A 140,386-nucleotide genomic window follows, 5' to 3' on the forward strand; every position below is an offset into this window, starting at 1 on the left:
TCTAGCTGTCAAGCTTAATTTCACTAAAGAAGAAAAAAACCTTTCATTTCGTACCAAGCATCTAAAAACATAATGGTTAAAAGAAAATAAGTTTTAAAAAAAGAAAGAAAAGAGAAGAGAAAATTAATTTGGGGTATTTAAGATTTGTTACTTATTATCTAAATACAGCCCAATAAAGAAACACAGTAAAATAATTTTTAGTGATTGTTTTTTACATTGATTTCCGATAAGTCAATAAATAAAGCAAAAAAAATGAAACTTTTTTTTTGGAGTAATATAGAGAGCATGTCAACTTCGATGTTTTCATTGCAATGAACTTTATTTTCTTAGTCACTTAGCTTTTTAAAATGATTTAATAAGGTAGTTGTTAAATACACGAAATGTTCATTCGCTGCCAAGTATTTTATTTTATTTTATTATTAGCCCAAAAGGGCAAATTGCCCAGAAGGGCTATTAATTTCGTTTTGGCATTTTGCGTTGGTTCATTATAAATTGCGTTTCACTTTTCAAATTGTTAAGACCAAATATTAGAGTTCAGCATTATATTTAAAGAAATTAAATAATGTGTGTGAATAATCTGTATGACTGTATGTATGTTCCTCGAACTGTGAAAAAACAGTGGCACCTAGAGACATCAAATTTTGAATAACATAGTCCTCCACTCGAATATGGGCATTTGAAAGCCCAAATTTAGAATTTGAAATTTGTTTTAATATCTGTTTCATATCTTGTAAAACTTAAACGAATTTTTGATTAACAAGCTCAACGATTTCAAAGAGAGCAATGGCAACACTTCATGAAAAAAATCATCTCCAGCGCGCGAGACTGTGTATCCGAAATTCTAAAGGTAAGCCCTTTTTAATTTATTTTGCGATATTGCTTTTGAACTGAATTTTATGGTTTAAGTTCTGAGAGCATGATAATAAATACGGGTAACGCACAAAACATTAAAAAAAAAGCCCTTTTGGGTAATATACAGTAGACGTTCGTTTTTACGAACCTCTTTTTTACGAACACTCTCGATTTGACGAACTAGCGAATGGTCCCGAATACACTCCCATAGATGTAATGTAATTTTGCGCTCTTATTTACGAACTACAAATCAGGAAAATCTCTTTTTCTCGAACTCAGTTTTCATACTTCTGCGTGTTTCATTGGGACGAAGTGTGAAGGTCAAATAAAATCTCCAACTATTTTGAGGCAGCAAGTGCGAAACATTCGAAGAAGTACAGTAAGGAAGGAGGGGGCGGAGAAGAGGGGGAATTAGGACAAATTTATGGTGTTGTTTGTTGTGGGAGGCTCTCAGAAGAGCATTGGCCTGATGTTGTTGGGTGGGGGTGAGACCATTCGTGTAAAGGGGTTTGGGTTGCTTCTAAAAGAGAGTTGTTGCTTTTTGTAATGTCATAATCATTTGATCTGGACAACTCAATCAGTGAAGTATCGTTAGTCGAGAGGGAGATTGGGCCAGTTTTTTGTTAAGTAAGATTCTTAGAGCTATGTCGCAAATGAAGAAACGAATTTGTTTAGCGGTTGAAATAAAGAAGAAGATTTTAAAAGAAGTTGACGAAAAAATATTAAGCAAGACACAAATTGCTCAGAAATATGGAATTCCTAAAAATAGTTTATCGACGATTTTAAAGGCAAGGGAGAAGATCTTTGGAGCTAAAAACGGAAGCGATGAATGTGGACCCTCCTCTCGAAAATATTTTCGAGAATCAAAACACACAAATTTGGAAAGGGCTTTGCTTGTTTGGTTTCGAAAGATGAGAAGCTTAAACATTCCAATTGATGGAAATGTACTTAAAGAACAAGCACACTTTTTTGCTTCCAAATTAAACATCAAAGATTTTAAAGCATCGGATGATTGGTTACAGAAATTTAAATTTCGGAATGGTTTGAGTTTCCGGAAAGTGTGTGGTGAAAGTGCAGCAGTAGACACGTCATCAGCAAATGAATGGAAAGAAGAAAAGTTGAAATTGCTTCTTTCTGAATACGCTGCAAATGACGTTTTTAATGCGGACGAAACGGCTTTGTTTTTTAAGATTTTGCCAGAAAGAACATTAGCTTACAAAGGAGATAAATGTGTTGGAGGTAATAAAGCTAAAGAGAGACTTACAGTTTTGATTGCAGCCAACATGACTGGGTCACAAAAATTGCCTCTGCTCTTTATTGGAAAATATCTGAAACCAAGGTGTTTCAAAAATGTTCAGAAGATTCCTGCTGCATATTATACTAATAATAAGGCCTGGATGACTGGCAACATCTACGAAAAATGGTTGAGAGATTTTGATAACCGTTTTTCAGCAGAGAAGCGCAAAGTTCTCCTAATTGTGGACAATTGTACTGCACACATGGAAGTCACTGGGCTTCAGGCAATCCGTGTGGAATATCTCCCACCAAATGCAGCTGCAGTTTTAGAGCCAATGGATCAGGGGATAATCAATAGTTTCAAGCGAAAATATAAGACAGTGCTCTTGCAAAGAGTAATCCTTGGCTTGGAAAGGGAACAACCTTATCAGATTGATATTCTTGGTGCAATGAATTTATCAATCAGTGCATGGAATGATGTTTTAGATGAAACAATTTCTAAAGCCTTTCGACATGCAGGTTTTATTAAAGAAACAGACGTAACTGAAGAAATCCATGACAATAGATCTCACGACGAAGATGAGGTTCTCATGCATGAACTTCGTAGAAATCCACAATTGCCAGAACTTTCATTCGAGGATTTTTTAAATGTGGATTCTAATGTCATCTGCACGGAGGAAATATCGGATCACGATATTATTAGCAGCATAATCAATGAGAATGAGAGATTTTCAGATCCAGAAGAAGAAGAAGAAAATGAAGTAACACCAAGACCGACTTTAAAACAAGCTGCTGAATACTTGTCAAAACTTAGACGATTTTTTGAGGCCAATGATAATTGTGAAATGCTAACAAATATAGAGAAGATGGAGTCTTGCATTGTACAATCTGTTGTTTTAAAACAGACAAAGATAAGTGATTATTTTGTTGCTCAATGACTTAATAAAGATACGTTTTACAAATATTTTATATTTCTTGTTTGTTTAATAGAATGGATATCATTTATTAAGTAGTAATATTATTAAAAATAATTCCTAATACATAAATAAAAGCATGGAATAGTATCACTAACCTGTCTCGAAAACATTAAAATGTGAACACTAACAATTTCCGATGCCTTTCTAAATTACGAACTCTCGATTTAACGAACTGTTTTCGTAGTCCCTACGAGTTCGTAAAAACGAGCGTCTACTGTAATAGCTGAAAGCTTTCAGACTTTTTTATTACTATATTTTTTGTGCGTCTATGTTTGGGACAAATAATCAGATAATTACTGATTAAAAGGAAGTATAAAACAAGACCATTTAATAGAATGAAAAAAGTACATAGCCCATTAGTGGGCAAAATGTATAAGATTGCTGAATAGTGCTAGTTCGATATAGGTTAGAACATCAGAGAACGAGCTTTTATGTTTTCCCTAATGTTTAGGATAAATACAAACCAGCGCAATACAAGCCAGGGAACGGATGGCATCCCTTCCTTAGTCATGTCTACGGGAACAGATAACCTTTGCATGCTTTTCCGTGCTGATTTAGGCAAACAGTAGCAAGCTTATACGAAATACTAATTAATTATTATAAAAATTTGATGTAATTATAAGATTAAACACATCGTCATCACAAGCCGAAACCATGAATTAACAATATCCCTTTCCAAGAGAAATAATTTTATTGGCAAGGGCCTTTATTTTTCAAAAATCGATGTTTTACACTATAGTTTTAATATGTTTATCAAAACCAAATGCATTTTACTTTTTGATCATAATGCAAAACAGAGAAATAACGGAAAATAATTTCAATATTAAAATTAAACGGTATCACCGTTGTTCTCGGACGGGAATGCGAAAATATTGTTAATCTTTTTCTGGTTCATTTACATCATAAAGTTTAGATTCATGGCCTATTCATTATAATGGTAGTTATTCAGTTTTAAATCTAGAAATTGTGAAAAAGTGAACATCTGGAAATAACTTAAAACAGTGAACATCTAGAAATAACTTAAAAAATTGAACATCTAGAAATAACTTAAAACGTAGGCACATACGCTTTGCTCTCTTCTATTTAAAACAAAGGCGTGTCGACGAATAGAATCGAGGCATTTTCTAAATTGCATGAATCACTACAGGAGATCCAGTTAGCCCTTAGGAATAAACTATGAGGGATCCGGGCAATTTGATCATGAGAAAGTGAAAAGTAACAGATCAGATCTAACGTCTTCGAAAGTTACTATGTTTTTTCCTACAAATTTTGCTGTGTGTTGTGTTACTAGCAATAAAGCTTTAACTTGTGCTATGTTAATGTAAATTACTTAATATGGGACGCCCTGAAAAAAGGAAGCATAAATTTGAAAAAAGTGTAAGAAGTTAAAAGTTTCTTTTCTCCAAAAACTGATACATTTTCTAACGAAATGAACTCTATTGGGGGTATTCCTGTTCTGGAAAAAGTTAAGCAATCTTTCCTTCTCATTTTAAAATTATGACTATTATATAATTATAGCTATTGTAATAATAGATGTAGAGTTCTTCACTTTTATTCTTCTAAATTAAATGTCGAGGAACCTACTGAACTACTACTTAATTACCTTTTATTCACTCAAAATAAGATGAACAGTCGGCCCCTTTCTTCGGGCTTACAACAAAGCCTACACTCGGGCTTGAACTCAAAAATAAATAATATTCGACTTTACTTTTGTACAGGGTCAAGTAAAAGCAAACCATACAAAAAGTTAGATATTTTTACCTTCTGGCTTTGTTTTTTGTTTAGTTGGCCAAATGCCTTGGTTTAATTAATTATAAAGTGTAAGAAATTCAATTTTACAGTATTTCGCGGCACCCCTGTGAAAAAGCCGCAACTACCCAGGACGTCGTGGTGTACAGTTTGGGCAAAGAATATGTATTGTTTGTTCTTTGGTTTGGGAACCACTGCTTTATAGTATGAAATATTATGCTGCGTATAAAATTAATACCTGAAATATAAAGATATATGGTGAAATAAAATTTTAAACACTAAACTTTCTCCATTTGTTGAAATCAGCAATGATGTTTCCATTATGGTATTGCTCCTTACGATAAGAGCTATCAAAGTTTAAACAGTTGTCAGCTCAGATCTATTTGACAACGCAAATGAATTTAAAAAGCCATTTATCATTCATTACAATCGCCAATACGATATTTAATAGACGTTTACTTTAATTCTTAAGATAATTATTTTTTGATTAATACATGCTCCGCCATTTGGCCCTGCATAGAAAGAGAGGGATGCCCCGTGGAGAGCTTTTGAAGGGATCCTAGCGTGTATCCACGTTACACATAGCAAAAAATGACGAAAACGCCCATGCAACCAACCTGTTCGCAGGGACTCGAATTTCGGACCAGTGTTCAGCGGCTTTTACCACTCGGCTGTTGGTGGGTCTGTCAAGATCATTGAGCGCATTTTTGATTGAGTCCGGAACGATCCCACAGTGTTCAGTGACCTTATCCACTCGACCACTAATTCACCGCACTCGCAGGTGATGATTAGGAGTCAGGTATCTTTGAAATGTCAAAATATGCGAAAAATATAACACAAAACTCTATATCTTTATTGAACTTTAAAATGTGTTATATTCTTCTTATGATTATAACTACTTTATAACCATTAAATTTCGTAAATTTATTTCGATGTCCTTGATATTATATTTGCTCTTTTATTTTATGTTCCAAAGACTAAAATATCTTAAATAAAAGGGAATACAGTGAAACCTCGGTCTACGAATTTAATTTGTTTCTGAAGGCTGTTCGTCAATCGAATTAGTTTTCGCTCTAGAAATTAATGTAAAATTGAATAATTTGCTCCTGGATCCTTTTACAATAGCCCTTTGTACATAAATTCATAACCCTCAAGCCAAAGGAAATCAATATTTGTAAAACAAGAAAGACAGAAACTGTATTTAAGATAAAATAGACGAAAAATTAGTTTAAGGGCAAGGTACAAACATGAGGAGAATGGTCCACATAGGTGATAAATAATGAGGAAGCTGTTATTGTCTGGAGGCGAAATTCATTTCCGTAAACATATATCAGATAATTGTCTTTAGAGGGGCATCCCCTTTTCTTTGTCTGCACTCCAGCGGCCGAGCGGTAAAGTCGCTGAACTCGACATTTAATTTCGTCCGAGATTAGAATCTCGCGAAAGGGCTGGCTGCAGGGGCGTTTTCAGGCTTTTTCCCATGTGTAACGTGTATACGAGCCAGATTCCTTAGAAAGCCCTCCACGAAGGTATCCCTCCCCTTACGCAGATAGCCCTTGAGACACGTAATCACATAAACGAAACCAAACCTTTTCTTTGTCTCTAAGCGTCACTCTGCTGTGCTTCTCTCAAAAGTTGACTGTGTGATTTGTCAATACCAATGTTTTAAAATATTTCTCTTGAAATATGTAATTGCTTCTTTCAATAGAAGTATCATTTCTTGAAAATACTAAAGGTATAGCTTATTAATGTTTTATCAGAGTAATACGTTACGTGAAAACTTTATATTTCACTCTATTTTGCACAAAACTTGCGAATCAGAGAAAAAGGATAATTTTTTCTTCCTCTTCTTCTGAAGACATTTCTTCAAAATCGCATTTTGTTGTTACTTCTGAAGTTGTAGTAATTCCCTCTTGTTAAGCTCAGTTTCAAGGTGCTTTAATGACTTCTAAAAGCCTCCATTGATAATTTGGAACGTAATCATTAAATTTGTGCAAAATTTGCTCCTTAAAAATATTTATTTTAATATTAATTTACTTTATTGTACTGAAATTTGTCATAATAATGAAAATCTTTTTTTGAAAAATTTATTTAAAATTTGATTTTTGGGAACGAGGGATAGCATTTATCGTGATATAATAAGAAGCACCTAACAGACAAAAATTTGTAGTAGTTACACAATACTTTTTAAAATTTTATTAAAGTTTCTTCATATAGAACACAAAAAATTTTATAAAGAAGCGGTTTCCTTCTGCAGCATTTTCAAATTGTTTCGGATGGCATTATTTTGTATGAAAAAGCACATAACACATAACGGCTATTTACCTAAGGGAAGGGATGCTTTCTTGAGGGATTTTCTAACGAAAACTGGCTCGTACCCACTTTACACAAAAGGAAAACCCGTAATCTCCCGTAGAGGCAGCTCGGTTATCCGGGATTTGAACCCTCGACTACCTACAAGAGTTCAGCGATTTTACCGCTGAGTAGCTATAATGGTTTTGAATTTTCTTCAATACATGTATGTTAAAATTCTTTTTTTAAAACGAGAACAATCTATTGAATGATTGAACTGCATGTAATACAGTTTAGATTCGTTTGTCGAATCATACAACAATACGAGTCGAATCATACAATTGCTGAATAGTGTGTAGAGGAAATTGTATCATTCTTTGTGGATACTGTGAAAGTTCCGGGAGAGGTGCCATGGGGAATACCGATTCCGGGTTGAACCAGTACCTCCGATATACAGGAAGGAGGAGGTACTGGTTGAAGACTCTAAAACAGGCCACAACGATTCCATCATTTTGAGGTTGGGAGACTGGGCGAGCCAATGTAGATGTTTGACTTCGTGAGTTCCTCATGTTCATCAAATCATGATTGGGCAAATCTCGCGTATAATTTCGGACAAAGCGTCAGCATTTACTTTTAACTATTTTCAAGATTATTGTCTAAAAATACAATAGCTAGCATATTCAAGTTAATCTTGGATTGCCTCACGCCAATAGCCAAATTGAGAGATTAGAATCTCTCAGAATTTCTGTTAATTATCGATTCAAAATCCAACAAATTGCTTACATAAGTTAGTAATGTTCAGTAAGTGAACATTCAGTTCAGTAAGTGAATATTGAACATTTCATTGAAGCATCAGTGCAAACTCATGTTTAGAACTAAAGCGAAATCTGAAAATTTTACGAAGATTACAGTGTTGCTAAGTGCCGAAGTATAGTCAGATTTTTTATCAATACTCACAATAATCTCCGAAAGGAAGCCAAAAAGAAAATTTTGAAAGTGCAAGGTGGAAATCGCAAAACCATCAATTTAAGACTTAAGCCATTCCACAAATTCTAGTTTCAGTCACTCTGATGAGTAAAAGTGCTACCGCTCCTGCCACAGGCTCGAATCCTAGAGAAGGCTTGGATGTTTGTAAGTATATAATATCTGTGCGGATGGAACATTTAAAATACTGGCGAGCCGAAAATCCTGCCCAGCGGTTTGGTGGCAGACATTCGAATGCGTCCCCGGAGTGTTCTCCATAAAAATTAGGAAAGAAATTAAGTTGGCAAATCTTCCACCCTTTTTTCATCTTTTCAGAAGTATCTGTGGTTAAAAAAGTATCTGTTTCTTTATAATAGCAGCAATTCATTAAAAAAAGCTCACTAAATTAATTCTGTAAAGCGTAAGTATATAATTAATTAAAGTTTCGTGACATGAGTAGAGCTTTGTTTAGCTCAAAACCTCTATATCTTTATAAACGAATAATCTGATTGGTTTTCTTAGTACCAAGTGACTCCTCTCACACAAGGATGAAAGCTATGTCACCATTTGATTTCCTCCACATATGTTTCATGAACCGTAGACATATAGATACACAAAAAATTCCTATCAAACTCAATGCTTTAGCGATTGTGTAATACCTTTGTTCAACACAACAGACTTAATCAAAGAAAGATATAGATATATGTTGTCCATATATTAAATTCGACGTGTGTTTCATTATGAGGTATAAATTCAGAAAGTTTTTATGTGCCTACTCGGCCATGTGCTATATCTGTTAAACGTCAGCTTTTTTGTCCCTTATGACACACATAGATCAATTGAACATAGAATAAAAGGCACTGGAATCTGTTCTCATTTTGTCACATTTGTTTCATCACCCTCAGACCTGAAATGTGAATAATAGCAATTCTCAGTGATTGGATAAGCACATATGTGGCATATGGTGCACAGCAACAAAATAATCTATCAGCATCCTTTTGCATGTTATCAATGCTCAGTATCACTCAGCAAGAATTATTTTCACGTTGCTAGAATTCACCCAGAAGCCTTAGACAATACTGTAAATAGAGTATTAGTAATAAAGAAGAACTGTCGAAAGTGTTCATAATCAGGAGACGCTGCAGATAAAACAATTAGAAATGGGCACTGCAATGGAAATTTTCTGTCAGCTGTTGCTGTCGTACTGTAAGTGTAAATTGCTTGTTTGATGAAGATTTAGTGAGATTACTTTAAAAGAAATTTATATATGCATCTTGTTATCATCAGTACCATTCAGTGATTCTTAAGGCTGTCCAACATATTATTAACAATATATTGAGGCCTTGAAATTGAAAGTGATATGTATAAATGCTATTACATTGCTTTAAGAAAGGAAATCGTAAATTTAAATTAATTCTTGAAAGTAATGGGGATGTTAAACGTTAAACATGAATTAATATCCTACATTCAATTTTGATGCCTTATGCTCCGGCTCCAGCACTTTTAGCACCATATACAATGTACACTGCGGGGGAGGGAGAACAGTTCTATATTTCTCGCTCTATTGAGAGGATTGAGGGAATTCAAATTCTGTTTCTCATGTATCGAAAGCGTGACATAGGATATGTATTAGATTTATATATAGCATTGTTCTAATATATTTACTAAAGAAATATTGATTATATTATCTCCTAATACGTAACGTAAGTTAATTAATGCATTTTCTGGCCTTTATATCTTCATGTACATTTCACATTTTACTTTCACATTATATATATTTCAATTTTTCAACTTTTATTTGATTTGTTTTTGCAAAGATAGCATTGTTATGTTTCTTATTTTTCTCATACTTATTTCACTTACTTTGAGTTCCATTTCATAATTCCAATTAAGATTACTGCTGTTTATTATATTTATTTGTATAAAAATAGTCTTATATTAACATGCATAAAAACGAAGGTGTCGGGGGACATTTACTCAAGTATTTTGTAAATTTTAAAACATAAATTGGCTTTTCACTCAAAATTTCTGAAGAATCTTGTATTAACGAAAATGCTTCATTCAGAATGAGTTCTTTAGTACTCTACTTTGGTTTTAAATCCCCTTTACTTCACGGAACTACAATTTTGGCCTAAATTAATTTGCCAGTTTGGCATCATCATTCTTGAGTAAAAGACGAAACACCTTCGCATTATTAATTATTGTTCATTGAACCGCAGTTGGTTTGTTCCCCTTGAAAAATCAACTAATTTCCCATCAATAGCAATAATTACTTGTTTTTTAAAATTTTTTATATCTTTTTCAAAGTTTGAAATTTTGTTATTCACGCTTTAAATTCAAGTTCCCTTAAAAACTTTTTTTTTTTTTTTTTTTTTCTTTTCATGATTTACATTCAGGTTACTTTAAAGCACAATTTACTTCGTACATATGGGTTCGCTCTTTTTTGATACATTCTACTAAATTTATATTAGGAGATAATATAAACAATATTTCTTAGTAAATAATTTATTATTATCTTACTTTGAAGCTATTGCGCAAGTATTGGAAAAACTTGTTTTCGAACTCAGTGAATTTTAGATCATTCAGTAATTGTTCTAATATAGGTACTTTGACACAAAATCGGACTTTTTCTGAAATGACATGCCAATTTTTTTTTTTCCATTTTTCGACTCTACTACTCAAATTATACCAAACTGCCAAGTTTTGTAAAACTCGCAAGAGTAGTTCTTAAAAAATTAGCTCTCAAAATTTTAGCTCCACAGTGATAATTGAATTTGATATATCTTTATTAATATCTCCTTTAATATTAAACTTATTTGAGTCGTCCTCTCACGTTTCGAAATTTAGGTTCATTTTAAATAATAATTGCCCATTTTTTATGATTTACTTTTAAAATTTGTATTTTTAAATAATTTTTATAAATTTTTCCAAAAAAATTTTAAATTATAACCTATAAAGTTTTTACCACCATTTTAATGTAGATGTATTTCTAAGTGTACCTGCAAAACATTAGAGTTGAAAATTCAAATATACGTGAATTTACATATTGACGCGTTTTGGAATTTGGCATATTTGTTATAAGTGATAATAACGCCAAATATGGTTTACGCACTTTGTTAAAATTATTTGAAAGTATCAAAGGATCTTTTTCCGCTCCTGCACAATGAAAAAAAGGAAAGGAAAATGGGTTGCGGTAAATTAAGAAGCTCGCCAAGTGAATTATTCTTGGAGCAAACTGAACAAAATTCGCCAAGATAAATTTTTAAATTTCTCCATATATCTAATATATATCCCAAGTTGCATTTTCGAGACATGAAAAACGCAAACTGAATTTCGTCAATCGGGCCAGTAGAACGGGAGATATAAATCTGTTCACCCCGCTTTATTTATTTATTTATTTTTGCACAGGGTACCGTATAGATTAAACCCACAGATATTCAAAATGATATTATTTAAATAACTAATTACATAGCATGTTTAATATTTACATGCAACCTGTTATAAATCTCTGTGCCTTTTGTAAGGCTTTCTTTTCGATGACCAAGTTGTAATTCTTGACTCACATCATTTCTCTAGATAAATACGCAAGGGAATTATTTTCTTACTTAACATGTCCTCAAACAAGTGGCATCTATTTCAGTTTAGAAAAAGTCCTTTTCGCTTCAGCTAATGATAACGGAATTGAAAAACCAATTCGTAGGGTGACTCATACTTTAGGATAAATATCTTGTAAATAGTACTCACTAACACTGGAAGCAATTTCTTAAAATATTTTTGCCGAAGGTGGGAAACTAAGATACACAACCCTACGGTTACATTCTTTTCATTATTAATACCAAATTTAAGGCTCCATATTCTATGTTCGATTGCCAGTTGCGTTAAAGAAACTTGCAGATTTTCGTAATTTTTAATTAGAGGGTTCATATATAATTTTTCAAGATTATAAAGACCATATATGATCCCTATGCGCTCACTATACTGAGGTGCTCATGTTCATTAACCATTTGACTGCTCAATTTGTAAACCGAAATCGCTTCCAAAATTGCGTATTTTTTTTTTTTTTTTTTTTTTTTCATTTTTTAAATCTATACATATTAGGAGAATTGAAAAATGCACTTTTTCTTTCTAGGAAATATTTTTTATATAGATTTTTATCATGAGAAACTAAGTTGCCAGAAAAACCAAATTCAGATGTTATCACAAAAAAAAAAAAAAAAATCTTTTTTTAAATAAATTTCAGTCGAATTACAGTTAATTTCTATTTATTGCATAATATAAAAAAGTAAAATGTATAAAATTTAAGAAAATATAAAGCGCCGAGGGAAAAATACCTTAGAAATGCAGTTTAGTATGATAGAGTTCAAACTTCACAGTTTTTGCACCAGATTCAATAAATCTAATTAATAATCAATCTAATTATTAATCTAGTCAATAATTCAATAATTTAATGAAATAATCAAGATAATCGCTGAATGTTTTTAGCAGCCATTTCTGTAAGAAAAAAGCGGCAAAAAGTGAAGTTTGAGCGCTAAATACCACGTGTCTTCAAATGCCGCAATTTAGTGAACAACTAACGATATCTGTTGACCAAAACGTAAACTAAACACCTAATACTGTATATAATTTATTTTCAATGGTTAAACGGGGAAAAATCGGGATGCGCTCCTCAGTAAAGGAAGGAAAACATATGCCCGCGGAAATCGTGGGATGAGCAAATTTTGCTACATTTGAGTTGCTTGTAGAAATCGCGGGATGATCAACCAGAGGCTTAAAGACAGTGGCTGATTTACGATTACACTGAACCCACATAGCACAAAAACATCCTTGGGATATCCCGAGGATGTTGCTCGCGGGATATGCGCACATCCTCAGGACATCCCGGAATATCCCGCGAACCTCCTAAACACCTCCTCCCGAGTGCTTAATGTCACATCCCGGGATATCCTCAGGACATCCTAACTAAGCCCATTCACAGCGTGCGGGATGTTATTAGGATATGAACTCCTGCATACTACATCCTCAGGACATCCCGGGATATCCCACTAACCTCCTAAACACATTCCATTATATCCTAAAATCATCCTATCTATGTCCCATCGACAGCGTATGGGATGTTATTAGGATTTAAAGTCCTACTTACTACATCCTCAGGACATCCCGTAATAACCCAGTTTCCTCCTAAACTCATCCTCCCTAGTGCTTAATGTCACATCCCAGTATATCCTTAGGACATCCTATCTAGGTCCCACCGACAGCGTATGGGATGTTATCAGGATTTGAAATACTAGTTACAATATCCCTTTAACCTCTTAAATACATACTCTCAACTGCTTAATGTTACATCCCAGTATATCCCCAGAAATCTTCTTTATATTCCAGTGAAAGTGTGTGAAGGTGTTGTGATAACCTGAAACTTGCTTATTTTTTACAGACAGTCTCAGGTCCTCCATCTGTGGTTACTATGGAAAAATAAGAAATGTTAAGAATATTTATACAATTTATTTTCTAATTTGACTTTCAATTTATTTAATAATTTGTAAATATATCTAAAACTGAGCAAGAGACTTGAAATGAATTATTAATACAAAATATTATAAGAGAAAATTTTGCTTTAAAGTATTAAAAATCTTTCGATCATTTTTAACCATTCAATAGCACAAAACTGAATTCTTCGATATATTCATAATTTAATTATTCTACAAATTCAGTTCTGACTTCAGTTAATTTGTATTCAGAATTCAATAATAAAATTAAGCATTTAATAACCTTTAAGTAGCGGACCAGATGTGTGTAAATTTTGAAATTCTGAACTTAAGTCGGTTATGTTGATTGAATCATTATTCATGGCTACAATATGATTAAACAGTTCATGAGTTCGTCTTGCTATTTGCTGTAATGGAGCGGAAGATTTTCTAATCAATTTTTTAATAGAAGATATATAGCTTTCAAATTTAAATGCACTGTAATTATCTAACGGCTGAAACATTTTTACATCTTCGCAAATATGCAGTAGGCCGTGAACATTATGAGCAATATACTGTTTTTCATAATAAAGCCCAAAATTTACTGCGAAGAGTTTTAATAGAGACTGTGCGTATTCATCAATTGCCGTCTGATTCTGTATTTTACATAAGAGTCTAATCGAAATATGAAGTAGTAAAAAATGATCATGTAGCTTTTTGTTAAATTTAAAAATAAATAAATAAATAAAAAAATAAGTGGGCTAGTGTACAGTAAAAATTGACGGTATTCTGTAGCTTTCCAGTGTTTCAATTCTTTTAGAGTTAGTTCCTTGGTTTTCTTGCAAATTCAATTGGTACATAAAAACTGGTCATTAAAAAAAAAAAAAAAAAAAAAGTTCAACATTTTTTATGTGGTAATCGTGCTTGTAAGGTGCCTCCGTCTATCCTAATAGTAATAATTTTTTGTACTACTCCTAAGCACGCAAGGGACATAAAGTCTAACGGAATATTTATTAGTCCTATATTTGGAATATTCCTTAAAATGGGATAATCGTTTTGGTAATCGTCATCAGTCAGTTCTTCTTGAGACATAAAAGTTCATATTTCGAATCACAGTTTGAAATGGAACTTAAAGAATATTTGCTAGAGCGAAAATTCGACACAGTCCTTTTTCATAATTAAATACTACTTCATCTTCTGACGAATCCGATAATATACGTTGATTTATTCTGCTGTAAATCGTCTTTTAGATATCTGAGATAATTTTTTTTAGTTCTGATCATTTTTGTAGAATAAAGGAAACATTTAGAAACTTACTTTTCACACTCTGTCAATGTAACGCTTGCAAGCGTCAGCAAGTCAGTTCGTAACTGAAAGAGAATTTGGAACGACGGCTATTAACGTTTAGCAGAATAGCTGAATTCTGGAAATCAGAAGGTAAGTACGTGTACTTTCCACTTTGTGGGGTTCTTCAAGGATATCACTATTACGGAACAATTAAAACCGTTGGGGGCGTTTTGCGACTTTGTTGTGAAGGGGGAAGGGATGTGAAGGGATGTTTTCCTTGTAGGGGGATACAAAAGAAGGGAAGGTCTGACACATAAATCTGCCACGTTAACAAAAGAGAAATCTTCTTGGGGCATCGGCTACAGAAAAAGTGCTCAGAGGTGTTACATTCTGAGCGGAGCTCGGTTTCTCAAAAGCAAAGAAAATTTGAGAAGCAGATTTACGACCAATGATAATGATGATCAAAACTTTAAGATTTTCAACTTCAATTGTTATTTATAGTATAAAATAAAGTAATAAAACTGCTGAGTTTAAAGAACGCGTTTAATTTAAAAATTAAATCATTTTAATTTAAAGTTTGAACATCTATTTAATCCGTTATCTAATTTTGAGTTTTCATAACAACATTTAATTTTGTGTTATATACCTTGAAGAAACGTGTTTACTGCATTTTCTGGATGTTACAAATAAATTAATAAAGCAGCAATTATTGTTAAATTATGAGGAGTCATGTAGCATTGTCGGCATAACGTATAAGACTGCAGAGCGCTGGATATGTTTTTTTCGCGCTTTGTTTAGCAGAGACCGAATATTTGTATGGTTAAAGAGGTAGCAAAGTGAGGTTTGAGGAGAGTAAGAACTTAATGTTAGTTCTTCCCATTCTCAAACCTTATTTTCCTATTACAGAGAGGTAAAAAACAAGTTACTTCTTACCTCAGTCGCTTTGAAAAACTAATTCTCATTATTAAAGAACTTACCAGAAAATGAACGAAGAAACTGCAATGAATTTTTTAGCCCAATAAAATTATTCTTCTGTTTATAAATTCAAATTAAAGCAAGTTAAACCTCGTACAGACTAGTTTTTAACTGCGTTTGTAAACTAAAATTTCGTTTGTTTAAAAAAAAAAAAAATATTGTTACTTATTACTGCACAGCACTAAACATCATTCATTACTAATATAATAGTGTAATAGATCAAAAAGTATTATTTTTCTTTTGCAGTTTCAAAGTATAGTTATTTCTATGCTAAGAACTATCGATGAATTTAATAGAATACTTTTATAACTTGATATTTCTGATTAGTGCCTCAGAGACGGGTAAGTGATTATATTGACCGATTGCCGCACAGAAGGGCTCAAGTTCGAATGCCATATAAGGCATAGATGCACATCATGCCCATCTGTTCATAGGATAAATGTCTTCGTAAAAGATTTTCTGAGTTAACCTGTAACGTACATAATATTTGTGTTCAAAGATATTAGAAAAGTATCTAAAATAATGTTTACAAAATATATTATGTAGCAATTAGAATTTAATCGTAAACACATTTTCAATATGAAACTCAAAAACGGATGAAAACACGTGCCTATAACTTGTAAGAAAGTTCTCTGATCAACTGTGAAACAACAAGAAAAATTTGAAAATATTATTACTTAATATTTACAGCCAACATATACAAGACGAAATCCAGTGTAAGCATAACAATTAAATTTTCATATGCAGAATAGGTACTGAAGATATCTGAGAAAAAACATTCTCAGGAAATCTTCATATATCCCGGGACATTACGACTTGAACAGGAAATCCTTAAGATGTTGATTTACGATGTCCTCAGGATATCTGAAAATCAACATCCTGAGGAGATCTTCATATATCCTGGGACATTGAGACTTGAATAGGATATCCTCAGGATGTTGACTTAAGAAGTCCTCAGGATATCCTAACTGCTTCCCGGGAGATTGCGACTTAAATAGGATATCCTGAGGATGTCTTGTGTTATGGGGGAAGAGATATTTTTTTTAAACTGCTTTCATTCATCTAATGGAGCTTCATAGGAATGTTCACAATCGAACGTTCATTTCTTTCGTCGAATTGTAATGGTTTGATTACAAGTTCAACATCTAACGTTTCTACCAATTCTCAGCCTTAACCACAGCACTTTAGCTCACTATCAATCCACATAATCGTACACTTTCCAAAACGTTTGAAAGTTGTACTGTGTGTAAGATTTTACATGAGCGTAAGATTTTAATTCCGCCGGAGCCTGGCTCTAGTAAGTCTCAGCTTTTGAGTGAATTTGTAATTCCAGTCCAAGTCATATCAGTTTAACAATTTTTATTGATTTAATTTAATTTTTTAAATTTTTATTTATCTTTTTATATTTTATTAAGTTTTAAATATTACTTATTAGTTCAAGGGGAGTTAGCTCAGAAGGGCTATTAATTTCGTTGTCATTTTGTAGGCTCACTTTTCAAATTGTTGCCACCAAATATTAAAGCCCTCTATTATATTTAAAGAAGTTAAATAATGAAGAATAGGCATAAAAATATGCATGATTCTCGCTTTGGGATAAAACAACGGTACCTAGAACCATCAAATTTTGAATAACGTAATCTTCAACCGAATATGGACACCTGGAAGCCTTAATTTGGAATTTGTTTTATTATCGATTTCATATTTTGTAACACTTTAATGTATTTTTGATTAACAAACTCAACGATTTAAAAGCGAGCAATGGCAACACTCTACGGGGAAAAAAACAATTTTATCTCCAGCGCGCGAGATTGTGTATTTGAAATTCTAAACATATTCTCAATTTAAAATTATTTTGCGATATTGCTGCTGAACTGAATTTTATGTTTTAAGTGCAAATAACATGATATTTAAAAAAATTAAGATAATTCACAAAACGTTAAAAAACGCCCCTTTGGGCGTAATGTAAAATCTGAAAGCTTTCAGAATTTTATATATATATTTTTTAATTTTATTTTTGTTCGCCTTTCTAAATAAAACTCGGACATTTAATTTTAGAAATTAATTCCTGCATCAAAACATTCAAAAATCGCCTTTTCCACCCACATAACTAACAACACACCATAGTATTTTAGCATTTTGCCCTTGTTGCCCATAGGACCTTTGTATCTTTAAAGAAAAACCTGATTGAAACCGATGGCGGCAACTAATGCTACCCGATCTTGGAGCTTATTCAAGATTCTTTTATCTTAAACTTTTAGATTTATCAATTACTTCTAGTTTAGAACGACTATGAGAGATATGAGATATGCAGTTAGTAGATGTGGGGCAAAACTACTATTTAGGAAGATGACAAGATTCAACTAGAATAAAGCATATCAGAAGGAATTCTATTGCAAATCAATGTGTTTCTCCGTTGGTAGAACTGACTCTGATTTCGGCATTGATCCCATGGAATTAGATGCAGATAAACGACGGTCTAGTTAAGCGACGGTCTGATAATTAAAATTACTTAGAAATCTAGACTTTGGAATTACCAGGATCTTAAGCACATAAGCTTTCTTATACAGTACTATTACCAGCAGCCATATAGAGGTATATAAAACCGAGAAATATAGGAGAAATAACATCTCTTTCTCCTTAAGTATAGCTATAACCTTATGACGTTACATTTTCGGCGTATCGCAGAAAGAAATAAGTATATAAGTTCGTAGAGACATTAAGTTTTTTTATAAGCAGGAGATGTGAAAAATGAGCAATGCCCACGCGGTGATTCGAACCACGGACCTTTCCAAAACGCGTCGAGCAGGCTGACCACTACACTACGAAGGCTTGCTAAGAAGGCCGGAGAAATACCTTATAAGTTTCTAATAAAAAGCAGTGAATTATAATTTTATAGCTAACTGTAAGTAGGATAGTAATTTTACTGCAAGGAAAAAAAAGGCAAAATTTGCATGAAAATCGTAGAATAGGTAGTGAAATTTTTGAAAAACTTCTCAAATTGGAACTCATGCTAATGTTTCGTGAAAGCTCGCTACAATTTTAGATCTTCGAATTACATTAACGATTTGTGAAAATTTTTCGTTAAAGAATTTTTCTGAAATATATATAATAAAAGCGTTTTTTGTACAGGAGATCATAATATAAACGACTACCACGTAATAAATAAGCATTGTACTGTAGGCCTTCAAGTAGATACTAAACAATACTCACCAAATTTCGGTAATTTAATGTAAGGTCAATAAATTCATCAAAAAGGAACTGCCATTTTGCTAAACTTTACTGTATAGAAATTTTGTATTTAATATGTGTTGCCTAATAATACGAATACAAATTTAGAAAAGGAACCCCAGCAAATTTTAAATTTACTCAATGATCTCAAATATCCAACACTTTTACAGAAATTATAAAGAAGAAACTTTCCACTTATTTGTTATTTGTGAAATGATTGAAAATACTTTCATATATAAAAAAGCGCCGCATTAAAGTTATTAAAAGCAATTCATTTGTAATTATAAAAATATTTAAAGCGCGCTAAAATTAATATAGTTTTACACAAGCTCACGATTTTCCCTACACCATCGGTGAACATTGCTGAAATTCAGGATGCCTAAAAATAGCTTGATGTTTCGTGCTTCAGTCCAACTGATTTAGTCCAAGTACTTTAGTCCGACAGTCTACATATATGAAAAATTTTCAGCTTATCTATCAACTTGCTTTTCCATAAAATCTTCAATAAAACGTTTACATATATTACACGATATTTTTGTAAATTGTATAATATATTTAACATATATGTAAATCATTTGTTATGGAATTCTAAAATGGATGACATATTTTCTTCCAGATTCCGGTCCAGAATTATATCTGCCAGCGGGCTCAAAATGCCAACAGTTGAACATGACTGCTCCCGATTGTTTGGAATCCGTATGTTCCAAACCAGGTGACATTCAAAATATTTTATCACGGTGCTACTTTGGTAGACGGTTGCACGGATTTTTGGCGATTTTTTTGGGCGAGCGATACGACTTATGGTAAACCCATTGCTAAACAAGTTATTTATGGTAACCGAAACTTTGTTGTCATTTAATTTAAAAAATAATACGTTTTATTATGCGTAAATTGCGTGTTTTAAATATTATTTGTGACTTCTAAATAATAAAAATGAATTTAATTTTGCACTTTTATTTTAAATAAAAATTTTATTGTTTATGATATTTTATGCAATTTTATGTTGTGAATGATGTAATGAATGACGTCACATTATTTTAAAAGTAATTGGTTTTAATATCTATAAATTTAATCTAATGTTTTAAACATTATTTATCGCTGTTAAATATTAAAATACAATTTAATTTTGCATTTTTAAATATGATTTTATTATGAATGATTATTTAAATAATTTTAATTTAAGGCGTGATGTAATCAGCTCCCTGATTGGTTACTGAATATTTGTGCATTACCGCGCCATTTTAAAATTTTATTATTCATCTCTTCGAATTCCTCAGATTTCAAAGAGAATGGATGTCTCCGTTTCGAAGATAAATATTGTTATTGGTAATTACCAAGAATTATTGGTATCGGCATAAAAAAATTGCCGTTTGAGACCTTATTTTGGTCAACTTGGATTTCCTAATCAAAGATTTATTTATTGTCAGAGGAAATTTATTTAAAATTTTTGGAGGAAACCTCGCTAATTGTTTCTTCAATGAAGTGCGAGAGATGGGGATAACAGATGAAGATCGTTTTTTTTTTTTTTCCTGGTACTTATCAATCTACGTAAGGTAAAATGCTTAAAAAAATGTAAGTACATATTTTTCTTTTACTTTATTATTGTATACTTCAATTTTTATTAAAAAATTAATACACTTTTTTCAAAAATTCCTGAGATATTTATTGCCACATATGTTTTAATGTTAAATAATTATATCCTATAAAACTTATTTTAAAGGATTTGAATTTAAGTAATTGAAAAATTTAATTCTTTAAAATGTTTGTTAATGTTTTTAATCGAATATTCAATTTAAGTAATATTTTATTCCAATTAAATGTTGGCGCATTGTTTTTATAGCGGTGTTTTTATTCTATTATATGAAAGTATACTTTAGCATATAACCTTACTTTAGCATTTTATACTCTTAGTAAATGTATTTATTTACATTTGCCAGCCATCTTAAAAAAACAACGTTTTCAACAAAAAATTAATCCATTATTTTTAACGATATTTATTTTTTTAAAGTTTCGAATACTTTACTATGCGTGAAATACGTAAAAACAGCATTTTTCAAGACGGCTGACGACTGTAAAAACCGCGCCAACAATTGCGCCAAAGTAAATAGCCAAAAATCCGTGCAACCGTCTACCAAAGTAGTACCTTTATCACCCATTTCCTTACAATGATTGCTGTATTTCCTCGTACGATAGGGACTTTGTTTAATCCATGTGAGGTTCAATAAAATAGCTTCTGCAAAACACCTTTATGTAAAATTTAATTCCAGCCGCCACGTGTATTGCGCGAAGACATCGTTGCATATTATTTCACAGATGGCATTGTGAAGAAGAATACCATATTTTTTCTGTACCTATATTTTTAGTCCAAAGGAGCTTTGTCCCTGAAGGACTATTGTTTTCGTTTTGCGATTTTGCGTCGATTCACTACAAACTGCGAATCACAAATTAAGCATAGTGTCAATAACAGTGCGGATGGCGTCCTGAGGAATGGTTTTCCATTTCTTTTCAACCATTTGCCACAGTTCGTCTTCTGAACGAAGCAGGAGCAGAGTCTGCATACGGCGTCCAATCACACCCCACACATGTTCGATTGGTGACAAGTCAGGAGGAGAGTACGGTGGCCAAGGAAGCATCTGTGTACCTTGCAGAGCATGTTGGCAGATGCGAGCACTGTGTGGTCGGGCGTTATCCTGTTGAAAAATTGCATTATAGTCGACACGGGAACATCCAGGGTTCTTGCACATGCTGCAGAATCGCGGTGCAAGTGACTTGCGGGACCGCCACAGCTTGTCGGCGTATGCGTCGATCTACGCGTACTGACATCACTCTGGCTGCACCTGCACCCCTCCTTCTTCCCACATTTCCTAGTTGCAACCATGTTCGCCATAGCCGATGCACCGTGCTCGTATCCATGTGGGTATCAGCTGCGATTTGACGTAAGGACCAACCCGCCCTTCTCAGTCCGATCACCATCGTCTATGGAAGTGTAATCGTCTATGTAAAATCGTCTATGGAAGTGTAAAAATCGTCTATGGAAGTGCCTTCATTGACGGCGTAAAATCGTCTATGTAATCGTCTATGGAAAAATCGTCTATGGAAAATCGTCTATGGAAGGGCCTTCGTTGACGGCGGCCTGGTATTTTCTCCTATTACTCGTATCTTCCGGGACAAATACCAACTTTCTTCAATAATTCGTCTGGCAGAAATAACGACACGAATATTGCCCATTCTGCACGTTCCTTCCCTTATATCTTACTTCACGTGCGTTGGAGAGCTGCGTATTTCACATCATTCGCATAACTGAGTGACGTGCGTCTACTTTAAAATTTGCATAAATTTCTGATCACTCCTTCTTGGTGTTGCATTTTCAATGTCGAGCAGTGTAAAAATGGTAACCTAGCTACGGAGGTTTCGTGAAAATGTGCGGGTTCTGAGAATTGTCCCTTTCGACGTCCAGTCCCTTGTAAAGGAAACATATGTGATTGGGGCTTAAGATTAGCTAAAGCCCACGAAATTCCTCGTGACAAGGAGCGCAAGATATGCCTGTCGTTGGCAATAGCCTTAAATACCTTACAGGTGACAGTGCGATTTAGCTTAGTTCCGCCCCCAATTTCAGAGAGTCTCCCACCCCTCTTTCTTTCCACCAAACCATACGAGAGGACTTTCCGCTCGCCGCATATTTAGAGTGCCACCATGCCGCACAGACACTATACATTTACAAACATGCATGCCTTCTCCGGGATTCGAACCCGTGACCTTCGTCATGGCAGTCAGCGACGCCGGTTGGGCGACAAAACTATACACTGCCAACTGAGGGTTGTCATAAGAAATTAAAATACCAAAAAAGCTTGCTAAAGTTGCTTCATTTCTAAAGCTTTCATTAGCCCAAAAGGGATTTTTCGAAAGCGACATTTTTCGAAAGGGCATTTTGGGTGGAATCATTTTAAATGTTCGAATCACTTTTCAAACTGTTGCCACCAAATAATATCTCCCTGCATTATATTTAAAGAAACTAAATAATGAAGAATGTACATGAATGCATGTATGTGTCTTGCAGTGTGAAAATACAAACGGTATGTAGAGTCACCAGATTTTCAATAACATAGTCTTCCACCCTAATATGGGCACCTGGAAGCCCGAATTTGGAATTTGTTTTATTGTCAATTTAATATTTTGTAAAACTTGAACGAATTTTTGATTAAAAAACTCAACAATTTCAAAGCGAGCAATGACAATACTGTAGAGAATAAAATATTTTTATCTCCAGCGCGCGAGACACTCTATCGGAAATTCTAAAGATATGCTATTTTTAAATATTTTTGCCCAGTGTGGCACTAGCCCAAATTCTCTCGAAACGTGTATGTGTCTGTAAATGGGGGGGGGGGGAGGAACACGGTCGTTTGGGCGTAAAATCTGAAAGTTTTCAGATTTTTTAAACACTACTTTTATTAATGTTTATGTCTAACTATACGTAATTTAACACACTACTCAAAAGTAAGTGAAATATTTTTACAGATATGATGGAATCTATAAACAAGCCAGTGGCCATATTTCATGTATTGAATCTCCTCAACATTTCCACAGACGCTTATAATTGTTTGACTCCTGAATGCGTCAAAGCAGGTGATGTGCAGATACTTTTTCTGTTGTTTTCTTAAGTTATGTTAACTGAGACTGTATAGCTTGAACTGTCGTATGTCTATTATTTTCGTGTTTTTATTAGATACAAATTTGCGTGTTCAAAATGTCCGAATACTTACGTGAGTTCATTTTCAGAATTTTTCTGAATAAACTTTCTTTTTTTTCTTTTCTTTTTTTTTTTTCTTTTTTTTTTTTTTTCCAAAAATTGTTTCTAATAACGTTTTGAAAACAAGTAATTTTAAAAAAGATCATCAATAGTATAAGTGAAAGAAAAATGTAAGTTGTTCCACCAATATTTAGTAATTGATATAGTGAGGCACTATATATACTTTCCTAATATTTAAGCATTCTTCGTTCGTGTTATTCTGTGCTTAGCAACGAAATGTGGAAGCTTTAAAACTGAATTCTAAATGATTTAATTTTTGATTTTATTCAAAAAGAGTAAGGAGCTTTGACGTTTTTAGATATTATTTTTAATTAAGAGAATTTTAGATATTATTTTTAATTAAGTATTTGCATATTTTAAATATTTCAAATTTTTTAAGTTTTAAAAATAATTAAACAATAAATCCTTTTTCGAGTTGTTAGTCTGAACTTCCCCAATTTCAAGTCAACTTCTTTAAATTACCTTATGAGAAAGAATACTCATTTTCAGAGGTGGCCATCTTAGAAAGGTGATGGCTGCTAGATCTACAAATATTTCCTGTCGGCATTTATACATTAATTTAACTAACATAAAAAAATCTATGCCGATAATTATTAATTTATCAGAAATTTAAAATATAATATTTAACGAAAATGTTCAGTGTACTTCAGTACGTATTCTGACTTGCTTTAAATCTAATCTACTTTAATATAGGGTCTGGCCTTCCCACTCTTTATTAACCCAAATAAAGTTTAATAGTCGCCACCAACTTGTGCTTACAAAAGCCAAAAGCTTTGGCTTTAAATTTATGGCTAAGCTAAAAGTTTATGGCTAAGTTAAAACTAATGAAATTTAAGTCTAGCCTAACGGCTCCACAGTATAACTAGCGCGTAAGCTGTCTCTGACCGAAGTCGGCATAAACAAGCTTAATAGCAAGAATAACTCAACGCCGCAGTCTACTGATTGCTAGAGAATCAAAGTTAGCAACGTGGCCTTCAAGCAGGCAGAACACGCTCTACTTTCACCCTATAAAATGTTATTTTAAATAACTTCTTCATTCTACCTAATTTGAATATCGCGCGAGATAGAAATTTATATTCTGGCAGGCAAATGGAAAGGAGGCTGATTGAAAATAAAATTAGCATAAAATACCGGGTTAGAAATTTAAATAATACTCTATATAGTGATAACGCATACTGACACGCTTTAATCATGTATTAAATTCCCATGCTTAATCTTTGGCAGACGAAATTAAATATCTAATTTTATTCTCAAATGAACGAAATTTAAAAAGATGTTATTAAGTATTTTAAAAATACGCAGCTTAAAAAATTATCATTTTTTGAAAATTATAAAGTTACTATGCTTAGGATGCAGAACTAATAAAGTTTCAAAAAGTTTTAGTACGTGGTCATTAACTGAAGAATTAAAAAAAAAAATTCTTCAGGGTTAAAGCAAATTAGAAGTTCGCCAAGTGAATACATCCCCTCTAAGTTTAAAATTAGCACCAGATAAAATGAATTAAATAATAAAGAAATGCCTGGTATTATTTTTATAAAATTTAGCAGTTATGCGTAATTTGAAGTGTTAATCGAGCTATAAAAATTGGAAAAGTCGGGTCTAGAATCAAAATATATAAGTTAGAACAATGCTATTTATAAATCTGCATCATAAGTCGCGAATCTTCAATGCATCGTTAAGTCTTTTCTGGAAATGAAACACGCAGTTTAAATTTCCGCGATCGGCCACCTAGATATAAAACTAGGCGGAAGATATAGAATTATCTTCTCCTTCCCTTTTTGTGACTCGCTGTAGAATTTTGACATCAAGTAATTTTAGCTTTGTATAACAAAATCCAACTCAACTGTAATAATCATTTTCTTCATAAATTCATACAAGTAAGTACTTTTTTCTTTTCGCCAACTTTGGCATTAGTATATCGGTGATTAGCTAAGGCCCAGTAAATTCGGTCATCCTTCTGCTGACGAAATAAAAAAATAAATACAAATCATTGATCCACGCAAAGAGAAAACAATTTAATTGATAATATTACACAGATTGGAAATTTTGAGGAAATCAAGGAAGCCAGTGTCAAGGTGTCGAATTTATCTGCAAGAAATTTCTATTGGTCACAATTTGTAATTCAAAAGGATTGACAGTCAAATATTAAACCCTCTAAGCAGCAAGGCCGTATATATACGGCCTAGAGTATTTGTTGTGATATCTGTTAGAACGTATATACACGTGCATATTAAAATATGTCAAAGAAATTAAGACAATATATCAAAAGTACACAAATTCAGGTATGAAACACGAGGAGAGATTTTACATTAAAATAAAAATTAAAAAAAAATTTGTTCTCATAGTAGTTTTGGGAAATTTGTGTTTTCTTGGCGAAAACCCTGGCCGCTCAGAGGGTTACAATTTTAAGATTGACAATTATTCAACTAATTGTAGCATATTGACGTAAATACTAAATAACTTATTTTTAATTTAAATATAATAATAATAATAATAATAATATATATATATATATACGAAAGCTTTCCAAGAGGGACAAAACTTGAGAAAAGTAATGAAAACCTGTCATGTAAGATAAAAAATATGTAAATTTGATTTGTAATTTAATTTAGCGATAGCCCCTATCCTCTTAATTCTTCATTTTTAATTTGGGTAATTCCCCTCTGTATACTAAAAATAGCAATAACTTTCCTGGACTGTCTCATTTCTAGATCAATCTATAACACATGACTTGCTAACGAAGATGACGTAGTTAGACATCTGAACTCAAAATTTGGAGAACTGAAACTTTTCTCTTAAAAAGCAGTCTGAACCAAAACCTTCTCTTGATGATCCTTCATATTGGATTATTACGCAATCTAGCTTCTACCTATATCACCGCTTGGACGCTGTTTCGCTCTGTTGTCTTCTTATTGCAACAGTATCAGAAATGTAAATGTTTTTCAATAGGCACTATTAAAATGCCAAGTAAATTGTGGCTGCAAATGTCAACTGAAATAAAGTTGAATATTTAATATTACTCGGCCCGCCAAGTTTCTGTCACCTCACGATGGTACGATTTTCATGAAGTCTGTAATCTTGTAGGGAAATTACTAAAACGTACTATCCAAAATTGTAGATATTCATTGGCAGCGTGGTTCTTTTCGTAGACTTATCAATTTTCAAAAAACGAAGAAAAAAATTGTTCTCATGTAAATGTACTCAAAACAAGTATATATTCTTGTAACAAAAGTTCGTAATTGGTGATATTTATCTTTCGAAAGGTACTAAAATGTTAATTAAATTTGAATAAAATCTTTGATTAAGATTTATGTTACAATGTAATAAATTACAATGTAATTAATTAGCTCTATTTCTACATTTAACGAAGAGTTACTCAAGTAGAAAACAAATACATGTGATTAAAATTAATTTGGGTGGTCCATATTTTTAGAATAGCTCTTCGCAGCAGAATGGACCTACGGTTTTAAACAGGCGAAGACTGAGCTAATGTCAAAAAGAGCATTGTTTTGCTGAAAAATTGTCCAGCCTTGGGAAACCGTACACTAAGCTGCGGAAAGAGCTATTTTTCCAAGATCTTCTTGTAATTTTTGTAAACTTACCTTTAATTATTTCGTTTTGTCCAATATCATAAACAACAATACAGCTCTAAATCATTAAAAAAATTGGAGGCTGTTTCCTCGTAGTTAAAATACAACTCTTTTGTTTGCTTCCCCTTGCCTTTATGAAGACGTTGAACCCTTTGATTAAATGTTTAGATTGAAATCTTATCAAAAAAGCACCATATCGTAAAAAAATACGAGAGCAGCGAAAGAAATATTTCTAAATTAGAAACCAATAGAATAAGAGGCTTTAAAATTTTAAAAGATTAAATTAATTTGAACATGTAAAATAATGGAATTTTGAATAACTAGCTTACTCCAGTTTTGAGAAGTCTATTTTTTTGGATCCAAGAATACATACGTTTGAACGCAAGAAAATGTATGCTATACGTCACACATTTGGGCCCAAGTAAATCTTTTTTTTAATCATAGAAAGTGTTAACTTAATCGTCGAAAGTGTTATGTTTCTTATGTCGTCTATAAATTTATAATCCAGCTTTCAGAAGGTGCCATTTTACAGTACTGGTATTAGCTGATACCATACTTTGCACAAACTTCGCGATTTTTAATTGCATTAATGATAATCTATGATTTTTCGGAACTTTATTAACCTTTTTATGCTAACATTTGCCAAAACCATCAGAATGTATAAGTTATAATTTATATATTTTAACTGCATTTCAAAGCATATCTTTTAGTATTTCTTCCTGAAATAGAATTCGATCTATGATCGAGAAAAGTTATTCGCTCATAAATGATGACTTTCGTATTAATTCTCAGCTGCTAACATCTTGTCCAATTTGGATGCTACGGAGAAGCCCTGCAATGATTTCTACCAATTTGCATGTGGTGGCTGGTTGAACAAACATGCCATTCCTGAGGGAAAATATCTGATTTCCGTTGTTTCCGAACTTCAAGATGGCATCAACCGCAAACTTAGAAGTAAGTAAATATGCTTATACCTTTCAGAACTAAACTGATTGCAGATCAGAAGATTGCGCAACTAAGATTTAAAATCTGTAACTTTTAAATGTTTTGTAAAAAGAAGAACTATATTATTCCTTCGTCCAAATGTTGAGCATAGTTTTAAAGAAGGTGGAACAGACAATGATGAAAACTGAGACGCATGTCTTATATTGGGTATAATCCAAACATTCAACAAACTGCAGTGAGTTTTCAATGCAATAGCAAACTATTTAGCCAGATATGAAAAAGGCGCGGGTTTTGTACCCCTGTTTTAAGTTACAAACAGCTAATGTTTCAGTCATCATTGACAGCAGTTCACAACAGTGTTGAGAAAAGTCTGTACAAAGACTGTCTATGAAAGTGTTAAAGGAGCCGCAGAAACTGACAATGAAAATGATACAGAAAAAACTGATGACATGCCATCATCAATCGAATCTAGAAAAGCACTGCGGATTCTAAAAAAAAACTCTTGAACTGAAAATTGCAGATCAAAACAGCTACCACCAGTTTTACGAAAATAGGAATATAAATTTGAAACTATTGTTGAACGATATGTATTCCGATTTCGAAGAGGCGACTGCAACTCTTTTACCAAATTTATGATCGCTACCTTGGTTCGACGACGTGACATCAGTAATGGTTAATATTGGTCTTGATTTAGGAGGAATAAATTTGACAATTATATTGTTCTTTTACATTTATTTTGAAAGACATCAATAAATTACATCACTCACACTAACACAGCAACAACGTTACCACTGCCAGAATGCGGACACATACTAGAAAACCCTTTTCGGCGCGACAGCGCCCTCTTCCCATGAAAAGTTGCAACAATATGAAATAAACCCAGACAGAATAGCTGTTTGCAAGAGTTAAAAGTTCATTAAGAACGTAAATATTAAAAAAATATTTATAAAAAAAATATGAAATGTAATCCAAAATTGCGTAAGTGGTTTAATTTTAGTATTGATTTGTAATAATTATTTTAAAACTTATTAATGAATTAATTGTTAGCGATTATTTTACTTGAAAATTTTAAAACTGATATCACGATTTGTCACACACAAATCGACATCTATTTAGCTTAGCCGCTTAATAAACTCTAATGCATTTGAACTGGAAGTGATTTTAATAAGCGGCGGGTTCTAAACATACATATTTTCAATTTCCAGGTCTTTTAGAAGAGGAATCGGTGGAAGACGAGCCTTATTTCATTCAAATGATAAAAAGATTCTATTACTCCTGTATGGATCTCGGTAAGTCTCATTTCGAATTATTCTCCCATCATTTACACTCAGTCAACCTAGAAATGAGGCACTCTTTTCAAACATTTTGCTATATCTTGAATATAAAGGCTATTCGAATGTAATGATAATGTTATTTGATATCCCATGAAACAGCTCATCAGCAAACAGAAAATAATTCAGTAGTATCCCTATATAATATGGTAACGGATACAAAATGGCGTACCTTTTGGGTAACATTCACTAAATATGAGACATTTTGTTCGTAAAAATGGAATGCTATGATCAGAGTCATGTTTAGATGTTTCTTCACCTGAGGCAAGAAGGTAACTGCGTGCCCATACATGCAGTGCACTTTTATTTCAAAGATAATCACGTTATGTTTTTGCGCTTTTATGTTTAAATCAAAATACCATTACTCGTATTACTTATAAAACATTATTATACTGGCGTTTTACTCTGTAGTTTAAAACTGGTAAACATTATAAGCTTTTCATAATCTTGTCAAAACAACAAATCAACAATAAAAGAGTGTTAATAACAATGTACAAAAAGTATTTACTAATTTTCAAGCACAGAATCTATTTTCTCTTGCTTTTAAAGAATCTAAATTATCATTTTTTTCAAAGTCTGTTTAATTATTTATAATCACTTAAAGAAATGTATTTGAAAGTTTTCTTGAAGAACTGAAACTCATACATATGTTTTTAGTTTCTTAAGCTTGGAGAAGTTTCTTTCGCCACTAACAACAGTAACTTACAATTTTACATTTTTATCACATCTTACAATTTCAGATAGTATTGAACTAGACTCTTTTCATGAATCATTTTCAAAGATTTGACTTTGTCGTCGCTTTAGTGTATTCAACGTTTGAAATTGTACAATTTTTAAAGTTAGAGAGTTTTGAGACATACACTCCATAACAAAAAGCGGCTCACAAAGAAGAAGGAAATTTGGAATGGGACGAAATTACATGTTTCGATACCTTACGACAGAATATGTAAATGACTATAAACAGAGGGCAGTCCAATGCCAAGGCATACCTTCCATGCACATGTGGTTCCGTTGAACTATGAGGACTGTACGATGCATTTGTGATCTCAGAGTTCAGAAATGGAGTCTTCGTTGTCTTTTATTTCTTAACTGTATGCAGTTATATACAACAATAGCAAATACATCAATTCTGGACTACTAGATTGTATGAAAGTTGTATTGGTCTTTCAATTATTAACTGCATAGTTTTTATATAGCGGGATATTTTAAAATCATCTCTATCAGTAAAAACTTCTTTAATACTACCAAACTTCCAGAACTTTCACCGTAGTTTGTCATCTTGTATTATCACAATATCTCTAGTTTTTAATCCGTCAGATTTATTAGGGGAATTAATGGAATTCGCTGATTTAAAATTTAACAAATATTCGTTTTTCCACTTTTACCAAAAATGGTTTAGAAGAATCTCTCAATAATTGAAACTTTTCACCAATGTCTCCTTGATACTTGAAGGGACTTCTCCTGGCAATTCAGTTGTAGTTAAGTTCAGAGGTCCTTTTTCTAATCTGAAGTGACATGGGATCAATGGATAAGTTTCCTTAGGATCTTTAAAAGCAAAAATGATAGGTCTTGAATTCAGAACAGCTTCGGCTTCCAAGAGCATTATCTCTAATTCTCCGAGAAGTTTTCCTAAAACCTTTTTTAAAGTGGTTTTTTGACAGAGTGTATAAGACTTTCATAATCCGCTCCACTATGCTGTCTTTTCAACAATGAATTCCTATTTGATTCCATGCAAGATATAAAAATTTCTAACATTTGGTGGATCATTATTCTCCACATGTTTCTGAGATAGATTCCAGTTGGCTTAAACTTCTTTGCATTATCTGTAAAAAATACTGAGCATAAACCTCTTCGTAGATAAATCTCCTGAGTGCAAAAAGGAATGTTTCAGTTAATCGATTATTGGCAAGTTCAAAGTGTACGGCTCATGTGAAAACCCAAATGCACAGTAAAATGTAGTTCTTATTATTATCGTTGTGATTTACGTACAGGAGACAAATCAATAAGCCAGACGAATTGCAGCAAATCGTTGTGATTGTTCAGTTCGAAAATGAGGAAAAGGAACTGTTAATTAAGCTCCAAGACGTGCGTTAAGTCATGTAATTAATAGACGTTGTACTTAATAGACATAATTAATAGACATGTAATTAATAGACGTGCGTTAGACAATAAATTTCACATTTATTGAGAGAGACATGATGAATTTTCTACCTTTGACGATCCAAAATTGGAGTCGAATTTGAGTTTGAATGCCAGCAATTCCAAAATAAAATATTTTTTCGTGTGTATGTGTCACAATCAAATCAGTGAATCCATGTTTCTGTGTTAAATGATCAGGTACTTTGTGTCAAAGCTTAGATTTGCTCATTATAGTCTTTCTACTACATGGAGTATAGCTTTATCATCAATAAATGAATTTAAGTCCCTAATTTTCGATTCTGTATTCTAAATTTCGATTTTTCAAATGTTTCATTAATTTAGCTGTTTCTCCTAAAAATAAATTTTTGGTTACTGAAAACCAGCTGCTATGGGAATATATTTCTGGCTTCATCATTGCCTTAACCATTTTCAAAAGCTAAAACTTTTATTTTGAGAGCTAAACATAAAAATGGCAGCTTAGAATCATCTCTTCCTAAACACGAATTCTACAGCGGAACTAATACCAAAGACAGCCATCAACTTGAAGAATTTTGGTTTTAAATGTTCCGTAATTATTGTATTTCATCTTGAAGGGCGGTCTTTCAGATGCTCGTTTCACACATTCAATTGCTGTAAATTATTGAACATTTTAGTTTGTTACGGTTTTGGGGTATTGAATGGTTTAATTCATTGCTTCAACCATAGAGGATGAGACTTTGTCAATCGTTCAAGTGAAACAGATGACAAATAAAAGTGCCTCACAGTTGTACAAATAAAAGGGATATTAAGTGTGCCTCATCTGAAATGAAATTAATTAAATGTTGTGGATATTCCAACCTATGTAATTAATAATTTCTGTTTGTTTAAAATTGTTTGCGGGAAGAACGCATCCAGCAGAAGGGCAGTGAACCTCTGAAGAAGGTTTTAAAGGATCTCGGAGGCTGGCCGGTAGTAGAAGGAGAAAATTGGAATGAGACTTCCTTTGAATGGATTGATTCAATTGAGCAGATGAGTAAGAAAGGCTACAACCACAACATCCTGATGGGGTTGTCAATTTTACCAGACGATAAGAACAACACAATTCAAATAATAAAGGTGAGTGAGCTCTGATTTACCAAAACAGCATTTGGCGATTCTATCGCTAACATTAAAGCAAAGATTGTAAGCACTCGATCAACAAGACGAAATAAAGTTGATTAATGATATCATAGCTGATAATAAAATGGATATTAAACCATGTAAATTGTTTATCGTTGAATATCGTTGTATACAACTTTAAAGATGGCGTTTTATTGTCCTATTTCGAATCAGATTCATAAGTATTGTGTATCAGAATTAGTAGGACTCTTTGCCACATAGTATTTGTTTCCTTACTTGTACAATAAAATACTAACTAACACGAACTTCACACAAACGGTAATTCAACTGTCAATAAAACTAAAAGCTTGAAGCTTATGCTGCTTTATTTAAATATTTTTAATTTTCTTCGGGTTATATAAGACTGGCTATTAAATTTTGCTTCGGGCTATTAAATATAAATTGGCAGGGCCTTAAATTTTGTAACACATTTCAATTTAATAAATCTTACAAAGGCTCTCAAATGTCTAGACCTTTTCAATTAAAATAATTTTTTTTTTCAAGCGGAATCAAAACTTATAAAAATGTAAAGAACAAAAGATAATATAAAGAGGCAAAAAGCATAAAAGGTGCAAAAAAATAAACACTAAAAAACTATGAGGTAGTAAAATGAATAGTTACACTGTCTACAGCTGAAAGGGCCAATACTTAAGAATCAATTTAATTAATTCAGACCAATATCTAAAATATGAAAGTGGGCTAATAAAATTACGATGAATGCTGGCTTACGAAACACATTAGTTCCAAATTAAAAGATATAATGTTTTTTTTATTAGTGTCAATCATAATTTTGATCTAATAAAATTTCTTAGACTACTGTTTATCTTTCTTATCAAAGATAACTTATGGTTTTACATGCCTTTTGGCATCTGTAGAAAACAGCTTAAAAGTATTTGTTTTAAGATACCATAAATCATTTGAATACTATTATAAAACTGCAGCTACCAGGTTATTAGTTAACAGTTTCAGACCACTTTAACTGTTAACTTCTAGAACTATAAAGTCAGATAGATAATTTATCTTTCCATCTTATTTCTAAAGTAAAGTAAATATAAATTTAAATGAGGCTTTAAAATAAACTATTTTGATTTATTCTTCAGCCTGACGGTTAAACAATTTATTCTGATTACAAGGGTCGTTTAAGGTTGACCGGGTTTTTTATTTCTTCAGAAGAAACAGATACCACAAGAAGCACCAAACTATACCAGCTTTTCAAAGTATTCTCCGTGAGCGTTAAGGTACCGTTGCCATCGTTGTGGCAGCTACCTGATTCCTTTGGCGTAGAAAGAACTTGGTTGTTTTCGTAGCCACTGGAGGGCATCATTCCGCAGTACTTCATCTGCCGTGAATTTCTTCCCATCCACATGGTCTTTAAGGAGTGCAAACAAGTGATAATCACTGAGGGTTAAATCTGGACTGTAGGGGGGGGTGGGGCAGAGCTTCCCAGCGCGATTTGGGCAGAATTGTTGTCACAGTATCCGTGTGAGGGCGGGCGTTGTCATGGAGAAGAATGACATTTCCAAATAACATCCTAGATCTTTTCTTCGAATGGATTTTCGCACAGCCCCACTCAATAATGTGGAGTAATACTGGGCATTAACTGTGCACCCTTTTTCCAGAAAATACACATGGGTAACATCCTTCATATCGCAGAAGACACTTACCATCTTTCCAGCGAACGGTTGCGTTTTAAATTTTCTTGAGCGGCTGGGAACCTTTATGCCACCACTCCATGCTGCTTCTTTTGGTCTCTAGAGTTGAATTGTGCAACCATGTTTCATCACACGTGATGATGGATTGCAACAATTCATCACCTTCGGCTGCAAACCGATTAAGAAGCTGTTCACAGACCGTCATGCGTGACCACTTCTGATCAAATGTCAGCTGGCGAGGAAACCACCTTGCACAGATTTTGTGAAAGCGTAAGTTGTCGTGAAAGATTGTCTCAACACTTGCGACACTCATGTTTAAAGATGTTTTTAATACCATATCTATCCGCACTTACATAGTCTGCGACTAGTAGATAAATAATTTGAATAAGGAAGAATTAAATTTGGATTTGCTGCAATACTGTCTCGTTAAGAAAATCATAGCGCATGATGTTACGAAATGATATGATATTCCTAATGGATTCTATATGATGTTATGATATTCCTAACGGATTTGTGACGTTTAGGAAATCTTGGTAAATCATATTTAAAAAAACGAACGTCTGAAAGTTTTTCTTAAACGAAAGCATACGTTTCGCTTAAGGGGAGCAATCAAAAAAGTAAACAAAAATATTTGTAACTCGACATGTTACTGTCGTAGAAAAGCTTACTGATTTTTTTTTTTTTTTTTTACTTATCCAACTAATGTAAAATTGTTTTTGATTCTTTTCTTAAGTTGGACCAGGCAGCTTTAGAAATTCCAGGTCTCACGTATTTGATGCAGGGTTTAAATGATTCCTCTGTAGCTGCTTATTTCAAAATGATGATAAAGGCAGCTAATAAGTTGGGTGCAAATGCAAGTACCTTGGAAGATGAACTCAAGGAAACGCTTAATTTCGAAATCATGCTGGCCAATGTAAGTGCAGAAGTTTCTCCATTGAGCTGTTAATTCATTTATTCTTCAGAGTAACAGTTTTTCATCTCATTTATCTGTTTTTTATATGCCCCACAATGACCTCATTTAGTGCATTTTCATTTTACTAGATTGTCTACTTCTTCATATTATTTAATGTGAACATGAATTTTGTGTTACAGTAGTAAGATTCTTTGTAGGTTTAGGAATTAATTTCAATAAAACAATTTTTCATGAATTATTAATTTAAAACCATTTGCGAAGCTTCTTTTTTCTGCGTTAAATAAGGAAGCATTTTTTAAATCAATCTCCAATGCAATAATACTTGAAGTACCTCTGCCAGCTGTTTAAGAACTGTCTCTTCAAATTTGCATGTTGTTTCCCATTGACTTAATATTCCTATATATGTATGTATATGTATATAGAGAGACAGAGCTTAAAACGTTTATCCCTTTTGAGAAAAGAAACTAAGAGAAATACTGAAGATGTACAATGCGAAAAAAAGGGGGACAGTTCTATACCACCCGTTCTACTGGGCCGATTGACGAAATTCAACTTGCGTTTTTCATATCTTGAAGGCACAACGTAGGAGATGTACTAGATTTATATATAGCATTGTTTTAATGTAGACATTATGACACAAAATCAGACCTTTTTCTCAAATGGCATGCCGAGTATTTTCCGTATTTCGATTCTACAACTCAAATTATGCCAAACTGCCAAAATTTTAAAAATCGCACGTGTAGTCTTTTAAAAATTAGCTTTTAAACTTTTAGCTCCTCAATGTTAATTGAATTTGATATATATTTATTAATATCTCCTTTTACTTCCTTGTACGAAGTAAAAAGGAAGTATTGTAATCGCGAAAATTTCATGCAGGATATTTCAACGAAAATATCCATTTTGACCGCTATCGAATGCAATTTAACGATGTATTTGCGTGGTATCTGTACGTAAGGACAGAATAAAAGACTCTTTTCCTCCAAAAAATTATAAAACTGCTTTAAAATGAATTCTGAAGAAAATTTTTCGTGGCGACTGTACGAACGTATGTACGTATCTCGCATAACTCAAAAACGAGTACCCTGAAGAACGATGAAATTTTGTATATAGGACTACTATAACATGTAGATGTGCATCTCGTATTTTGGTTGCAATCGGCCGCGCCAAACGTATATAAATATATTTATATATATATCCACTCTGTTACCGGGCTCAGTGATCTCAGTTTCTTTACTCGTATATGTTTGTAAATTGTACATTTTTTGCTTTAAAAATGATTGAATTATGTTGTTCTTGTCTTCCGGTTGAGGTTTTTATGCCTTTAGTAAATCTGTATGCAATATTTTTAGAATTATCACCAATTTTAAAGTTGTTTAAGTGCCGCTAAGCCTTTTTTTTATGGCGGCCATTGATTGTTTACATTTGAAACAGCAGACTAGTGGATTTGTTGCCAATCTAGAGAAACTTAGCTTCGCAACATCAAAGATAAAGCCTTCGTTTATTATTGCCAATTAAATAATGCTTAATCCTTTCTGGAATTTTTTCGAGGAAATAAGTGTTTCAGATTTACTTCGTAATTTTTAATATAAATATTTTGAGTTTTTATGTATTTTTGCCTTCTCGCGAAGTGAGAACTGAATTAATTGAATAAGAAATACTCAATCGTTTGTGAAAAACTATTTCTTTTTTGTTTTGTTTGCTTAATTTCTTTTATACATCATTCTAGTTTTATTATAGCATTTGAATAGAACATGTGGCAACGATTAGATAATTCTATTCTTTATTTTATAATATGAATGATATATAATACTGTTAAGTGAATCTAGCGTCAGAGTGTCGCTATGGTAAACAAATACTAGAGTGAATTTTAAAGAATGCATTTATTCTATTGTGGTTTATGCGTTATCGGCGAAGTAGATTTAATACAATCCAATATGTTTAAATGAAATGCAAGAAAAAATGCATATTTAATATTCCGTACAAGGAAGTCATGTGGTGTACACATCAGATTTTTCTATTAAATGTACCTGATTCCTTGTTCCAAAATTCGAAATTTAGGCTTAATCAAAATATAATTTGCACATTTTGTATAATTTATTTTAAAAATTTGTATTTTTAAAATTTCTTATAAATTTTTCGAAAACATTTTGTATTATAATCTATAAAATTTTTAACATCATCTTAAAGTAGAATTTCTAAGCATATTTACAAAAAAAAAAAAAAAAAAAAAAAAAAAAATAGAGTTTTTTATTTAAAATTTCCTAAGATATGCGTGAATTTACATTTTGGGGCGTTTTGAAATTTGGTGTATTTAATATGAGCGATAATAGCGAAAATGTGGTTTATGTTGTAAAAGTTATTTGAAAGAATGAACGATGGGTCAATTAAAAATAAGGAAAGTAAGTAGGTTACTATAAACTAAGAATTCCGCGAAGCGAATTAATCTTGGCGCAAATTGAAAAAAAATCCATCAAGATAAATTTTTAAATTTCCCCGTAAATTTCTCTCAAAAAATTACAAAATTTAATATCTAGGCATATTTCAGTCATAGAATCGAAATAGGCAAAAAATTTATATGTTCAGAAAAAGTCCGATTTTGTGTCAAAATACCTATGTTAGAATAATGCTATATATAAATCCAATATATATCCTAAGTCGCGCTTTCGAGACATTGAAAACGCGATTTGAATTTCGACAATCGGCCAAGTAAAACGGGAAATACGGAACTGTCCGATATATATATATATATATATACAAGATAAAATTATATGAATCAGAATTATAATATAACTATAAACATTCATTCTTCCTCTCTATTCTAAAATCGTAATAACTTCTCTGCATTGCGTCATTTCTAGATCACTCTATGGCCCGCGCAGCTCTGATGACGTAATAATTGTGAACCAAAACTTTTCTCTTCGCCGTGCTTCCACCTTTCATAACTATGCACTTCAGCTTTTGCTCTCTACTGTGCTAAGATGTAATTTCGCTGGCTTTTTTTTTCTATCTCAACAATATCAAAAATGTAAATCTTCTGTGGAAAGGCACGGCTAGAGTGCCGAGTGATTGTGGCCACAAATATCAATTGTAAATAAAAATGGAATTAAAACTGCCTCGACTGCCAAGTTCTTTAGATATTACCAAGTTAGCATTACTAGCATACTACGCAATCAAATTTCGTCTTCAATATGGGTCTAATCACGCATCTACAGTGTTCCGTCTTTTCCTTGTGCTTTTAATATGACAATTAAGCCGGTAGGATTAACCTGGTGCAAGTTTTCCCGAATGGATTTCGAACTGTGCTGCCTCGAACTACCAGTGAATCATCAAATTCATTTCCGGTGTGGGATTTAACGGCACATTCAAAAATTGCTTCGAAAATCATCGAGTAAATCTGCAAGTTCAAAGTCGAAAGTGTTCGGAATCAAGGTCAGTGTCGCCAACGTAGTGAAATATGATTAATCTTCCTTGCTCGCTTCGAATATTCACAATGTTTATGCATCTCCGATCATCGCGTAGAAAGAAAATTAAACATCCAAAGTGCTTTGAAGGTCATCAAAGTGAAATATGAAATGCCAAATAGTATTTTGTGCTCTCTTGCATGTTCAGTGCTTTATTCGGAAAATTCTTCAAATTCTAAGAATGCTATATTATCATACGTCATCAAATATGATAGAGAAGTGATATTAATTTCCAAATTGAGTACATTACGTTTTAAAAAAATTGCATTTATAAGTTAATTGTATAATGATTTATTCACGGTAATATTTTGCTTTAATCATTTTAAGATCAATGTTAATAATTCAAAAGTATTATGATTTATTTAAAATGTAGTTTTGCATTTCTGAATTGGAAAATAAAAATTATTGAATTTGATAAAAATTAGGTAAAGAATTTGAAGGTTTGACTTAGGGAAGGTTCCTAATGTGAATAAGATTTTTGTACTATTGTTTAAATTTCTTTGAATTTTTAATTTTTACTGTGTGTTACGAATGAAATTATTGTTTGAACGTTTTGAGTTGTAGGAATTTCTTTAATGTCTTTATGATAAACGTTAAAGGCTCTCACCTTATGAAAAAATACATTTTTTTAATCTAAGTATTTTTATTTTTTCATAAAATGGAGTGTGTTTTTAATATTCATATGGAATGACAGCAGTTGGAAAAAGGCCAGTTGCCTCTACAGAAGGAACGGAGGCCTTTTCTACAGTAACTGCTAATTTGGCAAATCTTTTGGCCACTGGTGAAGAATATTAACACCAGTTTGCTCAACTGATAAACCAATATGATGGAAATGCTAGTATTTAGATAAAGTTGTGGAGTCTTCAAGTTTTGAAAAGAATAAGTAAATTTTGAAATGTCTTAATAAAAGTGAAAAGTTAAAATTTGTTGCGTTTATGAATGATGTGTTACAAAATTTTTATATTTTAAAATACCTTCCCTAAAAAACATTATTAAATAACATGAAAGTTGGCATCTTAATTTGTATTATAATAGAAATATTTTCATCAAAATTGGAAGCACTTTTATTTGAGCATTTACTTTGTGTAAATATTTGAACTTTTACTGTGTGGAACTTTCAAGAACCTTACCTGAAGAATTATGATTATGTGAACTCTCAAACAAAAAGACTTTTGGACTGAAATGCTGAAAAATTCAATAGGACTCTAAAAATTAAAAATTTATTAAAAAAAATTGATATTTATAAATTATACTTTACAGGACAAAAATTTTATGATTTATGTTTTTTTTTTTTTTTTTTCATTTGCTAGTGTTTTAACTCTTTCTCTTTAGAAAGGCTTCTCCACCGTTACGCTTTTTTCTTTTTGAAGAGGGGAATATGTAAGATAAAATTATATGAATCAGAATTATAATATAACTATAAACATTAATTATTCCTAATATAAAATAATATATAAAATAAAATAATATATAAAATAAATTCATAAATATAAAATTGTCTGTCTTTTCATAGGAGGTAACGGTGACCGCCTATTAGGTGCCTCTATAATAAATTGGCCACTACTTCTAGTAGTGGCCAATGCCGTTATAGGCAAGTGCCCGCCATTGGGGGGGGGGTAATAAGGTATTAATAAATACCTTTAAATAACAGTCGTAGGTAAAGAGATTTAATTTCAAAGCAACAAGTTTCCTCTCGACTACTTCAGTGTGAATGGATAATTTAATTGACAATATTAAAATAAAAACTGTATATCCATATAACATTAATGACTAATACTTAAATTATTAAAAATTATGGTAAGCGTGCGTAGTATTGGTTTTTAGGAAATTCCCCTGTTAGCCAATAACCAAAAAATAAAACTGAAAAGAATAACAGATTAACTTTTAGATAAAATAATAAAACCTCTAATTTTTTTTTTTTTTTTCTTTTTTTTCTTTTTTTTTTGTTTTTGATATGGAATAATAAAGTATTCCATGAAACGTGAACAATGCTGATATATAGCAGATATAAGAATTCCAACAGAAATTCAAAAAATTAGATTTCATGAAGATAGTTCAAGTTAAACAATCGCGTCTATCTGCCAAAGCTGTTAAAAATAATGTTCGGAAGATGAGTATATGTTTTCCAAAAAATAACTGGAATTAAAGTTAAAATGCAACTATTTTCCGTGTTGCATCTGGATTAATATTTAATATCAACCAAGTTACAATTACCTCTTAATGAAATCGATATTGACTAGAATACTAGCATCGATTTTAGCTAAACAGACTAGCATCGATTTTAGCTAAACAGATCATTTAGAAATTTCGATCATCACAAATTCTCCTTGAGATACGTCCATGATGTAATAAAAGAACTTATGTTCTGAGTAGGAGAAGTTTTATAATTTTCTGTATAACCCATCATTGACATTACTTAGTGATTTCACCCTGTCATTTACTGAAGATTTGTAGTTCTCTGATTAATATATTAGGTATTTAACAAAATTAAAAATTTTTTTCGCATAGTTTTCTTTGCCTCCTGAAAAAAGACGGAATATGACAAACATGTATAACAAGTACACTGTTCAGGAGCTTATTGAACACTCACCTCAAGTAAGTTATTAATTTACAAAATCATTCTCTAGTGTCACATATATTAAAACAATATTTATTTTCGCTGAAATTTGTTTGGCGGGATATGGAAAGCTACCGAACTGCCTGATAACATTCACCAGTAAACGCGCAGTAGTGAATAAAAATGTGAAAAATGCAGCAGGGTCAAAATATGACATTTCATGCAGCCACCTAGAATATGGCATATTAAGTGATCATATTGTAGAGTTCCCCATTTTGTAAATGCTACGTTACAGCTAAACGTGATTCGCTTAAGAACTGATAAGCGAATAATCGCTTGAGTTCGTGTGACAAGAAACAACAAGATGTAAAGGTAAATAACCCGTATTATTCAAATAAGATTTATCATAACTCCGTCTTGGAGTGTACAATAAAAGCCGACAATTGGGCTTGAACTTTAGAGGCTAAGAAGTAAACTAAAACTAATCTAAACTAAAAAGTTATCAAGATACTAACCGAGTTGGCCTCTTAACGCTAATTGACTGCGAAGCTATCAAGGGCTTAAGTACGGCCGAGCGTAATAACAGCTTTGAGAGAGAGTAGCCAAAAGGCATACGCGCGCAAATCAGAAACTCTGATTCTCTCTAACTCTGCAAGTAGACTTCGCGGTTTAAGTACCGATCCTCCTCATTAAGTATTCAGAGTGATTCCAAAACTACATTCTGGCTGGAAGTAGTAAGTTAATTTGACAGGAAAGAAACTTAAAATTTAACTGTTAATAAAATTAACATAATCCTTACAATGTAGGTAAGGCCGTGAATCTAAAACTATGTTCTGGCTGGAAGTAGTAAGTTGAAGTTAAGAATCGACAGGAAAGGAATTATCACGGCTTTTGAAACAAATGGTATAATGGAGCTCAAAAGGGTATGAATTCACCAGCGTATGGACATCAAATTCCCACTGACATGTAAGTCAGTACTGGCTTTTAAAGCGGAAGGCCAAAGAAGCAGCTATCCCAGTTTTAAATTTAGGACATATTTCCTTCCCCACCTCAAACATCTCTTGTGTTTCGGGATGAACTTTGCTACGGATGACAATTTAAATGCTCCTTTCTACGAGTCTAGTACCACCATAGCTATTTGTGGTGCACTCATCAACTTCGCTGGTAACCTTGCCCATCTTCCACTATATTATTGTGTCATAAAATGACATATATGTATCAGTTCTTTAATTTTATGACACGGTACATGATCTCTGTTGACGATAGAATACTTCAGACCTCAAAGATACATAGTTTACCAATCTGTGATTGAAAATACCGCGGGTGCAGGAATCGCTTTCTAAGCCTTATTCTGGATCCTAGGGGCAGTTGCGAAATACTTCTACTTTGCACCTGTTGTTTCGATGATATGCTTGATCATCCTTTTGGGAGTTTCGTGGCGAAATGTTATTAAGAGATACGTTGGAAAGTATCATCAGAAGACTCGTCGTACGTTTCATCAGCAGAATCATCACGAGTACGATGTCATCAGGAAATTCGATAGTTTTTCTTGTAAGCATGGAAAAATGTTTAATTTTTATAAAACTTATATTCTATTTATAAATTGGAACTGGCAGTTAAATGTTTTAGCTACTCGAAATTATATCAGGTATCTAGATTTAGTTGCTGACTAAGTAGGATTTGATTGTTGATACAGAAGTGGTACAGCAGAATTTCATTGTTTTCAAGTATTTATTTTCTTGAATTTTAAAAGTAACGAAAGACTATTTTCTTTGACTTCGCGCATGTTTTCAGCTTATGTGACTTCTGTCAAGAATTTTCAAATTACTGTAAGATATGTACCGTATTTAGTACCGCATTCCTCCCTCCTAGCCATTTTTAATAGCACACGGTTCTGAAAATCTTTTAAGCATTCACGTAATTTTTTCTTTCCTCAAGACTATCCGAAAATGTGCTTCTCTAAATTTTAAAATGGATTTGTCCATATAGTGACTATTATCGTCTTACGAATTCATTTGCTCATAGAATTTGAGCTATGATAGATGAAGCAGTAGTAATAAAGAACTTCAAGAAAGCGTAACTATGTAATGTTCCTGATGGTTCTAAAGATCATTGCACATGGGAAGATTATGTAATGACGAAGGCGACGAAAACGATGACTATGGCGATGAATTGCAAGCTATAGCAGAATAGCAGACGACACAGACAGCAACATTAAGTTATAGTCTGGTTACTTTAAAGTAGGAACTTGAAGCTACTTTCGACCGCACGGCTCGTAGCCGTGGGAGCAACAGCGACGTGAGAAAAGGGAGCATTGCTTCTTTTTTACCTTCACTTTATTTCAGTGTAGCATTTTCGTTTCACACACAAAACATGAACGAAGGCTGACTTGAAGAAGAGTTTTAAATAAGCTAGAGAAAATAAATGCTTAAATGCTATTCTGTGATGACAGCACGAATTACAATCGCAAATGCAGGGGGGGGGTGGCAACGGACACTTAAGTTCTTATTTCAAAGTAATAGACTCTAGCAGTGGATTAGCAGTGCACAAGAATAACAGCGAGAAAGATTCAAGGCACAGAGAAATAGAAATGAAGATGTTCTAGAAAAACTTAAATGCAATTTTAACAAAAGAACAAAACTGTTAGTTATGAATATGGCCTGGAACAATGTTAGCAGTATAATCAATACAAAAAGAAGAGAGGAGAAATATATAGGGGTGACACAAAAAAACGGGAACATTTTAACATTTCAGTAAAACCAAGAGTGATGCCAGAGAGAAAAACATTTTATTCATAGAAATTGAAACCTTAAAACTTGCCATTTAAGAAACATTAATGAAATTTATCATTTTAAAAATATTACGTCCTTTAGATGGTGTCCTCCTGTACGAATGCATTCTTGAAATCTGCTGTTGATATTCCTCAATGACCGCTGCAACATCTCAGCTGGGACTTCATCCTGAATTCTCTGCTTTAAGTCATGCAGATTTCTTGGTCAAGTCGTGAACACTTTACTCTTGAGGTAGCTAGCGGCCAGGGAACGTTACCGAATCTTGAGATCGCACGGTTACCAAACTATTCTCACATAGCTTCCATTGATTGCCGTGCAGTGTGTGATGTCGCTCCATCCTGTTGAAACCAGGTTTCTTGGTCGTGAGGAAAATTGTTCAATTCAGATGTAACGAAAGATTGTAACATTTCCACGTAACGGTCCGCACTGACAGTTCCTGTAATCTCCTGTTCATTTACAAAACAATAAGGTCCTATAATCCCATGTAATGAAACAGCGCACTGTACTGTAACCTTACTAGCGTGTAAAGCGCGCTCATGAACTTCATTAAGATTTGTGTTCCACTGATCCATTGTTACTAAAATGGCGAAGTGTTTACTTGCTCATAGTCACTGTCCAGCATTACTGCTACTTGCTCATAACTGTCACTACACATTTCAAAAATTGCCGATATTCTGTGTCACTTTGTATCATTACGTTTCTTAACCCTTTAACTGTCAAGTTATTTTGATGATTTGGGTACACAAATTGTCAAATTTTTTTATTGGAAAAACCAAATGTAGCCGAAATAAACATCTCCCGATATATATTCGGGTATGACAATACGATGCACTCAAAAAAAAAAAAAAAAAAAAAAAAAAAAAAATTACCCCGAGAAATACTCGGGTGTGACATTTTCGAACACCAGTGCTGTGCCCGAGATAATCTCGGACATGACAGTTAAAAGGTTATTATTTGTTTGACTGATTATTACAAAGGATATAAAGATTAGTTGGCTAAAAGGAATAGATGGCTTTGTGCAATGTTTTCTAAATATAAGAACTCATATTTATACTACACATGCGAGAACCACGAAAACGTCCATGTAGTCACCTCGTTCGCTGGGACTTGAACAACAGTCAAACTGCAGCACACATTCTCTTAGAATTCAACTAATCTTAAAAGTTAGGGGTTATTCGTGGTGAGTTCTGGGGGTGATTATGTTGATTCCGTGAGTGAGTTCTGACCTCTGGAGTAGCTAAACTCTTCAAACAAACAAGTATGCGTCAGTTTTAAATTTATTCTACCTCGTCACTTGTGAGGGTTAAACCAATATTACTTGGGTTTGGCTAACATAGTATTAACATAGTATAACATAGTAACATAAACTGCCAAATTCATCTAACACCGCATTAGTGATTCAAACTTACCAGTTCTACCTTTATGCATTACTATGTAACTTGAGACAGCTGTGATTTGCAAAGAGAAAAATTTCATGGCAGGCAGCGTCGGCCTGATTATTAAAACTCTCACATCCAGCTTGTGCTATTCTTCTAACTTTATCAGATTCAATGTTTCTTCTAACCTTCTTCGGAAACATACAATGACCTGACTAGGAACAGAGAGCTTACTAAAGCTATGTTCACTAATTGTAGTAAGTAGACAGGATACAGACGAAGGGTATACAAGACCCTTTATTTTTCTTTATATACAATGACTTCCGTACTTCGGAATACAATGACCCTCCACTCGGGGTCTAACGTAAAAGGTATAAAAATAAAACTAAACTCTAATTTAACTTTAGAATAAGATTGGCCTTATAATAACAGGAAGCGTATGTAGCACAGAGACTGTGAACACTACAATACGTTTAATTTATCAAGAGGATTAAAACCTCTGGCCTGGAAGGCAAATAGCAACTGCGTAACTTCTAAGGTAAGCGGCCTGCTTCGAACTCACGGCTTCCTCTCTCCTGCTTGGCAAAAAGGCCACACTTAAATACTTGGCGTTCGCCAGACAACTTTGCATAAAATCCTTCACGCTTATAATTCTGGCCGGAAGTAGAAAATAAGAAGTGATAGTAAAGATTTAAAATAAAATAAACGTTAGTAAAACTTAAGATCCTTACATACTTCCCGCCAGAGTTAATTTGTTTGAAACTGAGGTCTAAAACGACCTTGTTGAAAACTTTTAGCTCTAAAAACTAACGCGAGGCCAACCTTTTACAATCATAACTTAGCTAGAAACTAGAAAATTTAAAAGAAAGAAATTTGTTACAATAGTAGCTCCCGGGATATACAACAATCTTTTTTTTTTTTTTTTTTTCATCTATACTGCATCTAAACAGGAGCTTTATTCAATTCTGGTTCCTTCCAGAGATCTGGAAGGAAAACTAGTTTAATGAAATGTTACAGAATGACATTGCAATTAACATATAGAATATACTTCTCTTAACATTCTTATTTCATTCATGACTATTTTAATTATCTCTCCCCGTGCTCTCTGACATGTGTTGTAAAAGAACACCAAACACGTATGTGTTTCTGTCTACGTGTGCCACACTTCCTCCTACAATCAAAACACTAACGTGTTAAAATTCAACATACGAGACCTCTTAACACACCCTACTTTCAACTCTAAACCCTGAGGTACTATTCTGAAAGTGGCTAACTTTAAAGTGTAGCGTCAGAGAGCCTAACTACATCATTCAACCTTTAACACATATTCACGATGATTTAATCTTTACAGTCACACGAATAACAAATTTTTAACATTACTTTCACTTTTACCATATCACGGTATTTCTTAACATTCAAAATAACAGTTCACATGTATACAAGAACATATCAACATGCCGTTAATTTTACACATTTGAAAACATACATTAGTAGTACATTGTTAACTTCTATTCTTTTCAAAGCAAGTGCCAATTCTTTCTACATTGAAATAATACTACATTTCAAAAAGTCTTTCAGACTAAAACTTCTTTCTTGCTAGAATGTTTTAAATAAAATTTATACAATAACTTTTTACAATATTTAAGTCTTTACACAACGCTATTATACATCAACTTTAGTTTTACGCGCGAGTAATTGAAAAACATAATAAGAAAATCGGTCACAACTCATTTCTCGCCCTTTTGGCGATAAAGGTAGACCTCGCATGAGGTAAAACTTCTTGAAATCTGCCACTTGCAGTAAGAATGAAAGATTAACTTAAGTTTGTAAAGTAACATAAAATTTTACTTATCTTTGTAATATTCAGACATCCTTTTCTGGGCCCAGTCTTTAAAGGTATAGCTGATAGTAGCTTGGTTGATCCTCCTTCTTGTACGGGCTCGCCCTTCAGTGCTTTCCTCTGGAAGCTTCCGTTTTTCACCACTACGGCCGCCCTTGAACACCTTCCTTTTGTGCTCTGCTTGTGGTCTTGGTCGTTTGAAGGCAGCTGGTCTTGGTGGAACCGGGAAACTTCTGTCGTGATCCTGCTTGGACCTCGTTGTTGGCCGTTCAAATTTTTCTTGTACTTTTTCCTCCGCCGCTGATGGCCCTTCCGCAGTTCGGCGACTTTTGCTGCGGAGAGTTCTGTCGGATGAGTCAATCTTCCGTTTTAAAGTCGGGTTATAGTTGCCGTCCTTTCTCCCGGTCCTTTCCACATACGTCGTCCTTCTCCCTTCTTCATTCTGGGGGTGTTCGTGCACTCTGTTTTCTGGACGGTGGAACGGCTTCTTTTTCTTTTTACCTTCAGTTTTTCCGCGGGGCAATTTTCTTTTCACTTGCTTCTGTCTCTCATTGGCTTGCCCTTGTACTTGTCGTTTTCCCACCTCTGGAACTTGTACCTGCGGTGTCTGCCGTGCCGGATCCTGCAAAAGATCTGAAAAGATTTTCATTTTATTACGATCGAAGTAGGGTTTAATTTGATCAATATTTGCGGAACAGGTTTCACCATTTCTTGCCTTTAACACTACAACAGCGTGAGTTATTTTTTCTATAACATATGGTCCTTCAAAGCGTGGAAAAAATTTGGCAGTTTTATCTTCTGGTGCTGAAGAAAGTGAATGATTGATTTTTAAAACTTCATCCCCTACTTTATAAGTTACTCCCCGTCGTTTCAGATCATAGTATAACTTCTGTTTTCTTTGTGCTACTTCCGTATTCTTTTTTGCTTCTTTTATTAGTTTTTCTATATCACCCATTTTAAATTCTGGGGCTCTTTGTTGCACATAAAATAGTTTATCTAACGGTGTTATAACCTTTCTGCCTAGAAATAACTCAGCAGGAGTTTTGCCCGTTGTATCAAGTTTTGCGGTCCTAAGGGCGAAAGCAAATTCATTGACATAGTTATCCCAGCTTTTATGAAAATTTTTAACATAACTACGGATAATTTTCACTATATTTCTGTTGACCCGTTCCGCTATATTTGATTGCGGCCGATACGGGACCATTTTTAAATGACGTATGCCCAGTTTTTGGCACATGTCTTCAAATATATTACTTACAAATTGAGGACCATTATCCGATATAACTTTTAGGGGCGCCCCGTATTTTAAAATATATTTATTTAAAATAGAATCAGTAACTAATTTCGCGGAGGCTCGTTTTAAGGGAACAATTTCGGTCCATTTACTAAAATGATCAACCATAACAAGGAGATAGCGACTTTTGTTTAACTGACTTTTTGGGAAAGGGCCCAATAAATCGATGCCGATTATTTCATTTGGAAATTCGGATTTAATACTATTTAGAAACCCGGCCGGGCGGAAATTAATATAATTAACGGCTTGACATGTTGGGCAGGACTGGACATACGCCCTTGTTAACTTTTGCAGTTCAGGAAAGTAGACTGCCTCGCGTACGCGTTGGATAGTTTTTCGAATACCAGCATGAGAAGCTAAAGGGCTGTCATGGAGCTCTTGCAGGATATTTAATCTAAGACTAGCTGGGATAACAGGTCGAAATTCGTTGTTGGAATTCGTAGTTTTTGTGTAGAATAATAGACCATCTATTAGTTCGTAATGGGCCGCCCTATTTCTTATCGCCACAATATCTTGGTGGCTAAAATTTTCAGGATCCTTCAAATACTCATAAATACTTCCAAACTCAGGATCCTTACCCAGTTCGGTTATTACAGTTTCTCGGGAATTTATTGTACACGCTGTCAGCATTGCAACTTTTACGGTATTACCCTGTTCGTCTAATTTAATTCGTGATAGGGCATCTGCTACGATATTTTCCTTTCCGGGGGTATGCTTGATTACCAGATTATATTCTTGCAGCTTGAGTGCCCATCTTATTAACCTTGGGGATAAATTTTTCCCTGAGTACAATCTAGTTACCGCCGCATGATCAGAATATACTGTTATCGGCGCCTTTCCAAAATAGACTCGGAACTTTTGCACTGCTAACAGAATTGCAAGTGCCTCTCTCTCGGTCGCGGAATAGTTTCTTTGTGTTTGATTTAAAGTTCGGCTAAAAAATGCCACGGGCTGCTGATTTTGCGAAAGTACCGCTCCTACCGCATAATCCGGAGCATCCGCTGAAATTTCTAAATTTTCATCCTTTTCAGGAAATTTCAACACAGGGGCTTGCGTTAATGCTTGTTTTAATTTTTCGAAAGCACTATTGGCTTCAGCCGTCCACGAGAATCTTGCCTTTTTCCTTTTTAATTTTAACAATGGCTCAGCGATAGCCGCAAAATCTTTTATAAAGGACCTATAATATGAACAAAGTCCTAGAAAAGAAGAGAGCTTCTTTGCCGTGTTTGGAGTCGGATACTTTTGTACAGCGATTATTTTTGATTCATCTGTCTCGATCCCTTTTTGCGATATTTTGTAACCTAAATATTTTAATTCAGGGGCTGCAAATTTGCACTTTTCGACATTAACTTTTAGACCGGCCTCATTTAATAAAGAAAACACCTGTCTTAAATCCTGTATATGTTGGTCGAGATTATCACTAGTAATAATGATATCGTCTAAATAGATAAATGTGGACTTTCCAAGAACAGGTCTTAACACAATGTCCATGCATCGCTGAAATGTTGCTGGGGCGCCTGAAAGGCCAAACGGCATACGCAAAAATGCATAAGTGCCAGACTTGGTTATAAAAGCAGTCTTAGGCACGTCCTCAGGCCTGAGCTCTATTTGAAAATAACCATTCGTTAAGTCTAAAGTCGTCATAAATTTGGTTGATTTTATGTTCCTTAAAATTTCTTCTATGATCGGTAACGGATATACCGGATATTTCGTTATGGAATTTAATTTACGGTAATCAATAGCGAATCTCCACCTTTTTGGATGCTCCAAAGGATAATCATTATTTTTCTTACATAAAACCACCGGACTAGCATAACTACTTGAGATAGGCGTTATGATCTTTTTACGTAGCATATCGGTAATATGCCATTCTATAATTTTTTCCTTATTCTTATCATACCGGTATGGTTTTTGACGAACCGGCAATGCATCTCCGGTGTCAATACTATGGTTAGTAACCTGAGTAAATCCTGGAATATCACTAAATAAGGAAGCAAATTCACTTACCACTTGTCGGATTCTATCTTGCTCGTCATTAGGCAGGTGGTCAAGATTTAACCTTGGCGGTTCAACCTTTTCTACACGCACTGGTTTCATCGTCAGCTTAAGGGACGCTGCATTAAAATCCAGTGTAGCTTGTGCGTCTGAAAGAAAGTCTATTCCTAGGATTAAATTTGCTTGCAAATTCTTTACTATAAAAAACATCACCTTTACTTGTTCGTCCTTGATACGGATGTACAAAGGTACTTTACCTACGCACTTACATTGTTCTCCTTGCGCCGCTAATACTGTTGTATTATCCGCATTATATATGCGGTATTTGCGAAAATACTTTCTAAAAAAGACTTCTGCCACACAGGAACACTGCGCGCCGGTATCCAGGAGTGCGGTGGCCGGGATATTATTTACCAAGACTTCAATCTTCGGAAGAGTTAAATTTTTCACCATTACTGTATTTAACTTGTAGGAAGAGGGGTTTTCGTGGCCTTCGGATTTCCGCACCCTCTCGTCAGCAGAAATCCGTTTTAGTTTAAATTATTTTTCCTTTCGGTGCTTTCCTTCTTTCTCCACTGGCCTTGAGACTTTTTTCCTGGGTTGCTATTGAACTGTCGACGTTCGCCGGCTGTTTTTGAATGCTCGGGTTTCCTTGCCCACTGATTCGCTTTTTCTCCGTAGCCATGTGCTTGAGTTTGCTGTAGTCTTGGCGTACCAAATTGGTTTCGCTGTTGATATTGGCGTCTTCTTTCGACGTCCGCCGTTCTCCTACTTTCAAACTGCATTGCTAGCTCAAATAACTTTTCCAGTGTAGTCGGATTTCGTAATTCAATAAAATCTTGCACTTGGGGTAGTAACCTCGGCAAAATCACTTGAATTATTTCAGGATCCGGACGGTTTCCATACAAGAGCTTGAAAATGTGAATTTTTCTTAAAATAAAGCTCGAGAGGTTTTCCATTCTTTGTTGATATATACTGAAAAGTTCTGTTTCTAATTTCGCACGATCCCTTACAACAGGGAAGGCTTTTAGTAGGGCAGTCTTGAAATTTTCGTAAGTATAGGTGGGACTTCCTGCTTGACCCAAGAGACTTCTGCCGATACATTTGAACCAGTTAAGCGCTTGGCCCCTCAAAGCGCTGGTAGCTAAGGTAACTTTTTGAAACTCGTGCACGGGGTAGAGCATGAAGTGGTCATCCAATTTTTCCAAAAAACTGGTTACCTGTGAGTTTCCATTAAACGTTGCTTCTGGTTTCATCGAAGCGCGCATGGTCTGGACGATGTACCCAAATCCTTACAGAGCGGCAGCTGGCATTTCTGGATTCTGAGCCGTTTCTGCAGGCAGCACAGGTTCTTCTTGAAATTCGGCCATGGTTATTCTTCGTCGGGCGCCACTATCAGGTTCAATGTTTCTTCTAACCTTCTTCGGAAACATACAATGACCTGACTAGGAACAGAGAGCTTACTAAAGCTATGTTCACTAATTGTAGTAAGTAGACAGGATACAGACGAAGGGTATACAAGACCCTTTATTTTTCTTTATATACAATGACTTTCGTACTTCGGAATACAATGACCCTCCACTCGGGGTCTAACGTAAAAGGTATAAAAATAAAACTAAACTCTAATTTAACTTTAGAATAAGATTGGCCTTATAATAACAGGAAGCGTATGTAGCACAGAGACTGTGAACACTACAATACGTTTAATTTATCAAGAGGATTAAAACCTCTGGCCTGGAAGGCAAATAGCAACTGCGTAACTTCTAAGGTAAGCGGCCTGCTTCGAACTCACTGCTTCCTCTCTCCTGCTTGGCAAAAAGGCCACACTTAAATACTTGGCGTTCGCCAGACAACTTTGCATAAAATCCTTCACGCTTATAATTCTGGCCGGAAGTAGAAAATAAGAAGTGATAGTAAAGATTTAAAATAAAATAAACGTTAGTAAAACTTAAGATCCTTACAACTTTATACAGTAAAACTACTTGCTACTCAAACCTGCATAAATTCTAGATCGAGAAAACCTCATTGAGAAATGAGACAATAGGAAAGATAATAAATGAAATAAAATTTGTTAGTAAAACTCGAACATACTGTCACGAAACTACCAACGTTCAGCAATTTTATCCACTCGACAGTTAGCTGTTATCGTGATTTTAATTGGAGAAATATTAAGATACAAAAACGAACTCAGTTCACACATCATCCATTAACAACTACAGATAAGTTACAGCAAGTTATAGCTGCATACTATTGTATTCCTTTCTTAATTTGTTCACTCAAAATTAATTATTATCTGCAATCGGTCTTTTAAATTGTTTAAAACTTTTAAAACACGTTTTCTTAAATTTCATTCTGGCTGTTAAGTATTATTTTCGAATCCATTATTAATCCCCGAGTATGATTGTTAAATATTGGGTTTTTAGTTTGCAAACTTAAACTCATGGAATTATTTCTCATATTAAACTCATGGAATTATTTCTATGTTTTAAAATATATGATTTCATGCTTAGGAAAATACATCTGACGTTTGTTTGCAAACTTAAACTCATGGAATTATTTCTCATATTAAATTCATGGAATTATTTCTATGTTTTAAAATATATGATTTCATGCTTAGGAAAATACATCTGACGGAATTAATGCCATAATAAACTTTCAAAAATACATGGCTTACTAATAACCTTACATTCAGAAATTAATTCAGTTGCTATTCTTTTGGAATTTAGCAGATATTTCTCTATTTGATTAAGAAACTATTGCTATCAAATATGTAATGCATATTTAAAATTATAATTATTGTCTGTATTACGCTTTTCGTTAGTGTATGATGACTGAGTTTTATATGAATAAACGCTACGTTAATAGTCATACTGATATATAGAATTTATATCTTATATCTTGTTAGTATTCAGTACCATTTTTAAAGAATCGTTTTTCTAAAGAACATATTTCACTCAATTGTTTTGCATACTATACATAGTTAGAATATTTAAATAAAAGTGATTTAAACTTTAAGCATTTGAACTTTTGCCTTATTTAGAGAATTATATTGCTTTCAAATCTAAATACAGTACAACTCGCTTATAACGAGCCCTGATTTAACGAGAATTCATATTTAACGAGGTAATCGAAAATACTTCATTGGTACAATGTTAAATCTATGGGAGCACGCTCGTTTTTGACGAGCAAATCCTGGTATAGCGAGCAGTAGTTTTGTGATCCATAAAATTTACTAACTTCCAATTCGCCAGCTCAGCTAATCCTTTTTTAGAAAAAAATCCTTAACATTCCAGAGCCAACCGAAAGTTAAAAGTTAGTGATCAGTAACACATCTTTCGCATACATTACGACGGCCTTTTTCATCTTGTAATCAGGATTGAATTTTTAGCATCGAATTCTACAAGTGTTACCAAGCCTATGGGTCAAGGAATCACCAGAAGTTTTAAATGAAACTTTCGTAAACACTTGATGATTTGATGCTTCTTGATAAAAAAGAAAAAATATAAACAAGCATAGATGTTAATGTAAATGTACTCGAAGCGATACATTTAATAAACGATGCATGGAAAAACGTTACAACAGTATTCATTACCAGTTGCTTCTGCAAGGCTCGACTGAGCATTTCTGAAGAGAAGCAAATCACTGAGGAAGAAGCAGAATTAGACGTGTTGGGAAAATTGGGAATGAGTAGAAAAGAAATTGAAAATTATGTATCTGTTGACGCCAACGTTATCATTTCCAAGAATATTATAGCTGAAACTCAAGCTAAAGCAAATGAAAAAAATAATGAAAGTGACGATGATACCGACGAATGTGAATAATTTTAAGTTGACCTCCCAACATACTCAATGGCTTTTGAGTGAGCAGAAAAACTTCAAATCTTATCGAACCCAGGGTTGCAAATGACGATGTTTTTGGGGCGATATATCTTCTCCGAAGAACAATAACACAAGAAAGAGAAAATAAGGCAGTTCAAAGCAAGTTAACCACCATATAAGTTAACCACTGCCTTTTGCACTGTACAGAAATAAAAAAATAAATAAAGTATTTATAACATTGTAAGTACGTATGAATTTTTATGATATCTTTTCACGAACCTGTTTTTTACAAACACTCGGGTATAATGAGTAAATGTCGCGGTCCCTTCACGCTCCTCAAGCGAGTCCCAGTGTACTAAAATCTCAGAGAATATCCTTACTTGAGTCGAGGTAGATACTGAGGAATACAAAATAAAAAAGGGTTCAGTTGTAGAACTAACGGGAACATATAGTCAATTACTCCTGTCAAAAAGAAAAGCGAAAATTAAAATTTTTCTGTGTGAACTTACTAGAAAATAAAAATATTAAAATTTCAAATTGTTTTTACGCTTGGAACTGTAAATTGATCCTTGCTAAATCTGAACATTTTTTTTTTTTTTTTTGAATTTTATCTTTTTCAAAATGTTTAAAAGTAGTGACTTGCCTACGAGTGAACAAAGCACTTAAATAATTCTCTTTACTTCCGATAGATTGACTGGCTTAAATATTTCAATAGACTATTGAGTGTTGAGATCGATCAAAATGAGACATTGGTTGTTAACGCTCCACAGTTCGTCAAAAAGTTCGCCGATTTCATTAATAAAACAGAGAAAAGGTAAGACTAACTCAGAATTTTTAATATAAAGAGTTATATCAAAATTTGTTTCTACAAATATAGAAAGTAAGCCACTTTAAAGATAAACGTTGCCAAAACTAGAATGAGAAAAAAAAAAACCTAAGCATTATTCGTTAATTTAACGTTACATTGTTATTTTATTGTTAATTTAATGTTACGTTGTTAATTTAATGAAAGTCTGTAAAATCAATTATGCCACCAAAATGAAAATCGATTACTCGATCTACATCTCAACCCGAAAGAGAAAAGCATCACGAGCTTCAGAAACAAGCGAGCAACGGGAAGCAAGATTGGAAAACGTTTGAGTACGCACTGCTGAAGCCCGTTCACGTGAAACAAACGAGTAGCGAGCGGGAAGCAGGACTGGAAAACGTCCGAGTACGCACTGCTCGATCCAGACGCACGCTGATTTAAATCTTGGTACACTCCATTACACTGCTAATTATGATTACAGTCTTCATTCAAATGTCGTCGTTGGAAAGATGGATAAATTATGTATGCATTGATTAGTCCTCAAATTTAAGAATGAAGTACCAGTAATGGGCTGCGCGGTTGGTAAAATAAAATTGCCAGAATTAAATTCACCACCCCAGCCATTATTAACCTTCGTATCAGATGACACAAGCCAATCGAAATATGCAAAAATGCGCATTAAGAAGAAACTCCATAACATAATAAAAACACAAACAGTTTATTTCCTTTATATAGCACGGCAACGCATGCCGGATAACAGTTAATTATTCTCAATTTTAATTCAGAGAAAATAGTATGTTTGCTTTTTTTGTGTTAGGTCTGTGCTCTTCAAACCTAGTCGTCTTGAGGAACTCATAAAATCATACATTTTTTTATCATCCTTAAAGAAGTAAATCTTTAGAAACATTAAAATGGTACCAATATTTCGCCCGGTTAAGGTGAAAAATAAAATAATTATTTCGTTATAATTTTTTTGGAATAATTTAAACATGTACACTTGATGCCTTTGATGTGCTTACATATTTTATACAAAATGTGGAAATCTAACTTTATTGGAGATATTTATATAAACCAATATCCCTTTCAGTATTCGTTCCACTTTTGTTTTCTTTCTATTTTCCTCCTCCAACCGAGTCTCAGTCGAATAGACCGTATAGTGGTTAGAGTAGCCGACTGCGGTACCAAAGAACACGGTTCGAATCCCGAAGACGGCATGAATGTTTCTAAATGTGTGATGCTAGTGTTTAATTTTTTATTTCGAGTATGTTGAGATAACTATTATAGGTTGAGATGCGACTTGTTGATCTCAGTAACATGAGTTGTCGAGAGCGTGGAGCAATTCATGTTCCCAGTTATTCAAAAAATAATGTTAGTTTGCCTTTAAAATTTACGTGTCTTTATATTTTGTAGGTAGAAAGTGCTAGAAATAGTTGGATTTCTGTGCAAACAGAATAATGGATGATTCTTCTCTGCTATTTCCGAACCGACTTTTTAACATCTGATTGAAAATAAAAAATATAAACTCAATTTAAAGAGCAAAATGGAGATCCTCATAAACACATATCGACTTCATTTTACTTTAGTAAAAATTACAGTAGGAATAAAAAGCATTTGTAAGGTTTATTCTAAGTTTTTAACAGCTATCTTTAATTAAAGCTACTTTCCTATCCCTCCTAATTTCAGTTTTCAATTTTCTACCAGAATGTGTTTTTAGAATCGCGGCTAATGCAAATAAGTAAGAGTGGTATTTAAGTCGAAGTTCCACTGACTTCGTCAGAGAGCCAGAGATTCTGACTAGCGCGAGTTGGCCATTTGGCTACACTCTCTCCAAGCTATTACTACGCGCGGCCGTCTCTCAGGCACTTGATAGCTTCGCCAGTTAGTTGATATTTAGGGGTCAACTACTTAGATATCTTGATAGCTTCGGCTATATCTTTTAGCTAAGCATTAGCTAAGTTTTATTTCTTTTTATTTTGGGTTCAAGCCCAAGTGAAGGCTTTGCTGTATGCTCTGAGAAAGGAGCATACTGTTAAGTTCTTATTTTGAGAAAAAGAGGGTAATTAACCCTTCTTGAGTTTAATTATCCGTTTCTGAACTAACCCGAATATTCGCTTACCTTTTTACGAAGTTCCCCCACACATAGCTGTTAGATAAGGGTTGAAGCCCCACACATTATTTAATTAATTTTTAGGTGTTTTTAATCATTTGATCCACAAGATATTCACAAAAACTTTCGACCTTTCATTTTGACTTAAACGTATGGAAGGAAATCTTAAAGTTCCACGGAATACCGTCCGAATACCAGTGGCTGTGTTAGATTGCTAAAAAGGACATTTCTTTATTTCAGTATTTGCATCAAAATTAGGACTACTCATAAAACATTAATTCCATTTCGATTATTAATAAAATGCAAGCTTTTATGTTCTATTTTCATAATTCGTGAACTTTGGAAAAGTAGGGATAAATTTTGTATTTGCAGAATTCCTTCAGAAAGCGAATAATCTAATGATGTAGTATAGAATATTGTCTCATCGATTCGGAAAGGAATAATTAATTCTTTCTCTTTCTCTCGTTTGTTCTTCAAATTAGCCGCTTCTTTATTTCTTTAACGGTTGGTACTAAACTCAGATTTCTGTTTCAAACAGTTTAAGAATCAGTTGGTGATAATTGTTTCACATAAGTACTTATAATTGATTGAAAACGAAAAATTATATTTTTAGATATCGCTCTAAAATAAAATTTTCAGTTATCAAACCGAGCTTTCAGACCTGTTAACATTAAAACAAATTTTATTTTTTCTTATAAATTAATAACTTTATTAATTAATAAGAAATTAAATTATTTAACTTTCGAACTTGTCTTTCAAATTAATTTATTTAACTTTCAAACTTGTCTTTCAAATTAATTTATTTAACTTTCAAACTTGTCTTTCAAATTAATTTATTTAACTTTCAAACTTGTTAAATTAAAATTAAAACAAACTATATTTATTTCTTATTAATTAATAACTTAATTTAATTCTACGAAATAAATAAAGTTATCAATTAATACGAAATAAATAATACATATCTACGAAATAAATAGTCATTAATTAAGAATTATAAAGGGCCGTGATAAATTTCAAATACTGGACCATTGTCAAACGTATATGAATCTCTGAAGACATTCCAAATTCGGATGAGTGTTCATAAATTTAAATAATTCGTCGTTGCCGTATTCATTCATTTGCTGTAGCGAAACTAAATGTAAATTAGATTTGAACTTAACTGCACTGTTCAGATTTAAATTGGGAAAATCTGAATGTCCTGCTTGGTAATCTATATGAAATTATGAATTAAATATATACTTTCCTCACTGCTGCAGTTTTTTATGAAATTTTTCGTAGTTTGCATCTTTATGAATTAATTGTACGTTTACATTCTGAATTGCGTGTTTTACTCAAATTTAAAAAAATGGTAAAAAATTTTTAAATTAATAATTTCAAAAATTCACAACTGAAAGCATATGTCTAGTAACAAAGAGTCGAAAAGTGAAGGAAAATTTAATAATTTTGGAATATATTGTACACGAATTTTAAAGAACGAAAACGAAACTAATCAGTAATTGGTTTTGCTCAAGATATTACCCCAAGTTTCTTGGTAACAGAAGTGTTTATCAAAAATATATTTTATACTTTTTAAAATCAGCCTTTTCATGTCTAATTTTCAACTGTAATACTTAGATGTAAGAATATTAAGCTCTTGTAATCTAAGTAAATATGCCACAGATAATCTTAACTTTATTAACTTTATAATTTTTAATTATCTTTTAAATAAATGTTTACGAATGCCATTCAGCATTCTATTTTTCTTTGTAAACATGTGTTTAATTCATTTTTCAAAAGTATAAGCAACACCGCTCTTTTGTACATTTTATTTCACGTGTCTCCGAAAAATCATAGAAAAAATTCTCAAGAATGCGCAAGGAAAATTAGGCATATACAAAAACTGTTAAATGACACGTTTAAAAAAATCTAGTATTTGCTGTTTCTCACTTCAGAGTCGTGGCCAATTACATGATGTGGAAGGTTGTTCAAGAATCTTTTCTCTTGCTGTCAGAGGATTGGCGGAATTTGTTTCAGGAATTCTATGCAGTGATCGCAGGACAAACCAAAAAAGAATCTCGTTGGGAACAGTGCATTTCTTCTGTTAAAAAAGATTTAGAATTGGCCACGAATGTGTACTATGCACTACACTACCCTGATGTTGAAAACGAAGGATATGTAAGTGTTTAATACTTCTTCGTATGCGCATGTGCATTGCAGAAAAAAATGGGACAGTTCTATATCTCCCCCTCTACTGGGTCGATTGACGAAATTCAATTTATGTTTTTCATCTATCGAAAGCGCGACTTAGGATATATATAAGATTTATATATAGCATTATCCTAATATAGGTATTTTGACACAAATTCGGTCTTTCTCGGAAATGACATGCCAATTGTTTTCCATATTTCGATTCTACGACTCAAATAATACAAACTGCCAAGTTTTGTAAAAATCGCACGAGTAGATTTTGTAAAATTAACTCTCAAAATTTTAGGTCCTCAATGTTAATTGAATTTGATATATATTTATAAATATCTCTTTTTTTATTAAGCTTACTTGATTCCTTCTTATTTTTAACTTCTCTTGATTCCTTAAATTTAGGTTCATTCCAAATAAACAATTTTTATGATTTATTTTTAAAATTTGTATTTTTAGATAATTTTTTTATTTAAAAATAAATAATTTTTTATTTCGAATTCGAATAATTTTTTAATTATAAATAAAAAATAACTTTCTTAATTTATTTCAAATAATTTTCATTACGAATAATTTTTTTTTATTTCTTTTAAATAATTTTTCTATTTCGAAAAAATGTTTGAATCATGACCTATAAAGGTTTTACCGTCATCTTAAAGTAGATGTATTTCTAAGCATACCTGCAAAAAATTAGTTATTTTATTCAAAATTTCCTAAGATATACGTGAATTTACAAACTGGCGCGTTTTGAAATTTGGCATATTTGTTATAAGCAATAATAACGCCAAATGTGGTTTGAGCACTTTGTTAAGATTATTTGAAAGTATGAACGAACATCTTTTTTCCGCTCATGTACAATGAAAAAAAAAAAAAAAAAGAAAAGGAAAATAGGTTGATGTAAACGGAGAAGTAAACAACTCAGAAGTAAAAAGTAAGGAAAATAGGTTGCTGTAAATTAAGAAACTTCCTGAGACTAACATATATCAGGGCTTGCAAATAGCATTAAAATCAAACAACTAAGAAGAAAAATAGAACTCTCAGTTATATTTCTCGCTAGTAGGAGAAGAATTGTGTAATACAAGATAAGCAAATAATAACTCACTAAATCTTTCAAAAATTTAAATTAGAATTGAAAAAACGACGTACTTGACAGAACATTGAAGGACAAAATTGGCAAAAGTACAGCCTAGAATTGACCAAAAAGATTAGAGGACCATACAACACCTCTTTGCATCCAACAAAGCAAAAGAAAGTCTAAAATATTCTAAAAAAATAATTCATATACAAAATAATTTCTGCGTGTACTCAATACTGCCTTACATATACTATCAGGTTCAATGTTTCTTCTAACCTTCTTCGGAAACATACAATGACCTGACTAGAACAGAGAGCTTACTAAAGCTATGTTCACTAATTGTAGTAAGTAGACAGGATACAGACGAAGGGTATACAAAACCCTTTATTTTTCTTTATATACAATGACTTCCGTACTTCGGAATACAATGACCCTCCACTCGGGGTCTAACTTAAAAGATATCAAAATAAAACTAAACTCTAATTTAACTTTAGAATAAGATTGGCCTTATAATAACAGGAAGCGTATGTAGCACAGAGACTGTGAACACTACAATACGTTTAATTATTCAAGAGGATTAATACCTCTGGCCTGGAAGGCAATTAGCAACTGCGTAACTTCTAAGGTAAGCGGCCTGCTTCGAACTCACGGCTTCCTCTCTCACTCTTGGCAAAAAGGCCACACTTAAATACTTGGCGTTCGCCAGACAACTTTGCATAAACTCCTTCACGCTATAATTCTGGCCGGAAGTAGAAAATAAGAAGTGATAGTAAAGATTTAAAATAAAATAAACGTTAGTAAAACTTAAGATCCTTACATACTTCCCGCCAGAGTTAATTAGTTTGAAACTGAGGTCTAAAACGACCTTGTTGAAAACTTTTAGCTCTAAAATCTAACGCGAGGCCAACCTTTTACAAAAAAAAATGTTTCGCTAGAAACTAGAAAATTTAAAAGAAAGAAATTTGTTACAATAGCAGCTCCCAGGATCTACAACAATCTTTTTTTTTCATCTGTACTGCATCTAACCAGGAGCTTTATTCAATTCTGGTTCCTTCCAGAGATCTGGAAGGAAAACTAGTTTAATGAAATGTTATAGAATGACATTGCAATTAACATATAGAATATACTTCTCTTAACATTCTTATTTCATTCATGACTATTTTAATTATCTCTCCCCGTGCTCTCTGACATGTGTTGTAAAAGAACACCAAACACGTATGTGTTTCTGTCTACGTGTGCCACACTTCCTCCTACAATCAAAACACTAACGTGTTAAAATTCAACATACGAGACCTCTTAACACACCCTACTTTCAACTCTAAACCCTGAGGTACTATTCTGAAAGTGGCTAACTCTAAAGTGTAGCGTCAGAGAGCCTAACTACATCATTCAACCTTTAACACATATTCACCATGATTTAATCTTTACAGTCACACGAATAACAAATTTTTAACATTACTTTCACTTTTACCATATCACGGTATTTCTTAACATTCAAAATAACAGTTCACATGTATACAAGAACATATCAACATGCCGTTAATTTTACACATTTGAAAACATACATTAGTAGTACATTGTCTTTTCAAAGCAAGTGCCAATTCTTTCTACATTGAAATAATACTACATTTCAAAAAGTCTTTCAGACTAAAACTTCTTTCTTGCTAGAATGTTTTAAATAAAATTTATACAATAACTTTTTACAATATTTAAGTCTTTACACAACGCTATTATACATCAACTTTAGTTTTACGCGCGAGTAATTGAAAAACATAATAAGAAAATCGGTCACAACTCATTTCTCGCCCTTTTGGCGATAAAGGTAGACCTCGCATGAGGTAAAACTTCTTGCCACTTGCAGTAAGAATGAAAGATTAACTTAAGTTTGTAAAGTAACATAAAATTTTACTTATCTTTGTAATATTCAGACATCCTTTTCTGGGCCCAGTCTTTAAAGGTATAGCTGATAGTAGCTTGGTTGATCCTCCTTCTTGTACGGGCTCGCCCTTCAGTGCTTTCCTCTGGAAGCTTCCGTTTTTCACCACTACGGCCACCCTTGAACACCTTCCTTTTGTGCTCTGCTTGTGGTCTTGGCCGTTTGAAGGCAGCTGGTCTTGGTGGAACCGGGAAACTTCTGTCGTGATCCTGCTTGGACCTCGTTGTTGGCCGTTCAAATTTTTCTTGTACTTTTTCCTCCGCCGCTGATGGCCCTTCCGCAGTTCGGCGACTTTTGCTGCGGAGAGTTCTGTCGGATGAGTCAATCTTCCGTTTTAAAGTCGGGTTATAGTTGCCGTCCTTTCTCCCGGTCCTTTCCACATACGTCGTCCTTCTCCCTTCTTCATTCTGGGGGTGTTCGTGAACTCTGTTTTCTGGACGGTGGAACGGCTTCTTTTTCTTTTTACCTTCAATTTTTCCGCGGGGCAATTTTCTTTTCACTTGCTTCTGTCTCTCATTGGCTTGCCCTTGTACTTGTCGTTTTCCCACCTCTGGAACTTGTACCTGCGGTGTCTGCCGTACCGGATCCTGCAAAAGATCTGAAAAGATTTTCATTTTATTACGATCGAAGTAGGGTTTAATTTGATCAATATTTGCGGAACAGGTTTCACCATTTCTTGCCTTTAACACTACAACAGCGTGAGTTATTTTTTCTATAACATATGGTCCTTCAAAGCGTGGAAAAAATTTGGCAGTTTTATCTTCTGGTGCTGAAGAAAGTGAATGCTTAATTTTTAAAACTTCATCCCCTACTTTATAAGTTACTCCCCGTCGTTTCAGATCATAGTATAACTTCTGTTTTCTTTGTGCTATTTCCGTATACTTTTTTGCTTCTTTTATTAGTTTTTCTATATCACCCATTTTAAATTCTGGGGCTCTTTGTTGCACATAAAATAGTTTATCTAACGGTGTTATAACCTTTCTGCCTAGAAATAACTCAGCAGGAGTTTTTCCCGTTGTATCATGTTTTGCGGTCCTAAGGGCGAAAGCAAATTCATTGACATAGTTATCCCAGCTTTTATGAAAATTTTTAACATAACTACGGATAATTTTCACTATATTTCTGTTGACCCGTTCCGCTATATTTGATTGCGGCCGATACGGGACCATTTTTAAATGACGTATGCCCAGTTTTTGGCACATGTCTTCAAATATATTACTTACAAATTGAGGACCATTATCCGATATAACTTTTAGGGGCGCCCCGTATTTTAAAATATATTTATTTAAAATAGAATCAGTAACTAATTTCGCGGAGGCTCGTTTTAAGGGAACAATTTCGGTCCATCTACTAAAATGATCAACCATAACAAGGAGATAGCGATTTTTATTTAACTGACTTTTTGGGAAAGGGCCCAATAAATCGATGCCAATTATTTCATTTGGAAATTCGGATTTAATACTATTTAGAAACCCGGCCGGGCGGAAATTAATATAATTAACGGCTTGACATGTTGGGCAGGACTGGACATACGCCCTTGTTAACTTTTGCAGTTCAGGAAAGTAGACTGCCTCGCGTACGCGTTGGATAGTTTTTCGAATACCAGCATGAGAAGCTAAAGGGCTGTCATGGAGCTCTTGCAGGATATTTAATCTAAGACTAGCTGGGATAACAGGTCGAAATTCGTTGTTGGAATTCGTAGTTTTTGTGTAGAATAATAGACCATCTATTAGTTTGTAATGGGCCGCCCTATTTCTTATCGCCACAATATCTTGGTGGCTAAAATTTTCAGGATCCTTCAAATACTCATAAATACTTCCAAACTCAGAATCCTTACCCAGTTCGGTTATTACAGTTTCTCGGGAATTTATTGTACACGCTGTCAGCATTGCAACTTTTACGGTATTACCCTGTTCGTCTAATTTAATTCGTGACAGGGCATCTGCTACGATATTTTCCTTTCCGGGGGTATGCTTGATTACCAGATTATATTCTTGCAGCTTGAGTGCCCATCTTATTAACCTTGGGGATAAATTTTTTCCAGAGTACAATCTAGTTACCTCCGCATGATCAGAATATACTGTTATCGGCGCCTTTCCAAAATAGACTCGGAACTTTTGCACTGCTAACAGAACTGCAAGTGCCTCTCTCTCGGTCGCGGAATAGTTTCTTTGTGTTTGATTTAAAGTTCGGCTAAAAAATGCCACGGGCTGCTGATTTTGCGAAAGTACCGCTCCTACCGCATAATCCGAGGCATCCGCTGAAATTTCTAAATTTTCATCCTTTTCAGGAAATTTCAACACAGGGGCTTGCGTTAATGCTTGTTTTAATTTTTCGAAAGTACTATTGGCTTCAGCCGTCCACGAGAATCTTGCCTTTTTCCTTTTTAATTTTAACAATGGCTCAGCGATAGCCGCAAAATCTTTTGTAAAGGACCTATAATATGAACAAAGTCCTAGAAAAGAAGAGAGCTTCTTTGCCGTGTTTGGAGTCGGATACTTTTGTACAGCGATTATTTTTGATTCATCTGTCTCGATCCCTTTTTGCGATATTTTGTAACCTAAATATTTTAATTCAGGGGCTGCAAATTTGCACTTTTCGACATTAACTTTTAGACCGGCCTCATTTAATAAAGAAAACACCTGTCCTAAATCCTGTATATGTTGGTCGAGATTACCACTAGTAATAATGATATCATCTAAATAGATAAATGTGGACTTTCCAAGAACAGGTCTTAACACAATGTCCATGCATCGCTGAAATGTTGCTGGGGCTCCTGAAAGGCCAAACGGCATTCGCAAAAATGCATAAGTGCCAGACTTGGTTATAAAAGCAGTCTTAGGCACGTCCTCAGGCCTGACCCCTATTTGAAAATAACCATTCGTTAAGTCTAAAGTCGTCATAAATTTGGTTGATTTTATGTTCCTTAAAATTTCTTCTATGATCGGTAACGGATATACCGGATATTTCGTTATGGAATTTAATTTACGGTAATCAATAGCGAATCTCCACCTTTTTGGATGCTCCAAAGGATAATCATTATTTTTCTTACATAAAACCACCGGACTAGCATAACTACTTGAGATAGGCGTTATGATCTTTTTACGTAGCATATCGGTAATATGCCATTCTATAATTTTTTCCTTATTCTTATCATACCGGTATGGTTTTTGACGAACCGGCAATGCATCTCCGGTGTCAATACTATGGTTAGTAACCTGAGTAAATCCTGGAATATCACTAAATAAGGAAGCAAATTCACTTACCACTTGTCGGATTCTATCTTGCTCGTCATTAGGCAGGTGGTCAAGATTTAACCTTGGCGGTTCAACCTTTTCTACACGCACTGGTTTCATCGTCAGCTTAAGGGACGCTGCATTAAAATCCAGTGTAGCTTGTGCGTCTGAAAGAAAGTCTATTCCTAGGATTAAATTTGCTTCCAAATTCTTTACTATAAAAAACATCACCTTTACTTGTTCGTCCTTGATACGGATGTACAAAGGTACTTTACCTACGCACTTACATTGTTCTCCTTGCGCCGCTAATACTGTTGTATTATCCGCATTATATATGCGGTATTTGCGAAAATACTTTCTAAAAAAGACTTCTGCCACACAGGAACACTGCGCGCCGGTATCCAGGAGTGCGGTGGCCGGGATATTATTTACCAAGACTTCAATCTTCGGAAGAGTTAAATTTTTCACCATTACTGTATTTAACTTGTAGGAAGAGGGGTTTTCGTGGCCTTCGGATTTCCGCACCCTCTCGTCAGCAGAAATCCGTTTTAGTTTAAATTATTTTTCCTTTCGGTGCTTTCCTTCTTTCTCCACTGGCCTTGAGACTTTTTTCCTGGGTTGCTATTGAACTGTCGACGTTCGCCGGCTGTTTTTGAATGCTCGGGTTTCCTTGCCCACTGATTCGCTTTTTCTCCGTAGCCATGTGCTTGAGTTTGCTGTAGTCTTGGCGTACCAAATTGGTTTCGCTGTTGATATTGGCGTCTTCTTTCGACGTCCGCCGTTCTTCTACTTTCAAACTGCATTGCTAGCTCAAATAACTTTTCCAGTGTAGTCGGATTTCGTAATTCAATAAAGTCTTGCACTTGGGGTAGTAACCTCGGCAAAATCACTTGAATTATTTCAGGATCCGGACGGTTTCCATACAAGAGCTTGAAAACGTGAATTTTTCTTAAAATAAAGCTCGAGAGGTTTTCCATTCTTTGTTGATATATACTGAAAAGTTCTGTTTCTAATTTCGCACGATCCCTTACAACAGGGAAGGCTTTTAGTAGGGCAGTCTTGAAATTTTCGTAAGTATAGGTGGGACTTCCTGCTTTACCCAAGAGACTTCTGCCGATACATTTGAACCAGTTAAGCGCTTGGCCCCTCAAAGCGCTGGTAGCTAAGGTAACTTTTTGAAACTCGTGCACGGGGTAGAGCATGAAGTGGTCATCCAATTTTTCCAAAAAACTGGTTACCTGTGAGTTTCCATTAAATGTTGCTTCTGGTTTCATCGAAGCGCGCATGGTCTGGACGATGTACCCAAATCCTTCCAGGGCGGCAGCTGGCATTTCTGGATTCTGAGCTGTTTCTGCAGGCAGCACAGGTTCTTCCTGAAACTCGGCCATGGTTATTCTTCGTCGGGCGCCACTATCAGGTTCAATGTTTCTTCTAACCTTCTTCGGAAACATACAATGACCTGACTAGAACAGAGAGCTTACTAAAGCTATGTTCACTAATTGTAGTAAGTAGACAGGATACAGACGAAGGGTATACAAAACCCTTTATTTTTCTTTATATACAATGACTTCCGTACTTCGGAATACAATGACCCTCCACTCGGGGTCTAACTTAAAAGATATCAAAATAAAACTAAACTCTAATTTAACTTTAGAATAAGATTGGCCTTATAATAACAGGAAGCGTATGTAGCACAGAGACTGTGAACACTACAATACGTTTAATTATTCAAGAGGATTAATACCTCTGGCCTGGAAGGCAATTAGCAACTGCGTAACTTCTAAGGTAAGCGGCCTGCTTCGAACTCACGGCTTCCTCTCTCACTCTTGGCAAAAAGGCCACACTTAAATACTTGGCGTTCGCCAGACAACTTTGCATAAACTCCTTCACGCTATAATTCTGGCCGGAAGTAGAAAATAAGAAGTGATAGTAAAGATTTAAAATAAAATAAACGTTAGTAAAACTTAAGATCCTTACAATACAGTCCAAAAAAAGTGCTCTTTGCGTTTATGTATATAATCATGCTATACATTTACTTATATATGTTCGTAAATGTATTGTTATATGTATGCGATTATGTCTCAATATGTTATATATTTATCTTTATGTTATATATTTGCCTTTTTGTTATATATTTGCCTTTATGTTCTGTATTTACCATTATGCTATATCTATATTTACCATTATGTATTCGAGTATGAAAGGCATAATATGTCACAACTATATTGTAATCATATGTAAAAATTTGTAAATATGTCAAAATTCTTTAAAAAAATTATAGTGTTCAAATATAGAGATAGTACAGTTGGACAATACCCACATTACCAATGGTTAAACAATGGGTGTCCGCTGCACTACACTCTGAACCTGTAAATTGAGAAGTTAGCCAAACGAATTATTAATTATTCTTGGCGCAATCTGAAAGAAGTGCGCCAAGATAAATTTTTTAATTTTTTCTGAAATTTCTGACCAAAATTACATAATTTAATATCTAGGCATAATTTGAGTCTTAGAATCGAAATATGGAAAAAAAACTGATATGTTATTTCAGAAAAAGTCCGATTTTGTGTCAAAATACCTATGTTGGAGCAAAGCCATATATGAATCTAATACATATCCGAAGTCGCGCTTTAGAGTCATGGAAAACGCAATTTGAAATTCATCAATTGGTTCAGTAGAACGTGGAGGTAATTTCTTTGCTTTGTTGTAACAAAAACGTGCTCGTGTAAAATATTTTTACTTGTCTTCCAGGCAGAAGAAGAGGTTAATTTCCTTTTCAGCGTGATCTCTTATTTCATAGAAAATAATAATTGGTTGGACGAAGAAACTAAGAAAGGAGCTCAAGAAAAGGTTTTTATCGTGTTTATCTTTTTCTCTGATATTACTGGATTTTATCGCTTTATGGAATTAGAGAGATTCTTGAAATCTTTGTTAAACCTGAATGGTGTATACCGAATAAACCATTGTCGTGAATTTCGATAAAAATATTTTGAATGTTTATAGATTTCCAGACAAAACCTATCAAATCTTACTAACTAATTATTAAAATCTAAAATCGGATAAAAAGAAAAGAACTTTTTTAGGCAGTCCATAAAAAAAGCAATAGCACGTAGTAATTATGAAGTTTCATCTTAACTTCCAAAATTTAGAAGACAACGAACTCGTTAAAAAAGGAAAAATAGTGGCTGTGAAGATATTTAGTTAAGCTGAATAGTGAAAGATTTATTAATGGAATATATAGAGCCTAGTATGTTAAAGAAAGATAAAGAACACAAAACATATATATTGATATTTTATCATTGCTTGTATGTACACATCAATCAGTCTATAAGTTCTAAAATTTTCTACCTCAGTATCGAAAGTCGTGATATTTTTGTATAATCTAGTTGATATGAAAGTACAGTAGTATGGTTGATTGCTTCGATTAATACATTTTATTATATCATCCGGTTCCTTGTAGGCAATCCAACTATCTTCAAGTCTGTATCTACTTTCGCAATGAAAATTATTCTTTTCTGCAGTCAACTTGCACAACAAAAGTGGAATGTCAGATACATTTTTAGCTTGTATGTGAAAGCCAAAATTCTTTAATTTTTAAAGAATTTTCTTTGTTGTGAGCAATAAAAGCAATAACGTTCTCTTTCGTTAACCAATAAAAGATATTAATGCAAACCTTTCTTAAAAGCAAAGTGGCATAAAATGTATTTTTGTAAACTAGATGATTACGTTGTGGAGTACCGCCCTTTCGCCCTTTGGAGGAATCTAGTGAACTGCTAAGGGAACAATCGCTTGAGTCCAGAAACTGACGCGTAGAACTCAAGAAAGGTTAAATACTCTTTATTTCTCAAAATATAAGTATACGGTAGGCCCCTTTCTCAGGGCGTACAGCCTAGCCTCTGCTTGGGCTTAAACTCAAAGTGTAAGAAATAAGAACTTAACTAAAGAGATGTAGCCGAAGTTAACATAAATCTAACTAGTTGGTCCCTAAATATGGAATTTGCTAGCGAAGCTATCAAGGTTTGTACGGCCGAGTGTAGTAATAGCTTAGAGAGATGTGGCTAAAAAGCAAACGCGCGCTAGTCAAAAATTCTGATTCTCTCTCCGGAAGTGAGTGGAACTTCGACTCAAATACTACTGCTACTCGTTTGCATTAAACGCGATTCTGAAATCACATTCTGGTAGGAAAGTATAAGCTGAAATTAGGATGGATACGAAAGAAGCTTTAACTTAAAAATAACTGCTAAAAACTCAAATTAAACCTTACAACGTCATAAGATTGAGAAAATTCTTAGCTGATTGGAAGTTTCAAATTAAATCAGATAGGATGTTCCAACGCCATTTTTACTTTAAGCTTGACCGCCACGCTGGAGAATACAGTTTAAACGAATATTTTGCAGTTGTGCACTTCAGGCTTTAAACACGTAATATATCTTTAAACATGTAAAAGTTCGTCTGAATTTTCATATGTTTAAAGATTCGTTGTAATGTATCGTTCGTTTTATCTCAAACAAATTAATTTAAAGATATACTTCAAAGCTCAACTTGAGGAAAATTCCAATATTAGTTAATTTTTAATGACATTTCGGGCAAGGATGAAAATCAAATTCACATTATAATGTTATGTTACAGGTGAAAAGCAAATTCAAAGTAAAGTGATCCACACTGCGTACGAATATCTTAATGTTCTTACTAGTCAAATATATTAATTTTTGAAGAATAAACCACTTTTGGCTGGAATTTTGTAAAATATTGAAAAGAAACCTTAAAACATTTCATCTATTTCGGAAAGAAACGTTTCAAAACTTTTAGTTACTCTAGGGTGTTTTTGTACTTCAGTTTCAAAATTTAAAGGCTTGAGTTTCTCATTTGAGATTATTGTACGAAATTAAAAATTATGGTCTGAATATTTTGCCATAAAATATAGTAAAATTTTTATTAATTTTAACCATAAAATGTGGATGTTCAATTTTGTAATGATGTATATTTAGAAGAGGTACATAACGTTTTTAAATCTTTTAGTTTTCTGCTGCGACATTCCAGATTGGAGTACCGAAAGTGTTTTTGAATAATACTTACGTCTTAGATGATGTATATCGAAACGTAAGTACCTTAATAAATACAAGTTAAGTTAGTTAAAAAGAGTTACGTAACGTATGAAATGTGAGTTAAAAACAGTTACGTATAAAATTTAACGTATGAAATGTGAATTAAAAACAGTTACGTATAAAACAGTTACGTATAAAATTTAAGCATTTTAAAGTGTTTCTAGCATCCTTTAATTCTTGTTACAGTTGTTGTTGAACAACGAAAATTATTTTGACAACGCATTGGAAGCTCACAGATGGTCAACCCAATTCTCCTTCTCTCGGCTTCGTATACCTTTCGTAAAAGGACAGTATGTAGCTTTCTACTTACTGATAATTAATTTTTTTGATATTTTGCTTAAAATATGAAGTAAAATAAAATCTGAGAGGCTTCAGATTTTTTATTCCGCCGAAAGGGGCATTTTTTAACGTTTTGTGTGTTACCTTTATTTATTAAATACAATTTTCTTCGCACTTAGACTTGTAGTAGTATTAGTAGTAACAGAGGATGTGGGCACCCTACCTCTACCATTACGGTTAATCGGTTTTGCCCACGTCCGCCCTCATCTAGTATTTATTAATAATTTACATTTCCATATAGTGTGGCTGATTTACAAGTAAAGTCTATACCAGGGGTGGCCAAGCCCCTTGATAGTCCGAGCCATTTTTCAGAATTTGAAATTTTTCGCTAGCCGCAATTAAATACGTAATTAAAAGGTATGCAATAAAGGTATTAACAAAAATTTTACAGAAATTATATTTATTGAAAACATATAAATAAAAATACAAAATATATGTATTGAATTTAAATTAAAAAAATTAAGCACATTTATTTTACTTCTTTTATAATTCTTTAAAATTTGGTGAATAATTGGTGACAGCACTTCTCAGTAATTCTTTGAGATGCTGGTTAGTTAACACTGATCGGTGTTTGGATTTCACGAATTTTAAAGTGGAATAAAATGATTCACATAAGTACGTTGTTCCGAATATTGAAATAATTCGACAAGCAGCCTTATTTAATTCAGGATACTTCAATTATGATACAAATTTGCAAAATTCAGTCATCGGCGTCGGTTTACATTTTAATTGTAGAGCTTGATCTTCTTGCACCTCTATTAATTCTAATTCTCCAGATGCTTTTTGGTCATAATTATATTGGAAATGGAAACGTATATATTGGAAATGGAAACTCACCTTGAATTATGTTAATTTCAAATGGATTCAGAAAAAAAATCAAGAGACGATGGACGGAAATGGAATTTGTTACAACGTTGCACTTAGTCTTTCATATTTGTTGTCTGTAATTTAAAAGACATTTTGAAACACATACGGAACGATAATAATTTTTTAAAGTATAATAACACAAAAATGAAAAGGGAACTAGGGTACATTTATCGAGAGCCACAAATAATCCTTCAGCCGCAGGTTGGCCACCCCTGGTCTTTACAAAGACTATACAAAGCATACTTTTAACACATAGGACTTTTTACATTGCCATAAGACGGCTATTTTTAACATATTCTTTACATAATTCTAATTTTACATCAGTTTCAAATTACACATTAATATCAAATTTCTATTTATGTTTAACATAAACTTGAATATAGAATTTTCAACATATAAAAGAGGTACTAATAATCATAATGGATGAATACATAATAAATAAAACGATAATAGGTTATACATAGTAAAGGTGTAAATCCTAATACCTTAATAATACAAATTTTAGACTTGTAAGGATTATGTTAATTTTTTTAACAGTTAAATTTTGATTTAAACTTCCTTTCCTATCGCTTCTTAATTTCAACTTATCATTTCCGGCCAGAACGTAGTTGTAGAATGACCTTTGAATGAAAACGAGGAAGAGTGGTATTTAACCGCGAAGTTCTACTGTCTTAGTCAAAGAGCAGAGATCCTGGTCATTTTAGCCTACTCTCTCTTAAGCTATTGTTACGCTAGGCCGTACTTTAGGCCCTTGATAGCTTCGCAGTCAGTTAGCGTTAAGGAGTAAAACTCCATTAGAATCTTGATAGCTTCGGCTATATCTTTTTAGTAAAGATTAGTTTAGTTTTAATTCTTAGTTTCCTAAGTTGAAGCCCGAGTGGAGGCTTTGCTGTACAACTCCACGACGGAGTTCTGTTAAATCTTATTTGAACAATAAAGGGCCTTTTAATCCTTTCCAAGTTTTCATTACTGTCTCACGAACTCTAGCGATTATTCGCTTACTAGTTCTTAAGATCTTCACATTCAACTGTAACTTAAGGTACACAGTGGAGAATCTCACAAACTATAAAATTCAGTTCAACAGCAATATCGCAAAGTATTTAAAAGGAGCATATCTTGAGAATTTCCGATACGCGGTCTTGCGCACATAATTTTTTCCCCCATACAGTGTTGCCATTGTTTTCTTTCAACTCGTTGAGTTTCTTAATCAAAAATTGGTTAAAGTTTTACAAAGTGTGAAATAGACAAGAAAACAAATTCCAAATTGGGACTTCCAGATGCCCATATTTGAGTGGAGAACGACGTTATTCAAAATTTTATGTCTCTGGGTACCGTTGATTTTTCACAGTGCGAGAAACATACATGCATTCATGCAGATTCTTCATTATTTAATTTTTAAAAAATATAATTCAGGGCTCTAATATTTGGCAGCAACAATTGGAAAAGTGAAACGTCGTTTTATAGTGGACGACGCAAAATACTAAACCGAAATTAATAGCCCTTCTGTGCAAAGTGCCTCTTTGAACTAATTACAGTTAAGGAAGCAATTTCAATAATGAGGTATTTTCTCCCTCCTTTCCGCATGATTTCGTGGTGTAGTTGGAAGTATACTCGATGCGTACTCGAGAGGTCCAGGGTTCGCCTGCTCATTTTTCACATCTCCTGCTTAAAAAAAAAAAAACCTAATGACTCTATACAGTATCTAAATGACCACCAGTGGTCGAATGTATGAAATTACTGAGCAGAGGATGTTCGAATCCCGTGGAAGGGCGTGGCTGTAGGGGTATTTTGTGTTATAAGATATTTCTCCCACCTTCTTAGCATGCCTTCGTAGCGTAGTGGTCTGCACGCTGGGTACCTACTCTTAGGTAGATAGTCTTCATGCATACTTTGCCATAACTGATTAAGCAAAGAAACACTTTATCGGGTGAAAGGGTAGTTCATTATTTTCCAGTTTTCTTGAAGTGACAAATTTCTCTGTAGGTAATTCATGCTATCGGACGGTTTTGAAGCGAAACTTTGAAGACATTAATTCAGAAAACATCTTCCATTGGTGAATTAGGTTTTCTAGAGGCGTTTTACATTCAAAAAATCTTTCTGTTCTAGTTAACGATTCTAATTCCAATCCATCTTTGCCTTCAGCGGTTACGGAAATTATGCTTTAGTTCTCGTTTTATCAATAGATGGCGCCAGTAGCCTAACTCTTGTCTATCCATTCTTACCTTATCTAATCACTACACTAGTGTGCAAAAATTAAGGACGAAGTCGAAAAATTAGCATATCAGCTGAACGAAGAGGCAGAGCGGACAGAAAGATCAATCAGGAGATTAAGTAAGGTGATTTACGGTAGCACATCCGCAGATATGCAGGTAGATGTAATGGGGGAGTGTCTGAGTTGTATAAAGCATGTTGTCGGTGTAAGATCAGTATTTCTGGCAAAGAGATTGCACGCCGTATAGCAGTTAAAATCACACCGAGTTGCTGCCTCAGCGAGAAATGGCGAATAATCAATCTGTTAGACGACATCTGGATGCTTTTACCCGAGGTCGAATCATTGGGAAGTTGGAGGAAGGCCGCAGTGTGACAAGTGTGGCTGAAGAGTTCGGAATTGCTCACAGCATCGTTTCACGACTTTGGAGACAATTTCAAACTACAGGAACAGCTATCCGGGGGTTTAGTAGTGGTCGTCCACGAGGAACCACACCCGCAGATGACCGGTATATTGCCTTACAAGCTAGAAGAAACAGGCGGCAGACAGCGGGAGAAATGGCCAGACACACGACACAGGCGACTGGACGACCGATATCGCGTTTTACCGTGGCTAGAAGACTGCACGGTGGTGGTCTGTTTGCACGACGCTCTGTACGGTGTGTACCTCTAACGCCTGCCCATCGGAGAAGGCGTTCTCTGTGGTGCCGGGAACACCAGAATTGGAGAGACAATGAATGGGGACGAGTACTCTTTACAGATGAGAGCAGATTCAGTCTGAGCAGCGATTCTCATCGCATACTCATCTGGAGAGAGCGGGGAAGTCGCAATCATCCCTCGAACATCACTGAAAGGGACAGGTATGGAAATAGCGGTGTTCTCGTTTGGAGAGGCATCATGCTTGGTAGTCGTACAGACCTTCACATCTTCGACGCAGGTTCAGTCAACGGGACCCGTTATTGTAACGAGATTCTTCTTCCATATGTGCGTCTTTTTAGAGGCGCTATGGGTCCGCAGTTCCTTTTCACGGTCGACAATGCACCATGTCATCGCACAGTAGCTGCCGAACAACTCTTAGAGAGTGAGGATATTGAACGTATGGATTGGCCGGCACGATCTCCGGATCTCAATCCCATCCAGCATGTATGGGATTTTCTAGGCAGACGCTTGGCAGCTCGTACCTTACCACCAGTAACGATTCCGGAGCTTTGATTGGCGCTGCAAGACGAATGGGCAGCAATGCCTCAACAACTCATTGACACCCTCATTCTCAACATGGGCAGACGCTGTGAAACCTGCCTAGCAGTCAGGGGAGATCATATCCCCTATTAAAGACCGGATGTTTCTCGCTGGACACCCATCACAGGGATGTTTCAGCCTTCAGTCGCATTGCGCTCCATGCTACTTTTTCAATAAAGCTTCTTTTTATCCCTCTGATTTCTCTTTTAGTAAGTGTTGCTTACATTACTCATGTCCTTACGTATAGGGGATCTTACGGTATTAAATGTGTTGATTTGGAAAGCTTTTGTACAAAGTTATATTGAAGAAACCGGCTCGTCCTTAATTTTTGCACACCAGTGTATATCTTATCTGGCTCATTTGCGCTTTGGCAGCTGAGGATGACGATTCGATAAAATCATCGAAACTAGTCCTGTGAACATTTGCTAATATAATGCTGACTTTTGTTGTTTGACTTCTAATTAATTCATATATCTGCTGCTACTTTTAATGATACTTATTGTACAAGAAAACCAATTTGCAATGGTCATGTTAGGTGGGTCATCTTCTGCCTTTTCCGTAGCAACAAAGACCAATGGATGTAATGTATTAAAAATATTTAATGACATATTTCAGATTTTTAAATGACTGTATTAGTGAAATATTTTTAATTTGTCAGAAACGTTTCATATGCTATCTATTGTTTATCACAAACAAAAAAACTGTAAGTAAAAACTAGTTCTTAAAATGAAACGCATTAAATTCCTAGAAATTCGACTCCCAATTACTGACAATCCTTCAACGATCGCCTTTTTTTTCAATCCTTGAATGATTTTTATTGGTCAAGCAAAATATTATCTATGAAAAGAGACATTTTATTTATCTATCATATATTATTATTATTATTTTTTTATACTTGCAGGGGAATGCAACATATACGAGCAGCTGAAGCAAATGCATTTTACAACTTCTACCAAAACAGCATTGGTGAATTCATATTCTTCTTCTCACCTTCCTTTTTTATATTCTCATTAATACAATGAAGAGTAATTTTATAGCAATGAACTTAAATAAGCACCGTGAAAAAGATAAATTATAGAAGTATTTGAATCCAGGAACCAAACATAACTTTATAAAAATTAACGGTACATGAAAAGAAAACAAATTATTTTTTCAACATTGGATAAAATGTAGTTATTTTAAATTTTATTCTTATTTTCAAATGTAATATTGCTGAAAACTATCTGAAGATATTGCTTTCATAAAAGAAGTTTTCAAAATTTGTATATAGTTAATTTTCTTGCTAAATGAAGATAATTTTAGGGAATTTATTTAGACAAATGAGAGTTTTAACGTTTCCAGTTTTAACATTTATATTTTTCTTTAAATTACATACAGAAAAATAATATCCTAATTTAATTTTAAAAAGGAATTTTCTCTTTTTTATTACAACTATCCATTTTGAAATGTTGAAAAATGCTCCTAATAATGTACACTGCACACACACACACAAAAAAAAGCACATTTCTGTATATCTCGTTCTACTGGGCCGATTGACGAAATTTAAATTGAGTTTTTCATGCCTCGAAAGCGCGATTTAGGATATACATATATAGCATGTATATTTAATTTATATATAGCATTGTTCTAACATAGGTATTTTGACACAAAATCGGACTTTTTCTGAAATAACATACAAATATTTTTCCATATTTCTATTCTACAACTCAAATTATGCCTAGATATTAAATTTTGTAAAATTTGATGCGAAAGTTATGGACAAATTTAAAAATTTGTCTCGGCGCAATTTTTTCAGTTTGCGCCAAGAATAATTCACTTGGCGAACTTCTTAATATGTGGCAACCAATTTTCCTTTCCTTTCCATTATAGGCACCTCTTTCCTACCTTTTTACACTACGCATGAGTTGAAAAAAAGTCACATCGTTCCTGCTTTCAAATAACTTTAGCAAAGTGTCTGAACCACATTTGATGTTATATCACTTTCAACAAATATGCCAAATTTCAAAACGCCCCAATTTATAAATTAACGTATATCTTCGGAAATGTTGAGTAACAAAACTGTAATTTTTTGCAGGTATTATTAGAAATACCTCTACTTTAAGATGATGGTAAAAATTTTATAGATTATTTAAAAATACAAATTTAAAAAATAAATCATAAAAGAATGGGTGAACTTTATTTGGAATGAAACGGAATTTCGAAATTTATAGTAACCTATTTTACTTTAATTTTTCTTCATTGTCCACGAGCGGGAAAATGTCATAGTTCATACTTTCAAATAATTTTAGCAAAGTGCGTAAACCACGTTTCCATTATTATCGCTTATAATAAGTAGGCCAAATTTCAAAATGCGCCAAAATGTAAATGCACGTATATCTTAGGAAATTTTGAATAAAAGACTCTAATTTTTTGCAGGTATTCTTAGAAATACGTCTACTTTAAGATGATGAGAAAACTTTTATAGCTTATCATTCAAATTTTTTGTTTTGAAAAATGTGTAAAAATTATTTAAAAATACAAATTTAAAAAATAAATCATAAAAAATGGACGAATTTTATTTGGAATGAACCTAAATTTCGAAATGTGAAAGGAAGAATCAAATAAGTTAAATAAAAAAAGAGAGATTAATAAATATACACCAAACTCAATAAACACTGAGGAGCTAAAATTTTGATAGCTAATTTTTTTAAAAACTACTCTAGCGATTTTTACAAAACTTGGTAGTTTGGTGTAGTTTGAGTCGTAGAATTGAAATATGGAAAAACGTTGGTATGTTATTTCAGAAAAAGTCCAATTTTGTATCAAAATACCTAAATTAGAACAATGCTATATTTAAATCTGACACATATCCTAAGTCGCGCTTTCTAGACATGAAAAACTCAAGTTGAATTTCGTCAATCGTCCTAGTAGAACGGGAGATATAGAACTGTTCCTTTTTTTTCTCGCAGTATACCAGTATCTAATCACATAAGGCCCACCAGCGGCCGAGCGGTAAAGTCGCTGAACACTGGTAGTTCGGTCCGAGGTTCGAATCCCGCGAACGGGCTGGCTGCATGGGTGTTTTCGTGGTTTTCCCCATGTGCAACGTGTATACGAGCCAGTTTCCCTTAGGAAGTCCTCCACGGAGGCATCCCTCCCCTTAGGCAGATAGCCCTAGTGTCTTTACCATAATTAAATACACCAACACCTAATCACATAAATGTAATTTGGGGATACTAGAGCTGAAGAAGTTGGGTAAATATTTGACGAAAATTACTCTCATTGTAATTTAAACGTCAGTCCACATCTGAAATTATTAATTAAAACACACGAAAATAAGGAAAGTAATAAAACTTTAATATAGTTACATGCGTATGAATTCATAACAAATTGAATGCACACAGGATCGATGATAGCTTGATGTAATTTATTTTTTCAAAACACTTTACAGTTCTGGAGCTCTTCACACAAAAATACTCGTACAGCTCTTCTCAGTATGACAGAGCAAAACCAAATACATGGTTCTTCAAATTACTGCGGACGTTCACCACAAACTAGTACAAAAAGCCTCAAATGCGCAAGCTTGCACAGTTATTTCTCAATAATCTGAGACAAACTCTGAGCTAAACTGAACTGAAAAACTAATGCTCTCTAAAGTCTTACATAGTTTTCTCCCGTCAGCCGAAGACTTTCCAGTACCTTCGATTTCTCGAAATTGCTGGAAGACATACACAGTTACAGTTGTAGAGAGCGTTATACAGTTACAGTTGCATAAGAGTCGGAACCAGTTATAGGTATTTAGTATAACATAGGCATAGGGCTGAAATATACATGTAACACAAGTAACAGGACTAAAATGTTACCAAACGGCCACCCAGTTATGCAACTTTTCGGTGATTTTTCACAAAATTTTGGGACAAATTCGCCAAAACCGTCGCCAGCTTAGCGATTGGCGAAATAGTCATTTACCTCGCTGTTGAATGAACTTAACCCTGTAACATTCTTTTTTCGATGATGCTTCGCACTCTTGAGATCTTTCATGTTACATTATACAAGAGATACTGCCATTTACATATAATTTATAAAGTATTTCTCCAGCCTTCTCAGCATGTAGTGGGGTGGTCTGCACGCTGGGCGAGTATTCCAGAGGTCCATGGTTCGATTCCCGGCGAAGGAGTTACTCCTTTTTCACTTATCCTGCTTCCGAAAGAAAAATACCTAATGTCTCTACAATGACGTCCGAACTAAAAGGGTGTTGGATGATGATTCTTCACACCCAGGATTTGGCGATTGGGTCCCCTAAAAACCCCCAATCGCTCTTCAAAAGGGGGTATATAAAGTATATCTCCCCCCTTCTTAGCATGCCTTCGTAGTGTGGTGGTCTGCACCCTGGGCGCGTATTCCAGAGGTCCGTGGCTCAATTCTCGGCAAAGCCGTTGCTCATTTTTCACTTCTCCTGCTTCCAAAACAAAATACCTTATGTCTCTAACAATTTGATTAAAATTATTGACATATATACAAAATTCGTAACAGTATTTTATAAATAACTGTAATTTTCGTAGTTTGTATTCCGAATTCTTTTAACTCATGCGCTTTTGAGAAATTTCCTTTAGGAAACTGCAAATTCATTCAAAACCAACTAAAAAGCGCTTAGCCTTAAACCACGAGGAATTTGTGCCAGCCTGTTGGAATTTATGCCCTTTATTGGGTTTTTTGACAGCACAACTTTTACAAAAATGAATACATGTTACAATGGTTTTCTTTATAGCCACTGCTGAATGTGTATAGATGCAACTGTTAATATTTCTAACTGACACATTAGCTTTTTAAAACGTATTTAATAGTATGGAGTTACCTCCGAAAATGAAACATTATTTACATTATTTATTTTTATGATGTTGCATGTTCTTCATCAACAAAATTTCTTTTACAGAATTTAATACAGGAATTTTACAGTATCCTTTATTCGACAAAGATCTACCATAGTAAGTTATTAATCTATTCATAACCTCCGTTAAACTTCAAACCACTTGAGCTGTGCTTATTTACTTTGATGTGATTTCACTTATAGTAATCTTTAAACGAAGGTCTGCCATCTTTGATATCTCAACACGTTTGAAAAAATATATCCGTTAATACTCTCATTAAAAATTACTAGCTAAAATACCGTAGCTAATTATGTAGGGTTTTATTTGTGCAGAAGCTTAAATCAGTATCTTTCAGACTCTGCTAAAGTGACTAGCCAGTTTTTGCTCTAGTCTGAATAAAGATGACAGAGCTTTGCGAAGTTAAAATAACCATTTTATTAAATCTTTAACAGAAGACAACACTCGTGCGTACTGATAAAACCCCACCATTTACGCGCATTTAAAATAACATAAGGTGAAATACAGTTTCAAGTAACATAATCTGAGACTACACAAAATGGTGTACTCAAGCTGACTTATATACACTGACTACCAATAAGTATTTGGACACCTGTGATAGAAAAGAAAAACTAACTTTATTCAAAATCAATAGTTGGTAGAGCCTCTACGAGAGGTAATTACAGCGTGGACCCTCCGGGGCATACTTTCCACAAGTCTTTGTATGACAGCTAGTGGTATTTTCTTCCACTCGGTTTGGAGAAGACATAGAATTTCCTTCACCGATTTTGCATGGGTAGTGCACCCTGAATTCGGCGATGCAACTCGTCCCAGAGGTTCTCGATAGGGTTCAGGTCTGGACTCTGGGCAGGCCAGTCCATTCGATGAACTCCATTGGCACCATACCAAGCCTTGGTTAACGTCGAAACATGACAACTGGCATTGTCGTCCTGAAAGTAACAGGGGTCCAACCCGTAAAACTGCCACAATTTAGGAAGCACATTGTCATCCAAAATAGTGCAGTAGACATCGGAGTTGAGCTTACCATGAATGGGGACCAAGGGTCCCAGCCCATACCAGGAGAAACACCCCTAGACCATAATTCCACCTCCGCTGAACTTGACTGATGGCACAATGCATTCTGGCAGGAGACGTTCTCCAGGTAAACGCCAGACCCAGACCCTGCCATCCGAACAGTAAAGGGTGAACCTTGATTCGTCACTCCAAAGAACCCGTTTCCACTGATCTACGGTCCAATTTCGATGTGCTTTGCACCACATTAAGTGCGGTTGGACTTTGTGATCAAAGGCGTATGGGCAACAGCACGACCATGAAAACCAAGCAGATGTGCTTCCTTACGGATGGTATTCATTGAAACAATACTCCCGGATGGCTGTTGAAACTTCTCGTGAATGAGGGCCATCGGTTGGGTGCGGTTCTTCCGAATTTCTCTGGACAGCACTCGTCGGTCTTTATCTCCCAGTTTCGTTGGTCTGCCGACTCGGGGCACATTCCGACAATCACCGCTCACCTTCCACTTCTTAATTACATAGGCCACTGTCGACTTTGAGTACTTCAGATCGCTAGATATGTCCCTTAAGGATCGGCCATATTTGTGATACCTGATAATTATACCTTTCTCGAAATCAGGGAGCTCCGAACTGCGAGGCATCTTGCATACGACTAAAGCCGATGCTGTTTCCTACACGATATATACTGGCGGAGTCCGTGACGTACCTTAGGACCGCAGATATCGTCATTTGCATAGGTGTCCAAATACTTATTGGTAGTCAGTGTATTTTAATTGGCGCTTTCTATCGTAAGCTAGCAAAATGGCTAAAGCTGAAGTAATCTCTGGCAGACCTGGTAATAAGACGTAAACTGCAAGAGAAGCTGCCTAATGTTCTAGCACTAAAGCATTCAAAACTCTCAAAATAAATACTTAAACAACTAATTTGCATTCTGGTAAGGATTACGGATGATTCCTAACACTTTCTTTGCATTTGGCCCTTTTAAACGAATGGTTTGCATATTCCACCTACGCACGGATTGTACGCAGGAACATCCCTTGGCTTCCTACTGGAAATCAAACGTGATCGTGGCTCCCAGACTACTCTGGCTAGACTAACAAATGGCACCTTAAATGTCTTACCTTTGATAGTGGCAGAAAAATCCGCCCCGTTTATAAAAAATGCTGAAACCATCTAGCTTCACCGGATCACATACTGGGTTGCATCGGACTTTCTAAGGAGGTCTTAACATCCTATCCCCTCACTGTTATTGTTTTTTTGGCGGTCAACAATCTTCTGGAGCTGATCTGACATATGTCAGATCTTTCGAGGATAAGTAACAACAATAAACAAATGGTTTTCTTTATCGACCATCTTATGATTTTCTCTATAATATACAACGTAACACAAACAATTGATTTAGATAAGTTAACTATTAGACTAGGAATATGGGCAAAAGTTTTGAAAAAATAGCTTATTATACTTATGTTTTGTTATTTTTTGTACAATTATTATTTTTAATTTCACAAACAATTTTTGAGGGGAAAAAATCATTGATACTAACTGCTAAAATTGTGGATGGCAGAGCTTGATGTATTGATGCATTTTTAAAAATATTTGGTAATATAAATAATATTGACATAAAATTGCTAAAATTCCCCTAGTTCAAAAAATTAACTAAGCGTATTAAAAGTTCGGTGGCTCTAGTGCCATTGTTTTTCCACAATGCGAGTGCGAGGAACATACGTACACTGCGCCCCCCCCCAAAAGTACATTTCTATATTTCCCGTTCTACTGTGCCGACTGTCGAAATTCAAAAATCCAAATTGCGTTTTTCACGTCTCGAAAGCGCGACTTGTAAAATTTAGGGCGAAATTTACGGAGAAATTCAAAAATTTATCTTGCCGCGTTTTTTTAGTTTGCGCCAAGAATAATTTACTTGGCGAACTTCTTAATATACGGCAACCTACTTTCCTTTCACTTCCATGGTGCAGGAGAGGGAGAAAAGTCACATCGTTCCTACTTTTCAATAATTTTAACAAAGTGCCTAAACCGCATTTGATGTTCTTATGCTTTCAACAAATATGCCAAATTTCAAAACGCGCCAATATATAAATTCCCGTATATCTTCGAAAGTTTAGAATAAAAAAAAACTGTAATTTTTTGCAGGTATGCTTAGAAATATCTCTACTTTAAGATGATGGTAAAACTTTTATAGGTTATAATTCAAAATTTTTTTCCAAAAATTATAAAAATTATTTAAAAATATAAATTTAAAAAAAAAAATCATAAAAAATGTGGTTTTCGCCCATTTTTTAGGATTTTTTTTTTTATTTGGAATGAACGTAAATTTCGAAATGTGAAATGAAGAATCAAATAAGTTTAATAAAAAAAGAGATATCAATAAATATATACCAAAAGTCAATTAACAATGAGGAGCTAAAATTTTGAGAAGTAATTTTTTAAAAACATCTTGTGCGATTTTTACAAAATTTAGCATAATTTGAGTCGTAGAATCGAAATATGAAAAAAAAAAAAAAAAAAAAGGCATGTCATTTCAGAAAATATCCGATTTTGTGTCAAAGTACCTATATTAGAACAATGCTTTATATAAATGTAACACATATCCTAAATCGCGCTTTGGAGACATGAAAAACGCAAGTTGAATTTCGTCAATCGGCCCAGTAGAACGGGAGATATAAAACTATCTCTCAGCCCCTTTTTTTCGCAGTGTACATGCTTTCAGGTGCTTCATTACTTATTTTTTTAAATAATATATCGCGATAACGTCTGGCTGAATAAATATGAAAAGTGATTCGGGCGCAAAGTGGGTTTCGAGACTAATAGCACCTCTGGTTCCAAAAATTAAAAAAAAAAAAAAAAAATCCAGTGATTTTTCAGAATTACATAATGTTAAAAAAATTAGCTGTAATGTCATTGTAAATCGAGCATTATATTATTAGTACATCTGGCAGCACTGTTGTCTTTTGTCGAAATGCTGCTAACTTTGCCTTTGGCAATCAGGAACTTCAAATTCAGTAATTATTTTTGGAATATCTAGGCATTTCGGGGCTTGTTTTAACTGATATAGTTCTTTTTCTATGCACAGAATCAGTTTTCAAACCAATCTGGTGTTCAAACCAATCTGGTGGTTGAGTTCGGCGCATGTCAGCAGCCGTGTTGGTTGGCAGTTTTGTGCTGTGATGAAAAGTCTTTATTATTTTGTGCATATTGGTTCTGTGTTATTGAAAGTGCTTTTTTATAATTTGTTTTGTGCTCCGGTTTTGAAAAATGTGCCTTTTGTATCAAGATAATGATTATTTTGAAGAAATGAATGATTGAGAATTTCATCGACCCGGAACGCCCCATTTGCATGCACGGCAATGGCTGCTACGGAGGATGACGTGTTTTACGATGCTCTTGAAAAACACTGTAAAATTATTGAATCAGCACTTCAATCTAAATGCAATATGAATCAACAGGTTCGCGAGGAGGCCAGGCAGGCTTTGGGTGAGTTGAAATCTTCTATTTATAAGAATTTTGAACGTATCAAAGCTGTTAAATTTATGGATGCATGTAAGGAAAGTTTGAAAGACGCCTTTTCAAGACCTAGTTATGCTAGTATGGTGGCGCCATCTGATGTTACAAGGATTAATGAAAAATCCTTGATTTCTTCGGATTGTTGTTTAATTGTAGACTCTGAAAACTGCTCTTCTGACGATGTTAAGAAAGTTATTAAACTAAAAATTAATCCATTAGAAGCTAAGTTAGGTGTATATACTTTGAAAAATATTGGAAAAGATAAAGTCTTGGTTAAGTGTTTAACAGAAAATGATCGGAATCGACTTCAAGCCGAGATTAATGAAAAGTCTCCGGAATTAAACACGTCCTTACCAAAAAAGAGGAATCCTGTTTTACTTGTAAAAAATGTGCCAAATGAAATACCTAATGAAGATCTGAAAGTGATTTTTGAACAAAATACCGAAGTTGTTGAATCTGATGAAAACAGAAGTATATGTAGAGTTCGTTTTACTTTAAAAACCTTCCAGTTCACGAGGCACGTTGTGATTGAAACGCACCCCATGGTTCGTAAACGTATTCTGAATCAAGCCAGGTTGAAAATTAATTGGAGTATATGTGAAACTGACGATTTTATTATCATCAATAGATGTTTTAAGTGTCTTGGGTACAACCATCGTGCTGATGAATGTCGTGAGCGAACAGCCTGTTTTAACTGTTCTGGAGAACATAAGGCAAGGGATTGTTCGAATAGGAATGCTGTAGCTTGTATAAATTGCATCCGCTTCAATCATAAAACAAATAACAGCTATAAAAAAGTGAATGTTAATCACAAACCTTTTTCAGAATGCTGTCCTAGTCATGAATTTATGAGAAAGAACATTCAATCTCGAATTGATTATGGCTAGACGCGTTCTAAAGTGTGTGCAGTTAAATCTTCATAAATCCAAATCTGCGACACAACAGCTAATTTTAAATATGGAAGCTGATGATATTGACTGTGCTTTGGTTCAGGAACCTCATTATTACAAGAATTTTCTTCCAGGATATCCTGGCACTTATAGACTTTATTGTGATCCTAATTCTGATAATGTAAAGGCGGCAATCATTATTCGATCACGTGATCTATCAACATTTCTTGATTATAAAAATACGGATTATAATATGGTTACCTTGGATATTACTGTTGGCTCAACTGTGCTCACTCTTTTTTCATACTATTTTGAACCCTCAAGAAACATTGACTTAGATCTTCATAAAATTAGTCAAGTCTTTATGTCCAAAAATCTTAATCGACTGGTTTGGTGTATGGACTCTAATGGCAAATCTGAATTATGGTTTAGTCTCTATTCTGACTCTCGTGGAGATAAACTGAGTGAATTTATTTCTGCTAACAACCTATTTGTTATTAATGAAGATTATGGACCTACGTTTCAGGCAACTCAGGGTTCTAGTTATATTGATGTTACTGTTATTGGTTCAGATCTTCTCCAGGATATTTCGAGTTGGCGACTGTCTGAAAAAGAATCCCTTTCTGATCATATGATGATTGAATTTGAATTTTGTCTTTCTACGTTCTTACGAGACACCTCAAATGTTCCTTTTAAGATCTTCAATACAGGGAAAGCAAATTGGGATCGTTTTCGAAAATTTTGTTCTTCTCGCATCACCCGTTTCATTGATATTCTTAACGACTGTACTGACGGTTCTCGACTAAATACTCTTGTTGAGAATTTTAGTTCTGTTCTTCTCCAGGCATCTCAAATTTCCATACCTGTTAGGAATCATGGTAAGCACAATGTTCCTTGGTGGTCTGCCGAAATTTTTTGTATGAGAAAAAGGCTTAATGCCTCTAGGCGTAGATTTCAGCGTTGTAAAAATCCGCCTCTTAGAGAACTTTATAAAAGTAAATATCTTGAATATAGAAAAGTTTACAATCTAAAGCTTGCCGATGCTAAATCTCAGTCTTGGAAAACATTTCTTTCGACCATTGATGTTCGCAATGTATGGAAAAAGATTTACACGTATGGAGTTAAAAGAGATTTCATGAAAAAAATTGAAATAACTGGTATTTGTCTTTCCACTGGAGAGACAACCAACTCTTTAGAAGAGACAATTACTGCTGTGCTTCAGAAATCTTTCCCCTCGGATCTAGAGGAAAATGATGATGATTTGCATAAGGAATACCGTCAAGCTGCGCGTACTGCTTATTCTTCTTTTGTAGATCCTATGTTTTCTTGTGATGAAGTTAATACAGTTATTTCTATGCTGGAACCAAATAAATCACCTGTTCCTGACTCTATTTCGAACGAGATTATTAAACAGTTTCATTTAATGTTTCCTCAATTTCTCCATAAACGTTTTAACGTTTGCTTAAATGTTGGCATTTTCCCACGTGTTTGGAAACATGCTCAAGTAATTCTTATTCCTAAAGGAAATGAGTCTAGGATTCCTTGCCTAGATAACCTTAGGTGTATAAGCTTACTTCCTGTTTGGGGTAAGTGCTTGGAAAAACTTTTTATTAACAGAATTTGCTGGTATCTCCGCCATAGAGACCTTCTTTCTGGTAATCAGTATGGTTTTACACCTCAAAAAAGTTCTGAAGACGCTCTTTTACGCTTGAATGAAATTGTTCAGAGAGGAAAAAAGAAAAACGTGCACACTATTTTGGTCTTTTTGGATATTAAGGGCGCCTTCGACTATGCGTGGTGGCCTTGTATTCTCAATCTTCTCAAAAAAGTAGAACTTCCAATGAATATTTTTTCACTTGCTGCTGATTTTTTAAATGATCGGGCAGCCAAATTGCAATTGGGCTCGGCTTCTGCAATTCGTCACCTTGAAAGGGGTTGCCCTCAAGGTTCTGTTTCAGGACCTACGTTTTGGAATATTATTATTAATGATCTCCTATTAAAACTGGAAAATCTTGCTTGTTGTGATACTATAGCCTTTGCGGATGATGTTTTGTTTTGCTTCCAGAGTAGGGACCTTTCTGCTACTTTTTTACAGGCACAAGAGACTTTAAATTTCGCCTCCAACTGGTCAAAAGGTTTTAAATTAGATTTTAATCCTGATAAAACCAGGGTTATGATTATTGAAAAGCGAAACATCTGTTATGATGCATTTCAGTTATCTCTCGATGGCACCTCTTTGACTGTGGTAAAGCAAATGAAATATCTTGGGGTTTTTCTTGACTGTAAATTTTCTTGGAAACAACACTTAACTTATGTATCAGAGAAATGTGATAAATTACAGCGTGGATTAAGTCGTATTGCACGCAACACATACGGTATTAATTACAACGTTCATTCGCTCATCTATAAACAAGGAATTGCCCCCTTCATTATGTATGACTCTAGAGTCTGGGGTATATCGCTTAAGAAGAAGATAAATTATAAATATTTACGACGTGTTCAAAGGCGGATTCTTCTGCGGGTCATATGTGGATATCGTACCGTAAGCTATGAGTCTGTTTATGCAATTTCTGGCTTTCCTCCACTTGACATTGCCATTCTTCATTCTATTGCTTATAAGGAAAATATTTCTGCTTCTACTGTCTCTCAGTATGATTGTATATTACCTCTATCTGATCTCCCTCATCCTTCAGAAAGAAATGCTGTTAATTTTATTCGGTTTAGCAATAAAGTCGTAGATGATTCGCCTGTAACTTGCTATACTGATGGCAGCAAAATTGATGGCAAGGTTGGTCTCGCATTTGTTGTCTTCAAAAATGGTCTTGAATTTGAGCACTTTCAATTTAGAATCAGAGATGAATGTACCGTTTTCATAGCTGAACTTTTGTGCTTAAACTTCGCCGTCAAATGGGTCTCTAAACAAAACAGTGCTGTTTCAGACTATCTCATTTGTACTGATTCCCTTTCATCCTTGGAGATCTTAAAATGTATTTCTTCTTCTAATAATATCATTATTGAGATTCAAAAAGAACTGAAAAATCTAAAGGATAAAAATATTTCGGTTTCATTTTCATTTGTTTGTGGTCATACAGGTGTTGTTGGGAACGAACGAGCCGATTTCCTTGCTAAGACTGCGACTAAGCAGGAAATTGACACTTTTGTCAATATCCATAATTCCTTCTATAAGAAGGTCATGTATAAAAGCATTGTGGAGTCGTGGAATCACGAATTCATTAATTCAAATAAAGGGAGTTTAACTAGAAGATTTTTCCCTTCTATTAAAATGAGATTGTCGTGTCATCATTACTTCACAAATTATAAATTAACCCAGTTTCTTACTGGACATGAGAATTTTAAAAGTTATTTGAACAGATTTAAGTTGAGTCCTGAGTCTGTCTGTGACTGTGTCCTCGGCGGCGAGGAGAATGTAGAACATGTGCTTCTTCTATGTCCTAAATATGAGAACGAAAGAAAAGTCTTGAAACTGGGACTGAAAAATTTTAATATTAACTGGCCTCCAGAGTTTTACCAATTTATTTCCGAGAGAAGTGCTTTTAACACTTTTTGTCAATTCATTGTAAAACTGTGTAATCATCCTTAATTTTATTTCAATTTTCTCTTCTGTTTAGTTTGTATTGTGTTTCTTACTTACTTCTGTAAGCCCCATGTGATACTATGTGGTACATGGGGAACTTGTTGTGTTTCTTTTGATAAAAAAAAAATCTGGTGTTCAAATTTGGCAGACCTTCCTTGTAAGCGTAAAAATTCTCCATAATAATTTATACATTTGTTTGTTATAATTTATACATTTACAATTATTACATTTGTTTCAGTTATTTGAACTTAGGAGCGTTTGGTTCAATGATTGGTCATGAAATTATGCATGGATTCGATGACGAAGGTAAACTAAATATTTTTATTCAAATATTTTGCCTATATAGTATATGTAGCAAAAGGCTGGCCAATGAAATTGAAATACCTCCATCATTAATATAATGTAGTTCAGTATTTGAAAATCAGTCGTCCAATAATTCTTGGAAATGAAAGATACAAGTTTCGTACATTCATTAAAAGCGTTTTTAGCTATTCCTTTAATGAACAATTCATGACGATGACGGTGATGGTGAGGAAGGAAAGCATAATAAAACTCTTTCATCTGATATATACCCCAGATAAGTTCATTACTATTGAGATCAGGATATTCTGAAGGCATAGAAGAGGTTCAAGCTGGTTTTCGTACCTTCAAATCACTCTAGAGCTAGTTTTGAGATCTGAACTTGCTCATTGAAATCACTCTAGAGCTAGTTTTGATCTGAACATTGTCATCCTAAAACTCCGAGCCTACTTTCAGATAAAAATACCTTTGGAAATATACAGATACCTTTTGGAATACACAGATATACACAGATATCTGTGTATTCCAAAAGATATTTGTCCTTTGGAATAGACAGATAGTCCCTAACAGCGCTGTTAGCGTTAATAACAATCAGTGTTATCAGAGGGTTGTACCACATTGAGGCTAACCCACTTCCATGCTTCATTCTGAGTAAGAAAGAGCTTGGATCATTCGCCTCTGAAGAAGTTCTCCGCACATAAACTTATATGCGTTTCTGAAAGTGTATCTTGTCTCCGTTTTCTGCGCCTGACGCCACTGAAATCAACGTTTCGCATTAGCACTAGCTAACACAAGCTTTGCAATAGCTATCAGAAAATCGCTTCACATACGCCATTATTTCAATGTAATTTTAAAAACACTTACAGTTATGTGTCCAAAATGTTCGTATGTTCACTACCATTATCCCTACACAGCTAAATAATCCTGAGTATTCTCTTGAACATCCAGTTTAGCAGTTATGGTGTCACATGCTGGAAAGTTTCAAGCACACTTGCCCGCAGAGTACCACGGTCCACGCATCGCTTGTTCCTGATGTATGATTTGGTGATCTCTCACGCGGCATTGTCACAAATCCTCACTGGCCTTCGAGGCAGCCAGGGATAAAGGGCTGGTGAATCCAAAACACTTGTCAGACGAAAAGCTTTCTTCTCCCACGCCATCAAAATCGGACGACTTGATGTCTCCTTACCGAAGCGATCACGAAACTTAGCCATCGCTTGTGTCATATTTTCGTTTATGTGCTTCCGTTCACGAACCACACACTTGTCACTAAACGCTCTCCAAAGTGAAGTTTCTGGTATCTGCCACTGTTCTTCACCAAGCACATATAGGTGAGACAATGAACTGGCCAATGTGCAGATTTTATTCTCCTTTCCAAGCAGTCACATGGAAGTTACGCGACAGTAACGTTGAAATTCGCGTGAGGAGCACTATTGCCATATCAGTGATCAGGATTGGAGATTCGAATATTAAATATCTTAGTTATTATTATTAAATATTAAAATAGTTCAGGCGTAAAGGTATTTTCTGGTCACACCTTAGATACAGATATGATTATACAGATATGATTTTAAATACTGTGAAACTCGAAACGTCGAAAATACCAGTTGTCTTCATTGCAGACACACCAGATAGACAAGAAAAAAATGTCTTCTTTTAAACTGCATTATAATCACACAGTATGTCCTATGATTTGATTTTCAATTTTTGAAATCAGAATTTCTAATATCGTTCAGTCTTCAAATTTAAACCCCTATTGTTGTTGGAAAATTTCAAAATCTTTCAGGCTTTCCAACCGGAAGTGCTGGCAGCGGCTTGAAATTCGAATTGCTATATTCATCAAGTGTTTCAATTTCATTACCCAGACCCTCTATATTGGCTTAAAACTTTCGTTTGAAAAAGGTTAAGAACAAGCTAAAAATTAAATTATAGCAAATTATAAAAGTATTGCAATAGTAAGTCTTTAAATTTAGTTAAAATAGTTCTAGAAAACAAAATCAGTCATAATATTTCAATAATATAAAATTAAGAAAGGATTAAGGAACAAGAACTACGTTAGTTATCTTTAAATTAAATCACTTTTATTATTTGGCAAATCATGAACAATTTAAAAATTTTTACAATCATTTTTTTTTAACATAGGCTTATGTAACAAGGAGGTCTTGGGTGTTTTGTTATCAATTGAAAGACCAAGTTCAAGTCTTGACGCTCCTGTTCACTGATTAGAGAGGTGTTCATGAATAAACTATTTGAGGAAAATAGTATTTACAACTGCTTATTTAAGTCGCTCACTAGTTGGATTAAGAATAAAGTTCTGTTCAGAAATAACCAACAATTACTTTCTTTGCAACTTTCCATTCAATCTTAAGCCATGGCTTTGCTATAAACAAATTGCACAACAAATTGCATAAAAACATTTGAAAAATCGATAACTCTGCAATATGGTATACAACTTTTTTTTTTTTGTAACAATTAGAAACAATATTTACTTCAAGCAGCAAACAGACATTTGTGTGTTTATTTGTCCTTGTCAGGGGCTGACATGTGTAAAATATGTTTATAGGGTTTACTTGATATGGTAGAAGTTAAATCAGAACCAAAACTTCTAACAGGCATGAAGGGAATTATCGCTATGTCTGCAAGTAACTTAAAGGTATTTTCTTCCCCTTCCAGCATGCCTTCGTGGTGTACCGGTAGCACACTCGGCGCGTATTCGAGAGGTCCAGATTCGAGTCTCGACGACGGCACTGCTCATTTTTCGTATCTCCCCTTCAAAACAATCTAATGACTCTAGGAGTGGTGCCTGAACTAAAAGATGGTGGAAGATAATTCGTCAAAACCAGGATTTGGCGATTGGGTCTCCTAATCTCCAGCCGCATTTTAAAAGGAGGAGTATATAAGATATTTTCACCTTCCTTTCTGCATGTTTTTTCTGAAGCATACTCGAAGCCTATTCGAGAAATTCAAGGTTCGAGTCATGGTGAGGGCAATGCACATTTCCCCCCTGTCCTGCTTCAAAAACGCACAAGCTTTACAAACTACACAGACTTGGAAAGGTTTAAAATAAACCTTTAGAAACAATATTTAATAATTTATTAACTTTAATTAAATATGGGACAGGCACGAGACCCAATCATTCAAAATCAGGTGCTGACGAATTACGGGTCACGACTGTTTAGTTTGGGCACCACTGTACAGACATTAGGTTTTTAGATTCTAGGAAACTTGAAAAGACAACTATGCCCTAGTTGAAATTCGAACCACGGATTTTCCAACTGCTAAATGGACGTTACTACTTACATGTCGAAAGCGCGCATGAGAGAATGCCATAATTCCTTATAATCTAAGGTAGGAGTATTGTGTTTAATTAATACTTCATGATACAACTTATAACATAAGTTACTTATTTTATCACTTTAATTACTTAAGACAACATTTCAGGTCGGCAGTATGATAAAAATGGTAATTACGTCAACTGGTGGAGCAGAGAATCAGATGAGCTCTTTTTAGAGAAAGCGAGGTGTATCATAGAACAATACGGTAATTACACTGTTGAAGACGGAATCCAGGTAATGTGCATTTGAAGATTTCTTTTTGTATAAATATGCTTACCTATACTTACGCAATGGAATACAATATACTTGCTCAATGAAGTACAATATACTTACACAATGAAACTGCCCAAGAGCATTAACCACTGTTCCAGGTAATTTTTTCCTTCTGGAAAGCCATCGCTTCAGACGGTAGTTGTCCTTAGAGAGTAGTTATGTGACAGGTTTCGTTTTATACAAGCTATACTTCGGTAGTTGATTGAGTAATAAAAGTCGTCAATAATGATGATGAGGGCTGGCTCCCGACATCGGCAACGATGGTGATCACCTTAGGACGTTCATTTTCGAAGGATACAGTTAAATGTTTTTTTATAAGTGACAATTAAATACAGACATATTTTCAATGAATTATTAATACGTTTAATTTATGCGGGGCGCCAATTGTATTGATCGCCTAGGCTGCGGAAAATACTAGATATGGACTTAATGCTGGTACTTATAAATTCTTAATTACGTAGAGGTAAAACTATTTTTTGCAGTCGACAGTATCAGCATAAAACCACATATCGTTTTGGAAGTAGGGAAGATATTTGTGAAAATACTCCAAAATAATAACTAAAGAACCGGTGTCATATTCCGGTGTCTTTCCGGTGTCATATTGATTGAATAACCTGTAGTTTATAACGATAGATATTTTAAAATATAGAGATTTATAGTTTACTTGTATGCGCTTTAGAACATTTAACTGCTATACTCTACGCCGCTGGGATGGCTTCTGACCACAGCAGATAGCCAGGCAGAATTAGACATCATTCCGGCAAAGATGACGGATCAGATGATATTGATCATAGATTCAAAAGTTGTAGGAATATGTACACAAGTGACTAATTTATTAAACACATGCACTTGTTGATGAAACAAATACGTGCTTGCATTTGAAACTACATGCAAATATTGATGAAGTTACGAAAATAATTATCAGTCTGATGTCTGATGCAATAGAATGAGAATATAAAAGAGACTATTGGATACAAAACACAATATTATTTATGAGGAAAATGAAAGGATTTTTATTCTTCAGTTGATTGTATGATGATGATGAGAACGTGATGATAAATACAGGATGAGATTGTAGTTGAGTACGTAACTTCCAACTTCTGTTCGAAATATTTATTTTGGCTCGTGCAGAGCTTAAATATTTTAACATCTGTAGTCCCAGACCATTGCACCGAGTATTTTTGTCCAAAGACGCTATGCTCGTTCCGTAGGACGCTTACGGATCAGGACTGAAAAATAAAATAATTTAAGGTAATGGTAATACGAGTGTGAGGCAGCCCTTCTGCCCGATAATAATTGGCCTCATAGTTAACGAAGCACGCCTAACACAATGTTTTAAAGCAGGGTTTCTTAAACTGTGGGTCGCGACCCCCAAGGGGATCGCGGGACCTGCAGCAAGGGATCGCCAAAAATTTAGAAGTTTTGATATTTCTTTAACTTATAATAATAATTTTAGAATTACCAAATCTTTTTACACAGTGTATCTGAAACTAGATAAAGATAAGACAATACAGACAAAGAAAAAAACGAAAACGTTTCGACGCATTCCTTTGTATAATATAAACATTCATTTCCCTTGCTTTGCACGTGACGCTGCCATTTCGTCTGTTACTTCACATTGTTCCATGTCTTAAAATTAGAAATTAAAGTTAACGACCTAAAACTGCAATTACAGTACAAGTGAAAAAATTGACAGTTTCACTCACGCGTGTGTCGGATTTGCGCAATACTCATGGAGTCCCACAAAATTTTTGTAAATGTTATAGGGTCCTGGGGGTCGCGAAAAAAATCTCAGTGATAAAAAGGAGTCGCGACTGAAAAAAGTTTAAGAAGCTCTGTTGTAGTTTTAAATAAATTTTTCAAAAAAGTTCCATTACTTTATTTTAGAATTACCAAATCTTTTTACACAGAGTATCTGAAACTATATCGATCGCGTATTATCTGAAACTGATTGAGCAGCTTATAAATGAAGCTTCGAAATTTGTTTTTATTTTGTCTTGTCGGTCGTTAGAAGCAGAATTATGGCTTATCTTGTTCTATGGCGAGACGTGAACTGCAATTTTCTGTTTAAGAACACGGAAGTTCATGTTTAAAGGTGTGTGTGTGTGTGTGTGTGATTATGGCAAAGCCTCGAGGGCTATCTGCCTAAAGGGAGGGATGCCTTTCGTGGAGGACTTTCTAAGGGAAACTTGCTCGTATACATGTTACACATGGGGAAAACCACGAAAACGCCCATGCAGCCAGCCCGTTCGCGAAATTCGAACCTCGGACCGAACTACCAGTGTTCAGCGACTTTACCGCTCGGCCGCCATGTTTAAAGGTATACAGACAACTGTAAATAATTTTAAAAGGAGGATTTTTCATTTGAATACATTGTGGTGTTTAAAACATGAATCTGAACCTTTCTAATTGTTATTAAGTGCTCGAGAACAAGTTTAGTTTCGAATTTAATTTGTATACTTGACAACATTTTCTTCTCCTTCTATGCATTACATTAAACCTACATTCTGCAAAACTTGATTTTTTCTTCAGCTCTTCTTTTATGAAAAAAACTTTAATTTAAAATATTACTATAGTAATTTCATGAAACCTTTCACAAATATTATATAAAGTATTGTGATTAAATGGACTAAAAGTTAACGTTTATATACGTATGTAAAATTTTATCAGACAATTTTGTAAATAAAAAGATAGAAATTTCTCGAAAAATTGCTAGTGCATGTACTCATACAGGTATATTTAATAGACATTTTACCTTATTGCGTAGATATTAGTTAACTTAAGTCTTTATACCTTAATAAATATAAATGATGAAAATAAAAGTAAAAGATTGATAAATAGTTTTGGTGAAACATATCTAGTAATCCTGAAACTTAACACATTTTTAATCCAAAATATAAGAAAAATCCAAAACATATCCTTTAGTAATATGTTTATCACCTGCTTCTATGATTTTAAGGAGTATTCTGTTTAATAACACCAATAGTAGATTTATTTGTGCTATTTTCCAAAATCTGAGTGTTGAATGTAGTAGGATGCCTTAAAGCTGTTTCCTTTTACTCCAAGCCCTTTTTGAAACATAATTAGAAGTAGTTGTCCTATTAAATCATTTGTACAATGAACTGTAGTATTTTCTACAGCTTAATATATCATTTTTGGTGCATATAAACTCTAGAATCACTGGACTGAAAAGATTTGTTTAATCATTGTATTCAGAAAAGTGATATCTTTGCTTTATTATTAAATTCATTAAATATTTTTATGAAAACATTCTATCTGGACCCAATAAAAATGCACTAACTGAACGTATTCAAATATCGTTCCATATTTTTCCTTTTTAGTAATTACTGCAGTGGCCATCAATCTAAAGTAGTTTTCCAAAAAATAATTTTCAAATTTTAAAGAAAACTTTCCATGAAACTTCATTGCTATTCTGGCTGTGTTTAAATTAATTTGATAATTATTTTAAATTAATTTAATAAATTAATCTAAGTTAATTTGATATAATATTTTTCACGGTTACTTTTCCTCGACACCGATATATGATATTAAATTCAGATTCTTTACATTCAAATGAAGTCACTTTTTATTTTACTTAGAAACCAGTATTTTAAGCATTTCTTAATCATCTATTTTTAAAAATGGCTGATTAAAAAAAAGTAGTATTTTCTTAAAATACGTGAAATATTTTGTTTGTAAAAAAAGTTTGATATTTAAGCACACTTTCAGGTGTGAAATCGAATAATGAAAAACAAAATCTCTTACGGACACCTCATGACTTATTACGCCTATTAAGTTATACATATTTTTACAGGCCTATTAAATTATATACATTTTCCCCTGCATTTCAGTTAAACTTATTTCCTCGAATTTCATTAGAGATATATTTCTCATTCAATCAAATCAATTTTCACTTCGCGGCAAGACAAAAGTACAAAAATACATAAAAACTAATTCATTAAAAATTAAAAAATACAGTAGAACATAAAACACCAGATACAGTTAAAAATAGTTAAAAAAAAACAATTTATGCAATTAAAATTAGAGTTTCTGCACAAAAACAAGCAATTCGGCCAGCGGACAGGATACCAGATTTTTCGTTGCACTAAACTGAAAGTTTACTTTTGGTCCCATTCGGCAAAGAGACACTGAAGTTCGTGCAAAACTACTTAATTCAGTATTTTAGTAAGTTTCAGAATGGCGGCTTCGTTAGGCTTAGTACCATTTAAACAAATTTTAAATTATAGATAATTCTAAAGCTTTTTGCATTACGTATTAACTAAAGGCGTAAAAACCTTAACCGGAACATAAGAACAACGTAATTCAATCACTTTTAAAACGCAAAATGCACAAGTTACCAACATATAAAGAATAAAAACTTGACCTCACTGGGCTGGGTAATTGACTAATAGCAAATCGCTATTTATTTTATTTTGTACATTTGCCTAACCAAGCCATTTTGTATAGTTTTTTTTTTTTTTTTTTTTTTTTTTTTTTACACCTTAATGTTTTTTTTCAAGCGGACGCGCCGGGAAATGGAACAGACAGAGAATTGAGACTTAAGTTTTTGACTGTTTTTTCAGTTTCAAAAACAGTTTCGTGTACAGTTTCAATTGTCTGTTTTGATGTAACGCGATATGGAATTATCTGGATTCCAAAATCATTATAAATTTCCCCTGAAGAGTCGATAATGAGATTCGAATTGAGCTAATTTGCCATTCACCGCTTTTTTGTTTTTGTAATTTTGCTTAAGTCTTATGTCACACTTTTATTCTATTGTTTAAAGTTTGCCTTACCTTGATCAACATATTACTTACAATTAGATTTTAATTTTATTTGTAAATATTCTAGTGATAATATTGTTTATTTAGTATTTACACTTTTCATTGCACTTTATCTTACTTATGTTACATTTTTTTTTTCACCGAAACTACGGTATCAAAGCTACTTTTTAACGGAATTCTTTTAACTTGTTTTCTAAATTTTGCAGCTCAATGTGCAAAAGTTCTTGACCACAAAGGTCTTTTTTAGTTAGTTCTCCTTTCTTTAATTATATATATATATATTAAAGAAATTCTTTTGAATCCATTTTAAATGCATCTTTCAATGCGTTTTTGAGAAAAAGTGTCCTTTATTCTTTCCGTACGTCACGCAAAAACATCGTTTAGAAGGATTCGAGAGTGGTGAAAATGGCTGTTTTCGTTGAAATATGATACCCGAAACTTTTCACGATTAAAATACTTCAAAAAAATCCGGAGAATGTCTGATTTTGAATTTTAAAAAAATTATGCTAGCCAAAAGCTATATGTAACAGAACCACACCAGATACTACAGTCCCCTTTCAATTTGCTGTTTATGTTTAGTGTATATAACTCAACATATCTTCATTCAGCTGCATGCATTATCAGAAAATATTGATGACTAGAAATGTCAAACCACGGTCAAGAATTACAAAGAAAGGTGCTTATTTATTTTAGCATTTACCAAAGATTAATTGACACATTCAGCTCATGTTTATCGCCAAACGATATCGCAAACATAAATTATAATTAATCAAGCAATGAGAATTATGAAATTGTTTCTTATTTGTTCATATGAAATCTTTTTTTCTGCCGTATTCAAAATGGTGATTATCAGTTTACCATCAAGTGAAAAAGAAGTGACTGCATTCTCTTAGATAAAAAGTGCTATTTTACCCCCTATCCGAATTTTAAAAAACGGGAATGCATACAACATTTTTTAAAGTAGAAATATATATATATATATATATATATATATATATATTAATTTATTTCCTAAACCGTATTGATTAATTGATTATATTATCTCCTAAGTTTAATTAAAGTAGAATTATTTTAAAAGTGTGCATCCATACTGGTAAGTTATATTTTGAAAGATGTTTTGAAGTAATTTGAAAGCAAAATGTTAATAATGTTTTAACGGGGACTGGAGTTAAATCATCACGAAGAATAATATTACAATTGTAAAAGTAAAAATTAAAACATGTAATTATTGTCATTGATCGGAAATTAGTTGACTTTTCAAGGGGAACAAACCAACTCCCGTTCAATGATCAATAATTGATAGAAATACGTAAATATGAAAGTGTTTCGTCTTTACTCGAGTTATAAATTAAAGCCAAACCGGCAATTCTAGTCAGGCCAAATATTTCCGCGAATAGTTGTTACTCAAAGAACTGATTCTCATGAAGCATTTTAGTCAATTCAATTTGGAGTAAAAATCAATTACTGTAGAGAAATCTTGTAAAACTCGAGTAATCGTCCCCGACACTATCATCTTTATGTATTTGAGTACTATATTATTTGTAGAAATTAAACATTGGAAATTGTCATTATGAAATCGAAATCAAAGTAAAGTTGAAATAAACATAGAAGATTATAAAAAAGATAAATAATGCAAACTTTGCAAAAACAAATCAAAGAGAACATAAAAATAATATAAAAATAATATAAAAATAAAATAGAAAATAATATAAATAAGATCAGTGAATGTACATGAAGATATAAAGGCCAGAAAGGTATTAAGTAACTTACATTCTTTCTAGTGGGGGAGTTGGAAGTGTGTTCTCTTCGTGTCTGACTCAGAAGTGTAGGGTGTCCGAAAATTCTTAGCGGCAGTAGGGGCTTTGAATTATATCAGTCGGCAAGACTTGGGTGAAGAAATTTATGGTAGTGGGTGGGACTTGGAATTCTTGAGGGATGTATTTTGTGGAGTTCTTATCTGAGAGAGACCGTCTGTTAAGATTTTTTTAAAAATACTAGTGAATGGAAATTAATTAATTTCTGGCTAATTGTCGTGTCGCAATGATTAAGAATTTAAGAAAGGAAAAAGGCATTTTCGCTATCCAAGAGCTAGTAGACAGTCTAAAGGCAGGAAATAGGCCCATTTTTTTAGTAACAGTATAGTAACAGTATATGTCTGAAGACAATTAGCTTTTTACAATATATACAATTGAGTAATTACACTATGTGCAAATCTTTCAACTGACAGTCATCCAACTTATACCGCCTTCTCAGGTTTAGGAATAAATTATCATATCCCTATCAGTTAAATGATTTAGAGTGAGTATTTAACGCCTGCTCTTTTAAGGCAATGGTTGATAAATTGAAAGGGAATTAGATTATTTTTGAGAATTTTGATAAGGATCAAAATTTCGCGTTGTAAATCTATTGTATCTGTGCATATAGTTTTAATTCGTTGTATTTGATTAATTATAGTATTGTTAATTACTTTTTTGGATATGTTGGAGTTCCAATTTATTAATTTGTTAGTATTGAAATTGAAGTTTCTTGTTTTGTCAAAAAGTAAAATTTTTTTGTAGTTAATGATTTGAAGATCTAGAAAGTCTATGCTATTTTGTGAATTATTAGTTTTATTAAGTTTAAGACAATTCGGATAAATGTCGGAGTTTTCAATTTTACCAAAATTATTAATTGTAATAAGGTCATCAATAAATCTGTAGGTGTGTTTGTAGTAATTTAACTCTTGTGGTTGTAGATTTTTTTGGAAGTTAAATTCTTTGACAAATAAAAAGATATTACAGATCGAGGTGCTGGAATGTAAGCCCATTGGCAATCCTCTGACTTGTTTAAAAAGTTGATTTTGAAACTTGATGTAGTTATGAAAAAGTGTGCATTTTAGGTAGGTTTTCCATTTGTCAAGAGTCATGATATTGAGTATATTAGGGAAAAGTTTTGGTAGATCAAGTAGACTGGTATAGATTTCTTCTAGAGGAAGTGAGGTATATAAGTTTTCAAAATCATAGCAGTTAATGTTTTGGATGTTAATGGTATGAATGGTATTAATGACAGGAGTGTTATTATGAATGATCCAGCAAGTTATGATTAGTGTTACAATCATTGAAAATAAATTTACAGATTTTATTAAGTTGAATTGAAAAATAATAGTCTATATTTTTCTTGTAATTATTAGTTCCATTAGCTATAAATCTAAATTTTAATGGTGTTTTATGGAATTTGGGAATCGCATAAAGATTAGTAAATCTGTTGTAGTTTGCATTGAAAGTAATATTGAGTTTCTTATGAAAAGTTTTAATCCTGTTTATTATAGATGTTTCTGTAAGGTTGGCTGATTGATAAGTAGTTGCGTTGAGAAGTTCTTTATGAATAATCTCAGTGTAGAATTGTTTTCATATAATGCTAAAGTTATTAGTTGTTTTATCTGTTTTTGTAATAGTAAAAAGCTGTTTTAATTTACTAATATCAGATGTAAGTTGCGACCAGTTCAGTGTACTTTTAAATTTGAGGTGACTGATTTCTGTGGATATGCGTTGAGGAATTTTAGCTTTCCATTTTAAGAAGGTATCTATGGGAAAATTCAGTTGATAGCTTGCTTTAACTATAAATTCGTTGATGTTGTTTTCGAAAGTCTTGTAACAGTAATTTGTAGTCATGTTTCTGACTGGTCTAAATTTTGTACCATAACTCATTAGTGTTTTTAGTTGATGGTTTTGTATGATATTCAGGTTGCCAGTAATTATGTGCTGGTGATGAGAATCTACGTAATTGCTGTAAATTGGTGTCTTACAATGTCATTCTGCAGTTTCATCTATTTCATGGTGGTTAGTAAGCAAGTTGCTTAAGGTCCTTTGATATTTAAATGCAATCATTGGTATAGTGTCAACTGCGGGGAAGTAATCTTTACAATCTCTGATGATTCTTGAGAAATGAATATTGTCAAACTGCGGATGCAGAAAATTGACTTTAAAATAAATTTTGCGTTGAGTGAGACTATTAGAGAGTCTGAAAAGACTAAAATCAAGAATCATGTCTTTAATGATTTGTATGTCGTCGTAACTTTCTTGAATGAATTTTTTTAGTTTGATAAGGAATTTATTAGTACAGGAGTGTAACCAGTTGAGAAGTTTCTTGGGAAAACAGTCTGAGTCAAAAAAACATTTCAATTGTTTTTTCAATGCAAGTGTATCCAAAGTGGATAAAAATCTCGCATTATTTTTTATTTTGCTTCCTCTTTTTCCTCTCTGCGTTTTGATGCTGTATTTTGCTTCCTCTTTTTCCTCTCTGCGTTTTGATGCTGTATTTTGCTTCCTCTTTTTCCTCTCTGCGTTTTGATGCTGTATTTTGCTTCCTCTTTTTCCTCCCTGCGTTTTGATGCTGTATTTTGCTTCCTCTTTTTCCTCTCTGCGTTTTGATGCTGTATTTTGCTTCCTCTTTTTCCTCTCTGCGTTTTGATGCTGTATTTTGCTTCCTCTTTTTCCTCTCTGCGTTTTGATGCTGTATTTTGCTTCCTCTTTTTCCTCTCTGCGTTTTGATGCTGTATTTTGCTTCCTCTTTTTCCTCTCTGCGTTTTGATGCTGTATTTTGCTTCCTCTTTTTCCTCTCTGCGTTTTGATGCTGTATTTTGCTTCCTCTTTTTCCTCTCTGCGTTTTGATGCTGTATTTTGCTTCCTCTTTTTCCTCTCTGCGTTTTGATGCTGTATTTTGCTTCCTCTTTTTCCTCTCTGCGTTTTGATGCTGTATTTTGCTATATTTTTTTTTTTTGAAAAAAATCAAACAAATTAAATAATTTTACCTTTTGCTGGTAAAACCGACAAGTATCAAAATAAATAATTTACATCTAATAGAAAATACTCAATTTCAAGAATTTGATTCTTTTACTTCTTTGTCAGCTTTAGCTAGCTGCCTGCAAAAATTCATCACAGTAAACAATATGCGAGCTGTAATGAAGAAAAAAAAATTTTAAAGGCCATATTCAATAAAGAGTATTATGAAGAGTATTAAAATTATTTTATGAATAAAAGTATACTTCATTAATAAGTCAAAAAATTATTTTATAAATAAGTATACTTTATAAGTAATATATCTCTTTATAACTAAGTCTTTATAAAAGACTTATTTATAAAGTCTTTTCATGAGTTAATTTCATGAAAAAGAAACAGAAAAAAAGGTCTTCGGGCAAAACAGCAGGTTGTAAAAAGCAAAGGGAAGTTCGCTCCATTACCACAGAAACTTTATTTTCTTTCATCAATTTTATTTTTTATGTATAGTTGGATAGAGAAATAACCAGTTTATAGTCTTAGATAAATAATTAATTTATAATTACAACTTGAGAAAAAAAACGTATTTCAGGCGATATTAAGAAGTTTAGATAATTAATATAAAGCGGTCGATTGAAAAAAAATATCAAGGGAATATAAAACACATAAAGACATTTCTAAACATTTTGTAGATTAAAAAAAAAAAAAAAAAAAAAAAAAAAAAAAAAAAAAAAAAAAACGACGAAAAGAAATTTGGAAAATATTTATTATCTACTTATTTTCCTCCGTTATTATGCATGTTTGAGGTTAAATTTTCTGTCTCCAACGTACTGTTACTTATTTAGCATCTGATAAGTAGCAGAAAAAATCATCTTAAATATTAACAGATATGTTTTGCAATCTCATATCAATTTGTAAATAATTGATATGAAAGTGTATGTTTAACGTTTAACAAGAGAGGGCACGTGCTGAACTTTAGATAATAAATTCCTGCTTAACCGCTCCCCCCCCCAATAATATTCTTATGCTTATCGAAGAGATAACGCATACATATATATTAAAACAATTATATCTTTTGTAGGTGAACGGTGTTAACACACAAGGAGAAAATATAGCTGATAATGGAGGGCTCAAAGCAGCTTACTGGGTAAGAAAAGTGTTTGAATTTCATGAAATCACGCATTTGTCCTTACAGGTTCAAATATATAAAACAGAAGAAAACGAGAAAAAGTGAAATACAGAAAATACTGATATTATGATATGTGTAAAAGATAAATGTTGTTAAGTATAAAGAGACAGTAATAAGTGTACTCTCAATTATCCAGGTTTATTCTGGGGGAGCAGGTCACGGATAATTAAAAAACACAGATAATCCAAACTATTAATTTTCATGCATATTTCTAGCCCAAAGGGCGTTAGCCCAAAAGTGCTATTAATTTCGTTTTGTCATTTTGCGTTGGTTGACTATAAATGTCGGTTCACTTTTCAAATTGTTGCCATCAAATATTAGATCCCTGTGTTATATTTAAAGAAATTAAATAATGAAGAATCTACGGAAATGTATGTATATTTCTCGCATTGGGATAAAACAACGGTACTTAGAGCCATCCAATTTTGAATAACGTAATCCTCCTCCGAATATGGGCATCTGGAAGCCCAAATTTGGAATTTGTTTTGTTATCGATTTCATATTTTGTAAAACTTTAACGAATTTCTGATTAACAAAATTCAATGATTTCAAAGCAAGCAATGGCAATACTATACGAAAAAAAAGTTATCTCCAGCGAGCGAAACTCTGTGTCGGAAATTTTAAAGATATGCTCATTTTAAAATTATTTTGCGATATTGCTGTTGAATTGAATTTTATGGTTTAAGTGCGAAGAACATGATATTTAATAAATAAAGGTAACACACAAAACGTTAAAAAACGCCCCTTCGGGAGTAATGTAAAATCTGAAAGCTTTCATATTTTATTTTTTATAAATTTTTTTTTCTTTAAAAAAATCAGTAATTTGTTTTTGAAAACGTTTAAATATTTATCGAATTTCACTGCATACGAATTTCACTGCATACCGTTTCGAAGTGCAATTTGATTTTCGTATCTGAATCTACTTTTGTCGACGAAGTCCAGTAATGCTTTTAATAGAAATCATTACTGTCTTTGTTCCAATAGAATTGTCAGTATCTTCCTCGCTTGTCTTTTTAGTATCACTCTCCAACTTTTCTGTTCTGGTAACATTTGAAATTATATCCACATCAGTCAAGAACTGAAAGCCCAGCTCAGTCGAATAGCCATCAACCATTCCTCGAAGCTTATCCGATTGTCATTTACGTACAAATATGACAACTATATATGAAACACAAAACTCCCAGCGATCAACGGATACGATGCCTTCCAGTTTATGCGCCTTCAGAACGAATTTTAGGAGGATATCGTTGAAGCTAAGCCCAAAGACGCAATTCATCGGTTTTTAGAGCATGCTCGGGCTTGCGATTGTTTGTTTTTTACACACTCTCGGGTTGAGATTGTTGAGCAGAAATTCCGATAGAAAGTCTCGCGCAATGGAGGCGAAAATGTTTTTTTATTGTTTCCATTGTCGACTTTAGACATTACGCGCGCTGGAGATAAAAAAAAAAAAAAATCTGTACAGTGTTGCCATTGATCGCTTTGAAATCGTTGAGTTTGTTACTCAAAAATTCATTAAAGCTTTACAAAATGTGAAGTAGACAATAAACCAAATTGGAAATTCTAAATTCCTCCTTCCAGATGCCCATGTTGTGGTGGAGAATTACGTTATTTAAGATTTGATGGCTCTTCTTTTTTAATAATGCGGAAAAAATGCATACATACATGCAAATTCTTCGTTATTTATTTTAAGTATAACAATAATAATAATTTAAGTATATTTTAAGTAATACAGGGCTATAGTATTTGGTGGCAACAATTTGAAAAGTGATTCAGACTTTTGCAGTGATTCAACGCAAAATCCCGTCTTACGACTGATAGCCCTTCTAGGTTTACGCTACCTTAGGCTAAAAAAGTAAATAAATTTTAAAAAAAAGATTTATAATTTTTTTTAAAAATAATTTAATATTTTTTTCTTTGTTTATTCCACAGGCTTTTCGAACGCGGTCACTGTTTGGTGGAACAGGTCCAATGCTGCCAGGACTGAAATATACACCGAATCAGTTATTCTGGATAAGTGCAGCACAAGTATGTGCTATATGTCTTTCATACTAATAGAACTTTGTGTAATACATCCGAACTCTGCTATAACGAACTTCAAGGGACCAAACCTTTGCTTCAGAATATTCGGTGGTTTGCTATATCTGATCTTATAAGATTTAAAAAGAATTAGAAATCATTTCACAAAACAATGTAACTGTTTAGCATTGTCACATCTTCTAAAAGACGTTGGTAGTAACTTTAATTTTAAACAAATTGTAGGACTCTCTGCTGTGTAACTCTAAGTTACTGTTGGAAGTGAAGAATCTTAAGAACCGATAAGCAAATAATCGCTTGAGTTCGTGTGACAGGAAACAACAAGATAGAAGGGTAAAATAACCCTTTAATTATTCCAGAGTTTAACAAAACTCTGTCTTGGAGTTGTACAATAAAGCCGACACCTTGGGCTTGAACTTAAGAAACTAAGAATTAGACTAAATTAACCTTAACTAAAGAGATATGGCCGAACCCATTAAAATTCTAACAGAGTTGGCCCCTTGACGCTAATTGCCTGCTGCCAAGGGCGTAATAATAGCTTACGAGAGAGTAGCCTAAAAAGGCGGATGCGTGCAGCCAGAGTATCTAGTATCTCACTCACAGTTTAACTCAAAATTTAAAAACTGTAATAAAATTAACATAATCCTTATAAAGTAATATAAAAAAAATTAGAATTCCTACTTCGGTCTACAAAGAAAAATTTTATTTTAGTTACTTTTTATTAACATTATTAAAATTTTTTAGTTACATTTAAAAAAATTATATTTTAAGCATATATTTTTATCACGTTAACATAGAAAGAGGGGAAGAATTTTTTGCTACATAATGGGACATTACATCCGCTTCATCCAACTCTATAAAATTACAATTCTTTAATTTCATACACTTTAAAAATTTTTAGAACTCTGTCTTACTGTTGCCACTTATTTTTGTTAAATATTACAATCCTATTTATCAAACTCTATAGAACTACAATTCTTTAATTCCATACACTTTAAAAATCTTTAGAACTCTGTCTTACTGTTGCCACTTATTTTTGTTTAATATTATAATCTTATTTATCACAGGTATGTACTATTATTTATAAGTTGTTATAAAATTAATTTTTACAGCACGTGAAAATTTCTAATAAACGGTCATTATTTATAAGTCTTATAATATATTAAAAGAATCTGATGTATACACCACATGACTTGTACGGAATATTAAATTATACGCATTTTTTCTTGCATTTCGTTTAAACTTATTGGATTGAATTAAACCTACTTCGCCGACAGCCAGCACATAAACCACAATAGAATAAATGCATTCCTTAAAATTCTATTTGTTTACCATAGCGACATACTGGCGCTAGGTTCACTTAACAGTATTATATTTCGTTCATATTATAACTCAGAATGCACAAAATTTATATCATTTAAAGAATTATCTAATCATTGCTACATGTTCTATTCAAATACTACAATAAAGCTAGAACGATGTATAAAAGAAATTAAGCAAATAAAACAAAAAAGAAACAGTTTTTCACAGATGATTGAGTATTTCTCATTCAATTAATTCATTCCTCCCTTCGCGACACAGCAAAAATACATAAAAACTCAAAATATCTGTATTAAGAATTACAAAGTAAATTTTAAACACTTATTTCCTCGAAAAAATTCCAGAAAGGATTAAGCATGATTTAATTCGCAATAATAAATGAAGGCGTTATCTTTGTTGTTGCGAAGCTAAGTTTCTCTAGATTGGCAACAAATCCACTATTCTTCTGTTTCAAATGTAAACAAGCAATGACCGCCATCAAAAACATTATTAGGCTTAACGGCACTTAAACAACTTTAAAATTGTTGATAATTCTAAAAATATTGCATACATATTTACTAAAGGCATAAAAATCTTAACCGGAAGATAAGAACAACATAATTCAATCATTTTTAAAGCAAAAAATGTACAATTTACAAACATATAAGAGTAAAGAAACTGAGATCACTGAGCCTGGTAATAGATGGATATATATATTATAAATATATTTATATACGTTTGGCGCGGCCGATTGCAACCAAAATACGAGATGCACATCTATATGTTATAGTAGTCCTATATACAAAATTTCAACGTTCTGAGGCTACTCGTTTTTGAGTTATGCGAGATACGTACGTACGTACGTACATACGTTCGTACAGACGCCATGAGAAATTCTCTTCAGAATTCATTTTAAAGCAGTTTTATAATGTTTTTGGAGGAAAAGAGTCTTTGATACTGTCCTTACGTACAGATATCACGCAAATGTATCGTTAAATTGCATTCGAAAGCTGTCAAAATGGATATTTTCGTTGAAATATGCTGCCTAAAACTTTTCGCGATTACAATACTTCCTTTTTACTTCGTACAAGGAAGTAAAAAAATCTGATGTGTAAACCACATGACTTTCCTTTTACGGAATATTAAATTATACGCATTTTTCTTCCATTTCATTTAAACTTATTGGATTGAATTAAATCTACTTCGCCGACAGCGTATAAACCACAATAGAATAAATGCATTCTTTAAAATTCACACTATTTGTAAGAATTTAGATTAAAAAAAAACATATTGAAAGTTAATTGTTAAGTTACTTGTGATTATTATTATGTGCAATAAATAAATTTATTTTTTCGTTATTTATCAGTTTCACCGTACGTTAATAATTTTACACTAAAATTACTTAGCAGAAAAGTCATAGTTTAGATCGCTCCATCTAAAAACAAATTTCCATCCAAAATACGCATTTATAATTATGAACAAGCATCAGCCTTGAAATGAATACTGTTTGACACTAAATCAAAGAACTCAAATGGAGTCAAATGGCCTATTCAAGCTGTTCGTCTCTATGAATCGGTGGCCTTTGTGTCATTTCGTGACATATTAGGGTCTCCTAAAATATGGTTAATGTGTGCCTTGGTTTTCCAAGAACTTAGTGTCACACCCTGAGTTACTTGTTGAGCACACACAGAAAGGTGCAGTTAACATAGAACAGCAACCTAAAGGTGCTTTTCGTTATTATAATACTATTCTAATATTCTACGATAGTTTGTAATTTTTCATTTGAAAATTTCAGAAATTCTTCAAAAATACAAATAATTTTCTCTCCAAGCTATCCACAAATTTCGTTATATTTGATTTTTATACATTTGGAAGCTCATTATAGCAGTATCAAATGACATTTAAGTCTATAGAAAATTAAACAGGACGGGAAATTCGAATTTCGTTATATTCCAAGGTTCGTTATAAGTGGGGTTCGCTATGGCGGGGTTTGACTGTACTACATATCATTCGAGTGAAAAAGTGATATTTCAAAATATGCAAAAGCATTCATAAAAAGCAATTTTTTCATAAAATATATAATGTTGTTTACGAGTTGTTATACTAATCAGAGCATTGAATCTGACATAAGAAAAGTATTCAGATTCCAAATATGTTACGAATTCCGATTATATATGTTTAAATAATAAGAGTAAATACTTTTTAGAGAAATATTAAATCATTACTGGAGCCTTTTAGTGAAAATGTTCCTTATAAATGGATGTTCTTTTAGTTTTACTGTCCATCTAGTAGTACGTTTTTAAAAAAATTTGATGTGGACACGACATGCTTCCTTGCATGTCATATTAAATTAAACATATTTTTTGCTGCATTTCATTTAAACTTATTTCCTCGAATTTTTCTGACTTAAAATGAATCGATCCCTCGAGCCAAAGGAGCCAAGTTGAAAATGATATCAAAAGCTGCAAATTTTGATATTAATTATGATGGTCAATTTTGGTCGTAAGGAAGACAAACGTCTTAAAATTTTATTTTTTTTTCACAAAGAGTATAAAACTTTCCCAAATATAAACATAGGAACAGGGTGACCGCATTAAAAGTTAGATTTCGTTATTTGTATTATTTAGATATCGTTATTATTCGCTATTTAGATTATTTAAATTAGACCACATTAGATTTTGTTTAAAATAATTTTTTTTAAAATTTGACATTGCTCACACATGAATATTTTCGGTATTTGAAACACTTCTGTAATAGGAAGTATATGAATACGACCGATGATTGGAAAACTAGAGGTTGGTTAAAGACTCATAAGCCGGGAAAGCGGGGTGGGTATACATACACTTTTGGTACTGCCGAAAGCAATAAAAAAAGGGAGGTGCACAACTAGATGTTATAGAAGTCGCATATGCAAAATTTCAACGTTCTACGGCTAATTTTGAGTTATCCGAGATATGTACTTACGAATATACGAGTATGTCATAAAAATCTATTTTGAGTCCATTTTCAATTCATTTTACAATCCGTTTTGGAAAACAGAGTCCTTTATTCTGTCCGAAAGCATAGACATCATACAAAAAATATTTAAAATAAATTCGGGAACGGTCAAAATGGATATTTCCGTTGAAATATTATACCCGAAATTTTTCCTGATTGCAATACTTCCTTTACTTCCAACAAAGAAGTAAAAAGATCTTTCGACATCAAAATTACTTCTCAGCATTGAGAGGCAATGGACGGCAACTTCATCTAAATTCGGAAAACCGATTTCTCTCATCAATTCCAGAACAATTAGAAACTCGGTCTTCTATTTTAAATTCTGGAATAAAATTAATTTACAACATATTTTTATAGAAATGCTGATGGAAAATAACATCAAAACTAAAACAATCACTCAAATATAAAAACATACTAACAATTATAATAGAAATTAAAATATAACACTCACAAAAAAATCTGTCTTTCGTGTAAAAAATCTGATATTCCCGAAATCTTACAAATTCTCCTAAAATTCGCTAAAATGATCGCAGAAATTCTCCTTGCTTTAAAGTTGCCACATTATTTATTAGTTATTTAACTGTTTCATATTTTAAGGACAAATTCAGTACGCTATTACTTTAAAAAAGTCTTAAATGCACCATAACTTTCAGTTAGCTTTATAGAGTCCGACTAATAAAAACAGTTGTTAAATAGAAATTGTACATTAGCTTATATTGTTGGTATTAATGTAAATATGACTGATTGCAGAAATAAAATTTTTTTAGGTGTACTGTAGCAAAATTACACCAGAGTTTGAAAAATTCAACATTATGGCTGGATCACACACTCCGCAAAAGTTTAGGTAAGCAATTCGATGTACACTTTTTGCTTTAAATAGTAATATATTTATATATATATTGTATGACTTAGTGCGAAATCGAGTTATTCTACTACTTGCGCATATATATATATATATATGAAATGTAATTTCTCGTACATTATTTGTTTTGTGCAGCCGGGGCAACAGGAATGAGACAAATTTTGGAATATAAAGTGGTAGGTTTATTTTAGTATCCATCTCACAAGCGTTCTCCTCGTACCTTGAGCAGAAGCCCTACTTATACATATGTGTGCGTCACGAGGCTCATCCAATCAGCGATATTAATTGAAATCACGAGGTGACGCTATCTCCTCATCAGGAGTGTTCTTAAGCACTTTATGTAATATGACAGATTTATGAGTTTGGCGAATTGGCGGGCGCCAACAAGTTAATATATTTTATACTAAAGAAAGGATTTCGCCAAAATTTAGGAACAGGGATGCAATTTAGGTAGAGAATCGCCAACGCATTATTAAGCAATATTATTAGAATTTAATTTAATCAATTGATTTAAAAATATCATTACATATATATATACGTAAAAAAGCAATTTTAAAGTTAAAATAATTAAAAAAAGTGCAAACATATAAAAGATTTAATTTTCGAACTAATCTACAATATCATTTAAATTCAGCATAAGTAAATCAAGTGCAAAACCAATCCATGAAAATAAATTCATCAATTTAGCAAATTAAAATTAATCTAATTTTTTTTTAAATGCATAAGTGAATGACTGTTGAGCAGGAAGGAGACAGACTTATCAAGGGGAAGTTGCCTCCAAACCTAACTCTCCAATCATTCAATTCGTGTTTCGTCATTCATGCAGGCAAGGGTAAAAGTCAAAACCAAAAGTAAAGAGTGAAGAATGTCCAAAAAGATGGTGTATTGGTGTACTGAGAATACGGAAAAGCACACTAGGGCTATCTGCCTAAGGGAAGGGATGCCTTCGTGGAGGACTTTCTAAGGGAAACTGGCTCGTATACACGTTACAATGGGGGAAAACCACGAAAACGCCCATGTAGCCAGCCCGTTCAGGGGATTCGAACCTCGGACCGAACTACCAGTGTTCAGCAATTTTACTGCTCGGCCGCTGGTGGGCTTGTCCAAAAAGAAATACCAATAAAGTGGTACCTTTAGAAATTAGCAATTAAAAATTAAAGTTCTAAAAGGAAAATACCTATGAAGTTTTTTGAGAAATGAGCAATGTAAAGTCAAGTATTAAATTAAACTTTTTAAAAAATTTAAAAAATTAAATTAAAAAAATTATTTTTTCAGAAAAATTAATTTAGAAACCAATGCATTTTAGAAACCTTTGTCTACAGAAACCTCCCCGACACGAATGTGCATATCAATAAAAAGAAACTAAAAAGGAACTAGACATAATTTATATAAACCAATAAGAAACAAAAAGAACTAATTCATAATTTTTAAAAAACAAATATATACTTAAAAATATAATTTCGTATCTAGAAAATACTTAAATACTACATAAAAAATATTTAAAAAATACTTAAAGCAAGTAAATAGTAAGTTTTAATTCTAACTTACCTACTATATTAGCGTTGGGATCTGCAAAAGTATTTCCAAAGTGATGTAAGTGTGTTCTTCAAATTATATAAATGGCGCTTATGTAAATAAAGTTGAGTGCCAAGCTGCTATCTTTGTTTTATTAAAAATTTTTTGTAAACTTTAATATTAAAATATTTAAATATAAATCTAGAAAAAATTAAATATTCTAAAAGTATGTAATTCAAGTTTTCATTTAAACTGATCAACTATTTATGGTAGGGAAAGGCAGGCATTAACTTTACTTTATAATTTTTTGGCTCTTTTTGGTATGATAAAATTACCTTAAACCTTAGCTGGAGGGTAATGGAGGATATATAAGAGTAAAGGAATTATCTTGTAAATTTTTATTGTAAATAAAGTTTTAAATATGTATATTTAATCAATATTGGATTCTTTCCATTTACTAATAAAGGGCCAACTCTTTCCAAAAGTCTCAATTATAGCCCGAATTGAGTGAAGATTTTAATCTTCTTCTTCTAATTTTCCATACTTTAGCCAGTATTTAGTTAATTTTTGATATACCAGTTGAAATCAAGTTTATTAAACTTTCAATATTTTCTTTCATTAAATATAGCTTTTAATTAACTTTTTTAAGGAATTTTTGGGAGATTTCTGGGAAATTTCTAGGAAATTTCTGGGGATTTTTTTAGAGATTTTTTAAGTAATTCATTTCTAAAAATTAAAAAAAAAATTTTTTAAGACTTTTTAAATTTAAATTTTTTTTTTTAATTTTTAAAAAAATTTTAAAACATTTCAGTTTTACTTAATTATTTTTTAATTATTTGCAATTTTCATAAAAACATTTTTTCACTAAACGTTATTATTTGCAATATTTACACAATTTTGCAACAGAACACACATTTCACATTACAAACAGTTTACATTTATTAATTCACAATAACCACTTAACTCTACTTTACTTCAATTAGTACTCTTTTTATGATATTTGCAAAGAAAATCTCTTGATTGGCTCAGCTACTTAACTCCCTACCATAAATAGTTGATCAGTTAAAATTAAAACTTGAATTACATACTTTTAGAATATTTAATTTTTTCTAGATTTATATTTAAATATTTTAATATTAAAGTTTACAAAAAATTTTTAATAAAACAAAGATAGCAGCTTGGCACTCAACTTTATTTACATAAGCGCCATTTATATAATTTGAAGAACACACTTACATCACTTTGGAAATACTTTTGCAGATCCCAACGCTAATATAGCAGGTAAGTTAGAATTAAAACTTACTATTTACTTGCTTTAAGTATTTTTTAAATATTTTTTATGTAGTATTTAAGTATTTTCTAGATACGAAATTATATTTTTAAGTATATATTTGTTTTTTAAAAATTATGAATTAGTTCTTTTTGTTTCTTATTGGTTTATATAAATTATGTCTAGTTCCTTTTTAGTTTCTTTTTATTGATATGCACATTCGTGTCGGGGAGGTTTCTGTAGACAAAGGTTTCTAAAATGCATTGGTTTCTAAATTAATTTTTCTGAAAAAATAATTTTTTTAATTTAATTTTTTAAATTTTTTAAAAAGTTTAATTTAATACTTGACTTTACATTGCTTATTTCTCAAAAACCTTCACAGGTATTTTCCTTTTAGAACTTTAATTTTTAATCGCTAATTTCTAAGGGTACCACTTTATTGGTATTTCTTTTTGGACATTCTTCACTCTTTACTTTTGGTTTTGCCTTTTACCCTTGCCTGCATGAATGACGAAACACGAACTGAATGACTGAAAAGTGAGGTTTGGAGGCAACTTCCCCTTGATAAGTCTGTCTCCTGCCTGCTACACAGTCGTTCACTTATGCATTTTTTAAAAAAAATTTAGATTAATTTTAATTTGCTAAATTGGTGAATTTATTTTCATGGTTTGGTTTTGCACTTGATTTACTTATGCTATCTGAATTTAAATGATATTATAGATTAGTTCGAAAATTAAATCTTTTATATGTTTGCACTTTTTTTAATTATTTTAACTTTAAAATAGCTTTTTTACGTATATACTTGTTCGTTAAAATTTAAATTTAAATTTAAATTTCATTCCTTGCAACAATGGCGCAAAGAATTAATTATTTAAATTATTTTTAAATTAACAAATTTTAATTTAATTTTTAAATATAATTAAATTAAATTTATTTAAATTCATTTTATTATTATAAAACAATATATATATATATAAATATATATAAAATATACATATATATATTTTTTTTTGAAGAGAGACATGTGCTACCATTTTGGTCAAGAAAAATTTTACTTTTAATTTAAACAGATGTTTCAGGTTTTCGTCATTATTTGAAATATATATATGTTTCATTAAACAGTTTGCTTTAAGACAAATTTTAAAAAATGTAAATTAAAAATGTTTATGTTACGCATTGACGAATTAAAAATATCTTTCTTTTCAGGGTAATAGGAACAATGTCTAATTTACCAGAATTTTCTGAAGACTTTCAGTGCGAACCAGATTCGGCAATGAACCGAAAAACCAAATGCCGAGTTTGGTAGAATGTCAGTTATGCCAGATAAACTGTTCTACGAAAGAATACATTGGCATTATTGATTTATTGCTATTTTAAGTGCAAGTATAACACTTATCTGCAATTATAATTAACTCTATTTTTAAGAATAAAGTTTTGAAATTCCTATCAATTCTCGGAACTTTTAACGAAAAATTCAGATTAAGGTTGGAGACTTTTGGTAATTTCTCGCCAAATTTGTCGACAAAAATTAGTCGCCAAAACCATCGCCAGCTGGGCGATATCTCGCCAATGTAGCGAGATAGCCATTTTCTCTATGTTAACAGATTTGCCCCTGTATTCTTATTTTTTCAGCAGAGAATTGCCTCTTCCAAGTCTTTGATGTTACATTATACAAAAAATACTACAATATCACACATAATTTCATCAAAATTATTTAAATTTGTACGAAATTCCTACCACTGTTTTACTTTTTTTTTTTTAAATTTATGTGCCAAATTGCAATTATTTTTAAATGCATGATTTTATATTTAGATTTAGCTATCAAATTGCAAACTTTTGACTTAAAACATGTTTTTGGATACATTTATTACCAAATTCAAATTTTCTAGTAAATATATTTTTGGTAGATCACTGAATACCTCTTTTAGCAGTTTTACCCAATTTACTATTTCTCTAAGAATATAGTAAATAATAACTATCCATTTCACATTTAAACATTAATCTCATTGTCTCAGATCGTAGTCTTGATTGCCTTACTCAGCTTGTCAACATTGCTTCATTTTTTGAAACAGATAGAACAACTAACTGATCTCAGTTCTACAAATATCTGAAGTTGGCACATTGCAAGGAAATCAATAATGTAAGCAATATGCAAAATATTAGTTTCTCTAATATTAATTCCATTTATAGGTACAGTGTAATCTGAATGTTCTATAAATCTACATACTCAGAGCTCAGGGCTTAAAGTAAACACTAAGGAACGTATGGCCAGACATAGTACTCTATAATCTTATAGCATCTGTTGCTGTTAATTGCGAAGAAGTATCTACAAGATTTATTTACTTTCGAATCCTCAAGCAGTTACTCAGGTACGAATTAATGATTATTATTGTTATAACTTATCTGTAGGATAACTTATTGGCATTAAATTGCAAAATTTTAAAACACCGTACACAATTATTTATTTATTTTTAATATCTGTAAAACGTGTTGTCGCTTTATCGCATTTCAAGAATACAATATGTTCGATTATGCAAAGGATTATTAGATGGTACAACTCGCTTGTTACAATTTCAGTACATCTGACATGGTGTTCCAAAAGATATTAGTCGGGACTCGTTAATTCTGCTATGATACCTTAGGTTTCGTAGTCAATAGCTATCAAGGTCTCTTCTGAATGCAATTTATTGTCAAGCACTAGCTTTGTTAATTGCCAGTTCTTAAAAGAATTTTAATCGTGTGTAAGTTGACACATTGTAGCTTCCTGTTTTTGTGAAGATTATTTCACGATGGCTTTCAGATATTCTAATCTCAATATATTGCACTGAATTTATTTTTCCGAAAATGTGTTCCTCCTTTTAAAACTATCCACAAATCTCTTTTAGGTTTCCGTTTCCTTTTTCAAACGGATTTCCGTTTGAAGAAGAACTTTTCCATTTCGGGTAATAGTTAAAATTGAAGACCCGGAGGGAAAGGGAAACCATTTATGTTCGTTGATAAGAAATTTGAGAAAAATGAATTTTTAGTGTAACTTCAGTGATAAAAAAAGTATTGTTATGAACCAAGGAAGGAATTTCTAATAAACTTTCAACATTTGTTTAGCGAAATTTGTAAATAAAAAATGCATATAACATAGGAGAGAAATGATTTTTAATTTTTTTAAATTAAATTAAAATTCTTTTTTCCTAGTTTCTTCTGTAAATTTTGCGAAGACAAATCTTCTCTATCATAACCGGCTTCTCCTCAAATGAAGTTCTTTTTCCATCATTTTATTTTTCAGATCCTGAACCAGTTTAGCTTTTTCTTAACCGTCGATTTTTATTTCTTCTTATCCTTATTAACGATATTAAGTTCTCCGATTATTTAGCAAGTATACCAATCTCTGCTTTTAATGTATCACAAGAACTATAAATGTCCTTTCTTGGGTAGTTGAATCTGATGCTAAACTCAGAATGAAAAATATTTCTGAATTTATCATACGACTTGTTTTTGACTTTTTGACTGGATTGTTCGTTTTGTACATGTCGAGAAATTTTGTGATGTTTACCTTATAACGTCTCGTACGTTGTTTTGCTATCATAAACTGCGTTAGAACCATTTCCTTTTTAGGGAACTATCTCTAAGTCTTAACGCACAATAAAGTCAAAAGAAGGCTGTAAGCAGCCGCTTATTAACTCAAATAAAAGCTCACAGATCGCACCAACTCGGGCTTACAAAAGCCAACACTTTTGGCTTAACTCAAAAGCTAACTTTGGCTAATTTAAAATCAAATGAAAGTTAAGTTTAGCCCAACGGCTTCACAGGTTAAGTAGCACGCAGGCTGGCCCTGAAGCACTCATAAGTCTAATCGCTAAGAAATCAAAGATAGCAAAGTGACCTTCAGGCAGGTTGAATACGCTCTGATTTCACCTTCCAAAAATCACAGGTTCCATCACAAGCAACGTAATAAGACCTCCGAGGTAGTGGTATTCCGAAGTCCATTAAAAGCTTCGAGAATTCATTGTTTTTCACTATCACAAATCAAAAGGAAGCAAGTTTGCATTTACAATCAGGTCCTAACTCACGTATGGTAGCTCTCAAAATTTTCAAAATGTTACCGATTCTCTCTGCCTTCTTCCTCTTCTTGACAGAAAACTCGGGCCTATACAACTACACTGGATTTAAACGGAGCCTAAACTGGAATCTTCACTTACCACGTTCACATGCGCTACTAAAAACGTAATGGACGAAGCCAACACGTTGTCTTTGCAAGCGAATAAAACGAATAATCATGTTAAATGAATAATCATGTAAAAGAAATTTGACATAAATGCTTCTTCTCACTCGTCGCGTGGATAAAAAATGGTTTTTCTCCCAGTACGCAAAATGTTTTCTCGGTTGTAGAGAAAAGCTAGTGCACTTTTAACTGTATAAATTATTTATTTATACTTAGCTTAGAATATTAAATATAATATAGAACTGCAATACTAATATACTTCTGTTTCTGCCTGTAACCAAACTGTTGTTATTCAAAAATTACTAAATACTATACGTTAAATGTTGCCATTTACAAGTTACTAAATACTAAATGTTGCATTTTCCATTTTTTAAAGACTTCAAAATAATCAGGATTCTAATCACTCCCCTACTTCTAGTTCTTTGCTCACTGTTTCTTAGTAGAGTTTGGTAGATACTTTTCTAAACCCCAGTCTTGAAAAGGTTTGGCATTATAATTTTTTTACATCCGTTTTCTCTGAGGCAACTCCTTGTTCTGTTCCTCTCATACTCTTTTCAGAAATTCAACTATTTTATTTAGTTTCCTTAACTTCTTTTCTATTTCTCCTAAATAATGCTCCTCCTGATCTTAGAATATATGATCTGGGGGATCTTACTTTCTTCTACAACTGGCTTCCAGTGATTTTCTTGATATACCCTAACATAATCTCCTTTGCATTGAAGAGTCATTAGGATTTATTTGGAGGCAGGAGAAATGAAAAATTAAAAACGCCTTCGCCGGGAATCGAACCACGGACCTCTGGAATACCGGCCCAGCGTGCTACCGTTACACTACGAAGGACGCTAGGAGAAGTACCTTATAGCATAACTTATAGCTAAGTGGGAGAAATACCTTATAGCATAACGATGGGAAGGTTATCATATGGCGATCATAAAACTTCTGCTTAGTTATTTTTATGTCGATGTTTTCTTTCACATTTCCCATAACTTGTGGTTTCAATTATTCTTCTGATACAGGAAGAATTGTTCTTATTCTTCTACTCATAAGTGGTTGAGCTGGTGATCTTAACATCTCGTTAATTGGGAGGGTTTCTATGGATTAACAATGTTAAGTAAGGATCAGCATGATCTACTCGAGCTCTCTTCAATAATTTCTTCGCCGTTTGTTCTGAACATTGAATCCATCCAACTGCAGATGGTATGGACTGCTCGCTGTATGTTTAAATTGGTATTTCTCGTCAAATTCCGCTAATTCTTTAGTTTCAGTTGATACCCATTACTAGATATCATTATCAGTTACATCTTGCAAAATGTAGCTTCATATGACTGACCACTGTTTGACTTCCAGTATCCTGTAGTTTGGAGACGAAAAACGTTGGTATAATAACTTACAATTAATAAGTATACATCTTTGTTAATCTCAAAAAATATGTTCCAACTCTATACTAGAGTAAATTAGGAATATCTTCTAGTATCCTAAGTTGCCTTGCTTATGTTCTGATGTTAATTGCATGTAGGATATATTGAAATTTTATTTTCTACCTTCTTGTTCATAAGTCGTCAAAACGAAATATCTGTAGCTCTTTACTTACAATTTTCTGTGCAAAAGTGACCCTCATGTATTAAATGTAACACTTCGTTTTTTCATAGATAAAAAGATAATTACCCTTCATCCTTTGAAAAGACCTTTTCTATTGTCCTTCCTAAGCCGTTTTCTATTGTCAACCCATCTCTATAGCACTAAAACACTCTGACTTGAGATTCTAGTTGATGTTTTCCTACTGATTAACCTCACAGTATATATTTCTTTAAACACTATAGTATAGCATCATACTCACTTTTTCCAGTTCCCCAATTTTTGTCATCAGACGCTGGAATTAGCGTACTAATTTCTGTATCTTCATCATTATCTTCTTCTTTTTTATTTAAATGTGCTCTACTTAAAATGTCTTCTATTCATAAGTCCTTCCCCTTTTTGTAACGCACATTTAGATCACACTTTTGTAAATTTAACAACATTCTTTGTAATCGCTGAGGTGCCTTATATCAATATCTTAATTATGTTTTCCAGTATTCGATGATCAGTTTCAATTTAACACCTTTGTCATACATATATTCATGAAATTTAAAACATCCAAAAGCAATAGCTAGAAGTTCCTTTTCTATCTTAGCATAATTTTTTTAACTCTTCGTCAGAATCCTGGAAGCATAAGCAATGGGTTGATTTTCTGGTAATTAAACAGCGCCCAATCTTTCAAAACTTGCATCTACTGAAAGAGTTGCATCATTAGTAATACTGTAATTAATATTGAAAGAGTTGCATCATTAGTAATACTATAATACTATAAATAAATAGTATAGAATTTTAATACGGGTACTTTTACAACCATTTCTTTAATCGTTAGAATATATTGTGCTAATTAAAAAGTTATTATGATTTCGGTCTTTACTGTAAATTCTCCTTTCCGTGTTCCTCCACTAGAAGGCAAATTAATTCTGTGCGTTTAAGCTGATGTTTTTGAATCTTCAGAGAAAGAGTTATTTATTTGTGTGTATTTAATTATGGCAAAGCACACTAGGGCTATCTGCCTAAGAGGAGGGATGCCTTCGTGGAGGACTTTCTAAGGGAAACTGGCTCGTATACACGTTACACATGGGGAAAACCACGAAAACGCCCATGCAGCCAGCCCGTTCGCGGGATTCGAACCTCGGACCGAACTACCAGTGTTCAGCGACTTTACCGCTCGGCCGCTGGTGGGCCTTCAGAGAAAGAGAACATTTTGGGTTTTTCCTGCTACATGGTTAGTTTCTGCCAGCTCTTGTAATTATTCACCGCCAATATTTTAAATCTGACATGTCTGTAAATTATTGAGCCAGCTTCTAACTGAATATTTAATTGTGTAGTCTTGTGTGGTAATTGTGTAAATCTCTAGGATCTAAACATATTCTTATTTTGTTAGGTTTGATAATAATGACCATTAAATCTGTTTCTCTTACTTTCCTAATGATATTTAAATTTTCAATTCTTTGTAGTTCTTTCTTTACTTTACTTCTTATAGCTATAGGTATTTTTCTTGTATGATGAATTACTGGTATTGCCTCGTGTTCTAAGTGAATTTTATATTCTCCTTTTAAACACTCTAACCCTTCAAATACATCATTGTTTTCCTCCAGTGTAAGTCTTCAGTATAAACAGACATTGCTTTTTTACTACAGGTTACAGTTACGGATATGAATGCTTTTCCTTCTGGAGCGATTCATAATATAGAAGCTACTATTCCTATTGTCCGCTAGATGGCATTATTACTTCGATTTTCACACACACACACACACAAAAAGGGACATAAATGGTTTCCCCTTTTTAAATAAATGTAAAGATTAACCTTCAGCGTAATTTTTTTTAAATGTTTGAAATGTCTTTAGCAGAGATTTTACGAAAATTCTAGAAAAGTTACATTACAACAAGCTACTATGCATTTATCATTCTCGCGATCAGGTCCCCAGTGCGCGAAACCTCAGAACTTTATCTCTCCATAACGAAAGTTTTCAAAGGGTTATAAATTAAAGTCTTGAAATAAAAAAAAAATTCATCAAACTTTATTATTAAACAAAATAATTTCCTGACAAATAAAAATCATTTAAAATTTTAACATACCGAAGCTTCATAGTTTTGTCTATTAGATTGAATGCAACGGCTAAATGAGAACATACCTCATTTGAACATTTGAGAGCCCGTCGTCTTTAACCAAGTCTATGTTTACATTCTTCAAAATTAAATAATTGTTTGGGGCTGAAGTGTCTGGTGTGCAAATGCAGGAAAATAACACTTCTCTAACTCCTATGGAACCAATATTTTATTCCTTACGATGTTATAGATTCTTATTCATAAGATTTATTTACATTTTACATGCACGTAGCATCGCGTGACAAAAACTCGAAGTTCGTTTACTTCATTCTTCGCGGAGACTAAAAGGTGTTGCCATTCCGCTTTAACTAAATTTAATTAGAAACTTAACGGAACTGAAGCGACACTACACACCCCCTTCCTAGTGACAGCGATTATGGAAGATAATCTTTAAAGTGACTGGGGAACTTCACATGTCTGCCGGTTCTAGTAGTCTTGGTTTCATGATGAGTTTCTGAATTTTCTTCAGAGTTCTTGAGTGCAGGTGTTTCCCCAAGTTCCGCTTTCTTGGAATGGGAGTTTTGGAAAGGAATATCAGAATCTTGCACTAGGAAACATGGCTTTAGTCTGTCTATTGAAACTCTTTTAATTTTTCCTTGGATTTCAATATCGAAGTACTTATCCTTTCTTGCTCTTACAGGATACGGTTCAAGATAGACAGGCTGTAGCTACGAATTATTAATGTTGTTGTATAGGAATACGTGAGAACAGTTGGAAAGATGTTTAGAAACAAAGACTGTTCTATTTCCATGGGTGGTGGTAGAACTTGGCTTCATAGCTCTTATTATTTTCTGAAGGTTTTGAGAAAATTCAGACTGTTTCATATGAGGTACTGTTGAAAAGAATTCACCAGGTAATGCTAAAGGAGTTCCGTATACAAGTTCTGCGGATGAGCAACCTAAGTCTTCCTTGATGGCAGATCTTATGCCTAAAAGAACGAAAGGCAATGCTTCCAGCCATGATTTTGATTCGAGTAGATGACATTTGAGACTTGCTTTTAAAGTTCGGTGTTGTCTTTCAATCAGGCCATTGGCCTGTGGATGGTACGCAGTTGTAGTGTTTGTATGAAAACCAAGATATTTTCCTAAAGCTTGAAAAAGTTGGCTATCAAATTGCCGACCTTGGTGCGATTCGGAATTCCAAAGCGTGAAAACCAAGTATAAACCAAAGCTTTAGCAATAGATTCTGCTGATTGATCTTCTAACGGTACCGCTTCGATCCATCGTGTATAACGATCGATGATGGTTAGAAGGTATTTGAATCCTTTGCAAGGAGGTAGCGGATCCACCAGATCTATGTTTAAATGCTGGAATCTGTGTGGAGGTACTTTGAATTCTCCCAAAGATGAATGTGTATGTCTGTGAACTTTAGATCTTTGGCAAGATAAACATGCTCTAGTCCATAGTTGGCAGTCTTTATTCATATTGGGCCATATGAAACGTCATGTTATCAATTTTATCGTGGATCTTATTCCAGGATGAGATAAATTATGGATTGAAGAAAATATTTTCTGCCGAAACTTTGCAGGGATGTATGGTCGATTATAATTTGTAGAAGTATCACAGTAAATTTTCTTGTCGCTGTCCGGTATAGGGATCTGTAGGATTTTTAAGTTTGGGTTGTTTTTTAGTGTCTCCAAGTCGTCATCTTCTTGACAGTCTACTATAGTTTGTAAGTCTATTGCAGATGGTACAGAAATGGTGTCTATGCGAGAGAGAGCGTCAGCGACGGTATTTTCATGTCCTTGTATGAATCGGATATCGGTTGAGAACTGGCCAGTATATGACGGTTGTCTAGCTTGTCGTGGCGAAGCTTTTTCCAAATTTTGTTGGAAGGCAAATGTTAGTGGTTTGTGATCCGTGTATATTGCAAAAGTTCGCCCTTCTAAGATGTATTTGAAATGTTTTACTGCTGTATAGATGGCTACGAGTTCTCTGTCGTAGGCACTATATTTTTGTTGTGCTGATGTCAAATTTCGGGAAAAGAAACTTAAGGGTTGTTTTTCATTATTCACAATCTGATGTAAAACGGCTCCAGTGGCAGTATCGGAAGCATCAGTTGTTAGCGATATTTCAGCCTTTTCGGATGGGTTAAGTTTGTGGCATGAATAAGTGCATCTTTTAAGATCTGGAAGGCGTTTCTTGTTTCTGCCGTCCAAGTTATTTCTTTTCTGAAGTTCTTTTTAATACCACTGAGCAATGTTGTTAAAGGTTGTTGCAATTTCGCACAATTTGGTATGAATCTGTGATAAAAATTTACCATACCTAAAAATCGTCTTAAACTAGTAAATGACTTTGGTTCTGGGAAATTTTTGATGGCATCAACTTTCGTTGAAAGAGGTTTAAGTCCTTCAGCTGACACTTCATATCCCAGGAATGCAAGTTTTGTTTGACCAAATTTACACTTTGCCGCATTAATACACAGGCCATATTCGTTTAGTCTCTCGAGGACTGATCGTATATGTTTTCGATGAGTTTCTTCATCTGGAGAGGCTATTAGAATGTCATCCAAATAGCAAAACACGAATTCTAGTCCATTCAACACACTGTTCATGAAACGTTGGAACGTTTGGGCCGCATTTCGTAGGCCGAACGTCATGAATGGGAACTCGAATAAGCCAAAGGGAGTGAGAATGGCCGTTTTCGGTATATCTTCTTCTCGAACTGGAATTTGTTGGTACGCTCTAATGAGGTATATGGATGAGAAAACGTTTTTTCCAGCTAAAATGGAACTGCAATCTGTTAAAAATGGGAGAGGGTATCTATCAGGAATCGTGACGTTGTTTAACGCTCGATAGTCTCTACAAGGTCTCCAATCACCTGATTTCTTCATAGCGAGATGTAGTGGGATCGACCAGTTACTTTTGGATGGTCTGCATAAACCCATTTGGAGCATAAATTCAAACTCCTTTTTAGCCACTTTAAGTTTCTCAGCTGACAGTCTCCTGGCTTTAGCGAAAACTGGTGGACCTCTGGTTTCGATATAATGTTCGATGTTATGATTTTTAACTTTATTATTAACTACATTGAGTTTTAACAAATCCGGAAAATCGTTAATTATACGTTTATATGGATCATTTACGGCATTTAAAATCGGAATATTATTATTGTTATTTTGAAAACAAGGAGTTCCATTGGTTGTTAAGAATGTAGTACCATCAATCAACTTGCGATTTTTAGAATCTACCAAAAGGTTAAAATTTGCAAGAAAATCCATGCCTATTATCGGTTTGTTTACGTCCGCAATTACAAAAGGCCACGTGAATGATCGTCTGAGTCTAAGATCAAGCTTGAGTAATTTTTGGCCATATGTTTTAATTTTCGTACTATTTGCAGCAAAGAGTTCTAATTTTGAGATGTTTTTTTATCTGCAGGTAAGGGAGGAATGACAGAAATTTCTGCCCCGGTATCTATTAAAAATTGGGTAGCCGATTCTTTGTCGCTGATGAAAAGACGACTCAGCTGCACCCCTTGTCCCTCCGTCGTCAATGAGAGACGGGGAGCTGGTTTTCCGGACTATTTGTCTGTGATGTTGATGAGTAGTTGCAGGGTTGTTTACACTCAAATGACTTATCACCGAATTTTTTATGATAGTAACAAATATTGTAAGGATCTTAAGTTTTACTAACGTTTATTTTATTTTAAATCTTTACTATCACTTCTTATTTTCTACTTCCGGCCAGAATTATAAGCGTGAAGGAGTTTAGGCAAAGTTGTCTGGCGAACGCCAAGTATTTAAGTGTGGCCTTTTTGCCAAGCAGAAGAGAGGAAGCCGTGAGTTCGAAGCAGGCCGCTTACCTTAGAAGTTACGCAGTTGCTACTTTGCCTTCCAGGCCAGAGGTTTTAATCCTCTTGATAAATTAAACGTATTGTAGTGTTCACAGTCTCTGTGCTACATACGCTTTCTGTTATTATAAGGCCAATCTTATTCTAAAGTTAAATTAGAGTTTAGTTTTATTTTGATATCTTTTAAGTTAGACCCCGAGTGGAGGGTCATTGTATTCCGAAGTACGGAAGTCATTGTATATAAAGAAAAAAATAAAGGGTTTTGTATACCCTTCGTCTGTATCCTGTCTACTTACTACAATTAGTGAACATAGCTTTAGTAAGCTCTCTGTTCTAGTCAGGTCATTGTATGTTTCCGAAGAAGGTTAGAAGAAACATTGAACCTGATAATATCACTAGATCTAGATCTGTTACCACTGTAACTCCTATCTCGTGATTTGGATCGGTTACGACAATAGGGACGACTGTGGCGTTGCTTGTTTAAAGCAGAAACTTGTAAGCTAAGTTCACTAACCTGTTTTTGTAAACTTTTAATCACTTCCGTTTTTACCGTTATGGATGATGCAGCATCTATTTGGGGAGTAACAGGGTTTAATTCCCAAATCTTATCGGCCATTGTAGCCACTTTTGACAAATTTTCACTACTAACAGATATAATGCTACGCATATTAACGGGTAAACGTTGTAGCCACAACTTTTTTAGGAAAGTATCTGTTACTTTATCGCCAGCCAAATTACGCATCTCACACAGTAATTGAGATGGCTTTTTGTCACCCAGTTCTAACTCAGTAATTTTTGGGTTTTTTGAGTCTCTGAATCAGCATATAATGAAATTAGTCTATTTTTAATTGCCTTATATTTATTATCTTGTGGTGGACTTAGCAAAATATCAGATACCTGTGACAAAATATCGGGTTCAATGGAACTTATAACTTAATCATATTTTGTTTGATCTGCATTTATTTTTGCATTTCTAAATTGTGCTTCTAGTTGAATAAACCATATTTTAGGATCTGGCTTCCAAAAAGGAGGAACTTTAACGCTTACCTTGGCGACAGATGGAGTTGTTGCTTTAATTTCGGTTTCGTCTTCGTCAACCATTGTAGAATTCGATCACGCCGGGATACACCAGTGAAGTGTCTGGTGTGCAAATGTAGGAAAATAACACTTCTCTGACTCCTATGGAACCAATATTTTATTCCTTACGATGTTATAGATTCTTATTCATAAGATTTATTTACATTTTACATGCACGTAGCATCGCGTGACAAAAACTCGAAGTTCGTTTACTTCGTTCTTCGCGGAGACTAAAAGGTGTTGCCATTCCGCTTTAACTAAATTTAATTAGAAACTTAACGGAACTGAAGCGACACTACAGGGGCCTTTAGAAAGTGGTGCCCTTTGGAGTTTCGACTTGCGCAAAACCTCATAAATCCTCTTTTCACCGCCGTTTCATTTTCTTATACATGAAATTCGACTTATAAACTTCTTATATAATTATATTCCTATAAACGTAAAATCACCTTTTATTTTGAACATTGTATTGTAACAATTTCTGTTTCTTATAATACAGACAGAAAATTCTTTGTATCTGCCTTTATCTTATTCTTTGTATCTGCCTTTATCTTATTCTTTGTATCTGCCTTTATCTTATTCTTTGTATATGCTCTTATCTTATTCTTTGTATCTGCATTTATCTTATTCTTTATGCCTTTATCTTATTCTTTGTATCTGCCTTCATCTTATTCTTTGTATCTGCCTGCTTCATAACGGAACTCGACTAGTTAAGGCAGCATTAGATAATACCGACACTGTAAATTTTTATTAGTGCTGCCATCTTTTGATGATTTCTGTAAACATTTCAGTGGTTGTATTTAAAAATTTTGTTACCTTCTTAATCAGAATACTGAAATAAAAACATAAAATTATGTAGATAGAAGTTTTCAATTGATTTCACGATTTAAGGGGCAATTTTCCTCAAGTCGACTAGTAACCGTACAAAGTGAAGATTGTCTTTTTCTCTGTTATCTCGACATCACAGTTCTCACTCATGTTCCTTTTCCTTCTTTGTGAGGTACCAATTGATAACCGTAAGTAAAATATTTTTAACTGGTTCTTCCTTGTTCAGGGTTTGAAGGGCATATCTAAACAAGATTAAAATCTGCTACTTCTGAAGCTGTCGCTGGCGAGTTTCCAAAATAATAATTAAGCACTTTTTTATTTAACAAAAAGAAAACATAAAAAAAAAAAAAAAAAAGACTTAAAAATTACATTTTATTTATTTTTCATTTTATTTATTTATTTATTTGAGTGCGGGTTGCCAAATTACTGTACTCGACACCAGTTAAGATTACAAAAATTTAAAAAATATTGTATTTAACAATATCATATGTACGTTATAAATGAAAATAAATTGGCATTTCGATTTAAACCCCCCACACTTTCATCCTGGATCTTCGTCGAACGGACCCCCATGAAATTAATCTTGTCTTCAAATCACACAGCCTATTTGATTAAACGAAAGAAATCTGTTCAAAGTATCGCATAGAACTGTGGAATTATTCCTCCCAATTTAAGAAACTTCATGTAAGGATTGCTGTCATAAAAAAGAATGTTTGATTGACTCTTGTGATGTTGTACCTGTTGCAACAATGAAAGAACCTATCACTTCTACCACCGACCAATGGAAGAAGCCCCGAAATGTCGCAAAGGTAACAGCCAGCGAAATCCAGAAATAACTACTGATCCCAGATAATAATTTCTCTGCTTAGAAGAAACTATCGATGATGCAGCAATGCAAGCAGATCAACCCGTAGTACAGAAACTGAAAAGGCTATTCCCGATTCTTTGCTCCATACCTGAAGTCTTGTGGAAAGAAATCAAAGGCACTTTTACACGCTACAGTATTGACCATTTCAAGGGCGTATCCTCATTTAAGACTTTTTAAAATCTTGCTCAAATATTTCTTCAAGTGAAATAGGGCTACTGCTTTCCTCAAGAAATAGGAAATACAGTTCAGTGTATTCATAGCTCCCAAGCAGCAGTCTACCAAGTCTATCATCAGAAGTCTTCCGATACCACCAGAGAAACCGCCAAAAATGAACCAATAATGCTTAATGTCCCACTGAACAATGTAAAGCAATTTATTGGAAAGTAAGATAGAAAAGTTGAAGAGCTTCTGCTTTTTCTTCTAAGTAGTCAATAGAAACAATAAAGAAAACAATATTTTAACGTCATTAAATATGCTTCCCTGAAAGTTAGTATTTGATTCTACAAGAGAGGAAAGTATCTGACAATATACTTCAGTGGTATATGCAAATTCAGATGTTTTAACCCTCCGCGTTGCTTTATGTGTGCCCAAGTAACCTTACTTAGTCTTGTACGCTGCCAAAGAAAGAAAAACCAAAATGCCTGCAATATCAAGGGCAGCATTTTTGTAGCGCCAAAATCTGCCTGGAATTCCCTAAGCCTTTACGACAGGGGAATAAAATCTTTCAGGCCCAATGAATGTATTTTCTCAAGACCGCCTAAGTATAGGGGACTATATAAACTCCTGGCCACCTTCCAGGACTTATGCTGCAGAATTTCACGTCTGAAATCAAAAACTTCCTGTAAGACAGAGAAACATCTAAAGTCATAAACAAAATCCTGGATACTGCTAGTAAAAGGAAAACAGCCAAGTCTCCGATCGAAAAGATGAGTTGCATTAGGTTTAGTACAAATCATCGTTTCCGAGGAAAGAAATCGAAATTCTGCTTTCACTTCCAGACAGTTTATTCCTGACCGTCACGTTACGAGCTTAGATCTGCCTACAGCCAAGACCAATACAGCTTACAGGCGAATTCCCCCCTCCAAACTACCAAGACGATCGCTGATGAGAGCCGATCCTCTCTCACTGCTGTGATTAGCCAGCACAAGTTCTAACGTTCCACAGCTTTCTTGCTCAAATGATGTTTTGAACCCAGAGGGAATAATGTCCCCCCTTCTTTTTAATCGAACTTCGGATTACTCCTTAGGGGTTCACTTCATTAACTTTCTCTCTCTCGTCATGCCCTACTATGGAACCTAAATCCGATTGCAAACCTAAATCCGATAGCAGTATACCTGAATAAACACCGAAGTATTCAAGCATCTGAGAATTTTGTTCGAATCAGTAAACTCAAACTGTAACAAGAGCCTCGTGACAAAGATAAGCAAACTATGTGTTGAAACCTGAAACACAAAGCGACTGAAAAAGTTAAACTTAGGTATCACCCAAAGTGAAAAGAAATCAATAAAACGTTTCTTTTTTATATTTATTAAATAATTTGTATATAAATAAACTTTAAATTTATATGTGCTTTTATAACACAAATTAAAAAGTTTCAGTTTTACCTAATGTACCCATTTAAATAAGATTATTAATACTAATAAACTTGATGACATTTTTAACACGTGGTGAGAGTGGAGAAACAGAGCAAAAAAACATTGAGAAAATGAACGCTCATAGTATAGTACTATTCCTAATTTTACGGAGGCTGCGAAAACATACAGCAAACTTTTATGCTCACATTTATAAACCTAATCTATAGACATTATTTAAGAGATAATTACAATAAAATGAAACGTTCATGCTACGAAACATTTAAAATTATTACGAAAATGTGACATATGTTGAAAATGTAGCATATTTCGAAAACGTAACAAAATGTTGCATATGCTTAAAAAGTTTTACATTGAGTTAAAAATCCTTAAGATGCATATTAGGCAAATAAGATTTTACATTTATAGTGTCATTTAAGAAAATATTCTGCTCGTATATTCCACAATGAAAATTACTGTGTCCTTTTAATCGATAAAAACCCTTATTTACAATAAACATGGATTGTTAATTTAGGTTAAAATAACAAGTCAAACAACAAGAATCAGCGTAATATTTTTAATTTTGCAGTAAACAGATACAAATGTTACGCTGATTCCTGTTGTTTGACTTCTCCAATAATGGACTGTTTGTTACACCGACTTATTAACTTTGTAAAGTCATTTAGAAATTTTGTCAAAGTCAAGAAACTGAAGCAATCCGCAGTGCCCTCGCCGCCTTCGAACTCCGGACTTCCCGAACACCCGTTGAGTGTGCTTCCAACTATACCAGTGTGGTGTAGTGCCCGAAACCAAGAAACCAAGAAGAAGAAAGTCTTGACTGTTCACATAAAACTCAATGTTCACAGGCGAAAAAGTCCGGTCCTAAATTTGCTCTCAGGAATAATCCCTAAAAGCTGCCACCAATTTTCAATATTTACTGCTGTGGTGTAGTGGCCGAAACCGCTATGCAAACCCTGGGTTGTGACATCCGGTTGAAAACAAAACACAGCATAAAAATATTTATTGAATGCTAAAAAAATGGCTACATACAATTCGACAAGAGAAAAAATTATCTTTTTTCAAAAATCAAATTCTATACATCAATCGTGCGAGAGCCATACGTGGCTATCGAGCCTGCGTTTTTAACATTGCCAGCAATTTAATATTATTTTAACAATAACTATTTTTTACAACTTAATATTATTTTAATAACGATTAAGTAATTATATTTAGTCTCGTGATTTCATCACGTATATTGCACTCTGAATTTGCAATTTGAAATCATTCGTCGTAGATTTATGCGACCTTATCACAACTCCTTCCCTCATAAAGGAATTGTTCTTGACTATGGAAGGAAAAATTCTAAATACTTTTCACTGCATTCAAAACACAAGTGGTAGCCATTTAAGTGATAATAGAGAAGCCAGTTATATTACCCTTCACTTATTTCTAGATAACATAACCGCACAAATACAACAAAAATAAATTAATCTACTCCTAATGTGTGCCTTATACAAAGCATATTCCTTAAATGCTAATACTTAAGATAAAACATTTAATTCATTAATTCATTAACATTTAATTAACAATTTTTTTGAAAATGAAACACACAATGCAAACAATTTTGAATCTACACAAACATAATTTCAAAACTCTACAAAAATCATTTTCACCCATTTTCATTACTTTTTACCTTACTTTGTATCCACTAGTGATATTCAGTCACTAGACTAGGGCACGACTCAAGCCATCTGCATTACCGTGTAATTTGCCTGGCCTATGAACAATTTCAAAGTTGTACTGTTGGAGACACAATGCCCAGCGAGTCAAACGAGAATTTGATGCCATCATTTTGTTTAAAAAAAGTCAACGGATTATGATCCGTCTGGATCTTGAATTTCTGTCCGTCTAAGTAATGACTTAGTTTCTTCAGTCCATAAATAATGGCCACTAATTCTCTTTCAATGGTGCTATAATTTCGCTCTACTTTAGTAAACCTTTTGCTAAGATACAGTATAGGGTGTTCCTCCCCATCCTGAATTTGAGACAACACAATACCCGCACCATATAAGCTAGCATCTTTCTGCACGATAAATTCTTTAGAATAATCTGGTGCAAACAAAACCGGACTTTTTACTAGTTGGGTCTTCAGTTTATTGAAAGCCTCGTCGCACTCTTTTGTCCAAATCACTTTTTCTTTTTTGTTTTTCCCCTTCAAAGCGTCTGTCAAAGGTGCCGTAATACTGGCGTAGTCTTTTATGTACCTTGCATAGTAGCCCACAGTACCAATGTAACTACGTATCTGTGTTTTAGTAGTGGGGATCGGAAAATCTCTGATTGCTTGAATCTTGGCCTCACTAGGCGACCTTTTCCCAGATCCTACTTCATGACACAGAAATTTCACATGGTCTTGTGCGAATTTGCATTTCGAGGGCTTAACAGTCAATTTAGCCTCCTGAAGGGACCTAAAGCCACATCCAAATCCTTCATATGCCTGTCCCAAGTCGGCGAAAAGATTGCGATGTCGTCAATATACGGTAAAACAAAATTGTCCAGCCCTTCTAAAACTAGAGCGATCAATTTACAAAAATAGAAAGGCGCATTTAAAAGCCCAAACATCATTTTCTTCGAGATGAATGATCCAAAAAGTGTCACAAATGCGGCATACCTCCGTGCACGCTCTGTGAGTGGTATCTGGAAGTATCCTTTGGTTAGATCCATGATTGTGATAAATGGAGCTGCGCTGACTTTTTCTACCACTTCTTCAATATTGGGAAGAGGGAAAAATTCGGTCATAGTTTTTGAATTTAATTTTCTGTAGTCTATACAAGGACGAGGATCTTTACCTGGGACCTCTACTAAGATCATAGGCAAAGCATAATCAGATTGCCCGACTTCTATGACTCCTAACTCAAGCAACCGCCTAATTTCCTCTTTTAGGATGTCGGTTTGTCTCGCCGACATTCGGTAAGGCAAGACTCTAACCGGAGTCTCATTCAACAATTTAATATCCATTTCGACCAAAAACGTACAGCCGGGGTCGGACGAAAACATCGCTCCATACTTCCTTATAACTTCTTGGAGTTTTCCTATTTCCTCTGCCGAAGCTCTTTCTTCTAGCTTACTATATCCAACTATTTTCCTGAGTTGGATTAGCCAAGGGATAAGGAATATCCACTTCTCCCTCAATATCTTCCATGACCTCCTCCATCACAAGGTTCACAAATTCGAGGCGCTGATAATAAGGTTTCATCAAATTTACGTGATAAATGGTGTCACTGCTACGCTTATCCGGAATCTCTACCGTATAATTGGATTCGGAAATCACACTAGTTACTTTACCTGGCTCTATCCATTTCAGAGCCATTTTGTGTGGTTTAGACGTGGCTAAAACAAGCACGAGATCTCCGACCTTAAACCTTCTCGTAACAGCGTTGCGATCATACCAGAGTTTCCTTTTACTCTGACACTCTTTCATCCTCTCTACAGCCAGCTCCTGACACTTCTTTAACCTGTTTATTAAGTCTAGAACATACTCGACCACAGTGGGGTCTGAACTTTCTTCCTCTAGCCAGTTTTCATACACAATCGTTTGAGGCATTCTCAAATTTTTTCATGTACTAACTCGCAAGGACTAAAACCTGTGCTCTCATGGCTAACAGTTCTGAGGGCGAACAAAGCACATGGCAAACATTCTTTCCAGTCCTTCCCGCTTTCCAAGCACAAAGACTTCAATACCCTTTTCAAGGTGGAATGCAACCTTTCAACATAATTGCTTTGAGGGTGACACACAGAAGAATGATACACCTTAATTCCGAACTTGCTAAAAAAAACTCAGATGTAAGTTCACTGGTAAACGATCTACCGAAATCACACTGGATTTCCTTAGGGTAACCTGAAAGATTTGTATCAAGGCTTGAATCACACATTTAGAGTTTAAATTCTGTACAGGAATGGCCTCTGGATATTTGGAAGCAACACAAATAGACGTAATTAAGTATTTATTTTCACGCGAACTAGGGATCAGAGGTCCTACAGCATCAATATTTAATCTGCTAAACACTTCTGATATAACAGGCACAATCTTCATAGGGGCTTTCTTTTTATCCTTATTGTGACCTACACGCTGACAAATATAGCACGTCCTCACAAATTCTTCAATTTCCTGGTAGCAATTAGGCCAGAAATAGTGTGTCAAAATTCTATCCTTGGTTTTTGTTACCCCTAAATGACCAGAGATTTCCTCATGGCATAACTTCAAGATCCCTTTCCTAAAAACGAGAGGCACACACAGCTGACGCTTATCTTCCCCTTTTTTAGAACCTGCCACTCTGAATAGTCTTTCCTTGACTATTATAAACTCGTTTTCATTAAAACTTTCACCTTTCTTCCACAGGGTCGCTAAACTAGCGCAAGTTTTTTGTGCTTCCAAGAATTCTGCTGGCGAAACATCCTCAAGGATACACCTTTCTTCTAAACTGATGTCTGCAATTTTAATTGCCTCCTTCGTATTACTGGTTAACTTCCTTTCTTCCGAATGCTCATTATTGACGGCCCTTTCACTTTCTATCTCTTTCTTTTCTTCCGATCTGGAATCTACGTCTTTTGCACTCGCTCTCTCTAAACTCCTGCGCGCATGCGCCTGACTACGAGTCTCCACAGCATTCAAGAGAACCGGTCGTTCCTTAATTTCCTCAATCAACTGTGCAGTTTTATTCCCTAACAAATAGTACTCTTTATCTAACTGTACCGGAGTAACCGCTGCCTGATTGAAGGTGATTTTGGTGGTGATCACACCAAAATCACCTTCAATGCTGACTTTCGCCAAAGGTAAACATTTACATTCTGTGTCCAAAGGCTGTTTCACCCATACAGTTTCCCCTAATAAGTCATTAGTATTAATCCAAGTACTATTACAAAGATCTATACCAGCTCCAGTATCTCTCAGATATTCTCTCTCTATCTCATTAATTACTGCTTTCTTGAAATACGACTCAAAACATTTTCCTAAACTCTCCGTTCCTAATTATTCACCAGATTAGCCTTATTCTTTTCCAGCGATGGACAGTTAGGTCGGATATGTCCGTCCTTTCCACACCTTATTTTCCGCTGTTTCTCGAAACCTGCTTCATTGAAAACTTGCTTTTTTTTAGGAGCCTCCACTTTTCTATGCTCCTCTGATTTAATTCTTTGATGACCACTACTTTTCTGATTATAACTACAGTTAGAATTTATATACCGCTCTCTATCTTTCTGAAATGGTTTCTTTAACCCCGCTCTCTGTTCTAACTTCATCGTATCTCTTCGCAAAGCCTCATACTTGTCGCATTTCTCTGCTAAATAGGAAGCTGTTTTAAATTCTTCCCAATTGTCTAAGTAGTGCTCTCTTATTTCTACAGGGACTCGCCGCTTAATTTGCTCAGTGAGCATAAGTTCCTTAAGACTTTCAAAATCTTGAACTTCTACTGAATCCAACCAATTCTCTAAATACACTCTCAATTCTTACACTAAATCCACCCATAACATTCCGTTTTTTCTAGAATGTTCTTCAAATTTTGTTTTTAGTGCCCAAGAACTAAGCTTGAATATATCTGCATGAGTAATTTCTTAACATGCTGATAACATGCATGATAATCATCCCCTTTATCCGCTGATTCTTTCACTATTAACTGGGCTACATCGTGAGGTAATAAAGGAATTAATTGCGAGACCCAATCAATCTCATTAACGTTCTCTTTTTGAGCTTGTTTCTCAAATAGCATAAAGAATAATGAAATATCTATATTACTCGGTTCAAAACGCGGTACTAGATCTTTCAAATTAACCTTTTTTTCTCTAGATTGTTCAACTTTCGAAACCGTGGAAGCTAGGCTATTAGTCTGAACCACATTCATCAGTTTTAACCTTTCCAATTCAAAAACTCGCTCTCGCTCCCGTTCCGCTCTCTCTTGTTCACGTTCTCGTTCTGCTCTCTCTTGTTCGGCTATTTCTTCTGCTTTTCTCTGCTCAGCCGCAGCCCAAATTCTTGCCGCTTATTCTTTCGCAGCTTCTTCTTTCGCGTATTCTTCCTGGGCATTTAGAATAGCCTGCCTAATTTCTCTTACTCTATTTGCCTGAGACACATTTGTTTCAAACTCCTCCTCTAACTCCAATAGCAGAGCTTTCCTCATAATTTCCTCATAAATTCCCCCATTATGGAAAATTAAAGAAAAATAACCTACCCCCGAAATACAATAACACAAAAACAACAGGTCTATCTCTCCAAAACTGAATAATTCCCTAACAATTCTGAACACAATTGCCTTACAACACTTAATGACCTTTATATGAGGTACCTATGAATACAAACAAAGCGTATATAAAAAAATGCTAATTAAGAGGCAACCTTTTCCTGCTCTATATCCAAAATAAGCCTAGTCTCGAATAACTGGCATAACTTCTCCAAAATCACAAAAATGGTGATCACCAATTTGAAGACGCCTTCGATTGACTCTCCTGGCACTACTTGGACATTCTTTCGGGAAATTTCACTATTTTGCGGCACTAGATCACGCTTCCTCCGGCGTTCCCTTCTGACACACTGTCACATGTCACTGAAGGGGCTTCACCATGCGAACTGTCCTTGCACACAAAATTAGATCGTTCTTGAAGAGAAGAAAGTCTTGACTGTTCACATAAAACTCAATGTTCACAGGCGAAAAAGGTCCAGTTCTAAATTTGCTCTCAGGAACAATCCCTAAAAGCTGCCACCAATTTTCAATATTTACTGCTGCGGTGTAGTGGCCGAAACCGCTATGCAAACCCTGGGTTGTGACATCCGGTTGAAAACAAAACACAGCATAAAAATATTTATTGAATGCTAAAAAAATGGCTACATACAATTCGACAAGAGAAAAAATTATCTTTTTTCAAAAATCAAATTCTATACATCAATCGTGCGAGAGCCATACGTGGCTATCGAGCCTGCGTTTTTAACATTGCCAGCAATTTAATATTATTTTAACAACAACTATTTTGTACAACTTAATATTATTTTAATAACGATTAAATAATTATATTTAGTCCCGTGATTTCATAACGTATATTGCACTCTGAATTTGCAATTTGAAATCATTCGTCGTAGATTTATGCGACCTTATCACACCAGGAAGGATGCGAAAAGGCAGGAAAAAATACTCTCACTTTTAATGAGCGACTACGAATTAGAGGACCCAATCGTCAAATACTGCTGTGACAAATTATCGTCCACCACCTTTTGGTTTAGTTTCCACTAGTATAGCCATTTAGAATTTTTTTCGAAGTCAAGAGATTGCAGGATCTCGCAATGTCCTCGCCAGGGTAAGAACTCCAGACTTCCTGAATACGCATTGAGCGTGCTCATGCGGAAAGGAGAGAGAAAATACCATGTAACTTCAACAATTAGTATTAAATGTAATGTTATAATAATAATGTCATTATGTTCGCCTATGTGCCTTCATGAGGGCAATGAAAAAAAAATAGATTGGATTGGACTATTTTAATTAAAGCATACAAGAAAGCTATTTAACAGGAGGAAGGCCTTCGTGGAAAATGTTTTAAGGAAAAATGCTTCTCGTTATACAAAGGTAGAGGTACAGGTAAAAGTGTTGGGAGCACCAGAACTTCATTAAAAGATTGCACAGATATAGGTCCCAATCACTAACCGAATAGAGCAAGGAGGGAAGGACAGAAGAAGAATAAAGCTGATGATAGTTCTTTAGAGGGATATTTAGAAGTTTATTATTAAGAGAGGAGGGCAGGAAGGGAGAAAGGTTATTAGAAGAAAAAGAAGAAAACTAGAAAAAGGGTTATTAAAAGGGTTACTGTGTAGTGACAATTAATAGCCCACCGGATGAGACCAGATCTCGAAGCTTTTTACCATTGGGAAAGGAGAGAAATCTAATAAAACAAATTTTACATTAAGCTAGTATAGAATATATCATATGACAAATTTAGAATAATTCTTAATATAGACAAAAAAAGAAAAAAAATCGGAAAACGAAAACAATAGTCTTTCAGGGAGAAAGCCCCTTTAGACTAAAAAAATATATAGAATAATATATCAAGTATACAATAACACATAATGTGTCATTATAACAAAATGTTGAATTTTCCAAATTTGGAATAAAATTCTAAAACATAAGATATATCATATGATAAGTATAGAATAATACTTAAAATATAGCATAAAAGGGTAAAATCCCGGAGTACAAGTAATCACGGAGTAAAATCATGTACAAATCATGGAGTAAATCAAGAGTAAAATTATACAAGGGTAAAATCACAAAAGCTGCTAGGCAAACTGCCCGTTTGCTGGGATTGGACACCAATCGAATTACTAATTTTTACTCTTTTATCGCTCGGCCACTGACGGGGAAATGGACAAAATAACGATACACTTACTGAAGAGGAATTCAAAAGAAGCCGTTGCAGATCTTCGTTGTTCCGTATATTACTTTGTATGATTCTTATGTGGAAGGCATATGCGTCTAAGAAACATTTCCACAGGAAAGCAATGACTAAAAATAAAACACCTAAGAAACTACATATTCTATACGTATAATATGTATGCATCTCTATAAAATAAATTTTTCACCTGATTCCAGAAAGGCAAGTGCCCAGTTTGATCCCCTTCCCTCTGCGGACATTTGATGTTTTGGATAGGTTAAAATGCAGTACCGCTCCTTGGGTTTAAGAGGCACCTTTATATGAGGTTATCTTTCAGTGTCTCCATAAAACAGAATTCTCGTATTTCCCCATAAAACTGTCATTTCTTCGTAAAACAGAAAAGAACAGAGTCTTTCAGAATTCTTTCTTGTCAAAGGAAAAGACGGAAATTATTAAACAGTTTTGTGACAAAATCTACAAATGCTAGTTTTAAGAAAATTTTAAAGAAAATGAACAAGTTTTCTCAAATCACGGATAATGTTATTAAATTTCTGACACATTTCTCAATAACATATGCATTTGAGAATGATTTTTCATCCGAGGTGTGACAAAAACGATAATAACCTCATAAAGCTAAATTTGCCAACCTACGCTTGAAAACATTATTAGCTGGACCATCTGTCAGCAGAAAGCTGTGACAAGCAATGCTACCAAAGCTACCAAAAACTACCTACAAACTCCAAGATTAGGATTAAAATTGTTTATAATTATTTGTAATTTTTTTCTGTATTAAAACAAACTCTAAGAAAAGCTCCGAAAATAATTCGGTATTTTATGAGATAATAACATTTACATTTTATTTTAAGACTCATCCTAACGGTTATTAATAAAAGGTAATATCAGATGAAAGGTGACTGCACTCTAAGCATATTTGCACTAAATCTAGTACTTTTAATACATTTTTTGTGTTCTAGTATCTTCAAATCCAAAGTGCATTCTTCTTTCTCAGTTACAATAACAAAAATAATACGATATACATATGAATTTTTATTACATCCTAAGTGCAATAAAAGATGGTTTTAACATACCAAATCAATTTAATTGCATGACAAAATCTCTTAATTAAGCCACATCTTCTTTTCTTGATATCTCTCTTAACAAAAGTAATAATTCTAGAAATATTTTATGAAATCAATGTTATAAACAACATAAGAAAAGTAAAGACAGTTGTCAATGTTCATTTCTTAGAAATAGAATATATATGTATATACAAAAGCGAGAGTGAAAAATCGTTTAATTTAGATGATATTTAATACATTTAGAATGTTGTAGAGACATTGGGTTATTTTGGAAGTAGTAGGCATGAAAAATGAGCAATGCCCACGCACCTCTCGATTATGCGCCGAGTGTGCTAACCACTACACCACGAAGGCAAGCTAAAAAGGCGGGAGAAATACCTAATGTAAAGTTTCAGAAAGAGACATAAGACATTCTAAGATGAAATATCATAGAACACCATTTATTTTGAGTTCTTAACCAAGTTTTCAAAAGTAAATTTAAGAGATCCTTTAGTTTAATAATGCAAATATGAAAAAGCAGATTGTTTTTACATTTTAATATAATTTTCTTTGAATTTTCTAAATCGTATTGAGAAAATAGCTATGTGAAGGTACTGACGAGGAATTTTTATTTCTTGAGGA

The 140,386-nt window shown here is 33.7% G+C and overlaps 1 protein-coding gene across 1 annotated transcript; it reads left to right on the forward strand.

The window, feature by feature from the left end:
- Window positions 1-9,095: 9,095 nt before the first annotated feature.
- On the forward strand, window positions 9,096-115,700 carry LOC118194541 (neprilysin-2-like). Its single transcript, XM_085817868.1, has 21 exons — window positions 9,096-9,275; window positions 19,638-19,733; window positions 23,537-23,644; window positions 28,211-28,372; window positions 29,569-29,652; window positions 32,717-32,928; window positions 35,356-35,535; window positions 41,505-41,591; window positions 55,358-55,482; window positions 59,515-59,737; window positions 68,757-68,855; window positions 71,025-71,105; window positions 71,297-71,400; window positions 76,665-76,729; window positions 80,676-80,727; window positions 89,881-89,948; window positions 93,384-93,511; window positions 104,170-104,235; window positions 106,207-106,302; window positions 111,375-111,451; window positions 115,461-115,700. Exons 1-21 carry the CDS (start codon window positions 9,230-9,232, stop codon window positions 115,558-115,560), a joined length of 2,259 nt encoding a protein of 752 aa, XP_085673994.1. The 5' UTR covers window positions 9,096-9,229; the 3' UTR covers window positions 115,561-115,700.
- The last annotated feature ends 24,686 nt before the right edge of the window (window positions 115,701-140,386 follow it).

Source organism: Stegodyphus dumicola, chromosome 5 (assembly GCF_044657685.1).
Source record: "Stegodyphus dumicola isolate Sdum_Otavi_A_Nest chromosome 5, ASM4465768v1".
In the NCBI taxonomy this organism is placed as follows: Eukaryota; Metazoa; Arthropoda; class Arachnida; order Araneae; family Eresidae; genus Stegodyphus; species Stegodyphus dumicola.

Coding starts and splice junctions, on each gene's coding strand:
- LOC118194541 (XM_085817868.1), top strand. CDS start 9,230: ATGGGCACTGCAATGGAAATTTTCTGTCAGCTGTTGCTGTCGTACT. Junction 55,483..59,514: donor ATTAATAAAACAGAGAAAAG/GTAAGACTAACT, acceptor TTCTCACTTCAG/AGTCGTGGCCAATTACATGA. Junction 111,452..115,460: donor CACACTCCGCAAAAGTTTAG/GTAAGCAATTCG, acceptor CTTTCTTTTCAG/GGTAATAGGAACAATGTCTA.